The 128946-nt window shown below is 45.5% G+C and overlaps 3 protein-coding genes across 3 annotated transcripts in view; 2 read left to right on the top strand and 1 right to left on the bottom strand.

Annotated features, from left to right (window-relative positions):
• Positions 1-4706, bottom strand: part of SCNN1D (sodium channel epithelial 1 subunit delta) — a 14609-nt gene extending 9903 nt beyond the window's left edge. Inside the window, exons 1-4 of the mRNA XM_039509363.1 lie at positions 4576-4706; positions 3696-4021; positions 1730-1973; positions 270-463 (exon numbers count right to left, since the gene is read on the bottom strand). Coding sequence (XP_039365297.1) covers positions 270-463; positions 1730-1973; positions 3696-4012 — 755 coding nt within the window. The 5' untranslated portion in view covers positions 4013-4021; positions 4576-4706. The remainder of the gene's footprint in view (positions 1-269; positions 464-1729; positions 1974-3695; positions 4022-4575) is intronic.
• Positions 4707-41709: 37003 nt separating this feature from the next.
• Positions 41710-51681, top strand: UBE2J2 (ubiquitin conjugating enzyme E2 J2). The gene is made up of 7 exons (XM_039509474.1): positions 41710-42252; positions 45824-45954; positions 46209-46249; positions 47244-47346; positions 47470-47608; positions 48347-48427; positions 50070-51681. The coding sequence occupies exons 2-7, from the start codon at positions 45824-45826 to the stop codon at positions 50352-50354; spliced, it is 780 nt and encodes a 259-aa protein (XP_039365408.1). The 5' UTR covers positions 41710-42252; the 3' UTR covers positions 50355-51681.
• A 2582-nt stretch (positions 51682-54263) lies between these two features.
• On the top strand, positions 54264-103430 carry C1QTNF12 (C1q and TNF related 12). Its single transcript, XM_039508656.1, has 10 exons — positions 54264-54308; positions 55903-56022; positions 60002-61295; positions 77436-77555; positions 79117-79228; positions 80729-80910; positions 86278-86386; positions 88059-88149; positions 99250-99328; positions 100969-103430. Exons 3-10 carry the CDS (start codon positions 61125-61127, stop codon positions 101065-101067), a joined length of 963 nt encoding a protein of 320 aa, XP_039364590.1. The 5' UTR covers positions 54264-54308; positions 55903-56022; positions 60002-61124; the 3' UTR covers positions 101068-103430.
• The last annotated feature ends 25516 nt before the right edge of the window (positions 103431-128946 follow it).

The raw sequence follows: 128946 nt of genomic DNA, 5'->3' as shown, positions 1-128946 counted from the left end.
AGTGTCAGCAAGGCATTCAATCAACTTCAAAGAGAACAAGCAGCTACTGCTTCTGGTGGGGTTGGTGAGGGGAGAAGAGAGGAAACTGTCCTCTGTAGTTTGACCTCTAACAAGGGCTCTCACATTTCGTCCGGCTGCCCATCATGAGAGGTGCTGAACTTCCTCCACTCAGCTTTCTCCTCGCAAGCTCTGGCATAATCCCAAGGTGGATGAGAACGGATCCCTTTGTCCTTTGCTAACCCACAATTACTCCTTTGGCAGGTATTTACCTTTCTCTGCAGGGCTCCCCGTCATACTGGCAAGAGTAGACCAAGTTTTGTATGTGCTCTTCATGAGAAGAAATGTTGATGATAACGGGTAGCTGGGACATGATATTCATATAGTGAAACCTGTACCACTCTTGAATGGTGTCTACCCCAGACGAGTAGGCCTTGTAGAAACAATTCCCACCTGTGGCATTGCACTGTGGATAAAAGAAAAGGAGAGAGGAAATCAAAGCCCACATACAGGAGCAGCCCAAGGGACTCCAACTTTAGAAGATGTTAGATTGTGTCGTGAGGTGAGGTGTGAGGCGAATTTCTCTCCTGGCAGTAGGTGAGCAGCGGGGGCAGTCTAATGTGTGGGGAATGAGAATATAGCTCAGCCACACAAGACTGTGTTCGACGTGTCCCCAGGACTCTTGCTGGGGTCACTCCTTGGACAGGAGAAGGAAGAGAAGCATTGTTTTTAAATGACCTTGGTAGAAGGAAGGACAAAGTTGGTGGAGGCACTCTTACAACGAATGGATTTTGGGCCAGACTCTGAAGTGCTCTCACTTCTTACTGAGTCCTTAGTCAGGGGAACACCCACTGTCAGCAAGGAACGTCAGCCTGAGGAAGGACCTCAAGATATGGCATGGTGATAATAAATAAGTCAAAATAAAATTGTTTGGGCATCTCACGCCTTGTCAGCTTCACTCCCTCATTGGTTTTGAATTCCATGTCTGCTATATCCCCATCTTATAGATGAAGAAACCGAGGCACAGTGAGATTAACTGACTTTTCCAAGGTCATGGATCTTTTCTATCTATATGTTGAGTTGATCATATCCAACTGCCAGATCTAACTGTCCGTCTACTGCATTTTTAAACACACCCATTCTCTCTCTCCTTCCGTGTACACACACACATTTACAGTTGTTTGGTCTCTCATTTCTCTTATTGCTGGAAGGATCTTGCAAAAACATGGACTATGAAAAGCTGCAAAAAAATATGGCACGTAACCTAGTTGCCAGCTAATTATACAAGCTCTATCTATTGACATTCCTTGAATAGGTAATAATTGGAGATATACCAATCTCCTAGAGCTGGAAGGGACCTCAAAAGGTCATCGAGTCTAGCCCCCTGCCTTCACTAGCAGGACCAATTTTTGACCCAGATCCCTAAGTAGCCCCCTCAAGGATTGAACTCACAACCCTGGGTTTAGCAGGCCAATGCTCAAACCACTGTTGGTTGTTGTTGAGGAACCCCTCTTATCCCCTCTCTCTACAAGAGTCTCAGAAGCTAGGATAACATGTCAAGGATTATGGTAGGGCTGGGATCTTCCCAGAGATCCTCAGACCCTTCATTAGGCTCTATTGTTTAAATGCACCTATGGTCTATTTAATCTTTGGCGCAGAACAGGTCCAGTTAAACCTGTCGCATGGGTTGGATAAATAACTTAACAAGCTGCAGTCGCTTGGTTACACTTACCAATTTAAAACCCACTTTGAAATGTTTCTTCTTGGACCCAGTATCAGGTTCCTTCAGCATCACCAGTGCAATGTGGCGGTTCAATTGGAAGCTGAAGCTGCTCAGATTGGCAGATCCTCCCTTCACGTTGATATCCTTTTTATAACGGGAGGAAAAGATTGAAGTTTTGTAGCCATACAAATTAGCTATTGCTTCCTCTGCCATTTGGTCCAGCTGGGCCAGTTTCTCACTGACTAGGTCAAACCTATAGGGGACAGAAATAATAGGAGTGTATAATTGTCTATTTGTACACACACGTGGTTACTTTTAATGTTGGTGAAAGTTCAACCTCCAGTCCACTTCAGTCCTTGGCATCTCTGTTGGAAAGGCCAGTCATGGTGGTGAGAAGAATGCAGCCGAAATTTTCAGACATTATGACAAATATGGCAATTTCCTGCAAGATCTTTACAAATCCTTATCATATTCAGTTTAATTATCTTAATGCAAAGTTTATGTATTATTCTGGGCCAGGATTGTATATAGCTTCTCTAGGGGGAAGAGGTGATGTAAGCCCTGGATGACCAAAGGACTATATGGAACAATATGCCAGACAGGAATAGACTTTTGGGACAATCTGAGTAAAGTGGATTTTCTGGGAAATATCCACAGGGAGGTGAATGCAAAATTCCCCATCTCTGGTTATGCAAAACCCAGCCATTTGAAACTATGCCCTGAAGAATGGGCCTTTGTCAGATGATCACCTGTCACATGACGGCAAGATCAAAGGCCCAGGCTGTATAAACGAACGACTGAGCTATGCATGGCTGTTCTGGTTCTGAATCTGAGACAATTGTGAACCTATAACCATGGGGAAAACCCAAGCTGTGGGTTTTGAAGGGCTAACACCTACCAGAGCCCGAGGCTGGAGTTGGGGTGAACTCTGGTAAGCTTATTTGCACGTGTTCTTTTATTGTTTTTAATATGTTTTCTCTGTAATACTTTCACCTTAAGAATAAAGGTGCTTGCTTATAAAGAGCTGGATGGTGATTTGTAACTGCTGGCAATTGCAGCTGTAAAAGCCTTTGAAGAGAAAGCAAAGCTTGGACACTGGCCTGTTTCGGCAGTCTGGCTTGCTGGGAATATCTCAGCATAAGCCAGGAAATGTGCAGCCTGGAAAAACCCTGGTCTGGAGGGAAAGAGTCACAGGTCTCTGCACAAGAGAGGTGATGGCTGAGGATCTGAGGGTAATCTGGGTGGATCACAGTGAGGGAAATACAGATGGAACTGTGACAGAAATAGTCTGATGTTGCTATCGGTGGCTGAATTTCCAAATCTTAGCCCTCAGATTGAATGTTCAGATTTGCAACCATCCTGCTCTTGCTTGCAGAAATGCCTATTTGTGCAGCCAAGTTAGGTAACTGCTGCAGGCAAATTAGGTAATCGCACATTACATAATTTGAATTTAATTGAAATGAATATTTAGCCCTGAAAGCCTGGGCCCCAGACCGGCACATATGTGAACAGTCCCAGGGATGTCAATAGGACTATCCCTACACAGAGTTACTTGCATACGTAAGTGGTCTTGCAAGAGCAGGTTTTAGCTAGCAATTAGATATCACTTAGTGTCCAGCGGCAGTGATCTGTTGATTAGATATGAAAGACTTTACAGTAGCTACATATTTCAGGGCAAAAGTACTTCTACTGGTACAGAAAATCAATTTGTGAAGTCAAAGCAGCCCCAGGGACCCAGATCCTCTACTCTTGAATCTGGACTTAAAGTAAGTAAGTTGCTGTGCACCATCCTTCATGACAAACTAAGGTCTGACTCCAAATCTGCACTGAAAATAAAGTTACTGCACCTCAATTCAATCCAGGGTTCAATCCCCACCCACATCTGCACTGATAAAGTTTCTCATCCTAACTCAACCGAGGTCCAACCCCAGATATGTGACAAAACCATGGCATCCCTCCCCAAATGCTGCTCTACCTGTACGGGTCCAGATTGCAGAGAGTAATGGCTGGAAACATCTTGGGCTCTGAGTGCATGGACATAGTCATGATGACAGGATAGGTCCAGTATTGGCTGAAGAGAAGAGCAAACTGCCAATAGAGCATCCCGAAGCTGGCAAGGAAGAGCAGAGTCCAGAAAGCCGTCTTCATCCGGTTGCTGCTCGAGCACACTAGGCGGACAGTCCCGTGGATGGTGGTGTTCTTGCAGAAGAACTCAAACATGTCCTTGAAGGAGCTGTAGAACTCAATGAGGCCTTCGTCCACCCTCTCCTCATTCACCCACTCTTGCTCCATCCTCTAAGTCTGTTTCAATTAAAAAAGAAAACAGAAGGCTCTTGTCAGCCCATCAGAACCAACAGGTGCAAGTTAGCTCCCCATCACTCCATACCATGCAGAGAATGGGTTTCACCACTGCCACATAGGTGAAAGGGCTTGGCTCTCACACAGGTAACACTCAAACTTCTCTTTGTTCCCAGAACTTGGACTCTGGGAACTACTTAGCTGAGAGATCAAGTGTTCTTGGGAGTGCCCCGCAGAAGAATAAAAACCCAGATGGCCTCAGCTGGATACTGACATTCCCATGAGGACATTGGGAACTGTTACAAAGCTCTCAGGATGGGAGTGTGCAAATACATCTGGTGCTGCAGACAGAACTAACCAAGCACTTTCCCTCTTTCTCAAGCCTCCGATATACATAAAGCAATGTTAACACTAAAGGGTGGGGAGAATCCCTGTTGTCCCAATACATATTAGAGGGTCAGGGGTTAATCCTGACGTGCCATGCACATCGATGGAGCAATATAAATAAATGAATAATAATTAATACTGGCATTGGGTGGTTTAGGGTCACACGTGACCTTCATCTTGCTCAATTCTCATGCTTTGTATTATTCTGGAAGCGGTGCTGAGCTGGTCCCCTGAAGAATTAGCAGTGGGAAGAAGCCTACCCCAGCGAATGACTTTGGATGTGTTAGCAGAGGACTGGGTGGTATCCCATTGGAACTCTTCCCCGCTCCTCCCCACCACTGTTTCTTTATTAAAGAAAATTTTAAAGTGACTAGAATGCTGGTGAATGGCTCCGTTTATACACAGGCCAGGGACAGCGTGGCTCCACCCCAGACATGAAGGCACCACTCCCAGTGGGAAGAGAGAAAGTTTGGTCTCCAGGGCTGATTCAGTCCTAGTTTTCGCTGCTGAGATTGCCAACACAGGGCCCAGTCAGGGCTAGCTGTGGCAGTAGCTTCTGACCATTCGTTGGGAACTTATTCCACGCAAGCCACTAAATCACCATAAAATGGAAGCAACGTAGATCCCTAGTACCAAGGGCTGGATTTGAACTTGCAATTTGCAGCCCATTATCAATCCCCTAAGCCAGCCAATAGCCTACAACACTTTTTCTGCCAAATATCTTTTAAGCCCTCTCCCCCAAAAGGAACCCTGTGCCCTTTAGGATTGGCAATAGAAAAAATGGACAAGGTAGGCTCCAGAACAGGGCAGCTGTTTCACAGCATGCAGCAGCAGAACCCAGCTGTCTAGAAAAGGAAGTGACGAAAAGCACCCGCACCTTGTACAACACCACAGAGGGATTTTCCCTTGTTAAAATGCAATTATGCAAACTGGAGTTTGGCTAAAACACTAAGGCTAACAACCTGCTCATAACAAAAATGCCTTGGAATCTTTAAATGTCCACAGATGGACATGAGGCTTCATGCTCATGAGCACATCACTAATATCTCTGCTTGCAAGTGTCCTCCAAAAGATAGCCCCTCAATGGACACACATCCTCACCTCTAGGTTGCCCCCTCCTTCACAGACACGGCATTGCAGGGGACTCTGGGCTTTTACAGCTCCGGTGACCACTCCTGACTCCCCCTTGGGGTAATCTGTGGCCTAACCTGCCGATTATATAAAAGTCTAACCCCTTCTGAGGTAGCATGACTAAGTCCGAATAAAGATTCATGCAGGTCTTCCAGTTAAAAGCCCTCCCATCCCCTTAGGCTTCACTAAAGCTTCCTTATTGTAACCTACCTGTTCAGCCCTAATCCTGGGCTTCTATCCCTCAGACACCTGTCTCCTCTGCAGTCTACAATTGAGTTCCCTCAGTCAACTGATACACTTAGCTCCTTCTCCTCTGGCCAGGAGACAATTAGCTACTCACCCTCCAGGTGCAGAGCATGATTAATTGGGTGCTTTCCACTGCCTTGGGGGTTAAGCCTCATCACACCCCTCCACCACTTTTAACACCAAGCTGGGGCACTGGCCTAATACCAACCTAGTGGAATGAGTGCCATCTACTGAACCACCATCAGCATCACTTTCTGTAGGAGCCTGCCTTCCCAATGTTACATCCCCTCCCGGAATCAGTATCTATTATGCTAGTAAGATAAGAGGTTGCTGGAGGTGATACTACAGGTGTCGCTTTATTTAACAGTGGTTACAAATACAAACATTACAGCAATATTGACGTTGACTCACCAAGCACACAAAAATGAGGGGTGGGGGGGTTATTAAGAAAGGACGGCTGGAAGCACTTTCATGTTGATCAGTTCTCCCAAGTCTCTTTAAAACAACCAAAGCACTACAAAATACATTTAGAAGCACATCCTTATCTGGGGTACCCTCTGCTCAGAAGGCTTCAAGTGAGGTGGTCTTAAGGACATTGACCTTCACTCCAAAAGCCAGAAGGATTTACAGCTGCCTCAAACTACTTCAGTTGATTTCAGTAGGAACAGGAGCACACATACACACACCCTCAAGCAGTTCAGAGTCCGCACACCATCTAAACTGGCTTAGTTTTAGGGCAGCAAGAAAAAACAAAGAGAAATTGATCTAAGAGGCATGTCTGAACACTCTATTATTAAACAACTTTAAAGATACCAGGTCTCTTTTTTTCCAACTTGGATTACTTTTCCTATCTCCACAAAGCCTGGAGACATTTCTGGCTGTTGAGGTATACAAGCAAAACATTCAATTGGTACAGAAAGGGAAACCTGAATTTTTTCATGTTTTCGTAACTCAAAAATGACTGAAATGACTTTGCTCAAACTTCCTAAACAAATTCACCTTTGGACTTAGGGCAAGCAAAAGTCTGAACGTTCCTGTCCAGAAGGAATTTATTAAAGAACGGTATGAGCATCTGAAAAAAGAGGGTGGGAGGGATTAGCGCAAAAATTGCAATTTCACCTTTAACAACGTCTGCTACTGACACATACCTCATTCTGTGTGTACAGTATATCTGTTATCTCTGCAGATATACAAGCGTACCCAACTGCAGCACTGTCAGCTAAAGAATGCTAGTGGCTACAAAGCTTTATCTATTGACATTATTGCAGAATGCTTAATCATTACATGTTGCTGTTTACACTTGAATGCTTTTCAGGACAAAAATATTGCATGACAAGACTCTAGAAATAAATCAGCGTCAGCAACTGTTGTGCATTGCTACTTGTGGTGGTAACACAGTGAGCTTTTGCACTTCATCTTATTGTTCCCTCTCCTCAGATTCAATCCTTTATTTCCCTGTATTTTTAAACTTGATGTTTTCTCCAGAAAAAACACAACAAGAGGCTGCATAGCATATTGAAAATAACATGGAATTATTCCAGTAAACATTAATGGTCGTTTAAGAAAGTCTTGCTCATGATGGTTACTTTCAGTAAAGCAACAGTCTATTATTTGCTCAAGTGTCAGAAAATTCTCATGCATGTTATACAGTCAACTTGAGTTTAAACTAGAACAGAGAAACACATAATACACAGCAGAGACAAGAGATTATGCAAGTGCCCCTGTGTTAAACACGCTCATTTCACATACTATGTGAAACACAAGTATGAAGCTTCAGAATAATGAATTTCAGGGTTGTCACTGACAAGTTATAAAAGATTCTTACTTTGCTTTCTGAGAAATGGCTGATGATTTCATATAATTAGTTTTTAAATCATATGAAAAACCACAAATACGTGTAAAACTATATAGGGATTATATATATATATACACACACACACACACGCTTAGCTACTATGGTGATGAATGTGGTATAAGAACCTATATGAAATAGAATCTGTTGCCTGTTGTATTTTCTTAATGTTCCCAGGTTTTCTTGCCTTGTTATTAACATAGCAGTTACAGTTAGACAGAAACCTAGCAGCGTGTTTAATAAGAATGATGAAGAGCTGTCAATCTTTGTAATAGCAATCATCAAAAGTGACAAGTTGGGAAGAAGATGCCAGTTCCCAGAAGAAAGAACGTTCCTTGTAAATTTTAAAAAAATGGTACAGTGATATGTGCCCATGTATTGTCATGACTGCCAAAATATATTAATTCAATGTTCAAATATATACCTTGAAAACATATGCAGTCATATATATAGAGAGAGTAATAGATATAGCTGTACATATTTCAATTATTATATGATATATTTAAACATTTAAAAAATTAAGACTCACTGGCAAAGACTTCATTACTGTACCTTGGTTGTAGCTATGTCTTTGTAGAGCAGTAGTTGCAGTAGACACTAGACTGCCTTCAGCTTTGTCCTGAGCAGAAGGCAAATCTTAGTCCAAAGCTTTCAGTTTTTCCTTTATAACTGAACATAAACTGGGAGCTGTCTGGCCTATGTAGATAAAGGTGATGACATCAAAAGGGGCTGGGACTTCTTAGGACACAGAGATGTCGGAAATAATTCAACTCATTTTCCAAGGAATAGGGAGTGAATGAACTGGAAGAACAAGTTAACATCCTGGGCTTACATACAACTATACATGTTTCTTAGGGCTACACTGATTTTTTTTCAGACACATGTCATTGATATGTTTGTAATAGGAGCCTAGAAAATCCCTTCCTATTCCCTGCAACGCGGAACAAAATTCCAAACAATCAATAATGTCCCACCCCAGGCATATCCTTTTCGCCTGTCTATTATTTTCTGTGGCTTGCTTTATCACTGATTATTAAATCAGTTATGGCCTTTGTGGGACATACCCATGGCTGTGCTTGGAGAGTTCACACATGATAGCCATTTGGAAGTTTGAAATTGTGCGCTGCGTATTTTTCCTCCAAGACACTGGCTTGATTTTGTAAGGTTGCTCGCTAGGGTACTGAGAGGCTAGGGGTGGTGGTGGTGGTGGTGCTATATTTATTTACTTAAAGCTAGTGAATCATTCCTCATCTGTGCGAGGACAAACCCTCACTTGGCAAGAATTCTACTAACTTTAGGAACTGATCTTTAGGGGAGTGGGGGCATGGTAGCTGAGCTTGTGAGCCTGCTAACTTTGGGTTGCCTCCTTCAACCAATTAAAGCACCTGCTTTTGTGACCCTCCCTTCTTAGCTCCCTTTCCAAGATCAAGAGCCTTTTATAGGATGAATAATGCAGAAACAGATTCAACTATCCTGATTATGCCTGCACGCCTTGGCCTGCTCACAAAGGTCTTTCAGACCTTGAGGCTAGATGGAGCGTAGCTCTGCAAAGCGTTGCCCAGGAAGCTTATTAAAGCACAGAATGCTGCACATGAGAAGGTCTGGTTCTCTGGATGCGAGGAATATGCTGGTCCACTTGAGGAGCTGCAGGTTTGGCCAGCAGAGCATCATCCCCTACAGTCGCTCGCAGCAGCTACAGGAGTCGGACTGCAGCCATTCTGCCATGGACCAAAAGGTGATCGACAGTTAAATTCCCATGAAATAAAATCAAACTCCATCCTATTTGTGCATTTGTTTCTGTAAGGTTGTTCCTGAGTGCTGAGGCCTCGGTAGCAGTGTTATAGAAAATATAAATGGAAGCTTTTGTTCTGGAACAAAGATCTAGAATTTGCATGGCTCTCTGGGCCAGATCCTCTGCTGGCATCAATCAGCACAATCCCATTGAAGTCAGTGGTATTACGGCAATTTACACCATCTGAAGACCTGCCTCCGCCCCCCATGATACGTGCATTATGCAATAGAAAAGTACAACAATAAATCTTGGACGATGCAAAAATTGCACAACGAATATGCATGAGACACACTCTGCGTTGCTTCACTCTGGCTGCAGGCCTTGCCATTGTCAGGCTCCGGTTCTGGCAAGACATCAGAACGAAAACTTCTGAGCTGGCTAAGAACATTTCCTGTAGGAAGCAAATGAGTGGAGCAGGATATGCAAGCAATGCTGTCCCTTGAGCAAGGCGTCATCATGCAAGAGGGTGATGTCTCTCCATTTGCGCACAGCTCACATGGCACGCCACGTCTCGGGGAAATCCAAATCGCTTGGACGGTTCAAACAAGTCACAGCCTGTTTGAACGTTGGAGACAAACTGTGGGTGCAGCCCACAGGAACGTGCCATCAAGGAAGGCTCGTTAGAGCTGCTGATAGTGCTTCCATCCTCAAAGAGGGACTGGACTGGACAAGGCCTCACCTTCCCTGCATACGAGCTATTGCACTGGAAAAAGCACGTTGTACATTCCGAGCAGATGCAGCAAGAGCCCTGCCCACTGCTGCTTGCAGTGGCAACTCCAATACATGTTTCCTCTACCCTATTCTTTAGTGCCCCCCCCGGGGATGGGGACTCCATTGGCCAGAATTTAGCCCCCTGCTTGGCTGGATGCAAATAGATCCCACATTTAACTGAACAGGACAATGCCCACTAGCAAAACAAAGGGAATCTCTGACCTTTGGCCTTTAAAATATTCAAGCCTTTGCATTACTACCAAATATTGAAGGGATCCGTCCATACCCCACCCCTGCCCCTGGCTGATCACTAGCCTTGAGCATTGCATAGGCTCAGCACTGGCTTGCTTATTAGCATAATTCATCCTTTTGAAAGCGAGCTAAAGCATAATGATTTGGTAAAATTACACCACAAGAAGAACACAGAGCTGAATACGCATCTGTGTTAATATCGGTGCAGACTCAGATCTGGAACTGACACTGTAGTCTAGTACTAGGATTGCTGCCTGGCTACAGAGACTAAAACTGTAAGCTGAGGGTCCCTAAGCTCCTTGCAGGTGGACATGTAGGTTATAGTGAATCATAGAATCATAGGACTGGAAGGAACCTCGAGAGGTCATCTAGTCTAGAGCCCTGCACTCATGGCAGGACTCAGTATTATCTAGACCATCCCTGACAGGTGTTTGTCTAACCTGTTCTTAAAAATCTCCAACGATGGAGATTCCACAACCTCCCTAGGCAATTTATTCCAGTGCTTAACCACCCTGACAGTTAGGAAGTTTTTCCCAATGTCCAACCTAAACCTCCCTTGCTGCAATTTAAGCCCATCTTGCAGCTCCGTAGGGAATTTTGCTGTTGACTTCAGTGCAGACTGGGTGTCTTTAGTCACCCTTTTTCTGCTCACCCTCCAGTTCCGAGATCTTCCTTGCATTGAGGAGCCCAGTGCAAGGTATCAGACTGAACTTGCACCATCCAAGATCACATTCACTGGCTTTTTTTGCTGCCATGTCACAGTGAAAACTCCTATCTAGTTTGCTGCCCGTAACCCCCAAAAGATCTGACATTTTCTCCCTCCTGCTTGTGGGCCCATGAAATAATCCTTGATTTTACCATGACTTGCTTTACTTACGTCACTCGATTCCGTGCAGTGGACATTACTGAGTGGTTATTCCTCAGAATGCTCCAAGCTACTTTCCACCCTTCTCCCCACATCTTTGCTCCTAGACTGTGGATGCAGCGTACCAACACGGTTGTCTTGAGCCAGGTTTCTTCACAGTGAAATCAGCATGAATTGCCTCTTCTGTTTTTGCAGAGACTCCCTTTGCAGTGCTGGCTTCTTGGTCACTGGTTGCACCAGTGTGTTCCCCCTCCTCCTCAGCAGAAGACCTTCCCTGGGCAGCTAGGATGAAAGCTTCCATGGATATTTCCATGGATATCTCTGCTCTTGCTGGTTGGCTATCCCATGCTTGGACTCCGTCTGTCACCCGCTAAGCCTTGCGTGATGTGTTGTCTCCCATTGAATACTGCTGCCATTGGAACCCCTCCACCTTCTTTTCCAGAGAGGAAACAGACTTGCGCTTCATACGCCTGCTCCTCCATTGGAGAGAGGAGCCTTATTCACACGTACATCTTACTGACGTGCTCACAGCAAGCTCAGCGCTGGGCGTGAGACAAAATGAAGACAGGCACTGCCCTGATGAGCTTTCAGACATTGCCCAACTTCCACAGGGCTGCCTTTGATCCTTCCCCAGCCATTCCCTATCTTGGCTGATGTGTTTCATGCGCCTTCCTCCGATGCTGGAATCTCTCAGGGTTCCAGCCTGTCTGCTTCCCAGAATTTCCTCTGGGAACTCCAGTGCTTGCTGCTCCTGTGCTGGTTTGGTGCTCTGAGAACACAAGGTGTTTGAACCTGCCTCGCTTCCACTCCCTTATGATCAACAGGTCACAATCCCTCCCCTTCGCTCAGCCCCCACACAGACGTTTCCAGTGGAGAAACATAGCCACAGACAAGCAAAACCTAAACAAACCCCAGCTCACCTGACACTCATCTGCACACCCTCACCTGTCTGAATAAGATCTCCGCAGTTGCTCCTCTCATCCCTCCAGGGCAACAGCTATTATTTCCCCTCTTCCTGTTCTCTGCATCCTGTGTTCCTTTCTCACAGGTCTTTATACCTGCCTCACCTCCACCCAGTCATTACAAGTATTGGGTCACCACCCCAACCAGATATCCTCTCCAGCCATGCTCAAGTACAGTATCTGCAGCAGTTACTGTAATCTTTTGGGAACGCTGACGTTACCTGGTCTGGCAGAGCGAGAAGAATGCTGATCAGTGCTCCCAGCCTGCAAGACCCAGCTAGCAGCCTTTCAGTCACCAACTCTGTCTCCCTCCTACTGAACAAATTATCCCAGCAGCAAACCTTCTCCTAGCCCCCAGGGGAAGGAATTGAGATGTCCTACGGCTCTCTCTGCTGGGGACAGGAGTGAAAGACCTTCCTCATGGCTGCCCCATCTCCAAGCTGGGGGAACAAACATCAAACACATACAGGAGAGGAACCTGAGTGCCACAAGTGATAAGGAGTCACTGGAATTATTCAAGCATGTGATACCAACAACCTCCAGCTCATTCCTTAGGAACTACAGGTGGCAAAATTTGCAGATGATTCAAAAATTACTCAAGATAATTCAGTCCCAAGCAGACTGTGAAGAACTACAAAAGGATCTCACAAAACTGGGTGACTAGGAAACAAAATGGCAGATGAAATTCACTGTTGCTAAATGCAAAGTAATGCACATTGGAAAACATATTCCCAACTATACATATACAATGATGGGGTCTAAATTAGCTGTTACCACTCAAGAAAGTGATCTTGGAGTCATTGCAGACAGTTCTTTGAAAACATACACTCAATGTGCAGCGGCAGTCAAAAAAGTGAACACAGTGTTGGGAATCATTAAGAAAGGGATAGATAATAAGACAGAAAATATCATATTGTCTCTATATAAATCCATGGTATGCCCATATCTTGCGTGCAGATGTGGTCACCCCATCTCAAGAAAGATATATTGGAAGGTTCAGAAAAGGGCAACAAAAATGATTAGGGGTTTGGAATGTCTGCCATATGAGGAGAGATTAATAAGACTGGGACTTTTCAGCTTGGAAAAGAGATGACTCAGGGGGGATATTTTAGAGGTCTATAAAATCATGACTGGAGTGGAGAAAGCAAATAAGGAAGTGTTATTTACTCCTTCTCATAACACACAAACTAGGGGTCACCAAATGAAATTAATAGACAGCAGGTTTAAAACAAACAAAAGGAAGTATTTTTCACACACTGCAGAGTCAACCTGTGGAACTCCTTGCCAGAGGATGTTGTGAAGGCCAAGACAGGTTTTTGAATAGGGTTCAAAAAAGAACTAGATAAATACATGAAGGAAAGGTCCATTAACGACTATTAGCCAGGCAGGGATGGTGTCCCTGGTCTCTGTTTGCCAAAAGCTGGGAATGGGTGACAGAGGATGGATCACCTGATGATTACCTGTTCTGTTCATTTCCTCTGGGGCACCTGGCATTGGCCACTGTCAGAAGACAGGATACTGGGCTAGATGGACCTTTAGTCTCATCCATTATGGCCGTTATTATGTTCTTACAGCAGATGTCAACAAGAGGAAGAGATTCTACAGTGCAGCCACCATGGAGGAGGGGAATGAGGAAACTAGGTACTAAGAATGTAGGGGAAAAACACAATAATTAGCAAGCACTAAAGGGACTAACTATTACATAAAGGGTTGTGTCGTGTGCACAGACACCACAGACTAATGCTTTTGATCCACAGGGTGACCTGTTTATGTTCAATTGGGACATTCAACTTCCATCAATGACCTTTGCAAGATTCCAGCAGCACCGTCCCCAAACTTTCCCCATCACAAAGATGTCCTATATGCATCTGAGTCTATAATTTGTAAAGTCCTGGAGTCTGGAACAGCACTAGGCACGCTATCGGCACTCAACCCTTTTCAAGCATACTAATAATAATCCTCTTAATTAGGACATCCCCAAAAGAGAACATCCTGGCTTAGCAAATGTCTTAAATCAGAGAAGAGGTCATTCTGTACCCTGGATCTCTCTGTTTAAAAAAACAATCAATTCAATCCGAAACCTTAAAATTATAAGACTTGACCCAAAACTCTAGAGCTGTGTGAATATCGCACAGAATATTCACCAAGGTTCATTCAAATCCCAAAGGGGTGTTTGGTTTAGTCATGAGGTTTGTTCTCAGGGATGTCTGGGGAATGCTTGTTCACATGTAAAGCAGGGTGCTCATGAGTAAACAAGAGGATTTGCTCTTAGTCATTATTCTCATGCCTGAAAAGTGTCAACCAATCAAGAAACAAAAACAACACCATGTGACTTCATTGACTAATCCCACGCCGCGAGTCAGGCGCATTGAATATTCCATGTGAACAGTTCATGAGCAACTTTAATTTTTTTTTAATATCCTAGTTGATGAGTGCTAGCGAACAAAAAAATCAGGAGTGGTTTGTAATCCAACAGGCCTATATTGGTCTGGTGATGTTTTCACATCTAATTCATTCAACCAGCTCAATACAAAACCAAGCAAAGGCAGGAAATTGAATGCTCTCTAAAATTGTGAATTTAAGGGCTAAGTATCAGTTGTCCAAAAAGTATCTTGGTGCTCTGCAGAAATGACTCTGCTTCGAAAAACATTTCATCTGCGCTGGAGTAGGAAGGAAGGTCTGGTGATTAGGGCACTGGCTTTAGGCTTGGAAGACCTGGCTTCCATTCCTTACTTTGGCATGGACTTCCTGGGAAAGTCACTGAGTCTCTCTGGGTCTCAGTTCCCCACCTGCAAAATGGGCATAATAGCACTGTGCCGCCTCATCGGGTGTTTTGAGGATAAATACATTCAAAACGGTGAGGTGCACAGATTCTATGGTGATGGGGGACTATAAGTACTTGAGAGACATAAAGTCCATTACAATAATGAGCAAAGCGTTTTCCCTGTCCGCCAGAGTTGCGTGAGAAGAAGCAACGAGGAGGGGGAAAAAACACTTGAAAATATACACACAGTGGGACACGGGCAGAGTCTGCGGCATGACTGGCCGCATGGTCAAACGAACTCAACAAAGGCCTGAGAACGACTCAATTCTTATAGTCACTCGCTGTGAAATCTCGAGCAAGTCATTTCATCTCTTTTTCTCTCTCTTCCTCCATCACTAAGATAGGCTAATGACACCTACTTTGCGGGAGTGTTGTTGTGAAGATTAATTAGTCAATATTTGTACAGTGCTTTGCAGATGTAAGGTGCTATGTAAGTATTGTTATTATTGCTGTTTCGGTGTTGCTCGTTAATTGCTTCAATGTGAATAACTGCCACTGTAAAACATTGAAATAAATATAAGGCTGGGTTTTAAAAAGATATACCCAGCAATTCATCTCTATTAACTCCTGTGCTAAAGGCCCAGCGCTTCGAATTCTGCATACATTCGAACAACTGGTTAAACATCACTGACCCCTTCACCATCACACCGCCGTTGGCTTCTTCCACCATCTGCAAGAGTCCCCAGGACAAATCCTTAGCTGGTGTAAATCTCTCAGTCACTCAACCTCTTTCCACGTGTCATGGTCCTTGTACGGGTGCAAATCAGGATCAGTGTGATCCTCAGCCTGATTCTGCACTAGGGCCCTTTTACACTGCTCCGGTTGCAGTGCTTCTGCTCAGACCCCTTAAAATTGGTGCAACTGTAACTTGCCCTCCCTTTACATTGCTAGAAGGGTGCAAAGGAGTCTTTGGGTAAATAAGACGCAAGGGTCTTTTCTCCCCTACCTGTGCCTTCTAATTTCTCCCTCGCCATTGGCAGGATGCTGTAATTCCCTCCTCGCACCAAGGCATTACGCTGCTGTGTGCTGCTACTGATGCCACATTTTGTATTCTTTCATTCTGAAAAGCGTCTTGGGATAAATGGTACGTGGGTGATGCCATGCTGCCTGGATCTTGGAGCACTCTGTTTCCCTCTCGCCCCCTACCCCGGGTATTCCTCATTAGAGCCTTCCAGTTCATTTTGGCAGCAATTAGTTATACGCAATTACCAAGCACACATTGCCTCTGACTTAAAGCGTGGCTATTATTAATTATTATTATTGTCTTTGACATAATTCCACAATGCCAACAGCACAAGGGCCTCAGCCCAGGAGGGTCAATAACACTCTGTGACCTGGACCGGCTACATATCTTGTACTAGTAGCATTTAACTGCCCTCCCCAAAATAATATAGGACTTCTCTGTTTGAGGGATTCTCCACTGCCCTATAACCAGCAATGCCAAAAGAGGTCAACAGCAGATGGATCATGGTGCCAAAGAACAGTCCTGAAGGGGATAGATAGTTCTTTGCTGTTAGGAGCAACAGCTCCAGAATTCTCTTCCCCATGGGAGACCCCACCATATGCTACGGGCATCAGACTCTTCATTACATGTTGTTGTGTCTGTTTAATGCAAGTTGGAGGATGGGACACGGTTTTCATTATGTGATTTTGGATGCTATGGCAAGGTTTTTGGCCTATTTTTGGTCATTTGTGCTGCATACATTTATTTTTAAGATGTCCAGAAGCCTTGCGAGCATCAACAAGTTCAAAGTATTACTCATAGGCTAGCTCCAAACAATCTCCCTCTCTTCCACCATGACATCTTCAAGGTTTCAGCACCTTTTAGGACCTGTGCCATCATCTGGGGTGTTATATGTCTCGGCAGTGTTTTGCCTATGTCTATACTGGATCGTCATCTTCTTGGGAGCAAGGACTGTGTGAACGTCTATATTCCTATAAAATCAAGCGCCCTATTAGCACTCAGTCCATATTAAATAGTCAGTTATTGGTATGTCTTAGCAGCGGCAAAGACCATGGTGGCTGAAAGAGTGCAGTGGAACTGGAAGGTGTCATAGTTCAGGGCCACTGCACCCGTATTCACCTCTCTGTGGTCCAGTAAGGGCACCATTGAGCTCAAACTCCTCAGCCATCACCTCTCTTGGGCGGAGACCCACGTCTCTTTCCCTCCTGACTGGGGTTCTCCCAAGCTGCACAGTTCCCTGTCTGCACAGCGAGTGCCCCAGCAAGCCAGACTGCCTAAACAGGCCTGTATCTGTGCTTTGCTTTCTCCTCAGAGGCTATGAACGGTTGTAACTGCCCACAATTATGAGTTGCCACACAGCTCTTTCTAAGCAAGCCCATTTCTGCTTAAAATGAAAGCATTACAGAGAAAACATATTAAAAACAATAAAAGAACCTATGCTAATGAGCCTACCCAACTCCAGCCTTGGACTTTTGTAGGTGTCAGTCCTTCCAAGGATTGTCCCCGACCCCCACCCTTGAACAGAAAGTTCTGTCCATTTGCTGGATCACAAAGAAGACCCTGAGTCCATTTAAACCGAGGCAATTAATTAAAAAATCCTTTCTTTGTTGGTCTCTGAAGAATCCAGTGTGAACCAATATGTGCAAGCCTCTCCAGGTGGCAATACCTCTCCAGAGGTGTTACAACTTGAGTGAATTTAACTAATGACCTCACATTGTTCTTAGCTCATGATGGGCTGAGGTCATCCTCCCCCATGGAATCACCGACAAACCCCAACCCAAGGTGATGCAGTGAGATCTCCCAAAGATATTGCAGGAAATTGCCACATCTGTCACAGAAGGATTCACAACTCAAGCCAGAGCTCAGTGTACCATTTGCATTGCTCAGTGTCAAGTCAGTAAAGCAAGAAGTCTTTCATCACTGAAAGACTATACTTTTGAAACTGCTTCTCAGTAAGTGAAATCTGAGCAGCTGTTTTGCTTCACGTGCTAATGATCAGAAGTATGAATAAAATTCATTAGGAAGCCAGAGCCTCTGTTGGTGAGCAAATTGTTTAGGAACTGACCCTGATTTCTGTAAACATGTTCATTGTTTGTAAGTGCCCAATAGTTTGGAATCAACAATTTCTAGCCTACAGATCATTCAGAAACTGTTTGCTTTGACTAATTGCTAGTCATATGGTGCGGCTGGCCACTTGTGTCATGTGGTATGGTTTCTTCTCCCCTAGCTGGATTACTTCATCTTTAAAAATAAAGAACAACATTTAATGGGAACTGCCGGTTTGTTCTGTTTGTACTGCACCTAGCACAATGGGGTCCTGATCCATGATGAGGGTCCCTCGGCACTACAGTAATATGAATAATTAATAATAATGAGCTTCAGGTACAAATGTTTGGATGAACCATTACATCAAAACGGATAGTAATTTTCAGAATTCATGGTCATTTCTATGACCACCTACCAGTTGACTGAGTACTTATAAATCATAATTAATACATCATAAACATGTAATAATTAATACTCATTTAAATTAAACAAATGTATTAACATTTAATGCATTGCACTGTATTTCTGGCAGATTGTGTTTAGTTGTTTGTCTGTTTCTATGTGTCTGTCTTGTCACTTAGATTGTAACTCTTCAGGATAGGGGCCTGTCTTCTGTTCCATGTGTGTGCAGTGCTCTGGTACCATGGTGATGGGTGACAGTATACAACGCTACAACAGATGGATAGATACAGTGCTTAGCACAATGCTGCCCAACCCTGGTTTGGGCCTTCAGGTGCTACCATAATATAAATAAGAAATAATAAAAAAAAGATATGACCCCATAAATTCGAGCTAACCAAACCTAGTGCTTTTATTTCTAATAATATTTATTAATTGTGGGTTTTATTTATGTATTTAAATTGTGTGACCGGCTCTACTAATGATAGTGAAGTAAATGCCCTAGGACAAAACAGAGCTATGACCACTCAATACATATTGTGTACGTATTGTGTATGTATATGTAGCGTGAAACTCCATAAACGTAAGAAGTTAGGAAAAGTAGAAATCGAGGGTAGGAATAACAAGGTGGCTCGGGGCACAGCTTTCTACTTATTTCACCAGTTCAGATCTATGCAAGGCACATCATAATTGTAAATTGGGACCAGCTGATGGCTGCTCCGCGGTTCTTGTGAAGTGAATTTAGTGGTCTTAGTGCAGTTCTTAGTGAACATATGTCCACATCATAAAAGCAAACACCACTTCAATTAGCACTGTTGAAATCTTAGCAGAGACCATGAAAACTGAACTCCTCTTCCGTCACTCAAGACAGTTCCCCTTGGTTAGGGCTGAGACACATTTGTGGAGCAATGTAGCTACATGGCCCGTATTTATTTTGTGTCTCAATAGAGGTCTGGAAGTCGGCACGATTGTCAATCCAACACCTTCCACCAGTACTAAATTAATGCTAAACAGAGCAATTAGAGAAAAAAAGATGTAGACACAAAAGTTCATGACAAAATGCAAATAATTTTCTTGCAAGTGATCATTTGTGGAGATCCATACAGAAATAACCTAATTTTGCAGGCGTTACGCTGTAATGAAACCAGAGACATTATAATGCTCTGCGTGGCATACACTTATCTGGTAAGCCAGTAGAGTTTAATAACGTTCTACCACTCTGTACTCATGAAATGTAATCATGGAAATATTAAATACCAAAGAGGAGCATGTCGAGGCAGTGATGGAATTATTAAATAGCAAACAGGAATGTGTCTTGGTAAATTATTCCAATTATTAATTACTCAAAGACTAATGGTGTGTGTGATCTGGTAGGACCAACTCTGTGTTCCTGTATTGTAGAGTGCTACCATACTTCTGAGATGCTCTGTAGTCAGCAATTTACCAAGGGTTGGGGTGGGTTCTCCATCACTGGCAATTTTTCAATCAAGACTGGATGCTTTTCTAAACAATATGGTCTAGTCCAAACGAATTTATTTCAGGGAAGTTCTCTGGCCTATGTTATACAAGAGGCCAGCTTAGATGATCACAGCTGTCCCTTCCAGCCAGAGGTGACACGCGTGGGGGGCATGCGGGGTCACATGCCCCCACCCCCACCCAGATTTACTACTTGGCTTATACTTGGCATGCTCAGTAACACTGCTGAAGCTGGTTGCCCTCACTCTGCCCTCTCACTATCGGGTTGTCTCTGCTTCTGGCCTTAGAAGCTATTTTATCTTCTCTTCTGTCTGCAGCGAAAAGCTGGTAATCAGAGAAAGGTGAGGAAAGAAAACAGTAACACAAGCCAGTTGTGTTCAGTGCTTTCTTGATCCCGGCAGGTGTCAGCTAATACCAAGGGGCATAAAGCTGGATTAACCTTATCTCACCATGTGTAAACTACAAGTGTTACTCATGGTGATTAAATTATCTAGCCACGGTATTTAACTCTATGACCTCTTGCTGTGAGGAGTTCCACAAGCTGATGATATCTGTTACCAATGTACACTTCTGGCTGGAACAGCTCTTTAATCTGTGGGTTTCAGGTGCCTCCCATATAGCTTCACATATCAGTTAATAAGAGAGCAGGCTGGAACATGGAGGGGAGGAGGGTTCCGCTACAGAAAAACCTGACTTTTGGCAAAAAATTTAAAACTGAAATATTTTGATCTAGAAATACCACCATCGTACCTCATGGGAGTTGTAGTTCAGGTATCTCATTCTCCTTTATAGGCTGGGCTCCCTGGTCAGACTACATCTCCCATGATGCACTACGGTCTCCCCTCTTGATTTGTCTGTGACCTTAATATACAGGGAGATACCAATGTATTTGTCTGTATGTGTCTATATCAAATTACAAACTCCGCTTTGTTGTATGAGTACCAGTTGACAATAAGACAGTACTATGCCTCCTTTGTTGTCTTTTTGCCTCCATCTTAGACTGAAATTCCAAGATGTGTTGAAACAATGCAAACAGTGGGGAAGTTAAGGGTCATTAACAATGAATAACATTGCACTGGCAATACAATGGATATGCTAAAGAATATGGCCAAAGCTTCAAGAAACCATTTTTTTCAGTCTGGACTTTAGCTGGATAGTAACCAAACAACACATCACCTGATGGGGCCTTTGAGGATGGCCAAGAGGGTCACATGACAGAAGGAACTGGAAGTTATTAAAGGGCATGGTCTGCTCTTAATAGTTTGCTCTCCAAGTAGATCAAGATGGCAACATTAAGCAGAAGATCCAGGAAGTGGGGACCTGGGGCGCCTGAATGCCGACGTTGACTGACTATGGACATTGCAGACTTGGGTTCAGACCCCAGGGGCCGGGTAGGCTTGACAGCCCAAGCAGCAATGTGCATACTGCTATTTTTAGCATGGTAGCATGAGCCCCACTATCACAAGTCTGTCTCCCCAGGCTTGGAGGCTTGCTGCCAGCTGCAGTTTAGACATACCCAGAGAGTCTTGGATGGACATAGGAAATTGGTTCTTAAATATCTAGGACCCAAATCACATACTCATTATAGATGAGTTAACACCTTTAATTACACCTGCAAGTAACTAGAAAACCAGTGTGGCCTTTGGAGGATATTAGTGTTATTGCATGAAGACACGTGTTTCATTGTTAATGCATGAACATGCAGTAGCTGTGTAACCTAAACTAAATATTGCTCTTCCAAGAATGGTTGCTCTTCTATTGTTACTGTTGTTTCTCTGAGGTGCTGTCTCCCTAAACTCTTCACAACTCATCGTGTCCTGTTATTACATAGTGTGTTTTCTGTCTAACTTACACTGGAATCGCCTTTGGGAGGGGACCTTATCTTCTTGCATGCCTGTAAAGGGTCACATCCGACATATTGGGCATGCATGTTTGGGGTATCAGACTGTGCCGTTGTGAATCGGTGGGTATGTTTGAAGAAATAGTCTCTGAATAGAGAAATGTGTGTAGATAGGAACTGCCACATCGCATCAGGCAATTGGTTGATCTAACTCAATACCCTGCCTCTACCAGTGGCTGATACTGCCTCATGCCTAATCATCATGTGAGAAAGATAAGATACCTAGACAATTGAGCAATGCTAAATGGGGGGGCGGGGGAATTTCTTCCTGGTTTTGCAAGTGCTCTGCTTACGGCCTTAAAACATGAAATATCAGTACCTGTATCATAGTCTTGGCTTGCAAAACAATTGTACATATGATATTAGTGGCTGTTTACAGCTAGCGTATTTGTCTGGATGACCCCTGCTGCAGTGAATTCCCCAGACTGACTATACTGTGAACAAAGACATATTTTCCTTTTGTTGCTTCTAAGGTTGCTGCCATTTAATTTCACCACTTGTCTGCCATCTTTTTTTATTGCAGAACAGGGTACAAAAGAGCAGAGACTGATTTGTTTTCACTATATCGTTCCAAATTATGCATAAGTAAGTCCCCTCTAAAATCTTCAACTCTTTGGAATCTCTCATCAGCTGCAATAAATAAAATCTGGTAATCAGGCATGCGTAGCTATCTGCTGAATAGGCAAAATATTTGGATCTGAGTAAGCGAACTCATTCTGAACATTTGCAGGGGCATAGTTTTCAGCTTCACAATTACTTTTCTATTTAGCATCTCGTCCCTTGCCAAAGCCCTGACCTAGCAAAGCACATTGGACATGCTGGACTTTAAAAGCACAGGTGGCATCCCATTGACTTCTCATTTTCTAATATCTTCAATGATCTATTGTGAGTGCACTAACTCTCTTTCACCACTGGAAACCAGTTCTCCGAATGTTGTCATTGTCCATATATGAATTGAAAGAGTTGCCTAGACTTATCTTGGACAGGAAACAGCAGAAGCCACTTCACAACCTTTTATCTACTCTACTTGAGGCTGTATCACAGGATAGGGTGTAATCACCTACCAGCTGTGGTTATTCTGCATTTCAAATCTTATGTCCACATTGCGGTGTCAAAGCTGTGACAATGTTTACATTCCTTTCTTGTTGTACCTTTCCTTCAAAGGAAGGAAATGGAATGAGCGCATGAGCTGAATGGGCATCTGTGGTCATGGTGATGACAGAGTTTTAGGATCAAGGGAAGCAAAGCTTAAAAGGAATTCAGGTGTCAAGTATCGGAGGGGTAGCCATGTTAGTCTGGTTCTGTAGAAGCAGCAAAGAATCCTGTGGCACCTTATAGACTAACAGACGTTTTGCAGGGTATTCAGGGTATTTTTCATTATATCACAGGGCTGAGGTCCCCCTGATGTTTGCAGGGGAGTCAATATCATCTCTTTGCTAAACAGCACTTGTTGCCATCTTTAACTTTGCTAAGGAATAACAGACTCTAAAGAGAGAACAGACCTTTTGGGTCATCTGATCTCTCCCCCTGCCATTGCTGGATGGTTAACTAGTGCCTTGTCCAGTTTAGGTTTAAAAGTGCCAAGCGATGGCTTTGCACCATGTCCCTTGGGGAGGAAACTAGCGCACAAGCGAGTCATGCAAAATAAACAAGCAGGGTTTGATCCGAGGAGGGTTAAGGAGCTTGCTGCCTCTAGAAAGCTTGAAATATGCCAGTGGGCTGAGCTTGGTCTCAAGCTGTCTGACAGATTTGAGGAAAAAGCTAAAGGGTGTACTCACAGCTCAGGAAACATCATCATATAAGAATTCAGTTCTATTACATGCCTCTGGTTTCTTTAGGTTTAAATGTCTTGAGTCATACCAGGTCTTGAAGTGTGACTCCCTGGCCTCCAGTGTCCGAGAGGTAGGTTTCTTCCCAGAGGAAAGCAGAGTGTTCAGTACCCTGTAACTAAGGCAGGCTAGCCAGGATTGCTAAATTCAGGCTTCCTGCTATAACAGTGGTCTGACTGAAAAGACCTGCTTTTTGCCTGTTTGTTGAGGTACAATATTGTCAGACAGGTGGAAAACATGCTATTCTAAGGCAGGACTCCATGGCACCACAGTATGGTGGGGATAATCCCCAACAGTAATTCCCTACTACCACTGCCCCCTGTAACAGTTTGGCTACAGCGTTACAGGATGCAGAACCACCTGATGCTGCTCGGGACGTCTGGGCCGGGCAGGAACTGCCCCAAACCCAATTAGCTGCAATACTTCTTGCTGCCACTTACACTACTCTCCTTTCCCCTGGACTGACTGAAATGCTGAGTGCATGACCCAGCTTCTCTCCGAAGTGTCCCGTCTCTGAGGGATTTGAAAGGGGCTTCCTTGCCGCACTCTGGATGTTTGGGCTCAATTCAAGAGGGCCGATGGGACTTGCCCGATTTTTTACATGCTAAGCACTCCCAGTTCTGGAGATGTAACTTCTGTACCTTCCTCATGTGCTGACATGCCCACGGGAAGCCGTTTCTTTGCAAAACCATCACTCCTAGGAGTAATCGGAGCAGCTTAGTCTTCATGATGAAACTGAATTCAGGGAGCTTCGCCAGTCTTCCCTTTGCCAGCCTGCCAGTCAGTTCAGTTCATCTGAACTCCCAGGTGAGTAAATGCCTGAGACACAGGTAAGCCTTTAAGGTCAAGGGGGGAAGTAGGCCACTTTCATTCATGTTGATGACAGACCCAGGTGTCTAGAGGGTTGAGACAATGTCTTCTCTGGCTGCATGTGACAAGGCACCGTAGTAACGGTTGAGATTCCTAGCCGCTGTGATCTCCGGCACAAAAGCCCTGCCTCATCACAACCACCTTCAATGAAAGCTTTGGGGCCCCCATGGCCTCAGCTATGAGATTAAACAGGTTTGCAAGAAGACAGCATTCACCCTCTCTGATCATCAAATCACAGCCCAGGCTGCGGCATTTAAAAACATCGTTCCGCCCATCACCAACTGCAACCAGCCGTGCTCCATGTGGCAACCCGCTGACCAGCCCCACAAGAGTGATTGTTCAGTCATGGAAATGCGAGACCAGCACATCAATGATACATGTTTCCCAGAACTGAACTGAAGGAATAAACACGTCTCAGTAAGACCAAACAGGATTAGACCCTTCTCTCACCTCCTGGTGGTATAAACAGACCCCTCCCCTGCCTTCCCGCAGAATGTTCATATACAAGGAAATGGTTTGAAGAAATTATTTATATGGTTGGAATAAGATTCTGTCTAACCTACCAGCTGAACTATCCAGGGGATGGCCAAGGTAACAATCACTAGCAGGTCCTGATGGTTATGATTGGCTCAGAAGTCACATGTGAACATTGTAACCAATGTCTTTTTAACCATAAAGGGTTCCAATGGAAAGAATTTTGAAGCCTTGCTCTCATATATTCACAATTGCCCTAAGTTCATTGGCTGGGGGATGATGAAAGAAAAGACCGCTAGCGTGATACCTGTTGTTGCTAAATGGGCAACCAATGAGCACATCAAATTTATGTTCTGACCAGTCAGAAGGAAGAAGCCTGATTCAAGTCTGCGAGGCTATATAATCACAATCCACAATACCAGCATTATTCCTATTTACTCCTTTTGATGCTATGACCAAAAGCAACCTCCTGATCTGTGCTGGTTCAGTGAAATGCTGCCAATGGGCTCCTGGGAAACTTAAAATGTGAGCAGAGAAACTTGTCAAAGAGTTATTTAAAAGAGCCCAGCTTCAGTTTCACTCCTTTGGGAATAGATCTGGCATATCAAATGACAAAAAAAATGTTTTGGAAAGACTGTGTATGTGGTTAAGGGAATTCATTCTCAAAAGTGACAGGCTCTGAACTACATATCTATAAGTCACTTTCCACATGTGAAAAAATAACTCCACAAAGGAAATGTCGCCTTCCTAATCACTAGCGCAGTCTGTAGTGAATTCTTTAATAAGTAACGATTTTGCTAACACTTCTGGGAACAAATTCATCCTACTTCCTTAAAAAGCTCCAGAAGTCCTCCACTGGCCTCTGCTGGCTCTGCCACCCTGATGTATTTCAATCAAGATTGCTGTATAGCCAGTGCACTAGCTGTCCACAGGGCTGCTTTCCTCACTGGCCTCCAGCAGTTACAAATATCCAAACACCTGCCACTTCATGAATGGCCCAAATCCTGCCGATTCATTGTTTGACTTGCCTCAGCAGGGTGCTGTTTCAGCAAGGTGCATTTTTTTCACAGGGGGGATAATTAACCCCTGGAACCACTTATTAAGCGTTGTGGTGGATCCCCCAGCACGGGCAATTTTTACATCCAAATTACATGGTTTCCTAAAAGAGATGTTCTAGTTCAAACAAAAACTCAGTTCAGGGAAGTCCCATGGCCCTTGTTACGCAGGAGGTCAGACTAGATGATCACAATGGCCTTGTAGTCTACAAATCGAAGGCACAAATCATAAATCGTTATGTGGTGCTTTTCATCTCAGGATCTCAGAGTGGTTTGCTTTGAAGACAAGTATCACTATCTCCATTTTACAGAAGGGGAAAAAGAGTGGTGATGTGAAAGACACGTGATGCGACGTACCAATGACCCGGCGCTGAGTCAGTGACCGAGCTAGGAACACGACTCAGGTGTCCAGGCTCCTGACTGAGACCTCTATGGAAGTGCAACGCCTTCTCTTTGTTCAGGCTTTGATGGACACTAAAACAACTTTCTGAATAAGATGGTCCCCATGCCAACCATCACCAAGGAGTCCCTACTGACTGTGGGCAGGCAGGAGGAGGAGATGAAAAAGGAGCGTATTCTCAGTAAGAACCGACTCTCTGAAGAAGAAGAAGGAGGAGAAAAATTTAACACTTAGAGTCCTGGTCTTTAGAAAATCCCCCTTGACCTTAAGGGATTTCCCACCCCACAGGATGGGTTCCAATGAACAATCCTGAGTTCCTGTGAAAAAGACAAAGCCCCTGCAGGATGGGGCTTTGCTTTCAGCAGGTTCCAATGAGTTCTGCTGGTAGCTCGCCTCAATCTAAATACCCTCTGCTTTTCTGGGTGGCGAGAGGGTCACCAAAGCCTTTCTGATTTCAGACATCATGGGAAATCAAGAATGACTGCCTGATCTCTCTCAGCGAATTTACAATTAAGGAAAGAAAGAAAAAACCCAGCACCATGATGCCTGGAAAGGCTAATGAGTCTGACCCAGATATATGTGATGTTGATCATGAGTTTAATAGCAGCAATAATTATGAACAATTAACAATATAATTCATGCTTGGTGCTTGATGTGGAACTTGTCAACGAGAGACCTTGAAACTCATGATAATTATTAATTCAGCCTCGCGAGCCCCTGGATGAGGTAGGTAAAACTCATCCTTAGCCCTATTTTAGAGATGGGGAAAACGGAGGCCCAGAAAGGGTAAGTCATTTGCCCCAAGTCGCAGTGAGCTGGAGGCAGAGCCAGGAAGAGAGTCTGGTCTGTGACTGGAAATGCTAGATCCCTGGTTCTCAATCTTTTGGGGCTCAGGACCCATTTGTAAATGTTTATGGCCTGTCGCGACCCAGTAAATAATCTGGAGGTGAAGGCCCTGGGGTAATTTTGGTTGGATTTTGCCCCCAGGGGGGTTGGGTCCTGCCCAGCACTCACCCCACAGTGGTGGCTCCTGCAGCTCCAGTGCTGGTGGGACTGGCTGGGCTTGGCTCTCTGCTCTGGGCGTTGTCACCTCCGGGGTGGCAGTGCTGCTCAGGTTTGACTCCGCCTCCCTGACTGGACCAAATTTGTGTGAGTGCAGTTGTGACCTGGCTCATGGGGTTGCAGTGCCACTCACTCAAATTTGGCCTATCCTGGGCCAAACCTGAGCGGTGCTGGGACCCCAGAGGTTGCAGTGCGTGGAGCAAGGAGGCGAGCCCAGCCAGCCCCGTGGGACAGGAGCTGCTGCACAACCCTTTGAAACATTCCAGTGATCCAATTTTGAGTCCTGACCCAGGGGTTGAGAAACCCTGCTCTAGATCATAGTCAATGTTGAGGCTATTCACCAGCACCCAAGAAGTCTCAGCATCGGTTCTGACTGGAAAGAAACCATGGGGACCGACTACCTGAGGAACAACGGGGTTCTGAGAACTCTACAAAGATTGACTGCAATCCACCTAAAAATGTGTTACGAGGATGCTCGTCACCACCCTCAACTCCAGGAAGCCCAAGAAACTGTCAGTGAAAAGCATCAAGATGCATCTGTTATAGAAACATTCTCCTGTGTGGCAATGTGCCAGTGCCCAGAGAGCCCTCAAGTGCCTAGGAGCCTAAGTTTGAATGTCTCCCAGTGATCTCCTACCTTTCTCACTCTGCCTGTTTCTACACTGAGAATAATGGGAGACTGGGGACTTGACGTACAGAAAGTCTGTAAGGGAAATGCAATGAAAACTGGCAGGGAGCTGATCTAGAGCTGCTGTCTGAAGTCTGAGATGAATACGCTCTGTAATAAAGTAGAAAGAATTACACTGAAAGAAAAAGTGATTTGTTCCCATTGCACACAAAAGGGCTTCTCAAGCTGAATTACAAGGAAGAACTCTCCTGGATACAGGTAGCAGGGCCGCAAGTTACACTGTAATGCTCGTCTCTCGGAGGTGAGAGAATAAAGATCTCACCTGGCAAATCTATAGCACCTTTCAGCCCTGGATTTACAGACACTCATTAAGCTTGGCAACACCCGGTGAGTTCAGAAATGGATCCCATTACTCATTGCCGAAATGCAACCACTTCTGGGTTGTAAAGCAGCAAGCTGTTTAAAAGCAAACAACGTTGCCCAATAGTGCAGGTCTGCAAGTAACACACACTACATACATTTGAAACTTCAGGGGAAATTAGGGAGGCAGAATGTAATTATTTGCTTTGGAATCCAGCCAGGCTATTAGGGTTAACACCCAGACTCTTACAAAATGTGCCTTGAGATCTTTTCAAGACCGTAGGTGAAATCCTGGCCCTACTGAAGTCAGAAGAAGGATAGCTCAGTGGTTAGAGAACTACCCTGGGCTGTGGGAAATTCAGGATCAATTCTTGCTGGGCCACAAACACCCTGTGTGACCCTGGGAAAGTCACTTAGATGTTCTGTGCCACAGTAACTCAAACGTGGCATGGGGATAATAACACGGCCCTACTTCCTAGCGAGTGCTGGGAGGGTAAACACATTAAAGATTGTGAGGCGCTCTGAGACCATGGTGAAGAGATCATAGAAGTCCTTTATCTAGACAGAAGAGCAGATCTCCCACTGGCTTTAAGACCTATTAGAAAAGGAAGGCTAATAAGTGGTGAGGATCTAGGTTACCAAAAGATGGCTCCTCCGGGATCCTAGGGACACATAATGACATGTTCAGGGACTGGAGAACACCGATAACAAATAATCAGGCTAGTCAACGATGCCAGTACCTCACCAAGAGATGAACCAGCCCTGTGGCTCCCTGAGTCTTGTGTCACATGTAATGATGATAGGAACTTTTCCCCCATATGAAGGATTTTGCTAAGCCTTGTCATTCCTTCTTCTACAACATCTCAAAGATTCATCCCTTCCTGCCCATCCCTCCTGAAAATCCCTGGTCCCACGCCCTGACTGCAGTGACCTCCTCACCTCTTCCTCCTCCAGCGCATCGAAAATGCTGCCAACCACGGTCACCTTCCTCTCTTGGAGCTCTGATTATTTCTCTCCATTTATTGAGCCCCTTCCCAGGTTCCCCATCCTCTTCCAAATAATTTCCAAGGCTTGGCACAGCTCCGCCCCTTCCCTACATTGGTTTCTTAATCTCCTCCTACACCCCCTCCCACTTCCTAGGATCCACCCCATTTTCTTTCTTTTCCAATCCCCGTTCTTGTTTGTGCTCATTCCTGACTTGGATCTCAATTGGTGCCATCCCTGATGCATGGACCAGCCTTTCCCTGAGCCCCACCTCTTCAGGGAAACTTCTGAGCTAAAGAGTTTGCACTCCACTCAGGGTTTATTAACTTTGTACTGCTCGGTTTTATTGCTACTCAAGCCTTCAGGCTGTACGCTCTTTGTAGCAGAGATTCCATTATGCATCTGGCACATTCTACCTTTGTAGAGCACTATGTAGGCATTCATATAGTGCCAATTACTATAGGATCTTTGGTCTCATTAGTAGCCAAGCTAAGGGGCCAGAAAACCCAGTGAGACTGTCCAAACTGGAGAGTCCCCAGATGGGGAGGAATCCTAGGTGGCATAGAACAAACTTAACTATATTGCTGCACCTCTGGGAAGGTCATTAGCAATGAGGAACCCACCTGAGCTAAAAGACCCAGCTTCCTTAGCTGAAGCTGTAGCAGGCTCATCAACCTCTCTCCGTGGCCCACTCACCACTGGAAGGAGACAGAGCACCACACGGAGTAGGCGTCGCTTGCATAAGCAGGTCCTATGCCACCCCCTCCCAGCCCCTGGCATAGGTGGGGAGCACCATATTAGGACTATGCCAGCTGACGTACTAGCCCCTTGGGGCCGTCACCGAGATGGCATAAGTTACATCAGCCTTACGTGGGGCACAGGGCTGGCCCTAGAATTAGGAAGCCACAAACAGCTCCTTTGTGGTTTCCCTCTCAGCACTTATTGGACACAACCAAGGGGAGGGCGGAGGAACATTGTGCGTAAGCAACATCCTCATAATAGCAGATTTGCTCCTCCCCTATTGGCCGGGCTCTTGTTCTGTAGGTACTCTCTTTCTCTCTCTGTGGTCAAGAGGGGGATGGCCAACTGGCCAGAGCCCCAGCACATCTACTCAGGAAAGAGACACCTGAATATGGACGAGGACTAATTAACCCTCACAACCTTTCCCAAGGGACACTGTCTCTATAGAGTTATTTTATCATATGCTGAAGATGACCCATCAGACACGTCGTTTACACCATACTGCTTGAGGGGTTGTACACCTCACAACCCTGGGAAAGTGGATAGATAATATCCTCATTTTACTGAGGGTGAATCTGAGACAGAGAGGACCTGGTTTCCCTGCACCATGTAATCATTTACATCAATGCTAATTGCTACCATGTTAGCATTTTACACCCATCTTGCCCTAGGTTTAGTGACTATATAAGGGGAAGGACAATTGAGAATCAAGCCCAGAGAGTTTAAGTGACTTTCCTGATGTCACTCAACAAATCAGTGGCAGAACCATGGTTAAAAATTCAGCTCTTGCCCTCTGCTGCTGTGAATATCGCTATCGCTCAAGACTAACTAGCTAAGAAAGGATAAGGAGATAGTTATATTACATATATGCTCCTTAAAGGAACATCCAGTGGCTGCAAAAGGAGCCATCTGGCATTTATGATGAATCAAGATGTAGCTTTGGAAGAGAGGGAAAGGGAGTTTTTTGGATATTTACTTTGAGCCATATTTTGTCATTGTTTATATGTGGGTGCAGGCTCAGGTCAAGATATACCGTAGATACTGGTGATTAACTAAGGCATTAGGGATAACAGTGACAGAGAGTTTCAGAAATGTGATGCATCTTCTTCCTGAATTTCCACATATGCAGCATGAGGGAAGGGAATGTCAGCAAGCTTATGGTATTATAAGTGGACAAGATTTGCCCTTTTCATCAACTTGCCCTGGGGAGTTCACTTCCTCCGGAGAAAATATTTTACCAACGACCCACAGAGAATGCTTTGAATTCTGGTGTCCACATTCTGCATAGTCCATTGTAGGTGGATTCTGTGAATGAGTAGCTGTGAGCAAGGCCTGCTGCTACACTCCATTCTGTATTACAAAAGGAGAAACCAAGGTGTTAGTGTGTTTCCCAACATTATCCAAGACTAGAGCAGAGAACTAAACTCCCATTTGTTTGCATTCAATTTGAAAACTTGCAATACTGCTAAATAATTAACCACATCCCAGGACAAGACGGATAGATAGATACTTTTTGCAAAGTAAAAAAAAAAAAGAAAGCAACAACTACCTTTCAGAACTGATACAAAAGGTCTGCGTTCTCTAAAATTTCGAACAGTTGCCATGGCAATGGGTTTTCAAAACCATGGAGCGATGAGTTAAAATTAATAAACCTAAGATGCTGGCTCCCACATATTTTTGTCATCTTATTATCTTTAAGAACATGACAGATTAGAAATATCTTCCTGTGCCCTGTAAAAAAACACGGTGCGCACATTTTTTAAAAAAGTTTTAAGTGTTTATTTTCCTTAAACTGGATCCCAGACTTGCTGTCTATAACATAAAACATAACATAAAAGTACACAAGACATACTGTAAAATGTAGGCATTCATTCAACAAGCTCTACGCATTCTTCCATGGGTCCCTTTGATTGCAGAGCTCCACAGTTCCACACTAACCTGCCAGATGACGCTTCTAAATAGAACTGAACCTCAAATCACCATCCAACAGTCCAATCCTCACCCCATACTCTACCAATATCCATCCAGGGATTATATTAATTAACGAGCAAAAATAATTTTAGTGGCCTCACTGTTCTGGCATCCTGATTCATGAAATAAATTTGAAAAAACAAGCAATGCATTCAACTAAGCAGCCTTCAATTTTCAGCCACCTCCTTTAAATTTCCACAACATCAGTAGAGACACATCAGTGATCCTTGGTCAAACAAATTCTTGACCATCAAGATCTGCCTTGCTTGAAGGTCAGTAGATTCAGGTTCTAACAGACCACCAGCGAGAACAAGTTCAACTGCTTCCATTGAATATGCCCTGTTTACAGGCCAGTGTGCATCTAGGGAGGGTCAGCTAATGTGATTCAAGTTGCTCTCGGTCATCATGAGGGCATAACATCTACAGAAAGAAGAGAGGTTTCCCGATCCTTTAACCTCCAGTATCATCTAGGTAAGGAGATCATATCACTTGCCAGGTGATCCCAACATGTACGATAGCGTACATGTCCACAAATGAGATGTTGCCACACAGGGTGCTCTGTGTTCCATCAGTTTACTCCATGCTGAGGACAACCGCATTTGCTCCAATCCCTCAGACAGAGACAAACGCCTACAAGATCTTTATCAAGCATTCTTAAAACTACAATACCCACCTGGGGAAGTGAGGAAACAGATTGACAGAGCAAGATGATACCCAGAAGTCACTTACTACAGGACCGGCCCAACAAGGAAAATAACTGAACACCACTGGCCATCACATACAGCCCCCAGCTAAAACCTCTCCAGCACATCATCAGTGATTTACAACCTATCCTGGAAAATGATCCCTCACTCTCACAGACCTTAGGAGGCAGGCCAGTCCTCGCTTACAGATAGCCCCCCAACCTGAAGCAAATACTCACCAGCAACTACACGCCACACCACAGAAACATTAACCCAGGAACCAATCCCTATAACAAACCCTGTTGCCTATTCTGTCCCCATATCTACTCTAGTGACACCATCAGAGGACCCAACCACATCAGCCACACCATCAGGGGCTCATTCACCTGCTCATCTACTAATGTGATATATGCCATCCTGTGACAGCCATGCCCCTCTGCCATGTACATTGGCCAAACCAGACAGTATCTACGTAAAAGAATAAATGGACACAAATCAGACATCAGGAATGGTAACGTACAAAAGCCAGTAGGAGAACACTTCAATCTCCCTGGACATTCAATAACAGATTTAAAAGTAGCCATCCTTCAACAAAAAAACTTCAAAAAATGGACTTCAGATAGAAACTGCAGAGCTACAATTCATTTGGAAACTTAATGCCATTAATTTGGGCTTGAATAGAGACTGGGAATCGGCTTAATACAAAAGCAATTTTCCCTCTGTTGGTATTGACACCTCCTCATCAATTATTGGGAGTGTACCACATCCACTCTGACTGAATTAGCCTTCAACACTGGTTCTCCACTTGTAAGGTAACTCCCTTCTCTTCATGTGTCAGTATAATAATGCCTGCATCTGTAATTTTCACTCCATGCATCTGAAGAAGTAGGGGGTTTTACCCATGAAAGCTTATGCCTAAATAAATCTGCTAGTCTTTAAGGTGCCACCGGACTCCTCGTTGTTTTTGCTGAGGACTTTGACACTTTCCAAATTCCTCCCTGTCTGAGACATGTACTTACTATTTACTTGTTATACTCAAAGCTTTTGTCAAAGTCTCCTCGCCCATATTAATCCCCCAAGAACATAAATTGAAAACCTTAGTGACTTGCCCTGCATGGGCCCTGCTGCTATGGGCTGAGTCAGGGTGGGCTCATTCTCTAAACACACACATGGACACCACCCTCCGCTTAACAGTAATTTTTTGGGTAGGGTGTGCGGGAGGAGTGGGGGGGGGGAGTCTCAGTTTCAGATTTTGTCCTGGGCCCCCAAAAACCTCTCCGGACATGACCACAGGAAACCAAAAGTACTTCTAAACTAAGAGCAATGCCATAGTGGTGTGATTCATTTGTATTTTGGAAAACAATTGGGAAGAAACATTTAAACAACTTTATGATACCAGTTCTCATAATACACTGGCATTAGTGTTTAGATTAAGGTTCCAGTCATATGTCCTGTATGTTTACTATGGGTCATATATAATATGCATGAAATACATTGTGCTTGAGGAACATTCAAAAGGTAAATGTGAATATCCAGAAGAATCCTTCGGTGTTGTGAGTGCCTCATTACTCTCTCCATGCCCATCTGGTTCAACAGGGTTCTTCTTTCTTCTCCATACTTAGATGTTTATTGAGAAATTCCAGTGTGATAAATAAGAAAAAGATGACATGGTACAGTAGGAAAAGCACGAGGTAGCTTCCCTCCGGTTAAAAGGTATAAAACCAGGTACATATTATGAGTTGTCATAGGGAATTTATTAGTCAGATATATCTAGGTTAAAAAGCCATACATTATAATAACATCTTACGTTTATATGGTGTCTTTCATCCTGAAGCGTTATAACAATTTACCATCATAAAACTCCTTCTTATCCTGGAGAACCCTAGAGCACTTTACAAACTGTGAGCCGATTTCAGACTCAAGTGTTGGGGAGCATAATAGAGCTGGTATGCCAGATATGGCAATTTCCTGCAATCTCCTTGGAGAACCTTACTGAATTATGCATGCCTCCGATGAGGTGGGTATTCACCCACGAAAGCTCATGCTCCAATATGTCTGTTAGTCTATAAGGTGCCACAGGACTCTTTGCTGCTTTTACTGAATTATGTTTAAGTATCTTTGGAGTCCGTTGTGTTAAATGCAAAATGTACAAATTAATGAGGGCCAGTATTGTATGTAAGCTTTCTAGTGGGCAGATGTGAACCCTGGGAAGTGCGATGGCCTTCAAAGGACTAGACTGAACAATGGGCCAGACAAAAATAGACTTGTGGACAAACAGGATCGAGTGGTTTACCTGGGGATTCTCTAGGGAAAGGTGAATACAAATTCCCACTTCCAGCGGTGCAAAACCCCAGCCTTTTGAAGCTATGCCCTGAGAAGAGGACTATTATCTACTGATCACCTGTTCCCGGAGATGCAAGATCAAAGGCCCAAGCAGCATAAAGGAAAGACTAATCGATTTATGGGGGTGTTAGTTCTGAACTAAGGCTGTTATGAAGTTGTAACCACAAAAAGACTGCTGTGTTGGGTCTGAAGGATTGACTCCAAGCGTGTGCCTGGGGCGGCAAGCCACGGGGGGCGCTCTGCCGGTCGCTGCGAGGGCAGCAGGCAGATTGCCTTCGCGGCATGCCTGCGGAGGGTCCACTGGTCCCACGGCTTCGGCGGACCTCCCGCAGGCAAGCTGCCGAAGGCAGCCTGCCTGTCGTGCTTGGGGCGGCAAAATACCTAGAGCCGCCTCAGCTCCTACCAGGGCCCTTGTTGAATGGGGGGCTGATCTCTGGTAGCTTATTGGCATGTGTGGTTTCTTCGATTGTTTTTAATATGTTTTCTCTGTAGCACTTTCACCTTAAGAATACATGTGCTTGCTTAGAAACGGTTGTGTGGCAGCATACAACTGTGAACAATTACCTAGTCATAGCTTTGAAGAGAAAGCAAAGTATAGATGCTGTCCTGTTTAGGCAGTCTGACTTCCCGGGAATATCACAGTGTAGACAGGAAATTGTGCAACCCGGAAAAACCCCAGTCAGGAGGGAGAAAGATCTGAGTCTCCACCCCGTGGAGGTAACAGCTGAGAAGCCGGGTGCCTTTGGTGGACCACAAGTAGAAATACAGGTGTAGCGGCCCTGAACTGTGACAGCTGGTCAGGAATGTTTTGGCAAACCATCTTTCTATCAAAAAATATCAATTTGTCAACACCAAAGATGCTTGCAGGAAAGGGATGGTTTTGATGAATTTCTTGACTCAAACGTTTCAAAATTGCCATTTTGACATTTTCTAAATGAAAGATTCCAGATTTCCCATTTGAAATGACATTTGCTTTCAAAATTTGAACTATAATTGAAACATTTTTGAAAGATCAAAATTGAAATATTTCAAAATTACTAGAGCTTTCAAGTAAGTGATTAATAAAATTAATCATGGTTAATCACACTGTTAAATAATAAAAGAATACCATTTATTTAAATATTTGAGGTGTTTTCTACCTTTTCAAATATGCTGATTTAAATTACAACACAGAATACCAAGTGTACAGTACTCACTTTAGTGTTTTGGGAGAGAAGTGATAAATAACTACTCCTGTTGAAACTACAAGGAAACAGAACATATATGCCCAAATTAGACTTTTTATAAGGACACTGGGGTTTAACAATCCCTAGTTTGTAAAGCCAACATGGGATTTTAATGACCACATGTGGTCAGAACTTTGGTTTTCCATCACATCCTGACATCTTCTGAGACACCATCACCACTTCCTTGATTTCCCTGGGAAATTCCTATGTTGGTATTGGCTGGCTTGACCTTGTTTAGCATATGAATTCTGATGAGATCACAGCAACGCAAGACTGAGACGCAAACTAGAATACTATACCTACTTAACCACAAAGATAAGGAGGAGGGACTGGGATGTCCATGTTAATCCCTTTGGGTAAGTTCAGTCCGTTTAGTATCCTTAGAATGTATTATTGAAACAACTTAACCTTATCACTTGTCTTGGAAAATCTGCTGACTCTCAGATACATTCCTATGAGGAGATCTAACAAGCAACTTTGAATGCACTGGATAATTTGTATGTGCCACCACTGCCCCCTGTTGGATATAACTGCAAAAGTGCTCAAGTACTGTTTTGACTATTACCTGTACTTCAGAAGGTGCCAGTGTTTTTTGGAACAGACAGACCAAGGTTCTGTGCCTGGTGTGACCACAAAGTCCTTTGTGGCCATGAATCCATTGCAAACTTTTTGGGCAACTCATTTGCTTTTGCTTCCAGTTTGTATTTCTGTTCAAGGGGGTAAAGCAGGCTTGTGTGTCCTTGAATATTTATTATTAGTTCTGGCAGAGAAGACTGCACGAGGACATCTCCCGCAGCTAGGCCACATATTAACAATCACCAAAAATGAATACAGCATTGTGGCTATGAGCTGAAGACTGTGCTAGATACAGATACAATAGAATATGCAAATTAGGAGGCAAACACTTAAAAAAAATCCTATTGGAAATTTAGCCCCTTGATTTCACTTTCAAAACCATTATCTGTTTTGAGTAGCAAATCTCAAGTGCCTTGAACGAACAGCATGTGAAACCAGCTAGCAAAAAATTGCTCTGAGATGTAACTCAGTACGGAGGTGACAGTGAAATGTTAATCCTCTCTCAGAACCTGAGCAAAAGTACTTGAAAATTTCCTTTTTTGTCTGTATTTCCATGGGCTTGTGTAGGTTTGGTGCTTATGCAAGTGAGGCAGACATAGTGTAGGCAGCTGTTTTGGCATTTACTTCTCTTCTCACACACCTCAAAACCCGAACTGCAACAATCCCTGTTACTCCAGTCCTGCCAGTTCCTGTCAATTCAATCCCAGCCTCTCAATGATCCCACCTCATTAGTAGTTGATTTCGGGGCCTTTCTTGAGTAGCTGCTTCTAAATGTGTGGTGATTTTGTGCATTAACAAATTGTAACATCAGAAATAGGATGAGACTCTGAGATTCACTCTACTTAAAAGACCTCAACCAGGACTGGAACTCAAGTTTCCAGAGATGAGCAGTAAAAGCAAAACACCACAAAAAAACAAAACAAACCCTAGGCCTCATTTGTCTCCTCTTGAAAATGTAATTGGGCACTACATTGGCTAGATTAGGTGATAGCGTGGTTAGATTTAGTGCTGGTTAAGGAATGATAGGCCAAGACAACTGTTAGAAGATTGTTCTATCATTAAGTATCATACGTAGGTGACATTTTCTCTGAATGAAAATCAGCAAAAGCACTTGATAGCAAGCTTATGTGACCATTCAGCTAACATGACATTTGCCAATCTTTACCCTGACCACTCAGCTTCCATTTGTTTCCCTGTCCCCCCAACCCTACATGTTTTTGTTTCTATAGACAGTGAGCAATTTGAGGCAGGGGCTCTGTCTTCATATATGTCTGTACAATACCAAGCTATTGTAATACAAATACTACTTAGTGGTAAGATGTTGTTAAGATGAGGAGGGATCTAATCAATAGATGCAATGTCAGATAACAAGGAATAAGTTAGGAAGAAGAGGCGTCAGACGGCAGCGGCATGTGTATAAGACACCAAATTAGACAAGGACAGTTATGCCAGTTAAATACTATCTTACTCAGAGTGCGATATACTATCAGATTTCAGGATTAGTAAGATATACACGACCAAACGTTGGATGAACATGATCTGTTAATCAAGGTCTTTGGAACAGAGAATTGCATAAACATGCTCACTGTGCCAAGGGTGAGGCTATGAATAGCTAGAGCCAGGGAGTTCTCTGTGACAAGTCTCAGGCAACGATTCTCTCTGAAATTCTTTGCTGCCAAAAACTGAGCTAACCCTAAACCTAGCAATGCTCAGAAAACACTAAGAATCATCCCTATGTTCAGGCTTTCCCATTTATGACAGGCCAGTTTCACCTATCATCATTGTCTCCCTTTTCTCTGTGCTGAGCTAGAGTATTAGCTTCCTATATGTGAGTAGTCTATTTAGGGCAATCTAAGCCTTTTGGGGTGTGCCCAGATACTACGCTGACATGCTCCATGCAAAATGCCAGTAATAAGGAATCCAGAGCTGAGCTGTGTGTGGAAAAAGGAGACAGATCAGTGCTGCAGAGTCCTCCGGCACATTAGCAGCATTTCCAACTAATTTAAAATCTACCAAACAATAAGTGAGATGCTAAAAGGATGCTTAACATGAAACAATAGCTATCTCTGAGTCAACTTCTGCAGAACACTTGAAAAGTGAGTATCACACAAATCAGTGCTCGACATCTAGGCGACAAGGCAGAGTAGAAGCATTTCCACATCTGTTTTCCAGAGAGCAAAGCTGAATGGCATTTCTAAGATAGTAAAAAGATATTTACAAAGTACGTGTAGCATGATACCCAGCCTCACCCTCAAGCTTTCGAAACAGGTAGAAGGACAGTGGGCTGTGGCCCATAACAGCTATACTAATAAACACAGAATGAGTAATTCTGTCACATGAAAAGGATAAATGACTACTGCTAAACCGAGTTGTGAAATAAATATACACATTCAAAACACGTCATGTCATATATACTGAGCTGAAATACCTCAAGGCTTGGCAAACCTCACATATTTAGTAACAAAGAACTATCATTCAAGCTGCATTTAGCTCAGGAAGATGAAAGGAAAGGTAAAGATGCAAGAAGTTAATAGGTATACAGTAAAATGGAAAAATAGCTAGCCTGAAGAGCTGAAATGAACTACCAAAATCCTCTCAAATTAAGTAGCTGCTCAGCTTGGGATAAGAATTATTCTCCATTTTTCACTTCACTCTCCTGAATGCAAAAGGTTGCAGAATTGTACTTCTTGGATCCAGAAATATTTAATTGTATTCATATAACAACTCTGGCTTTGCATTTCACTTGGAACTGTATTTACTATGAGAAATACAAAAGATAGCAAACATATCCCATTCTTTCCAGGATTTTCTGTTTTATGGCTTACAGAGTGTGGGACAATACTACATTTTATTCCTTATGCCTCCTGAAGAATTTACCCAAACAATGGATTCTGTGCCTTTAAACAAGTTACTTAGCTCCTTTTCTTAGTCATGTGTTGTGAGACAAGGCACTTTATTCTGAAGAGCAAGGAGATTGTTTATTTTCACTACAGGACACAACCTATCTTTGCTCTTCTTTAAATCTCAGGCTTCAACAGTGGAGTGCTGCTGCTTACGTATTTAAAATCTTAATAAAAAGAATGTTTAAAAAATGTAACATTGCTCATTAAAGTTAAGTAAATTTAAGGTTTCTATTATATTTAAACCTTTGGTTAAGTTAAGCATTTGTTTTTCCTTAAGAAAGCTCTTGTTTTATGATTGTAGGCATATTGGATCTCTTTGTGACATTAAATATTTGCTCCTAGCAAGGTTTAAGTGCACTGGCATTGTAGGTGTCTGTCTGTCATATTGCTACCTGACAAAATACAGCATACATGGAGAAAGTTGCATTTGGTTCATTTCCAGGGTTAGGCTTACTGGTTTTACTCTAGGGAAGAAAACTAGAGTAAGAATGTATATCTGTCCTTGTCTTGGCAGAAATGATGGGTGAAATCCTGGCCCTATTGAAGTCAGTGGCAGTTTTGATATTGATTTCAACAGGAGCATTTCACATGAGAAGCACCTCTCATGAGGTGATCCGATTGAGCAAAATCTTAAATAAATATTTAAATCTTCCTTGGATTAAGAAAGATTTCAATTCCTGGTTGGCTTGTTTTCCTGTTGACAAGAGGAGTGGTTTGCATGTGGTTTATTGAAGCATATTTGTTCCAAGTTCCCATTTACATGTTCTAAAAAGTCCAGTACTGTGGCTCTTTATATTTCTATCCTTTATTTGGAAATGTGGCTGTCCTGAGAAGTTTTTGCATGTGCAAAATAAACTGACACAGTAAAAAATTTAAAAAATGTGTTTTGAAGTGTGTTTTCTGCTCTGATGCACTAGTATAAATTATGCCTTGAAGTTATGCATAATTTCAGGTGGTAATTATAAAATAAAAGGTATTTTAGAAATTATTCAGTCACAGAAGCACTAAAACCTCATCTCTTAAACATCTATATTATCAAATATTGTATTTAGGAAACATTCATTCTGTGAAGGTATTAAGTGTGTAAATGGTGATTGTGTTAATTATGTCCTTAAAATACATAAACAGACCAGTTTCCTTAGAACTATTGTTTTGTCAATTCATTTTACATTTTTGAAGTCTTTTTGGTTTGTATTACATTTTGCCCTATTGATGTGAGCTATTTGCACAAGTATTTTAACTGCTTTTGCCCTATATCCAGGTCAGTAAAATACTTCATCTTGCATCAAGTTTGGTAACAGAGTCCTGGTTACTGCATCACGTCATGTACAAATGCATCTGTACAATGACATCATAGTGCAACAGCACCACAGATCAGTAGATACTGCATCCCTGAAAATGAAATTACACCAGCCTGCCACAGCAGCATCATGCCAGAGAGCAATTATGGCCATGTAATGCACAATGAGGCAATGGCATCTGTTAACACTACGATACCAAGGCCAACCTGATGCAACACCACTGGGCCATAGCACAAATGATGCCGCACATGCCAATGGCATCATCATGCAATAGGATCATGCAAATATGGCAACACTGCCAGGATTCTGATTTTCTTGCCACGTGTGGAGCTTTTCTTAAAGCCCCAGGGCCTGGAGCCACGTTATGTGAGATTAGCACCTTTTCTTTAGAAAATTGCGAAGCCCCTAGTGTTTGTGCTGGCAGACGGGGGCCCTACGGGCTCAGACACCCGAAGGCAAACTAACCAGCGACCCCCTGGCCACTGGGGACTGGCCAGTCACAGCCCTGCTGCTGGGACTGGGGAGCGCTGCTCTGCGGCAGACCCCTGGGTCGGGGGGAGGAAGCCCGAAGCTGGCGGGGCGGGACAGGCTGCCCGAGCCAGGCCGGGCTCCCCGCGCCCCAGAGCCAAACCTTCACCCCCGCCGCCCGACCACAGCCCAGCCCGCCGCCAACAGCGCCTGAGTTCAAACAGAAGCGGAAGCGGAAGTAGCTATAGGCCGGAAGCGGAAGTCGACGGGAGCGGAAGTTGGGAAGCTCTCCCTCCTCTCCCTCCACTGGAAGGCCCAGAGGCGCGCTCGGTCCCGCCTCCCGGAAGGGGAAGCCGGCTCTGGCCCGGCTCCGCCTCCCTCTGGCGGCCATCTTGGACAGTCGCGGCGGTGGAGGGGGGCAGCGGACGGACCCGCATCCCGGCGCTTGCTGTGTCCCGCCCGAAGTTCCTTCTCCCCCCTCCCCGGCGTCTGCGGCCGGACGGAGCTTCCCCGAGGGACCGAGCGGCCGAGGCTCCCGTCTGAGCAGCGAGAGGTAGGCGGGCTCCCGGCCGGGCCGCAGGGGCCTAGGGCGGCTCGCAGGGGAGGGATCGGGGAGCTGCCGGCGCTTGGCGGGAGCGTGGGGCCGGCCGGGGGGGCGGAGCCCCTCGCGGGGCGGGGGGGGGAGGTACCGACACCGGCGAGCTGCGCCCTCCCCCGGCAGAGCCCCCTCCGGGCTAGGGGAGGCCCCTTCTCCCAGGGCCTCTCCCGGGGGGTGTCGGGGCTTTTTCTCGGTGTCCCCGGGGAGTGCGGGCCTGAGCCCCCCCCCGCTCGCCGATTCTGCTGGGTCCTTGGTGGGATCGGGGAGCCGGTCCCTGGGAGCGGGCTGTAGGGGAGCAGTCGGTTGTTTCCGCTGGCAGGATTTGGCTGGTGGTGAGGCCCCCCCGGCTCTCTGGGTAGGAGAAGAGGAGAGGGGATAAGCCAGCCGTAGCACGGATGCTCCTCACCCGGATGTGTTCATTTACTTTCCCCGGTCTTGTGGTGTCATTTCCTCCTGGCTGTTTAATCTTAGCGGGGGAGCGGTTTATTATCATAGGGAATTTCTTACGGGGATGGGGTGGAAGCTGTTTTTCAAGGAAAACTGTCAGGTTAGAAATATTAATAAAAAAAAAGTTGTATTTGTAAGCAAAGGTCTTTTAAAGCCCCGTTAGCTAGCATTAGTCACCCTCTCCTTGGTTATCTGCATTCATCTGGTAAGACCCTGCAGACCCATATCCAAGTGAGTAAGGGTTTTCAGGGTTGGGTCCGGCTTTTGGTGCTTAGACACACAAATGTCTATGTAAGCGATCTAGAAATGCTACAAAGGAAAATCTGATTCCAAACAAAAGCTGTTCCCATTGAATGTGTTTTAAAACATCCCAGATATGTTTCTTTTCAGTTTTGTAAATGTTTTCCTTTTAACTTAAGGGAATTACAAGTGCCTCTATTTGTGAGGGAGGACAACAATACTGTATACAAATATATTTGTTGTTACAATATAATTTTTGTATTTTTCATGCAACCTATAAGCAGTAAGGCACACCATTCTCAAAGACTTCTGACTGCCAGACACAGTACAATTATAACAATTAAAATACCTCACTTAGTCAGCTTCATGCAAGTTCCTCTATGTGAGTGAACCCCCATTGACTTACACTGGGGCTTCATGGGGGCACAGAGTTCTGCCCATGTAGTGCAGTTTGCAGGAACAGAAATCTCATTTGGTTTCTGGGGGGAAGTTGCAAGAATAAAGACAAAACAAAAATCCACAGTGTGAAAGTCAGTTTTTTAGCAAATATGTTAACCACCCTTGGAATGCAGCCTAAGAGTGATATATCCTTGAGTACTGATTTGTTCATCCTTAGCATCAGTCAGCTGTAAATTTCTCTGCTCATTATTTTAATGAGATGTTCCCAAAATCGGGGTTTCATGTCCAACCTGTAGTATAACTTTACTCTCCTTTTTAAAAAAGAGACAAACAAACAAAACCCACCATACCCCACAGTTATTTTCTCTGTATTTCTTTTTTTCTTTATCCTAAGGCACATACAACTGGTCTTTTGGGAGAATACATCCATTTGTACACTAGTCAGATTTCAAGGAACACCATGTAATAATATGGTCCTAATAAAATCTGAATGTTGTCTGTGGGATTTTTTTTTACTTCCGTGTCTCCTACAGCATTAAATGAGCATTGTCTCATACCTTTATAAAAGTTGTCAAACTTCCAATAATAAGGCCAAGTGACTTTCTTGATTTCGTGATTTATTGTATGAAAAAAGTTGAATGGTAGGCTTTTAATTGGTGTATATTCTAGAGATGTTAGTTGAGAAGGAGTGTTGCTTCCCTTCTTCCCAGGAGAGACATGAGACTTCCCTTTGTTACCGACAGCTTTGATTTCAGTAGGAGCTGTGTGTACATCTGAGGGCACATAACTTGATTTGAAAATGCCTTTTCTGTTGATTTAATGGGTCTTAAAGCAGACAACATGATTCTTATTTTAGCATCTTTCACCCAAAAGTCAGTATGCTTCATAATGGGTTTCTCAAAGTTTTTAGAGTCATATAGCACAGATAAAAATTAATTTTGCTTTAAACACATATTGAATCAAGAAATGAATTCAACTCTTGAGGAATTTAGCTGCTAAAAACCCTGCTCCAGATGGCTGGAGGTTCAACTTTACACAAACTGTGTTCAGTAAAAATGTAGGTTTTGTTTTTCCATTTCCAATTTTTAGATAACATTGAATGTGGAGAGAAAATAGGTCTATGTTAATTAATATATTGTCACACTAATTAGTTTTTATGAAACTTACTAGGATAACCAATTATAAGTAAATGACTGTCTTTTCTCTCCATTGGGGGGGCATTATTTTAAAAATCAAAGTACGTAAAGGTAGGCAAGAGCTTGAGTGCATAAAAAAGTCTTAAAATTCATGTGCACTGTGTCCCTTAGTAGTCTTTCTAGTGGCCCTGCTGTGCGGATCTTCTGCTTAGCATGTCAAGAGTGTCAGCCATCATAATCTGTTCAGTTGGTGCTCTGGCACAAAACCAGATTGATTTTTTCAAGGTGCCTTGCATAATGCAGAGCCATTCATGTCGTGTATTTTTGTTTGTCTTAACAGTAACTGCTACTCTTGGGTAACAGTCTTCTCTGGTTGATTTTAATATTTAGAGAAACCTCTGAGCCATGAATGCATTATCTCTGGAAACTCTGGCTAACAGGATGTTCTAAATTTGCCATGTGCACATACAGTGTGGCGGTGATGATATTTAAGAATCCACCATATGTACAGGTTTGAGTGGAACTTCTTTTAAAAAGCTTTTAGGACTGAAAAGTGGGAAATCACTAGAGAACTAGCTATTCAGAAAGGAAGGTACTTTGAAGTCGGCTGAGTGTTTTCCTATTTGGAAGATGCAAGGAGGACATGATGGACTGTGAGGCAGGTTGACTGGCAGCTGGAAATGAGGAGGGTTTGGGGAGGGAGGTGTTATGCAAAGGGGAAACTGGGAAGAAAATGTATTGTACTTTTGGCAAGTTATTTTTTTTATCTATATCTGTCTTGTTTTTGAGTTAGGTACTTTTTGTATTCTATATTTGTGTGGTGCCTAACACTTTTGGTGCTACCAGAATATAAATAAAAAATAAAATTAGTTTGTGCCAAGTAGTCCTTGGCTCAGAATTCAAAAACATTAAGAGGAGTGTTTTTCCTCCTCTTTGAAAAAATAAACATACAAAGCAAATTATTTCTCGGTACTGGAAACAATCAAATAAAATCAGGGTCAGACTTGATGTTCAGGTGTATTTGTTGTAACATAGTGCTCTGGAATTTCCGATACCTTCTTCAAACCAGCCTTTGTAACCATTAATCTGTTTAAACAGAACTAACTGCATTGAGTCCTTGGGATCAGAAAGTCTAGCACTAGTCGACAGGAATTGAGTTTGCTGCCTGCAGTCTGTCTTGTTGGTGGGTCAGCAAGAACAAGTTGTGACCACCATTTATTTGAGGGGGGTTGCTTTCATCAACCATGTTATCGGTAAGATTATATTGAGGTCATGTCTATTTATAATTTTTTTTAAAAAACTAGATGAGCAACAACAGTAATAAGAGAGCACCAACAACAGCAACGCAGAGACTTAAGCAGGACTACCTTCGAATTAAAAAAGATCCAGTGCCTTATATCTGTGCTGAACCCCTCCCATCTAATATCCTTGAATGGTAAGAATCCGAATGAATTGTTCTTACGATCATAGAGACCCAGACCATCTGGGTTGTCAAGTCTGAGCTTCATATACACCTTCATTTTTGTATTGGAATCTTTTTTTGGTGTGAGGGGTAGTAAAAGGAGACGGATATGAAGCTGTTGAGCTGAGATGATAACACAAATTATAAATGGGTTTCCCTTTGGAAATTTGATGCACATAAGGTGTTGGGTTTCCCACCTCTAATACAAAATTCCTTTGTTCCTTTAGGCACTATGTTGTACGAGGACCTGAAATGACTCCATATGAAGGTAAACATTAGCTTGTTGCAAAAGTATGCACATGCTGTATATTGCTATCGATATTTGATGAGTAGTAGTTCATAATTGTATGAATGGGTCTGTCTTATGTAACAGAAGTGGTTTTCAATGTATGAGCACAACGATTTACTTCAATCATAAAACTTTGACTTGTGTAATAGCCTCTTGAAATGAGATAATATTAGCATTGTCCTCTAATGAGTCCCTGTAGCACCAAGTAATTCTAGCAAATCCCTTAGTGTTCCTCAAAGTCTTAGCACAGTTCTCTCTGATCTTTTTTTATGTGGCACCCTTAGTTCTTTGTTTAAAGAAGTCTGATTTTTAGCGATTGCCACAGATCGTCTGGAAAATGGAGGGAGCCCGGTTGGTTGGTAGCCAAGATGAACAGTGTTAAAAATAGCCAGTTTTGTCAGATTTTACTTTAAAAAAACAAACTGAAAGTGCTAATAAAACTTATTTATGGCTTATCACATATTCTGCTCTTATTAGAGTTGAGGCATGCACCCTTTTTGGTAAATGTCATCCCTGGAGAGGCTGAGTATCATATCTAATTAATTTGCCTAAATATAATAATTCACTGTATATTCCAGCCTCACCCAAAGGATCTGCTTCTGAAATTGGATTTTTCGGTGGACTTAAAATGTCCAGCATGATGATAGCGGGCAAGACCCTGCCATTTGTGCAGATGTGTGTTTAAATACATTTAGGGAGAACTCTTTGTAGATGAAATAAGGACTTGACAATTGGAAAACATTGCTTGCTTTGTGCAGATGACAGAATAATAGTACCTCCAAAATATGTCTTTCCCAAAGGTACTGACCATCATTTGTATCAGTGAAGGGCCTAAGTTGATTCGTTTTTAAATGTTTGGAGTGTGTATATAGTAAATGTACCTTTAAATCTTATTTGCTGCAACATTTTAAGTATTTGAGGAAAGCATTTCCTTGGTGCAGAACAAATCTTTCCTTTTTTATATACAATACAGGTGGCTATTATCATGGGAAACTAATTTTCCCCAGAGAATTTCCTTTTAAACCTCCTAGTATTTATATGATAACTCCTAATGGAAGATTTAAATGCAATACAAGGTAAGGATTTTCTTCTAATACTTGAATTAACATCTGTTTTGAAACTTGTATCACATGTAGTATTATTTTCCCTTTTTACTAATGGCAAGGAATAAAGTGCACTGCTTGTTTTGCTTTTTGAAGGTTGTGTCTTTCAATCACTGATTTCCACCCTGATACATGGAATCCAGCTTGGTCAGTCTCAACAATCTTGACAGGCCTCCTTAGTTTTATGGTGGAAAAGGGCCCCACATTGGGCAGCATAGAAACCTCAGAATTCACAGTAAGCTTCTAATAATATATCTTTTATTTAATTTAAATTGTTGTTGTTGTTGTTGTTGAGGTCAGGGTATGTTGAGCACATCACAGTGGTTAGGCACGAGACTGGAATCCAGCAGTCGTGGGTTCTAAACCTGGCCCCTCCTTTGAATTTAGTCGTAGGGCAGATGAGAAAATGAGGGTGTTTAAAGGAGCACAGAGTCAAGAGTTTGGATCACAGGTGGGAAATGTAACTTGAGTGCCACAGCTTCTGACTACAAAGCTAATTTTTTACGTTGAAATATTTGTTTATTAATAGGTTAGTTGGAATTCAACATTAGGCTAAATAGGTCGGTCTTTCAAATCCAAGGGAGGGATTTTGTAACCTTTTCTTCTCGCCCTTCTGGACAAGACCTTTTGACTGTTTTGAAGTGAATGTTCTCCATAAAATGTAGCTACTTTACTGGACACTTTCTCCCCGCTGCTCCCATCCCTCTCGCCCTCCAATTACCATTGGGCAGACACAGAATGGAAAAGCATTCAAATAAAATGCAGCTAAGAACTTCTGAAGAGTGGGGTTTATAGAAAGTCATTACCAATGAGTCTGTATTCACAAATGTGAAGTCGCTGCAAATAATATAAAGTACTAGGTTAGCCCCTTTTTAGCGTTCTTATGTGAAATATCCTCCAGATGCTTTAATGCTTAATGTATATTTTAAAATTTAATTTTCAAGCTGATGTTCCTTTTTTCTTTCCTTGATAGAAAAGACAGCTTGCTGCACAAAGCTTAGCATTTAATTTAAAAGATAAAGTCTTCTGTGAGCTGTTCCCTGAAGTGGTGGAGGTAAGAAAGTTCATTTGATTATTTCTGGCTTTCACGTTTTATCACTGTAAATATGCAGATTATGCAAATTAATTGGCCAAGATTTTCAAGAGACTAGTCACTTTTAGGTTCCTCAATTTTGGGTGTCCAATTTGAGACCCATCTAAAAGCAGCCTGATTTTTCAGTGTATAAAAATTAGAAACATGATTCTCTAGGTAGAAAAATCTGTATTTAAATACCAAGATCTGTTGCTTGGAGAATCAAAAGTTGTACATTTAGGGACAGATTCCACCGGTCCAATATAGATGTGCTAGAGAAGGGAGAGAATCTACAGAAAGCACTTCCTCCCATTGGACTCGTACAGGGGAGACAGCCATAATTTGGATGCAAGCCTGGGGAAGAACAAAGCGAGTCTGGCTAATGCTGTTAGCAGTATTCACAGGCACAAAGGGAATTTCTGGGCCTAGTAATCGGTCATTAGGTCTAGGGCTTTTGAAACACAGTGCATCAAATCGATCTAGACTTCAGAGTTTGGTTACCTACATTCTCCATTACACATCTGTATACATTCCATAGTGTAGTTTGTAGCCTTTTTTTTTTTTTTCCCTTGGGGCCTTCTGAGCTCTGGGGTCTCATCTCCACTTCCTCCTCCCCTCATAATTAGTCTTGGACTGGAGCATTGGAATCTGCTTTCCCTATAATCATTTAGCAGAGTTGCCAGAGAACATGAGATCCTCCGTCCTTCACAGTGCTCTCGTCCCAATAGCCCCAAAATGGTTAAAATGTGCAGTTTGATACCCCATAGTGGTAATGATATTGTTGTCAGAACCTGAGTTATCTATACATTTAACTTATAAGAGATTTACTTGGGGCCTAAACATGAGACAATGCTCTGAGGATTCCTGTTTCTTCCATTTCAGTTCTTTGGGAATTGTTGGGTTGTTCGTAACTCTTAGAGTACTTGAATTACATTTTCCCACTCAAGGGTCTTCAAAGTGGCAAATATAGAGGCAGTCTTAAAAGACATTTTCTGAATAAAATGTGTCCCAATTCTCAGAAAAAATTCAAATTTTAAACCAGGTATAGAAAATGTACAAGTGAACATTTAAAAACGAAACATAGTTTGGCTAAATGACGACCACGAGAAGGTGTCGTAGTTACTGTCTGCAAATATTTGAAGGTGTAAACCTCCAAAGAATGTGAAGAATTGTTTTAGGTCTTTTCAAATGGATATCAATAAATAATGGGGTTATATTAAGAGAGAAGCATTTAGGGTGAATATTATGGAAAGGTTGCTAATAGTGAAGTTCACTACTCTGTGAAATAGTTACCTCGAGAAATTGTGCAATCCCCATTTTTTAGGACATTTAGAGTGATACAGAGCATTGGAAAGTATAGTATATGGAACAACAATCCAGGACTAGATGGGACCTATAGACTATATGACCTTCCATCTCTTAACTTTTATAACTTCATTATGGATAAAAAATGAGCAAGAAGCTGTCTCTGTGGAGCTGCACCTGAATATACATGAAGAAGAAATATCTTCTGCATCAGTCTCGCTTCTTTGCATGGATAGACTTTTTGATAAGACACAAGGTGACTTGCCAGACAGCTTAATCCACTTCACTTCCAATGATTGCTTTCATTTTTTTCCTCCAGGAGATCAAACAAAAACAGAAAGCACAAGAAGAGCTCAATAACAGACCTCCACCCCTCCCGTTACCAGATGTTGTCCCAGATGGGGAAGCACACCATGGTCAAAATGGGATACAGCTCCTTAATGGGCACGTACCACTGGCAGCTGCCAATCATCCAGGTCTTCAGCAGGCCAATCGTAACCATGGACTCTTAGGAGGAGCATTGGCGAACTTGTTTGTTATAGTTGGTTTTGCAGCCTTTGCCTACACAGTCAAGTATGTACTGAGAAGCATAGCGCAAGAATGAGGAACGTAACAGAAGTCCAAGACCAAATTAGTGGTAGTTGCAGAATGAGTGGGACTCTGGGCATCAGACTTTGACACTGGGATAAATATTTGTGCTACCATGACGCAGGTAATATATTGGTTGGCTCATGGGTTTAGTTTGGAAAATGAAGCAGGTGTGATTTGTTAGGGAAGAAAAAGGTGTTCTGCTCACAGTTCCTTTGTCCTCACTACAGTTTTAAGTGATTCACTAGCAAGTCAAAGCATTATTGATGTGAAACTGGCATTTTGAATGCTTTGATTTTTATAGCACTTACCCCTTGTTTTCTGAAATTAAAAATCTTTTAAGTAAATGAGGCTTTTTACCAGATTGAACAATTTTTAAAGTATGACACTTGAAGATGCATATCATATGTTCAGCATATATTTTCAGCTGAGAATTTCATTTGCGAAGAGTCAATTGTACAAGTTTGGAATGAGTAAAATGCAAGTTTCCTCACTGACTTTACTTCTGAAAGACCTGGTTAATGTGAATGTTGGTGTTACAGAAAGCGGCTAGTTCACTTTGTAATAGAGAATGAATGTCATTGCATATGTAGTCAATAACAATGATTAGATGAGTTGGAAAGTAACACAATGTGTGTTGGTTAAATATGTTTTGTCTAAATTGTTACAGTAACATTTAAGAAGGTTTAGTTTGGCTACAAGAACTGCAGTTGCCAGCCTTCGAAAACCATTTACACGCAAAAAGCATTTAAAATGGGTTTAGTGGCGGTGCTCATAAGCAAATTTTTTTAAAACTTTTTGGTTTTGTTTATTTAATTACAATTTTCCATTTTGGAAATTAGTGTGATTTCAAAGTGAAACAACTTGTGCTCAGAAAGAAAACATGTTTGCCACTGTTCTGTTTAAAATATCTGCAAGGAACAATGAAGAATTGTAGTCTATATTTCAGATGAAATATCCTTGGATTCTGGGTTTTTCGGTGAGTAAAATGGCATTGCCCCTTCAGGGCCTAATGAGGAAAGAAAAAGGAGACTGAATACTGGGCCATCTTTTCAGAAGACTAGTGGATTCCTCTGAAGTGCTCTAATTACAGTAAACTTAAGCCATTTATTTGCAATCAGTTCCATTTAAATTACTTGACCCTGTTTTCAAACTCCATTACAAAAAGAGCTTATTCTAAGACTTCTTATTTTGCTTGACTTATGGAAGCCCTCTGCTTCTATTAAATTAAATTCTTAGGCATGGTTCCATGCATATGACCACTGAATGAGGATTGCATTCCAGTGGGCAGTGCCAAGATTATGATAGCATGGATATGCACTAAAACTATTAGTGTAGTTTGCAGTCAGAAATGCTACTTTTACAGCTCATACCTTATTAAAAATTGTAATTAAGAGAAAATCCTTATGACTTTATTCAAATGCTTTGACTTATCATAAAGGCAATCTTACTGTGCCTTTCATAATTGGCGATGACTTTTAGTCACCCAGCAAATGAAATATTATTCCCTGTTATGATCTAACAAAGACTGTAAAAGAAGTTGGCAGAATGGAAAGCTCTGCACCTAACCGCGTATTGTGTTAAATGTTCTGAAGAGCCCAATAAATGTTACCTCATGTATTTAAGAATGTGTTTTATTTGGGCTGTTTTGTTTTGTTTTCCTTTGGCAGGTTTTTGATGTTTGATTTTTCTGCTTCTGTTTGGTATTTTGAAATTACTGGATTACCAAAAAAAAAAGTGTTAAACCCATGAGCCATGTAGTTTAGATAATCAGAAAATATGTGCTGTGACCAATTCTCTGAAATAGGTATGGATTAGCAGAACTAACAGAGTAGCTCCAGACTAAAGACATCTTAAAACAGACCTTATTTGGGGGTGGGAGGGGAGCGTGTGCTGGGCTTGATTTAAAGGGTATTTATAAACTGTTTAAAAATTGGTTTTGTTTTTGATCAAATTTTATTTATAATTGCTCTTTAATTTGCCTCTTGTTTGTGCTTAATCTGTTCTTGTAAAGAGAAGCCCCGGTTGTATCTTTTGTTTCTAGAAACTGTTCAGTCTTCTGCAATTATGGGTTTTAAAGACTGGTTTGCAAAGCATACAGATCTGTAGCAAAGGTTGAGCTGCCTCTTATATCATCATACCGCTGAAATGAGTTTCAGGCTTCTCATGCCTTCTTTTGCTACCATTGTCATTTCCTATAGGCAGATGTTTATGCAGACTGCTACCCAGCATTGTGTATCTTTCTCTCATGAAGGCTCTTTGGGCCACAGGCATGAAGATGAAGGCAAGGAGACCTTCGCTGTGGTACATTCATGCCCTGTGTGAATGTATGTACTGGAGGGGAAAGGATTAATAACCTTAGAAGGACATTGTTCAACAATCCACCACTTTATTGCATGGCAGTAAGTTGGCCTTGCAGTTAGCCCTGGGTATCTGAAGGTGAAGTCCCTTTTTATTAAAGTGCCTCAATTGGGAATGCAAAATTGATACTATTATAGAATCCTGAATATGCTGCATTTTTTTGAAAGATTAATTGTTGATTTTTTTTTTAAAGTGGAGCTCATCTTCAGTTAGTGATTTTTCTTTAACGCCCTGAAGAAGGATGAAAAGACTTGGCAGTGCTTTGAAAAGCTAGCAGACTTGCTGCACCCCCGCCCGACATTTTGGTACATGTCCTTGCTCCTTGCCTTTGGTAGCAAAATATGTATCCCTTCCTGTGTAGGTTTTAGTGAATGTAAATAGTATTTACTATGGTATGCAGTATCCGAACTTTGATTTTGTTACCAAAGTCAGTAGATGGAATTAATCATTCTTTGCCATGCAAAAATGTTGATATCATGCCCTGAGGCAGTATGTTATCTTAATGACATAATAAAACTGAAAGTTGTCCTTTTGTGCGTCATACTGGAACAAATGGTGTCTTGACCCTTCTCTTCTATGCTGCATTTCCTTAGCTCTGTAAGATTGCAGTACACAGTTGGTGGAAAAGATTTGCGCCTCTCTTGGATCATGAGACATCTCAACTATAGCCTTCTTAAATTTTTCAGAATTAGTTTTTGGACTTGTGTGTAGTTAAAATTTTTCGCCAATCTTCAGTTCAAGGAAGTCACATCACCACCTATTCTTGATGCCTCAGCTGCAAACTTTAAGCATGTTTTTGAGGAGTAGAAATGACTGCATTGTAAAGTTATCCATTCATAATAAAAACAAAACTACTCATGTTTAAAATGCATGTTTTTTCTATGAGACTTTTTTTGGGAAAGGGAACGTTGGGAGAAATCAAAGCTAGAGATGTTGGATGGACAAGAAAACTATTACTAAGGCAAAGACGGCTGACCTTTTGCTACTGAGGAAACAAGTGCTGACAAGAACATCCCCCACTTAAATATAATGACAAAACATCTGGCATACTATTTTCAATGATGACTTTGGAAGAAAAGATGTTCAATGAACCAATTTAGAAACGGCAGGTGCTTGGCTTCAGTCTGGTGGTTTATTTGATATAGGCTGTTCAGGTGTACTAGCTTCTATGAAGTAGAGGAATTAATGTTTAGCAGCTACTTTAGTTTGGTGAATTACTCTGCCAAAAGTGCATTGGCCTGCTAAACCCAGGGTTGTGAGTTCAATTCTTGAGGGGACCATTTAGGGATTTGGGGCAAAAATCTGGAGATTGGTCCTGCTTTGAGCAGGGGGTTGGACTAGATGACCTCCTGAGGTCCCTTCCAACCCTGATATTCTGTGAAAAGTAATGTTTATGGCTGGCATCTCAAATTATTGCTTTTTTCTGTACATTAGGTAGAGCATCTCGTGTTTAGTTACAGTAGAGCATGAAGAACAACAATCTGGTTTTAAAATACAGATGTGCCAGCTCATATTGCTGATGCACCTTTAAACCCTGAAGGGGAATAACCACAAATGAACGTAAGATTGCGCAAACTGGTGTTGCATCTGCATCTGTAGCTTTGTAAAGGTAAGGAAGAAATGTCTTAGTCTGGGTTTGGGAGAGAAAACAGCATTTCAGCTTTGTACTTCATTCATGTTTAGTCAATGTCAGCCCGAACACTTCCATATGAAAACTTCTAATAAACCATATACTTTCCAAGTCCAGCTAATACCTTGTCCTCTAGTCCAGTGTTTCCCAAACTTGGGGTGCTGCTTGTGTAGGGAAAGTCCCTGGCGGGCTGGGCCGGTTTATTTACCTGCTGCATCCGCAAGTTCAGCCGATTGCGGTTTCCACTGGCCGCGGTTCGCTGCTCCAGGCCAATGGGAGCTGCTGGAAGCGGTGGCCAGTACGTCCCTCGGCCCACGCCGCTTCCAGCAGCTCCCATTGGCGTGGAGTAGCGAACCGTGCCAGCGGGAGACGCGATTGGCCGAACCTGTGGACGTGGCAGGTGAACAAACTGGCTCGGCCCGCCAGGGTTTTTCCCTGCACAAGCGGTATCCCAAGTTTGGGAAACACTGCTCTCATCCATTTATGCCTGGAGGTGCCTCAATTCCTCTGCAACCTATATATATATCGCTATCCTTTCACCACTGTAATGCAGCCACCGCTGTAGTTGGAGCACAACATCCAGCTAGACATACCCATCAGTCTTCCATCTGAGAAATTAATCAAATGGTGCACTAAGAAAAAGGACTGAGTTCTAATTTGTCTTCCGTCTGAGGCAATTCCTCTGTTCAGTGAGGAGTAGCATTGGATTAGATGCTGAGCAGAGTGGTCCTAGGTGTCTAAAAATAAAACTTGAAAGCTTGTCTCTCTTGCCCACAGACAGTCCAATAAAAGACGCTACCTCACCCACCTTGTCTCTCTGAAAACACAACTGTCTCAGTCTGAAATAGAAAATATTTCATGTTCCCAGTATTCCCTTCTGAAACTATAGTAGATGGCTATTTCCATCCTTGAGTTGAGTGCTGGGTAAAACAGGTTAATGGTATCCTGTCACTTATCTTTTAATTCTACTCTATAGAATTTAGCCATTTGTAATAATGGGCTAATTCTAATATGTTACATTTGTGACTCGAGAAAATCCATGGAAGTCAATACATTTGATCTGGATTCATACCAGCTCTTACTGCAGTCCATTTCTATGTTCCCCAGTTTTCTTAAATTAGTTCTTTCCTCTTCGAGCGATCTGCATTCCTAACTTTTGTCCAAAGAATTGTATAAAGAGCGCTTCTGAACTTAGTTGTTTAGAAGGACAGAAGCATCCATCATTTCAGCTGCCCTAAACAAAGGATCCAGATCCTGACAGTATTTGTGAATTAAATAGATAAATTAATGCATCCAATGGGTCATTGAGTCCAATAAGCCACATGCCAAAACATAAGGCCTGCTTCTGGGGTGAAATGTATAGTCATAACTATATCACTTGCTGTAGCCTCCCAGAATTTTGTGGTCTTGTGTGAGGATAACCCTCATGTCATTCTTCAAAACTGTCCCCCTTCCTTGCCACAAATGTGGGGAATAATTTTCCTTTGGCTGCAGCTGTATGAATGCTTAGATGTGAATCTAGCCAGTAGGGGGCATTGGTGACACAACTAGAACATAACTTGGCAAGTTTCAGTTGCAGGAAGAGAGGAAGTAGAGGATGTGAGAAACTGATCTTCACCCACCTGCCTGCTGCAGAGAGGAAGAAAACCGTTAGGATAAGGAAGCTGCAGATGCCACAAACTGTTCCTGCTTGGTAAGGACAGTCTCAGTTTTAAGAAAGACATAATGGTTTCCTGCAGTCACACTGGAAAATCCATCTATTTCATTGCATTTCAGAGGGGCTAAAAGTGTGGCCATCTTCTACCTTCCAATTATCCCTGCTAATTGCTTTCACCTGTTGGCATCTATGGAACCAAACAACAGCAAAGGAACTGGTATGGAAGGAAAAGTGCCTCACTGTAAATTCCTTGTTTGTAGGTTGTGCGTGCTTCCATCAAAAGGCCGGAATTTAAAAAGTCATAAAAAAATCATAAAAATAACATTCACCAGATGCTGAAACTGTTCCCATTTATCAGAGAAATCTCTGCTTAGGTAATTTTTTTTAATGTGTAATACATCTAGGAGATGGGAACAGATCTTTTGATGCTATTCTGGTTTAATGAGTAAATGTTTACACAGAGTTTTTAACCCCCTCCCCTCCTATTACAGGATTGTTCCAGTTTGGTTAATGGTTCAGTGAAGATGGAAAGACTCAGTGGGAGTTGGACTGGGCCCTAAATATCCCTCCCCAATATGTCCCATTTCCATAATGAACCATTCTGACCTGTTGTGTAATTATGCTTTTAGTATGTAATTGGACTATATAATTGAAATTTTTTCTTGATCTTACAGTAGCTTTGAAATTGAGAAATTGCCAGATTCTTTCTTTCTTTCTTTCTTGTAACATGATAAAAGCCATCCAACTATGCTATTCATTAATTGCTTGCAAATGCTCCCTTTATTTCCTTTATTTAAATCAGCTTGTTTTTAAAGTTACTTGGGAACAAACAAAAGAGATCACAGCCCACCTTTCCCTACTGCTCCTATAACCTTTAAAAACATCCCATCTGATTTTTTTGGCTTCAAAATTAGTAATAAAATAAAAATGTGGAGCCCTTCACTGAGATTCTCTGTCAGTCCTTCTCCCTATGCCACATTCCTGATCAGATTTTAAGGGAACAGAATAAGAGAAACTCTAGAGTAATGCCAAATATAAGATCAAGTCTTGGCTTAGATGTGCCTTTTGAATTGTGGTGCTTTGTCAGCGGGTGGCGCTGTAACACCATCTAGGTCTTTCTAAATGAGATCTGGAACCAGATGGCTGGAGAATATAAGGGTGTTGCGTTAGAAGTGTACAAAGGATCCATGAAGGAGACTTCCCGAAATACTGACGTGGCGTATTCTGTCATGCTAAAGTATGTTATGAAAGGCAATTGCAGCAACCCAAACCCTTGACCTTTCTTTAAAGCTGCTGTTTGTTTCTGAGTTTCTATAACCCTTTGACCTAGGACTGTGAAAGCTGTTTGTGTAAGCACACAAATTGTGACTGGGTTTAAACAATAGGATATGAGCGTTTGGTAAACCAAAGACCTGAGCGCTGCTTTCAGGGCAGATCCAGGTTGTTATCCTCTAGATCTATATAGTCCATGCAGCAACAGTGTAACCTGCAGAAGGATGGGGCCCACTAGTGCATTAGCATATGGAAAACATGATCATCAGGGCCGGTGCAAGGATGTTTCGCACCCTAGGTGAAACTTCCACCTTGCGCGCCCCCTCCGCCCTGAGGCACCACCCCTTGCGGCAGCTCCCGCCCTGAGGCGCCCCTCCCTTGCGGCAGCTCCCCACCCTCCGCTCTGAGGCACCCCCTGCTCCTCCGTCCCAGCTCACTCCTGCTCCACCTCCTCCCCGAGCACGCCGTGGCCCAGCTCCCTCCGCCTAAATGCTGGTGGTGCAGCCGAAGATCCAGCCACCGTGGTCACTGCTGAAGAAAATGGTGCCCCTGAAATCCTAGCAGCGGTTGCCTAAATGGTTACACCGGCCCTGATGATCATTAGCACCCAGGCCTAGGGTCTAGGCCTCATTGACTATATCTGGAGCAAGAGGTGCCTGGGGGATTCCAAATGTCTTCATACCTTTTGAGATTTGGAAATTGCCACCCTGCTATTGTTGGCAAGATAAAGTCATTTTGAAAGTCAAGGTGAATCACAGAGGTAAAGATTCAAATGGTTCAGGGAGGGGGGTGTGGTGACCAGAGCACATGACTGTCCGATTTCTGAAGGGGATAAAGCTGGGAAAAATTCTCCCTCTCAACTAGTTTGCATGGCTTTAATATTCAGTAACCTACTTGTCTGACAGTGCACATTCATTGCTTGTCGCTTGCTAGCTACACTTTTTCTAAGTTCCCCAACATTTGAGAACCTAATGTGTCTCACTCCAAATCCTCACCATTAGAAATCCTATAGATAATGGCTGGGGACCAGGAGCCAGGACTCCTGGCTTCTATTCCTGGCTCTGCCATTCACTCACTACGTACCAGTGCGTGGCTTCCTTCACTCTTGCGTGTGAGTTTCCCCCAGTGTAACGTTGGTATAATGCTGCCTACCTCGTGGGTATGAGACTTTGTGTTTTCAAGTGCTTTCAGATCCCTGGCTGGAAGGTGCTGCGAAATGCGAAGCGGTTCTGTTTGGGTGGGTGGCATGGTGCTGTTTTGAGTGGACACTGTCCTATGTCTGCCTGGGTGTACAAGGTTCATGCGATGGAACTGCTGGGGTGCTCTTATACTGAGTGGGGCAGGCTGCTTGTGTCTCTCTGCAGCAGCAAGAGAGGTTGGTTGTGGGGATGGGGTCAGTCCATTGTGGAGAAGGGCACATAGGGGATTAGTAGCATCTGCTCAGCTGGGGTGGGAGAGTAGGATTCCTTTTCCAAGCCCCTAGCAGATTTCCTGTGGGTATAGGGTGCCCTCGGCATCTGGCTCTTGGGATGAGAAAGGGGACGCTGCATGCAGCCCAGCACAGCCTGCACCGGCAGACCAAAAAAGAAATCGCCCCACTCCAGCCTCGAGAATGTCATTTCTTGCCATGGTGTGTGGATCTGTCAGGGCTGTTTAGCTGCAATATGACAGATTGTCCTATTAATGTGTCATCAAGTGCACTTTTACAAATTCATGGCTTGTCTACAACTAACCTGAAAAGGGGGCTTAAGTATGAGAAGGCGCCAAAGAAAGTTAAATATTATTAACAAATAAAGACTGCCACATAGTTTTGATGGAATGTGAGCCGGGGGGGTGGGGGGCGGATAGGTTGTTAACTGTTTAGCTTCTCTGTCTCTGTGTTTCAAAGATCTGGGTTTGTGCTCCCAGCTCTGGCACTGACTCACCTTCTGATTTGGGGTGGGGTGGGAGGAGAATGTTGCTTTGATGCTCTATGCCTCAGTTTCCCCATCTGCAAAGTGGTGAGTAAGGATCCTGGCCAACCTTTGTAAAGCTCTTTAATATCTGTAATTAAATGTGCTCTGTAAGTGCTAAGCAGTGTTACTTGGGGGTTAAGCCCAGTCAGGAAAAGTGAGATATACTCAGCAAAATGGAAGTGCCTTATGGTCTAGTGGATAGAGCAGAGGACTGGGAGTCAGGGCATCTTGAATTTTATTCTTAGCTCTGCTGCTGCCTCACTGTCTAACTTTGTGCCACTTCACTGGTCAGTCCCTCAGTTTCCCTATCTAAAAAACAGCGTGGTTATTCCCTAGCTCGCACGGCATTGATTAGCACAACATGCTCACACACGTATTCCAAGTGCTTTGAGATCTTCCTCAGGCAGGCAATGGGGAATGGTGACACGGCCTTTATTAATGACACAGTGAATCCAAGGCGGTCTGGAGAAAAACAGTTCGCATGGAGCGAAGTTAAAAAGAGAGTAAAAGAGAAGCCCTGACATCTGGATGTGCGTGTGTTGTGATGCTGAGTGCATATTCAAAGCCACATACTTCTAACGCTGCCACATTCCCAGGGGCAGTTTTGCGATTCCTCTAAGATAATGAAGGGGAGTGTGGTGGGGGGAGGGGGGGTGCTGATTTAAATCTTCCCTGGCACAAGGGCCAGGTCCACTTACACGGCGTCTCTAATAGGAATGTGAAGAGAATAGGCTTGACAGCTCATTAGAATGATCCCTCCCCCTTTTTTTTTTCTTTCTTTCTTCAAGTTGATGGAAACACTCTCAGGAAAGAAGTACTTATTTGCTGAGGAAGGCTTTGCCAATTTGCAGCGGGGAAAAGGAGCACCGAGAGAAATCCGAGATGACTGAAACTTAGAGAGAGATACCTGAAATCTTGCATAGGGTGGAAAGGAGCTAGGATGGGAGACATAAGACTCCACATCCTGACAGCTGTTTACAACACTGGAACTGATTGCTTGTCCTCTTCTTAAAGCCAAGGAAAGATAAAGCCGGACAGGGTTTGGCTTGGGACAAGTTTGTCTGCTCCTAATAGACCTGGGTACCTCCTCGGATTCCTTGTCTCTCCCAGTTTTAACTCTTGATGCGTGCGAGAGAGCAATTCTCTCCCTAGAGGACTGAGCCCTTGGTTGGATTCTGCCACGTCCTGCTTCTCCAGGAGAAGAGCGATTGTAGCAGCTTTGGGTTTTCGTCGTCCAGCATTGATGAAGGAAAAGAGAACTGATGGGGGCTGGTGATTAAGGAAGGGGTCCCATCACTAAGCTAAGGATGGGCAGACCCCATTGAGCACCCTTTGAATTGTGCGCAAGGGTTTAAATGACAGAAGGTGAAATCTCCCATTGAAAAGGAACAAACCCACAACCCCCCTCCTGGGCTTATGTGCTGTCAGCTCTGGCCTGAGCTACAGTTGTCCTGAGCCATTTGACTTTCTAGGTTTCATAGCTGAGTGAATTTTAATTGAGATCTGAAGACTTGGTGCGGGTGGGGTAAAATTTTAAAGGCAGAGTTGGGGGAGAAATCTCCTAGTCAGTTTCCATTTATGAAAGCTCTGCGGGGCTGAGCAGACTGACTTCCCTTTCCCCACACCCTTTGCCTGATCAAACTGCGGCTGTGGATCAGAATTTGCAAACAAATAGATCCATGTCGGTTCAATGTATCCAACTTGAACAGAGGATCTCTCCAGAGACAAGCGCGTTGGCGCGTGCTGATGATTTGACATTGTCTACCAGAGTGGATCATCTTCAACAGCAGTAACTTCAATAAGAAAGAAAGAGAAAGGGAGGAAGAAAGAGCCATCCGTATTTATTATTTCGTTTTGCTCCTGGAGAGTATTCAGCCTCGACTCAACACCCCCTTCTAAAAAGAAGCCAAAATGAGGGGCTGGATCTGGCTACTTGTGGCAACTTTATTGTGCCAGCAACTCTCTCTCTTTAGAGTGATGGCAGCAAAGAGAGAGAGAAAGAAGATGAAAGAGCCCAATCAGTATACCGAGCCCTTCAATGCAACCCTGTCCAACAGTGAAGAGCTGCATGGGCATCCCAAGGTATGTATTGAAGTAACCTATGTGTAGTCATTGCACTGAGTAGTTTCTGGATATAATGTGCGGTTGGATTATTTTTTCATTGATCCAACCAATCTTTTAACAAATTCCCTTCCGCTTGTAAGAGAGAGGTGTTAAAATCTTCTTTCTGTGGCATGATTTTTCATCCTCCCGCCCCCTCAAATGACCAGAATACTAGGGATGGTGATGAATTATTGTTTTATTTACTTGCATTACTAATGTGCCCATCCTGGTAGTCTCTGATCATTTATTAAGGCACCTGGTTTGCAGGAAGTTTGTGTACAAATTATCCTTGCTCAAAAACAGCTGTTAGCGTCCAAAGCGATATCCGGGTAGCCCCAAGTCAACATTCCAATATCATTAATGTGCGTCTGTTGCACGCACACTTTTTGCGCGTGGGATGCGATGCCAAAGCAGGCTTAGATGACACAGTGGTCTGAGCACCTGAGTATGTCTGAGCCCTATCTGCACTACAGCTTCCACTGGGGAAAATGCACACATTGGGAATTACAGGTCAGAAAAGTCCTAGTGTAGCTAGACAATCTCTGTCAGGAGATATGGAATAGCTGTGTGTGTTGTCAGGAAGGATTTGAGACTGTAGTAATAATGCCGGAAGGCAGATGTATATAGTAGGATCCTTGTGAGATAGAACAGCATAGACTATGCCTAATACATTAATGCCTGCTAATGCTGTACCACCAGGCATAGCAAGTGAACCAATCCTGCAGGGTAGACCCTTTCCAGTAAGTGTCAGTGAGAATCATTCCAGTCTGAAGGCTGCAAAAAGTTGCAGGTCAATTGTTCAGGGATCCCAGAAACCCTTTAAGATACAGCCACTGAGAATTCGCATTGAGTGATGGGGGTGGGAGGGTAGCGGGGTGGAATTAAAAGCAGGCCCTGGGATTAGGAGCAGGACAGAATGAAAGGGAACTGCAGCAGTGAGAAAGGAGGGAGTAACCTCCTCCATCACGCAGTCCCTTTCTCTCTGACACACACAAAAATGTCCCTTGTTTCAAATGTAGATGACCTCTAAAATGTGACTTCTTTGATCACACGCATTAGGGGCGGCAGTCACTATAGCAATGGAGGAACAAACCTGTCAAAAACTGGGGGATAGCTGGGAGGGTGAATTAGAACAATCGGGCTGACATTCTAAATATCCCATTCAAAGCCATTGTGAGAATAATTGGTTAAGGTTGGGCAAGTCTGGGAAACTGTCTTCTATATTAAAAAGCTGGCGGCTGCTCTTAAGTGATCATTAGGGGAATATAGGCTGTATTTCTTCTGTTAACCTTGCCCTGCTTATTGCAGACTTTGTCACCACAAACTGTGTGACTGTGTTAATTCTTGGTGGGCTCATGCTCCTGATCTCAGTCACTTCTCCAAATGTGTCCTCTTGCTGCGTGCTGGGCCAAATTCATCCCAGGTGTAACTGCAGCAGTCCATTCAGGAATGAATTTGGCCTGCTGAGTAATTTATGAGACCGTTAGCAGCGTGTCTTAATTTCAAACGTAAACAAAATCTAGTCCGGGTCGAAATTGCTATAGCAATGTATGCATTATTGCTAGAAGTAGTGTAGCTGTTTCGAGGCAACACACATACATAGTAATGTACATTGTTTAGAAGCTGCAGCTTCTCATGTTGAACTACCTTGCTGCTTCCATGGCAAACCTTTTGGCTACTATAACAGGTTGGTGGTGCAATGAAGACAGAACCTCTGAAAAAACGATATTCAAATGTTCCTGACCTTGTTTGATACCCAGATCCAAAGTTTGCACCTTGAACGTCTCATAGGGTGAGATCTTATAAGGTGAAGAATGCTCAGTTAAGGATTGTTTCAAAATATATCCCGACGGTGGCTAGAGTGTATTGTATTTACATTTATATAGCACCTTCCGAGCCAAGGGGTTTAGACAAACTATAAACACACAGCACCACTGAGCTGCAGCCACCTCTGGGGTGAATGTCAACTGCCCTCTATAACAATGAGCACTTTGATCAGGGACACCAGGGCAAGCAATTAAGTAAATTCCTACAGGGCCACACAGGAGCTGAGTTTTTAAGGTCTTATCTGAAAGACCCCAACACAATAAACAGTTTGAACTTTACATATCTACTTCTGAAGCTGACCCTATCAGGCTTTGAATCTGTGGGCCCAAGGAGTCTAGAGGTTTCATACCTGATCTCGAGATCACGAAATGCTTTACAAGGTGCACTGTGTGTGCAGTGCCATTGAAATGAGTATCTCCACCTCTGGAGTGGGAGGCTCTAGCCAGCCAGTGCACAGCTTGCTGCACGAGGTGTATGATACATGTATTAATACAGACTGTGAATTAGGCGGCTTAGTACAATTGCATCGATCTGTATGCATGAGCAGCTCAATGCAATTAGGACTAAGTAGCCATTTGTTAAAAATATTATCGTATTTTACAGCATGGTTAAATTGCCAAAGCTTTTGTTTAAATCTGCCTTTAAAATCTGGTGCTGCCTAAGTGTTTGATCCTAGAAGAAGTTTGCTTTTTATGGAGAATTTGCAAAAGTATACTTTCCCCTTAGCCATGGAAATGCGGATCCCAGCGCAGCAGAAAATGTCAAGATGAAGTAACAGGCCCCTGGTTCTTCCTTTCTGTTCAAAGTGATTGACTGTTGAAAGACAGCTGTTTAAATACTCTATAAAGAATATATTAGATGAGTAGCCAGTACTTGTAATTCATACCTTACAGTGAATGGTAACTGGCATGGTTTGAAGAGGTAACACGGCTACCACTCTGAAACCTGTCTCCTTAGCTAGTTGAGTGTAGAGATCAAGCAGCATGTAAAGGACTGCATGATTTTTCTGTATTGTTTAGAACTCAACATATTAAAACCCACTTCAGAAGTATCCCTTCTCATGCTGGGTGATGATGATATCCCTACCTCCAGGAGTGGGGTGTCAGAAATCAAAGCTTCCAGATCAAGCTAAATGAGTGAGATCACTTGCTGGGAGTTGCTTTTCCATGGTGACTAACTTAGCCTCTCTGGCCACTACTAGGATTTGAAGATATTACCTCTGAGGAGTCTCATTTGGTAAAGGTGACCTGCCAAAGAAAAGAAAAAAATCTGACTGTGCTTTTTCCCTTTGGTATTGTGCATAAAAAATGCGTAACTGTTTGTTTTTGTTGTTGTTGTGTTTTGAAAATCTGCAGTCTTTTTTACCATACAAATTAAGATCTTGTTTACCCTTGAAGACTCTGTGATCACCTGGAGAAGGCTCAAGGAAGTGAAATCTGATTAGCCGACAGGGGAAGTGATTTTTATTTAGGCTGCTTAAAACTCAAGTGTTTGTTTTCATGTGTTTAACTAGATATCTGGGAGGTCCATCTTTGTGGTGAGGCCACACCCTGGCCTTTTCAGTTAGGGGCTGAGAGAGCCCTGAACATACATGGCTTCTGAACATACACAACTCTCTTGAGTCATCCAAGGAGACCTCTAACTAAAACTGGGAAGTGGAGCATTTGACACTTCTGATATTCCTAAAGAGGAAATGTTTGTGCTTCATGGTCTCAGAGAGACAGACAAGGTTTTCATCTCAGGGCCAAAAGACCAAACACATCAGACACTTGATCATAGCCATTATACTGTACATGTTAAAAAAAGGCAAAATCCCATTTTTTTTCCCCCTCGCTGGGTCATTTTTAAAGTGATTGTCTTGCTCTCCTGGAATTGACACCTCCTCATCTATTATTGGGAGTGGACTACATCCACTCTGATTGAATTGGCCCTGTCAACACTGGTTCTCCACTTGTGAGGTACTCCCTTCTCTTCATGTGTCATTATATTATATGATGCCTGCAGCTGTAACTTTCACTCCATGCATCTGAAGAAGTGAGATTTTTTACTCACGAAAGCTTATGCCCAAATAAATCTTGTTAGTCTAGGGCCTGAGATCAAGGAGCTTTGGCTAACAAAACAGGCTCTTTCAGCTCAGCTAGAAGAGGTTCATGCTTTAAGATCCCCAGGTTCAATCCCTACTGTTGATCTACCCAAGTCCAGCAATGAAGGGGTTCAGGAATAGTCACTTGTCTGATGGGAAGCTAGCTTGGCAATGCCAAAACAGACATCAAGGGGTAGTTTATTGACCAGTGCTGCTCTGGGCTGGATCTGAACTGGCTGCCAAGGGAAGTTAATGCTTTTTATCCTATTACCAAGCCATTGAAACTTCTAGTGCCCCTCTCCTAGCTCCTGTCCCAAGAGAACGGCTTTACATTAGAACAAGTAACTGACCTATTTTTTTCCCCAGAAGGAATCTGTTATTAAATCCTTTATTCTAGGCAGGATCTATTGTAAAAGGTTTTTTAAAAAAAATACTTGAATGCAGCTGGTTCTGTAATTAGATTCAACTGCTGGAAACCAGAATTGTAGCTATATTGCAGCACTCGGGTATAACTGGGCTTGAAATCACAACCTCCTGGCTAGGCGTGTTGTCCTGTCTGATGGTTTTAAAAATCTCCTTGTGCAATTGGGCTAGGTGCAATGGAAGCCTTTTGTGAGCTAATTTCTACCTACTCTGACCACCTCAAGCGTAACAGGTTATACTAAAAGCAGACTAGGTTATTTTCACACACAACGCATGTGAATAATAATGACATTGGGCTGCATGTTACCTGACAGAGTTTAGTGTTCAATCCGTCATCTTCTTTTTGCCCTCACTGGCATCCAGCTAAGGCGCTACCCTGGGAGTGCATGAAGCAAGCTGGCTAGGAAAGGGGTCATTTCTAATAGGGCCTTTCAGATGGGAGCGCTTTACAGATTTGGCCCATGCAGGAGTCACATTCTTCTCATCACCGTGATGCAGCCACCTCTGGGGTTGAACACCTCGGCTGTTCAGCAGCAGCAATGTAGGATGAGGAGAATATTGTGTATCGCACTGAAATTGTGGGAAGGATTTGAGGTAAGCAGAATTTTACCCTGGTTGGAGTTGGTACCAGAAGTGTCCGTGTATCTTTTTAATAGTCATGAAGTGCTCAGGAGGTACCTGGTTTTGCATCTCCCTTGAGTGCTATTTTGGGGCACTCAGTCAACACCACCAGCACCACTTTCTTCACCACTTTGGTCTTTCCTTGGCAGTCCCCCAATGAGGTTGCGCCTAGGTGTGAACCTGCTTATCTTGTGAGATCTGATAAGATCAGGGCTGCAGGCAGAAAGCTAATTATCATTGCACTCAGCTCCCCTTCAAGGATGTTTGGGAAGCCAAGAGTGGGAAAAGGATGGAGGTTGGAGCTAATGGAGTTTGTTTTCTTCCATCAGCCATAGGAATCGGAACTGACTGCAGCCTAAGGTTAAAGGGCAGATGTAAGCTGAAGGGCAGGTGTGTTACTCTGCTCAGCTTCCTAGTAGTCTTTGGAGCTTAGTTTGTCCATGGCAAATTAATAGGATTCACGTGGATGATAATTCCAAAGGTCTGAGGAGTTTGTGTGTAAAGGGTCATTCTCCCCCATCCCCTGCACTGGTTCATGAACAATGTAAAGGCACGTCTGCGAGAAACTAGACCTTGATGCTTCCCATGGACACTGTTAGCTACTGGAGCCTCATTTTGATCCACCTGAAGAAAAGAATCCAGGGGACCCTTTTGATGGCAGAACCCAAGTCAGGCTTTCACAGCAGCCAGCAAAAAGCAAATGTAGTGACCGACATCATGGGGGGCCACTAGCAGGGTCTGAACTTGGGATTTCCGGCGTTAGACTCACCAAATTTATTTTTTTTAATGTTTCTGGTTGAAGGTTTGATTCAGTTCTTGTCTTAGCTGAACAGATTCACCCGTTCCTGAAAAATAACTAGGGCCAGATCTACCTGGGCTTTATCTCATTTAATCTTCCCCTCCAAACTTCTTCTATGCCACTTTTTTTTCCGTTTGAATCCTGACCAAAAACCAACAGTCCTTCCAGTTAGCCAGTCCATTGATTAGCACAAAGCACATACCACCTCTGGTCATGAGATCTGCATGTTTGCCTCACTTGGGAGATTGTGCACTCAATTCAAATTCAATTCAAGGAGACTTCATTGGCATGACAAGCTCTATGGGTATAACCAAAGCTGTCTGTCAGAGATGGGTAGAACCCACTCATTCTGTCGCAGCTCCCAGCACACTGGGTCAGGCATGGACAGTAGACGAGGGTACGTGCTGTTCTTCACCCATTCGAGGTCAGCTTAGAATGGTGTTACCAGCATAGCCCAGCCCTCAGCAAGTAATTCAGAGCAACGAAATAGTTCGATGTACTTGGTCTTTCGGTCTGCAAGCAGCCTGCAAGATTTTCTTGAACTAATATGATTTATTTCCCAACGGGCCTCACTTGGATTTCGATTCAGGAGCTGGAATCCTATGAGCACAGTGTAGTACGGCTCTGTCAAAACTGTCTAATGCTTCCCTTTCTACAGTGCCTTTCCCAACGCATGCTCTGCCTGCAAGGTCAGGGATTGCTTCACCTGCCACTTCCCTACAGTTAGCTCAGAGTCCATCTAAGCCACATTTTTTCACCTGGAGTAGCACTTTCCCCTGCAAACAGGCCTACTGACTTCAGTGGGATTCCTTGTGGGTGTAACGGTGACAGGTGCATGCCCTAGCAGTGGATTAAGGCAACTTTCTGAGTGACACAACAGTTTTGGAGCAGGGGAATGAAGAAGAATCCCTCCAATTAAAAGCAGAGGGCCATTTTAGAGAGGAATTCCAGTTGGGATTTGGCGAGGAGGCTGATCTTAACACCTCTGCTGTAGTGAAAATTCTCATGAGATCCTTAAAAGCCACATGTGGTCAGGTCCTTGGTTTTACGTCTCGTTAATAACCAAGTGTGTGTGTAACCATGAGTTATTAGTAGCTGCCATGGGATTTTTCAGGCTAAAAAATAGCGATGTGTCATTTTTAACTAGTTCCAAACAAAATACATTACTGAGGTAAGTCATTTGTTACTAATTATACAATGGGCCTGATTCTGCTCTTGCTAGTGTAAATCAGGAGTAACTCCACCGATGTCCAGGGGCTTCACACTGCTGTAAAACTGGTGCCATCAATCGCAGGATCAGGCCCAATTTGTGGCTAGTCAAAGGTTAGTTAATTTATGAAGAGAGCAGGGGTTGTTTTCCTAAACCAAGAATGTTAAATGTACTTCAATTTATCACAAGAGTGACACAAACCATAGCTACAGGGGAGTGCACAGGATAGATACGGGAGGGAGGGATAGCTCAGTGGTTTGAGCATTGGCCTGCTAAACCCAGGGTTGTGAGTTCAATCCTTGAGGGGGCCATTTAGGGATCTGGGGCAAAAATCTGTCTGGGGATTGGTCCTGTTTTGAGCAGGGGGTTGGACTAGATGACGCTTCCAACCCTGATATTCTATGATACTGTGGCTCTTCATTGAGCAAAATGCTTGACTGCAGTGAAGAGTAGGACAAAGGAGTGGAGAATTTTGGCCAGTGTGATTTCTGGTGGGAGATAAGTTATTAGCCTGTTCAGATATAAAGGGGCACTGCCACTGTACAAACATTGTCTCTCCCTCCCCTCACAATCCTTTCCTGTGCTCCTAATGATACGTGATCTTATTAAAAGAGCAGGAATGCATTCAATGCCATTGACTTGTCTACCATGTAAAGTAGTTGGTTTACTTTTTTTCATTTCACTCGCTCAGCGCAGATGCTGAAATGACACTAGTCAGTTTCATTTTGGTTTCCAATAGAGTTGCACCAACCAGCTGGATCCCAAATGCACTTTAGCTTCCAGGAAGTTCATATCTTGCTCAAGATACAACCTTTGCCGCTGCGAGGTCCCTTCCAGTCCTACATTTCTATGATTCTGTGATTCAACCTGCAGTGCTAACGACAGTTCATTCCATGATGGGTGAGGCCAGGCCAGAGTTTAAGGCTTGTGTGGTTACAATGGGCTACTCAGGTTATATTAGTCAGTCCCAGAGGTAGAGAGCCAGCGGGAATCCCGTCACCCAATTACAGCCCAGTCTGTTTCTTATTTACCATGAGGGACCCAAGGGAGCTTTAGTTTCTTGTCTGTTTCACAGGCTGGTTCTCGTGCACTAGCAGAAACGCTTTTGTATCTGGGTTGCAAGGTAATGTTAAAAGATCTGATCCAAAGTCCACTAAACACTTCCACAGACCTTTTGGATCAGGCCCCTAGGACCTGATTTTCATCCAAGTCAACGAGAAAACTCCCACCACCTCCAGTGGGGCAGCTTTGGGCCTATAAACAGCAAACCATGATGCAGGACCCATGTCCTGCAGCAGCTTTTGCTTTGCCTGGATTTTGAGAGAGAGCACTCTCAGTCCTGGGCGATACCTGAATTGGCTGCAAGCTCTTTCTGGCTGCTGGAGCCTGCCTCTGCCAAGAAAAATAAAGAGGCTTGCATGCTTATTCCGAGGATTGCTCATGCATGCCATAGTAATTAAATAATAATACCACAAGGATGGAACATTCATTTTAACCGTCAATCACCCTCACGCTGGAAAAATTGGGGAGTGCCACGGCTGCCTCGCAGAGAGATTTGTAATTCAAGGAAGCTGCTGGAGTGATGGTTTTTTACTTCAGGAGGGTTTCTTTGTCATTTCTTTCACTGGGATGTGCCATCTGGGCTTTTTTTCCAATGGGGTGTCTGCTTTCTGGCCGACTTCCGTTCAGCACGTGGAGGGCTGAAGACAGTCATCCATCTTCTCTGTAAATGGATGGGTCAGTCCAGGACCATCTGCCTGTCTGCTGATTATTTAAGCAGCAGGGAGAGGGCTTTGCACCTGATCTGCAGCCCAATGAAGTCAATGGGCATCCTTGGGTCGGTCCCTTATTTGCTAGCATAGCCCAGTGTATTCTGATCCCGAGGGATCGAGCCTGTAGATGACACGGTTGAGCTTCTGCCGCATGAGCCAGCCCTTTCCACCAGGGACCAAATAATCCTGCCGTCCTTTCCACTGGAATCCAGTCGTTCTCTTGTTTTATTCTGATGCGGGCTTGAGGGAATGTACCACACCCCCTGATCCAGGCGCAATTATTAATAGGCCATTTCCTTCTGCTGCATGAGCTGCACCACAGACCCACAAATCCCACTCACTGGGGGAAGAAAGGCACCAGTTTCCCTTGGCCGAATGTCAGGCAGACACTTGCCAGCCCTTTCATAGGGAGACTTTAACCTCCAGAAAATTAATAAACACACAACAGCTGGGCATGGCCTTGAGTAAGATACAGAGATGCTGCATCCACTCAGTGTCTGAGATGGGCTTAAACTGGAATCTCAGCTCTGAACCCCCTTCCACGCCATGAAGTTCAGATACAACCTTTGTCCCTATTCTTAGACGAGATGGAAGCACAAGCTCCGTTCTAAACACTTCCCCCAAACGTTAGGGAAATTTGCATCTGGATCTTTGCAGCTTGGGCTGACCCATGGTTTTAGTGGGCCTGATTCTTTCCTGAAAGGAGCTGAGCACCAGCCAAGAACCTGCAATACCTAGCAACGTCAGTGGAAATTGCAGCTGCTCCTTTGTACGATTGCAAATTTTTTGTTTGGTGATGGTCTCAGAAAGCTAAAATTTGGCAAATACTTGTGCAGATAGAAGTTGGTGAAAAGATATAGACCAGAAGTTTTCACAGGGCCTCTCTGCTTTCATTCCTCCTGTTTCAAAAGGGGCTACACAATGTAACTACCCAGCTCCCATTGACTTTCAGTGGCCTATTGGTGCCTAAATCCCTTGGGCTTCTTTGACCATTCCAGCCACGATAGCAAATAGTCGAAGGCATAGCTGGAACGAACAGTTTGCTAGGAGCTGATAGGCTTAAAATACAGCATGCCACTGAACTGCAAGCCAGGTTGAAAAATCAGAGTCTGCTCATATATAATTTGCGAACAGAGAAAAGGACTAAGTTCACTGAATAAACAAGCTCTTATGAATAGTGAGTCCTGCTCTCATTTCAAAGATGGCTGCTAAACCCGAGTATGTGGGGGAGTGTACCTGGCAGCCGTGACTCTGACACTAATTACCTGATGACAGTGGAATGCATGAACAATATGGAAAAATGATGCCGGATGCCCACACTTTGGCCGACAGTACAGACACCAGCTATTTTACAAGTGTCTACCTGGAGGGGAAGTGGGCTGCCGGAATATAGCAATTCTGTGGGAGTGAATTCTCATGCCCCAACAGACAATCACCTGCAATCGTTTGTTGAGAAGATAGAAACACGGATTTGGTGCCAAGGTTTTCTGAGACATTGCCTCTCCCCCTCCTCCCCCAATTCCACAAAACATTTGTCACTTTCTGATTGATTGCTGTCTAGCAGTTTGTAAATCTTCTATTGACTCATGATGTTGAAATAAAAAGATTTACATCATCCCTCTGATCAATGGATGGATGCACCCAGGTGCCAGGATTCATGCCTGGGGGGAATAGTTTTCTGGATATGCATCAGGTTTGAAACACCATTCGTAATAACCGCAAGATGGAATTCCATCAGACTCGACTCAACCTGTCATCCTTCTGAAGGAGATGAATTGAGTTCCAGACAGTTTACTTTTCAGGGGTCTTTCAGATGAGATCTTACAAAATGTGGTCTTCTCTCAGGGTGGACATAAAGATAGGATTTGCCCTGATGTCTTTGGTCAAAAATTTCCATCCCCTGCTTCCCTCTTCTACTGCTGTTGTGGAGCGTGCTGGATTCCAGTTATCTAATACTGTCCTCCTCAGAGGTGGCCAGGGCCGGCTCCAGGCACCAGCGCAGCAAGCCACCGAAGAAGAATGCGGCATGGTGGAACTGCCATCGATCACGATTGTGGTGCTTTTTTTTTTCTTTTTGGTGGCCACTTGGGGAGGCGAAAACCCTGGCGCCGACCCTGGAGGTGGCTGCATTCTTGGCAACGTGTTTCTGGATTCTTCAGGGTGAAAAACAATCTGTACATGTAAGACAATTATATACAGTCTTGGGCTAGTACTCCAGAACGTGCTTGTTGTGTTAGACAAGGCGGGCGAGGTAATATCTTTTATTGCACCAACTCTGGTGAAAGAGACAAGGTTTCGAGCTCCACAGAGCTCTTCTTCAGGTTTTAGGCAGCTAAACGAGATGGCGAAGTGAGCAAACGGATGTTTTGCCAATGTCAAGCTATTTCCTATAGGGAGCAAGAACTCTGCAGATATTGAAGCACCCATATCTATTTACCCTGGGTAAAGCTGGCATGTTTGATCAGTACCACCCCTGCATATAGCATCACAAATGTACACAGTGCTTAGCAGACATAGACTGAGCCCTGGTCTACACTACAAAATTACTTCAGTGCAACTATGTTGCTCAGGGGTGTGAATAATCAACAATATACTGACCTACACACCCGCATAGACAGCACTGTGTTGGCGGGAGAGCTTCTCCCAACGACATCGCTACTGCTTCTGATGGAGGTGGAGTTGTTAAGCCAATGGGAGAGTTGTCTCCCATCAGCTTAGAGCGTCTTCACCAGACAAATACAGTGTTGCAGCTGCATTGGTGCAACTCCGCTGATGTACATTTCTAGTGTAGGCCTGCCCTAAGCAACATTTCCTGAATGGAAGATTTTAACTGTGAAACATTGAGACACTTCTGCTTTCCTCTCCCCCTCACTCCCCCGTTCCCAGTTCCCATTTGTCCCTTCCCACTCTCCGTTATGTTGTCCGATCTGCTACTAGATACAGTAAATAGCTATTTACTTGTTTCAAACTCAAATGGACTCTTAGTGGTCTAGGAGTCCTGTCTAATATCTTTTAAATTCACTGCTGTGTTTTACTGGTTTCCTTGTCCACACCCCGGCTTCCACCTTGTTGGGAGGGGGAAGCAAAGCACGAAACCACTTGCTTCTTGGATGAATTCCCAGGATCGACAATAGGCATTTTTTTTTCAGATTTGATGCATTCTTTCCAGTACTTCCTCTCTTCAGCGCTTTCATTAACAAGTCAAAATGCCAAGGCATGATTCATTAATCTCTGGGCTGTCAGTTTGCTCTGATGGGGGCTGAGAATATTGGGGCTCGAGATGGACTTGTATGTTCTCCTCCTCGCTGTGACGGAAATTTTGCCAGACTGATATGCGAAGGGATTGGGACCTCGAAAGTCAACGTCCAGATGTTCTTGACGGGATTGGACAGCGTAGAAAACTTGTAACAAATGGGCCACCGGGCCAGCCTTTCACAATGCAGCTAAAAATTAAATCCCAAGTCAGCTGAGTGTCAGCCAACAGGTGAGGCCATCTGAGGGCTGTTGGGCAGGCAGCCTTTGCAAGATGAACCCGGAAGTCTTACTCTAGCTCCCAGGAGACAAGGGGCCAAATTGCAAAACGCTCCACCAGGATAGACCCCATTTCCTAGAATACAGAGGATCCAGGATTGGAACTGGCAATGGATATGATCCCTTTTAGCCTCTCAAAGTGATCCCTCCCATTCATGACTGAAGCACGTTGGCAGGGAGTATTATGTTGCTGAGAAGTCTTATGTCACTTCCCATAGTGTATATGTTCTGTGCCGTGTAAACGGGCTTCATTGTTCTTGGCGGTCAGTCCTAGCATCTTTCCTTACAAAACACCATTGCTGGGGGGGGTTTTAAGTTAAAAAAGATGAACCATTTCAAATAAGGCCATAGAATCTACCTCTCCATAACTCTGCATGGAACCAACCAGGCCAAGTAGGGTACCATCCTGGGGCTCAGAACCATAGCACAGAGGACAACCCATCCTGGGGGGGCTCCTCGGAATTTTCACATAGTAACCTCATCCTCATCAGCATGACATTTATGGCTTGTGAGGCTGATTTTTAGCCAGGATCAAAATACCAACCGCGGCCCAGAAGGTGGGAACTGTATCCACTGCTTGTTCAGAGTGCCATGCAAACAGCTGCTTGGTGGAACTCAATTTGCAATGCACCACTTATTCTATTGGTCCTATAAAACCCAGGAACTGAGCTACATGTTCTTAGTATCAGAGGGGTAGCCGTGTTAGTCTGCATCATCTTCTTCTCCATGCATCTGAAGAAGTGGGTTTTTTACCCATGAAAGCTTAAGCCCAAATAAATCTTAGGCTATGGCTACACTTGCACTTCAAAGCGCTGCCGCTTTGAAGCGCTAAGTGTAGTCAAAGCGCCAGCGCTGGGAGAGAGCTCTCCCAGCGCTGTCCGTACTCCACCTCCCTGTGGGGAATAACGTACAGCGCTGGGAGCCGCGCTGGGGCTTTGACCACACTGGCGCTTTGCAGCGCCGCAATTTGCAGCGCTGGAGAGGGTGTGTTTTCACACCCTGCTGCAGCGCTGCAAATTTGCAAGTGTAGCCATGGCCTAAGTCTTTAAGGTGCCACCGGACTCCTCATTGTTTTTCTACATGTTCTTGAGCACTATCTACTGGCACTGTATCTGTTAACTAATTATATGCCTATGTACAGACACAGAGCCACTCCTGTAATGCTACTGACATGTCGGGCATCAATGAATCCCCTAGTGATATGGCTAGAATGAGACTTGTCGGTAGGTCTTTGATTGCTTTTCATTTGTATTGGACTCTCAAAAATGTTGTGTGTGTTCTTGGAAGCCTGCTGTTCGCTTTCTGTCCCAACCAGTGGGGTGGGTCCCCTTCCCCACTCCAGCCCAGATTAGTAAGGGACCTAGACATTAACACATCCCAATGAATTTGCCCTCTCCTTTTTGACACTGCATTCTAGCACATCCCAGAAAGTGCATGGCATGGGCACTAGTGTTTGTTAGTCTGGAGAACAGGGGGTATGTTTCCCCACCTGCCCTATCTCACAGAAGTCTTCTGAGAATTAATTAGCAAAGGGTTGCAACAAAGCCCTATATAAACGCTAATGGCCTTATTTTCCCCTTCTGTCGACATTTGCACCTGGGCAAAGTGGCTGCTAAATCAGAGTGGTAGCATTTCACACCTACTCCGGTGCAGGTGTCAATGATGACACAAGGTGGATGACAGTGGAGGATCAGATGCCAAGGATTATTAATGGCTTGCTGCAGAGGTAGCACAAAACATTGTTTCAGCGTAGCTCCTGTCTGAACAGTGGCAAGGTTGAAAAAATTTCCCAGTGACAGAATGATAAATATATATGTATATACGCACGCACGTGCTATTTGGAATCCAGAAGACATTCTGCACCAGGACAATTTTGTAGTCAGATTATAGGCCTGACCCTGTCTCTTTAAATTCAGCCTTGTTAGCACTCAAAGAATGCACATGTGTAATTGGGCTTGCCTGGGGGTGGACAGTAGCAGTGATTTCCCCCAAGCCCATTTACTTATCAGCACCAGGTAAAGCCATAAACATTCAGCTTGCCAAGTACAAATGATTTGCATATTGCTGAAATCTCTGCAGTTCATGGCTACTGCAGTGCCACAGCTTGCCAGCCAGACAAGGGAGGGGGACGAGAAGCAGCTGGCTGTACATGGCCCCATGGGCTATTGTGTTTCTTTGAAGCCAATCCATCGAGGCCCTCTTTGACTCCGTGAAATAAAGCAAAACCAACGGACTGGTAAAACACGGGTGGAAATTGGGGTCAGGTCGGTCATTCTCGAATAAACCTGTGGGCTTTTATTGGACTCCTGTCTGGCTACTTGACTGGCAAGGGGCCAGGTCTAAACAGCTCTATTTCTGGTTGGAAAGTTTAGGGAAAAGATCCTGTGATGGCACCAGTGAACATTCAATTTGAATGTGAAATGTCATTTGTATTGTATTGCGTGTGTGCGCATTACGTGTATATGCATATTCCTCTGCATGCGTGTGTGCATATACATATTTGTGCAGGGGTATATATCACATGCATGTATGTACATTTGTGCATGCGTGTATGTATACATGTGAACAGGCGACATGGCTTTTGTATCCATGCACACGTGGATTACTTAGGTGTTGGTCGCTAGGGGATTGGCAGTGAGTGTTTTATTTCTTGCAGTTACTGCGGGGCAGAAGGATATTGTTGTTGTTCCATCACCATCACTGACTGGTGGGTGACATTTGTCAGGTCAGCTCACCTCTCTCTCCCAGTGTTTGGAGACTGACGGGTGAAATGCCCTTAGGAACCCAAACTAGCGTTGCTATTTTAAATAGCAAGGGGCTCTGGCTTTGGGATTTTATCTTTTCTGAGGTCCAGTGTTTACTTTTAGACACATTATGGCCCAGGGGGATTTGATCCTGATATGGGAAACTCTATGCGGATTCCACAGTGGATCTGCATGAGTCTAAAGGGATGTTGAGCCAGGTCTAGAAGGGAGAGTGTCTTGCAGGCCAGTGCTATGCAGACTCTGCTCCTCATTTCCAGCTCTGCCAATACAGTTTGCTCCTGACGTTGCTATTGTGGCAATGGACCTTCCCCGAGTTGCTTCATTGTGCAGTGGGTGTGAGGTGTAGACAGCAGAGAAGCCCCATCTCCAGAGGTTAAGAGAGAAGCCAATGTTAGAGATTCACTACACCACATGGAGTCCCCGCAAGTGCTAGTTCAGTAGGAAATATTCATGCCTGGCTTGGTGGTCAGAATTATTTCAGGTGTCCAAATGGACTCTTCTTATTATCTCTATCCTAGAAGGACCCAGCTAAGGTCAGCACCCTCTCCTGCTAACCCAGAGTTCCTGAGACTCAGTCCAGCCCTAACCACTGGACCACACTGCCTCTCAACACTCTGTACCTTCCTCCCACGTTGTTCTTTGCATTAAAGCAATGGAATTTCTTGTGTTTAACCATTTATTTTTTTTTATTCCAACATTTCGTAATGCAGCTTCTGCAAGCTGCAGCCTGCAGGCTCCCTCTCTGCTCTTACGATCTGGTCTGGAGCCTTTTCCCCACCCTCCCTCTTGACCTCTGCAGCCAGCCCTACATCCTTCCACAACCAAATCTACCTCCTCAGCCACCCCAGCTTCAAGTTCTGACTTGCTTTTTACTGGAGCTCTGCCTTGAACTTCCAAGTTCAGCTCCATCTCTGAAATAAATGTCCTGCAAAGTTCAGGGTGTTTGGATCCAGGGGGTTGGTTCAGGCCCCCTTTACTCATTAGGGCCCCTGTTGGATGCCAGCCAGTAGCGCAGTCTGAGTTTGGGATTCGTGTCAGTGGATGAAGACGCACAATGACATCCAATCTTTGTTCTCGTTTCTCTTTAGATTCTAGAATCTCCAGATCCTCGAATCACAGATCCGCGGCGCACCTGGATCTCATTTGTACATCGCCCGGACGATGGCAACAACTCCAAAAGGAAATGCAAAGGGAGAGACAAGAAATTAGTAGGTTACTGCTAGATATGACACCGGATCACAAATATTTGTGTCCTGGGCCCCAAATTTCCCCTCCTAGGGCTGTTGTAAAAGGTGCTCTCTGTGTGCCTTCCCACCCCAGAGATGGCTGCATTTTAGTGGTGCGATATGTATTTATAGTTTGTAAAGCGTTTTGGGAAACTAGGAGAAAATGTGCTATATAAATGTAAAGTGATAGTTGTGTCTGTATGCATGAGCGTGTGTTTGTGTATCCATATATGTGTTCTGCGATTCTCAACAAATCTTTTAAAATCACCTATGTCTTGTGCTGAGACTTTTTCCCTTTAACTGACAGGATTTAAGGATCCATAACAAAGTGTTTTAGCCTCCACAGGCACAAGATATAGCAGTATGGCCTAGTGGATAGAGCACCGGACTGGCAGTCAGGAGACCTAGGTTCTCTTCCTGGTTTGGCCACTGCTCTTCTTGGGAGCTTGGGCAAGTCTCTTTACTGTTCAGTGCCTCAGTTTCCCCGTCTGTAAAAAGGGGATAACAATACTGACCTCCTTGGTAAAGTGTTTTTTGAGATCTACTGATGAAAAGCGCTGGATAAGAGATGGGTATTATTATTTCAGAAGGTTGATGTGTTAATCAGTTTAGGACCCAGGTCTCACATGGAGACCCACTTCTGGGGTACGGAGTAGCTATTTCTCCTTTCCAGGAGCCCTAGCTAACATCCTCAACAGTCACACCAAACGCACAGCCTCACGTACTTATGCCATCCTCATGTCATTGCAATATTCTTAGACTTGGAAGGATTCGATTTTTATCAGTAAATGCCAGTAAACATCAATTTCACCATCCACACACAGATCGAGGAAAAAATATTTCCGTCGATAGTGACCAAAATTTACAGATAGGCACCGTCAGAAAAATGCCACTTGAGAACCAGTCCCACCTTAACATGTATGAAACGTATCGTAGTGCTGGTGTTAGTGAAGCTGGAGAAGGGGTGCCCGTTAGGCAGCGTTGAGATCAAAAAGTCAAAATCTCTTGCCGTTAAATAATTATGGTCGGACCCTCTCCATAATTTCCCACAACTGCAAAAATTGAAATAGATAAAAAATTCTGCCAAGCCTAATTGATTTTATTTAACTATGTAATAGAGTGGCTCTGCTGCTTCCCCAGGGAGCCAGCAGGTGGCGCACATGGAAATTAACAAAGCCAGCCCCCAAAAGGCTGGTGACATGCTACCATCCGTGATGCTGGAAGGTAAAAACGGAAGCAGCAAACCCAAGTCCCCCCCCACCCGGTCTCCAGAGACCCAAAGTAAGGGCCTGGCCTTGCAACCTCTTACTCGCATTGCTACTCAGGTGAATAGACGCCTGGGTGGCATTACCTGCTGGGCAGAAAGCCAGCACGAGACCGTGGTGCCACACCAGACCTTTAGTTGAACCTGTGGTGAAGGTCTATTCAGGTGACTGATAGCTTTGCAGAATGCAGCTCTTCATTTCAAGGGGGCCTTTGGTGTGTTGCTGAGAGTTACTGCCTGGATCTGATTCCCATTGTCTTCTTTTGGCTCCTTCCTTAGCGTGGCCTTGTCGGGCCCCCAGGGCCGCCGGGCCCCCAGGGACCTCCAGGAGCACCAGGGGCCGAAGTCACCCAGGAAGTCCTGCTGCAGGAGTTCAAGGAGATACTAAAAGGTAAAGGCGCTTGGAGCCGCAGGTCTGTCTCTCCTTCTTGCCCGCAAATGTGGCACCTACAGCCGAGTCCCAGGTTAGCGGGAGCTCCTCTCGTAAGGCCCCATTTCAGCACAGTGCTTAAGCGTGTGCTTAAATCCCACTGACATGAGTTCACGAAGCCAGTGGGGCTCTGGGCAGGTGCCCGGCTCAGCTTGTGTGCAGAAGGTTGCAGGATCTGGGCCTAAGTCGGTCAACCTTTCCCCCTCTTCCTATCAATGATACTGGGGAGAGGAATGGGTTAGGATGGTCCAGTTAAGTCAGGGGTTCTCAAACTGGGGGTTGGGACCCCTCAGGGGGTCTTGAGGTTATTATATGGGTGGTCACGAGCTGTCAGCCTCCACCCCATACCCCGCTTTGCCTCCAGCATTTATAATGGTGTTAAATATGTAAAAAGGTGTTTTTAGTTTATAAGGGGGTTGCACACACAGGCTTGCTGTGTGAAAGGGGTCCCCAGTACGAAAGTTTGAGAACCACTGAGTTAAGTGTAACAGCACGGAATGAACAATATTGCCAATGACAAGTATTCAGAAATCAGGAGACAGGTGTAAACATCATAAGGCTGGGGGTGGGGGTAAGGGGAAGATCGTGGACATTTTTTATTCACCTTCTGGATTTGGAAGCATCAGGGTGCAGTGGGGTCACATTTTCAAGTTTTATCCCTGAGGGCTAGAAACATACTTGTTTATCAAAAAGGAAGGTGCAGATTTTTCCATGATCCCAAGTAGGCCAGAAACTGGTGCTTCAGGAACAACCCCAAACATTGCGAGATTGGCGATAGACTCCTGAGAGTTGGCAACACAGAGCTAAACCATGTACCTTTTTAGGCAGAGCAACTGCTATAAGGTTCCAGAGTGAGATCTTTTAGACTGAAATGGTCTGTTCCAAGGAGAGTGGTGGGAGTTCCTTCACCTGGGTCATTTAAATTAGGACTGGAGAAAGTTTTGGAGAACACGTGTAGGGAACAATGTATGGACTAGAGGATGTAGCAGGTCGGTTTATACCGGCCACGTTAGGGCCTCCTCCTCTTATTTATTATTTGTATTGCAGTAACACATAGGATCCCATTGTGGTAGATGCTGTACAGAACAAAAAGATGGTCCCTGCCCCAAAGAGTTTATAATCGAAGTATAAGACAGGCTTGGTGGGGGAGCACAAGGAAATAAGACCATCCCAGGCAATGGTCTCAGCAAACCAGCTTCCTAGCCGTTGTCAATTTTTTTTGTAGGCATCATGATAAAGGAGAGTTTTAAGGGGGGATTTGAAGGAGGGATAATGAGATGGCTTTGCAGATATGTCTGAATATCATTGGCTGCCAGCATAAAAGTGCTTCAGTGTAAATAAATATTAAAAAAACAAGTTTTTATTCAAATTGTGTAAATTAGAAAAATCGTCCCCTGCTGCTGCTCGGATTGCTCTGTCCAAATCCAAGCTGACCTCCCATGCGATCTCTTTCCTCTTCAGAAACCATTGAACGGCGGGCATCTCTGGCTATCTCAGCCCACCCCAGCCAACTGCCCCCACTCCTGCTATCACTGGAGGAGACCTCGCCCTACAAACGGGTGGAGGAAGCGTTCCACTGCAAACTGAAAGGGCAGGTCGTTGTGGACAAGAAGACCCTGGTCGAACTTCAGAACTTCCAGTCGGTGAGCCAATGTCACAGCCTGCACTTGCACTGTCCTGCTGAGCTCTTCTGTGATGCCTTTCACTCATAGGGCTCTTATGGAGAAAGGGAGAGCTGATTCCAGGAACCCATCTCCGGCCTGGCTGCTGGAAGTGAGCACTTGCCTTAACAGCTGGTCATGGTTGGGAGAAGTGGCATCTTCTCACCCACCATGGCCAATTCTACCCCCATTGAAATTAATGGGGAGTTTTGTCATTGACTTCATAGCGAACAAGAGTGAGCACTATATCTGCTTCCGGAGTGCCTACTTTGATCCTAAAACTCCTCCCCTTCCTCGCCTCCTACGTCCAAACAATTGTCAGTTAGGTCCCCGTTGTCGAATCTTTATTACAGCTAATTCTGTTCTGTTCTGTTGTATCAAGGTTCCTATACCATGCTCATCACTGTGGTCTTTGGTTGCCTTCCAGAAGTTGTTGTAAGGGTTTATCTGCACATGGAGTTAGTTAAGACTAGCTATTCCAGACTAACTCCAGGTGTGGGCACTCTTATTCCAGAATGAAAGTGCCTTTTTCCAAATGAGTTAATCAGGAATATCTGTTCCATTTTATATTCACATTTTACCCGATCCTGGAATAATTTTCATGTGTAGGCAAGCCCCAAAATGGCAGCAAGGACCCTCCTGGGCCTTCCAGGCCCCTGGTGTGAATATATGGCTCCCGCTGTTACAAAAATCAGCATTTGACGTTGTCTGTTAGATGGGTCACATTTTAGACTAAGCTCCCATTTATAAATGACTTAGAAAGGGTCACTAAAGGGTTAATCAATGTTATAAGGATAGTACAGATATGAGCAGCATGTTATCGATGGTTACAACGCCGTCAGTAGGGGGTGCTATTGATGGTTTTAAACCATGGTTATAAGCAACCTGTTGGCAATGATTACCCATGTATTAAAACATCTATGAATCCTTTATAAATGATTCGTAAATGGAAGGGTAATGTAAAGTGTGCGTGTTAGCTGCAAAGGCAGGAGTGAGTGCTAATTATTCTCATTATTACTATTGCAGGCACAATGGACATGCAATTCCATGACGCCATTTTTAGAGTCATTTTCCAGAGCCAGACCGAGATCTTAAAATGTCTTAACTAGCACCAAGTAGGGCTGTTGGTTGCCATCAGTCACTCAGTCAACAGTCAGGTGTGTTCATGCTGTTAATTAGTGACTGTGCTGCACCCCAGAAGTGGCTGCATTTCCATGGCAGCTGTACAGACTCCTGACTATGAAGAAGCCTATCCAACAGATCTTATTCGTTTGAGTAGTCCCATAGCTAATGGGACTCGTCAGGGATGCAGATTTAGAGACACGGTTTGCAGACCTGCAGTGGTGATTTCTGAGGCAGGGTGAGACAGCCGCCCAGATTTTCTGCAGGTGCTGGCACAGGAGCAAGGTTGTACTTGAAGCAGCCAGAGAGATATGCTGCCTCGTTAATTAGGAGTGAGAATGTGAATAGACCTCTTAGCAATCAGTGTGGGCTGGGGCTTCCCAAGCCTTATTATCATCAAGTCTGATTACTCCTGGCCCCAGAGCTGATGTGGGAGGGCTGGCAGGTCAGATGGGCCTCTGTGTGCCAACGCTTCATTTCAGCTTCTGGACAAGAAGCGCCTGGGTTTAGCTTGTGCTCTAAGACCGTGTCTCTCAACCAGGGGTACATGCACCCCTGAGGTATGCAGAGGTCTTCCGGGGGTACATCAACTTGTGTAGATATTTGCCTAGTTTTACAACAGGCTACATAAAACGCCCTAGCAAAGTCAATACAAACTACAATTTCATACAGACAATGGCTTGTTTAGACGGCTCTATAGACTATACACTGAGATGTGAGTACAATATTTATATTCCAATTGATTTATTTTAAATTATATGGTCAAATGAGAAAGGAGGCAATTTGTCAGGAACAGTGTGGCCGTGACACTTTTTGTATTTTTATGTCTGATTTTTGCAAGCAAGTGGTTTTTAAGTGAGATGAAACTTGGGGGTACGCAAGACAAATCTGAAAGGGGTACAGCTGTCTGAAGAGGCTGAGAGCCACGGCTCTAAGGTGCTGCTCTTGGTAGTGGTGGTGGACACTTCTGCTGTGAGGAGAGCATCATCTGTGGGGCAATCAGGGTGAGAAGAAGGAAGCCCATTGTCACCGATTTCGTAGAGCTATGATCTCAAGGGTTTGACGCTTCCCCAATTAAAGTGAGGAGGGAGCAACTCGGCTCCTGACCCAAAGCCCTTTGAAGGTCATGGAAAGACTCCCATTGGTTTCACTGGGCTTCGGATCAGGACCTAGCTGTTCTAAAGTCTCCGAGACTGGAGCCTCCATTCTCCTGACCTGGGGTGCATTCAAAGGGCAGCAGAGCTTTCTTCTCCCTGAGGCAGAGACTTCATAAGTCCCATCCCTCTGTACTATAGTTATTCCCCAGTGATATTCCCTGGTCTTACTATATCCTGTCCCCTCACACACCCACACACACACAGCTGCTGGTGCTCTTACAGTGCCATCGGTCTTACAGCATCTGAGATGAGCGGGTGGTATTTCTTCCCCTCCCTCTGAGCATCCTGTCTACAATGCTCCAAGCACTCTGCTCTCCCAAGACCCTTGCCTCCCCTGGGTGCATTGCTGGGTAATGTATTTTGCACAGGCAAGCTTAGATCAGGCACAGCTTGTAGTGTGCAGTGAAATTCCGGCTTTACATCTGGTTTGACTGAGGTCCAGGGAACATTGCTGGAGTGATGCCAGACTCACCAAGGCTAAGAGGGTGCTCCTTGTGATGAGAAGCCTTGGGTAGATCCAGGAGGAATCCTGGTATCTCTCATGTTTTGCGGTCAGGCTAAATTCGTTCTGACAGCTGAATCTTAACACTGGCTAGGCGGTCAGAGGGCTCGCAGTGCTTTGCTGTGACTGCTTCACAGACTCGTTTCTGTGTTCTTATTCTAAGTATCTGTCCATTTAATTTTTAAAAAGAAAATTTTTCCATTGGGCAGCACCCAGCCCATGTCTTAATCCTACGATGCTTGATTCCCTATTCCCACCAGCAAGTAAATTACACAGTGGGTGTGGGCAGGGGGAAAGAGAGCCTGAGTTTGGATTGCAGAGGAGGGCTGGCACTAGCTTGTTATTTACATGCTTTGGGGCTGCTTGTTGAAATTAACTGAGAGCAAGTTGCAAATTTCTCGCGGATTACTCCCGGCAGCAATTATGGCAGCTGTGAAATGAGTCGTGCTAATGTCAGGCAGCGAACTCAGCAGGGAGTTATAATTGGTGTGGCATTTGCTGAAGCATACTGTCCAATGAGTCCTCTTCCTTCCCAACATTCCATATTGTCTGTTTCCCCTCACAAAGAGTAACAAAGCCACAGAGGACATGAAGAAACAGGAATGTTTTAACAGCAGTAATTTACTGGTGCCTGCAATTGCCTTCCAAATTCAGCCAGTGGTTTTGGAATTAAGTTGCTTCTTCTGTTAGTTTAATTGCTTTAATGAGAAAGGAATGGAGAAAGTCCCAGGCTCAGTTCTACCTACACACACGGGGCCTGATTCTCCTCTCACTTACAGCAGTATAGTTCAGGCATTACTCTGTCAAAGACTACGGGGCAACGTTGATGTAAAACCAGCATCAGAGAGAGTAAAGCGCTTTGAGATCTAGGAAATACAAGTGACTCGCACTAGAGAAATGCAGTGAATGATTTTTATTTCAATTGGCTTTTATTTTCTTTCTGTTTAGAAACAATAAGAAGACCTCACGGGCTCTGTATGCTCCGCCAGGGATTTAAAATGACCAACTCCAATGCATGTTTCATTCGGGTCAACCCTTCTGCCACACGGCAGCTCTTCGTACAAATACCAGCATGCCCATACGTCTGCCACCACTCTGTCGCCTCTAAGATTAAGCCAAACAAACAGGCCTTGTAGTCCATTGGGAAAGCTGGCGTTCCTTTCCCGGCTATTTTGGTTGGGGGCGGGAGGGCATTTGAGGTCCCTGGGGTGTTTACAGAACATCCTCTGTTGGGCAGCTCTTCCTTGTTATACTGAAGGGGATCTAGAATCAGTGCTGTGATGGCAACTCTGGCAGCGTATCTTGGGGAGAGAAACTTTCTCTAACACAGGTCTGCTAGTGTAAAGTCATAAGCACAAACACCAGGCAATTCAGTTCTGTCAGGGTTCCTTAGTTCTCTGGGTCCGGATGTGTGTACAGATAACTTAGATGTGGTGCATGTATTTACATATATAAGCACCAGGACACTCCAGCAGCTGTTCTGCCAGCTAGAATGGTGCTATATAAACCTTGCAGAGGCAATGGTGATAGTGCTTGTCCCGACGCGTTTAAGTTTCACATAATGCCCTTGTGGTGGAGGCAGAGTCTCTGAGTAATTTGCTTTGTTGGCCCATCAAAGCTGTTCCTGATTCTCCCTGATTCCAGCCAAACCGATCTTGAGTGGGCCAAAACTAACAATAAACACGTCGCATTGAGTTTATTTTAGCTGAAATCAGATAATCTGCTGTGAGTCTGACTTGAGACCACTTCCTTGCGCCGGGAGACGCTGTGCTTTGCTCGAGTTTTGCCTGCTATTTTCCTCTCGGATCCAAACTCAGAAGAAAATGAAGCTAAATATATATTCCGTAAGAACTCAGCAAGTCTGTGCAGTGCTGCTGGCATGAGAGAATCAGTCCTGTCTTATCAAAGCCTAGAGTGGTAGGAAACCTCTGGAGTGCCCTGTGTTGTTGTCTCCTCTGTGTCTGCTTCACAAACCCCCCGCCCCCCACACAGCTTGACACTGCAGAGACCCAGGACTGCCATAGCTGTCACTGTGATAAGGCTGGTCAGGAGACTTGGGAGAACTAGGGAGTCCCAGGACTGGAACAGTAGGGGGCGCTACAAGTTGAAGACGTCAGTCCTTGGCAGAGTGAAGGGGCCCCAAGGACCGGAATGGGGGGTGGCAGTAAGTAAGGACTGAGATGCATTGGCAAAGCTGGTGTTGGAAGGCGGGATACAGTACTAGAGTAGCAGGCGTTTTGAGAGTCCGGGCCAAGGTGCATTAACAGAGCTGCATGGGGGAAACGTGCACAGGGCTCAGCCGCCCTACACCTGATACTGACTGGTTCTATTAAATCCTCCCCTTTCCTGGGCGTTAAATCCACAGGGAGGGAGAGCCCTGCCCATGATAGGATAAGTCTGTAGGGAAGGGAGAGGCCTGGCAATCCCTTCCCAACCTTCACACTCATCTGCTCCTCGCTCACACACTCTTTTTCTCTCTGTGATGGGTAGAGATAACGATGGTTCAGATTGCTGGGGGGGTTTGTTCAACAGTTCAAGGTTGCTGTTCTTTTTTCCCCCACCCCATAGCCTTTGGCCAAAGGAGCTTTCCTCCGGGGATCAGGCTTGAACCTGGTGACTGGGCGCTTCACAGCAACTGTGTCTGGCATCTACCAGTTTTCAGCCAACGTCCACATCGGTGAGTGTTGTCCACTGGAGCCTCTTCCAGTTTAGCATGGTAAGGGACTCTGGAACACCACTGACTGCCTCATGGAGGCTGTTCAATCTGAAACGTGTGTAACGACCACCCATTGGCATGAGTCATCAGTATCATACAGTCCTCTACCACTTGAGCTAGCAGAGTAACTCCATTAAGTGGCAGCAGCAGTAGGGTGTTATCCTCTAGCGCAGGGGTGGGCAAGCTTTTTGGCCTGAGGGCCACATCGGGGTTCTGAAACTCTATGGAGGGAAGGCTATGCCTCCCCAAACAGCCTGACCCCTGCCCCCGTCTATCCCCTCCCACTTACCACCCCCTGACTGCCCCCCTCAGAACTCCCAACCCATCCAATCCCCCCTGCTCCTTGTCCCCTGACTGCTCCCTCCTGGGAACCCCCGCCCCTAAGTGCCCCCCCGGGACTCCACCCCCTATCCAACCCCCCCTTCTCCCTGCCCCCTGACTGCCCCCCAGGACCACCTGCCCCTTATCCAACCCCGCTCCCCATCCCCTTACCATGCCGCTCAGAGCACCACGATTGGCAGCTGCACCACCTGGCCGGAGCCAGCCACGCTGGTGCGCTGCCTGGCAGGAGCTTGCAGCCCCACCACCCAGAGCGCTGGCGGCATGGTGAGCTGAGGCTGCAGGGGAGGGGGGACAGTAGGGGAGGGACCGGGGGCTAACCTCCCCGGCTGGGAGCTCAAGGGCTGGGCAGGACGGTCCCACGGGCTGGATGTGGCCCGCGGACTGTAGTTTGCCCACCTCTGCCCTAGCAGACCAGCCACTAATGGGGGCATGGCACGCACTTTGCCACTGTGTTACACGGGGTTACAGACAGTCCTCTCTGCTACCATAGGATGGTGCAGTCTGGTAAAGGGATGGCGTTTTCTAACTCTACAGACATTTCATTGCTTTTCCTGCCTGTCTATGGATAACAGTGCATCAGACCTTTACGTGGGTTTTGGTGCTGGCTAGAGCTGGATGAATTATTCATAGTGAACAATTTCCCAGTTAAGAGTGACAGAGTCCTGTGGCACCTTATAGACTAACAGACGTATTGGAGCATGAGCTGTCATGGGTGAATACCCACCTCGTCAGATTTCCCAGTTGACTCTCCAGAAAGCACAGTGTCCATGGGCAGCAGATCACGACTTTGCTCATTTGTTTGCCAGTTGGAATTTGCTGGCAGGGCTTTCGTATGAATGTGTTTTGCTCTTGAGAACTCTTCTCTGAGAATAGCTGTGTGAATTCACTGTCTGAATGGCACAGTACTTTCTCGGCCTGGGCGGCTCGGATTCTGCCCAAAATACATCTTGTTTCTTAATCAGCCAAATCTCTGTTATGGGCCCTAAATTCACTTCCGTATGAAGAAAACTTGCCCTCCACGAATGATGGTGGAAAGCGTGGGGTGGACATGTGGAAATGGAGGCAAACACGGCTAAATTGAAAGGACATTCAGAACCCACCAAAATGTTCACTGATGCTTTTTCCTCCTATTCACTCAACAGTGGTAAAGGGCATTTCAATGAGAAACCAGCGGGGTACTTCTCTAATAGAGCCATGACGTGCTGCTTACAGCCTAACATGGTTGATGATTTGTCCCGTTGTAGAGAGAGTTTTCGTCTTTCTTTATTTTCATGGTTTGCTTCTTTCCAAGACCACAGTGAGCTGAAGAGCAAAGTGCAGCTGCGGGCCAGAGACAACGTCCGTGTGCTAATCTGCATCGAATCCCTCTGTCATCGATACACGTGAGTCACTGCAATGCGGTTCTTAACCTGTCACAAACTGCTCCTTTCTCAGCTACTTTTGGCAAATGCCCCGGATACCCTCTGGGAATGAGGGACAGATCAAAACCCTACTGGACCAAGCATCTTGAAAGGTGTTCATCCTTTCAAATTCAATAAACAGAATGGCTGTTACCCCTGGATCTCCTAACGAATAAAGCACTCATCCCTCCTCTGTGCTGTCAGGGTTCAAGGCTATCCTGAGCTCTGACAGTGTTGTCTAGTGGCAGGGGGAGGGGACTGCAAATCAGGATTCCTGAGGTCAAATTCATCCCTAGTGTAACACTGCCGAAGTCAATAGAATCACATCTGGGTTGTATTTAATCCCTGGCTTTTCTCCTGGGTATGCCACTGATGTGCTACCTAGCCCTGGGCAAGTCACTCCAATTCCCTGTGCCCAGAAGGGTGTAACTATCTTTCCCTTTCTCACAGCAACACTGGGAGCCTTTGTGGGCTAGATAATGAATTTGAACGCATGGACTCTATGAGCAATGGGGCCAGGATTTTGAAGTCGGTGGGAATTTTGCCATGGTAATGGAGCCAGGGTTTCCATATTGCTGCTGAGTGAGACGAGACAAAGGAAACTGACCTTCTCCTTAGCCCTAGAGCTTTTAGCTTCTCTTCAGGGCTGGGGTGAATCCATCCATGTGTCAGTTTTCACTGGAGCGGCCCGACTTATTACCTGATCTGCTCGTTAGACAATAGAGGCCTTTGCTTTTCATCACTACCCATGTGGGACCTTTACAAGCCCTCAAGAAAGTCACCAAAAGACATTTCAGACTTGGATGAAAAAGAGCGTGAGATGGGTTTCTTGAATCGGCCTTAATAAAAGCAGTGACAGGAAATTTAACGGGGAACTTCGGCCCAGGTAAACGTGGCAGGTGGACACTGTAATATATTTTGTACTTGCCTGTAAGGAGCAGCAGCCTTGCTGTCCTACCAGATGAGCTGATAGATATAACATGTTGCCTCTGTTACTGAATGGCACTCTCTCTCGGGATGGCTGAGGGGTGTGTTATTAAAGCCGTGGGATACTGCTCACCAACCTCTCACTCAGTCAGAAAGGCAGCATTCCAGCGGCGACCTGGGGCTGCAGAACCCTGCTACGCAAAGCGAGATCACTGGTAATTTTATAATGCTATGGTTGCCCTTCTATAGCAGTTCTGAATCCAAGGTCACCTAGGAATTCATGAGTATCTCTAGGCTGTACGTTATAGTCACTCAGAACTTCTCAGCAAGGTTAGAACTCAGATCCTCCTGCTCCAAATATCGAGTCCTCTACTACATGAGCAAGCAGAGAACCTCTGTTAGTAACATAAGGGCTGAAGCACAGGCAAGTGGTACTAAGTCCATCCAGTAGAGGAGCTTCCCCCTTCAGCTTTAAAAACATGATTTTCTACCACTTGAGCCACTAGCTGGCAGCGCTAGTAGACTCTTTTCATCTTCTGTGGACCAGTCACTAAAGAAGGACAAGTATCAGAGGGGTAGCCGTGTTAGTCTGGATCTGTAAAAGCCGCAAAGAATCCTGTGGCACCTTATAGACTAACAGAAGTTTTGCAGCATGAGCTTTCGTGGGTGAATACCCACTTCGTCGGATGCAAGAAGGACAAAGATCTGTGATCTTCTAGTGGGGGTTATATAAGCACATACGCAAAAACATGCCCCAGTCAGTACATTCATGGGTGGTGTTTGTTGTGGCAGAGATAGAGCTGGCTTTTGTTTCCTCAGAACTGAGAGAGAATTACTGGGCTGGTGCCTTTTCCCAACGATCCCCAGCGTTGCTAGCTCCAGGAAGGCTTTTTGCCATTCCATAATTGCTGATAAAATGCATGCTCCACCCTATGAGAGATCCTTACCAAAAAAAGACCTCAAACAAACTTTATTCCTATTGGATTGAGGTGCCCGGCACCAATCAGAAGCTTGTGATCTTCAGCCGAGAAAAAGTGGCTTTGATCTTTAAGACTAATCGCTTGGGGTGAAATTCATCCCTGGGCAGGTCAGCACAAGGGCTATGCCCTACTTAAGTCCTATTTTGAGGACTGATCCTCTGCAGAGGGGTACATTTCATAGGAATTAGAGAAGCTCTAGTTCAACCAGAAGCCATGCCCTTGATGTAGGAATTACTGGGTGAGGTTGTCGGCCTGTGTTACACAGGATGTCAGACTAGATGATCAACATGTTTCCTTCTGGCCTTAAAATCGATGAATCCTGGGTGATTAGCTGACATGAAAGCATGTTTCCTCTTTCCCCGCCATGCACACGGAGATGTCCATTCATCTTCATCTGTGTCCTTGGGCACAGGACACTCCTGGAGGCAGGATAATGGATTTGATGGACTAATGATCTGACCTGGTCTGGAAATCCTTGTGAACTAGACTTCACCAGGGATGAATTCTGTGCCCAACGAATCCCCTGGGAAATAGGATCCATCTTTGAACAGAAACTTGGTCAGGCTCTTGAGATTTGTGTAAACTTTCGCATGAGCTCTCACTGTTTGTCAATGGATGGGGCTAACCACGATGTATATACCTAAGTAAATATTCAAAGCGTCATAGACAAAATGGGCTAGAATTGAATTTGGCCAAGGGTGCTGAGTAGAGAGAATGATATAAAAGTGTCAGAAAGACAGTGTTTCCAGGAGGCAGGAATGAGATTATGGGTCTGAAAGACAGGCACTGCTGTGGCTTTTACAAGTTTTATTAGCCGTGAACAGAGTTCCTTCCCTGCCCTGCCGTCAGACAACCCACACCCATGAACTGCTTCCTAAATGTAATAACATAAGTGCCCTGCTAAACCCTGGGGATGTACAAGTTATCATTATAACCAACCCGACCCGACCCACGGACCTATCAATCTTCCCGAGGAAAGCCTCCCACAAACCCATCCCTCAGACTTCGCTGCACATGTGCCTAGTGGTGCTAGCATGTTAATTCAGGGGCAGGGAGACTATGGTAGCTAGGTTTTTGTTGTTTCACCTGCATCCCATCTGGAGAGATCTTGGCATCTCACTGATGCTGTCCTTCAAAATGTTGGACCGATCAGGAGGGTGGGTGAGTGTCAAACGGAAGGCGATAGTTCCTGATGCTAACTGTGCCAGGACCTATATAAAAGCATGTCCCCGCCCCAGGCATCCGTGGTCACTGGGATAAAGACACAGAGAGACCCCGTCTTGCATACTGAACCCCATCACCCATACCTCAGGGTGAGCATTAAGTCTTGGTGTGGTGCCAAGGATTGTTAAATTCAGCGGCCCCTTAGTATATGCCAGACCAGGGAGGACTTAGGAGAGATGTCCTACGGTTCCTCGGCGACGGAAATAAAAAGCCATACAATAAAAAGATTGGGGGGTAGAATTTTCTAACGTGCCTGAGTGATTTAGGAGTCCAAGTCCCATTGTCAAGTGACTTAGGAGCCCACGTCTCTCAGAAAGTCAATGGACTCCTAAGAGCCTACATGGCTAGTAGGCCTAGATCGCCCCTAATGAAGAGCATCGGAAAAACAATTAATAGAATCTAGGGGGGGGGGGGGAAGTGCATCTGCACCATTCTCTTTGCAGGATCAGGGCTGTAAGGAAGGGCACCGCTCTCACCAGCTTAACGAGTCATCAAGGCCCTGACAAGCTTTGTCTCGGAAAAGGCAGGCTTCTCCCCAGGGAACTCAGCAGAGGGACCTGACAAACATACGGGCAGGCCTGGCATTTCGCCCAGCAGAGGGCAGTGCTTCTCCCCTAGGGCGGCCAGCCCCCTTCAGGGCTCACTCAGGTCGCTTTTCATCGCTGGAGGATTCCTATTTAGAACTCTCCAGGGTTGAGAGACCCACCCCAGCTCTCCTGCACTATTCGCCCAAATTGTAGCGAGACTTGAGCAATGAGAGCAGTGAAAATGTGTCAAAAAACCAACTTTACGGGCGTGACTTAAAGCCACTAATGCCGTTGAACGTGTTGCCGTGGTGGAACCTCCACTTTCCCTGCCCTGTGCCTGGAATGGTTGTAAATGGGATCGACCTCACCTCAGCTTTATTAGAGAATTAAATTGAAATGAAGCCTCATACCATAAATACCAGGTCTCGCTCCTGTGTTTCAGTGGCCTGTGGAAAAGACTCGGTTGATGCCCAAGTACCCATTAGTAATCAAAGTAACGATGAGTGCAGAACATCCGCTGGCCTGTTGGGAAGGCAAGGATCTTGCTAACCCGGGCAGCGTCGTTCTGCAGCCTGCTTTAGAGTGGTCCTTTTTGATTTCAGGGCTCAGAAAAGTGAGGCGCTGACGGGGCCTAAATGTGGGATGAGGGAAAATGTCTCCCCCAAATGTTTTACTGGCCCACTCTGGGCAGCTGCAGGACTCAGAGCCTCCCACTCCTGGACCCACATCCCACACCTTTTTGTATGTGATTGCGTGACTGGCACCAGCTAGAATCAAGCATCTGAACAAGCTTTCTTCATAAGTGCATCTCTCTCTCCCGGCCTGCAGCCTAGTCTCTCCTTGCTGTCTTATTACAGTCCCCTCCCTACTGATCATATTGGAAGCAGGACTGATCCCCTTATCCCCGAGACTCTTATGAGCAGGGGCTGCCCGTCACGCTGTATCTCACATATTTTTATTAGGTGGGAAAATGTCCCTGATGGACGAACCAGAGTGGTGGCCAAGGTATTTTTCAATGGCGCCGTCAGCCAGTGTGTATCAATGGCTGGGATTTCAGAGATTTGAAACTCTTTGCTTATTCATGTTGCTCTCTGAGGGGGAAAAGCTTATTTTTACTTCCACTACAATGCTGGGGTGCCAGTTGTTCCCACAAGTTGCTTTCTTAATAGTGCTGAAGATGGAGCTAAGGACTTTATCCGGTGCCCCGGTTTCATGGTACCTGAGCCTCGCAATTTTTCTTGCGTTTACCCTCACAGCCCCTTGGTTAGGTATGGAAATAGGACTATCTCCGTCTTTTCATCTCCGGCGCAGTGGCTTGCTCTAGGCAGGACGTCTGTGGTAGAGCAGGAAATTGAACCCATGTCTCCTGAGCCCCACATCAGCACCCTGACCACTGGACCATCCTGCTTCTCTTGGAACAGCTGAGTTCCATTTCCAGTTCCAGTTCCTAGTGCACATAGGGCTGTCCTGGATTTCCCAAGTCTTGTATTCAATTGTTTTTAAACTAGAGTGACCAGACAGCAAGTGTGAAAAATCAGGAGAGGGGGCGGGGGTGGGGTGGGGTGGGGTATTAGGCACCTCTATAAGACAAAGTCCCAAATATCGGGACTGTCTCTATAAAATCAGGACCTCTGGTCACCCTATTTTAAACTGAGCTCTCCTTACTCAATGTCCCTTTTGGATTTATTAGGCCCATGAGGCAATTATCCTTGTTTATTTAAAAGGCTTGATAGTTTCAGAGCCATGGGCACTTGGGCCTGATTGTCACTGATGCCTTTTAGAGAGGGGAAGACAGATAACCATTTGTAAAAATAAAAGAGGGGTGGGGACCTTTCCTCCCTTATCAGGTTCTCCATACTCCTGACTGCTTTGATGAAGGCACTTGTCTTGAGGGAAAACAAAGTGATTTTCATCAGGGAGGCTCACTCACCTCCCTCAAGGACCTTGTCTGTCTGTCTCTCTCCACACTACAGCGTCAGCCATGCGAGGAGCAATCGAGTATTGAAAATGTCTGTCAACAGCAGATCTCTTCTGACATGGCTGTAGCTAGCAAGCCTGGCGCATGGCTACCTTGTTTTCATGGGTGTTTTTTTTTCCTGAGAACTTAGCCAAACCATGCCACAGACTAATCCTTCCCCCAACTAGGAAACTAGGCCAGATGTCATCGAGAGCACTGCAGCCTTCTAGGATATATCACAGGCTGTCTTCAGATGTAATTTATGGCCACTAGCCCTGATTCTGCAAAGGGGAGCCACGCAAGGCAAGCAGACCCACCCACACTCACAGTCCCACTGAGGCTGGTGGGATGCCTTGCTTAGCATAAGGGTCCTTTTTACAAGAGTGGGGCCATAACATGGTGAGGGCCTTTGGCTCTAAGGAGCAGCTGCCATGACCGCTGCCGTGTTCTTGCTTAGTCAGAACGAATCGAAGGCTTAATCACCACTCGGTAGATTAGATTAAGCTCCTGTAGGGCCATGTCCACTAGGAGACAGAGCTGTGTTTCCACTGGGTGTCTACTGGGGCCCTCTTCAAATGGTGTTGAAAACGGTTGTCCCATCAGGGTTTCTACAGCCATGGTGACAAAGCCTGGCAAACGTCAGGTTCTAGCAGAGGCTGTTCTCGCTTTCTGACAATGGGTGAGAACCCGACTGTCCCTTGAAGTGGTGAGAGAATAGGAGGAGGGGTACGGGAGCGTTTCTGTCATTATGGGACCTGTTCGGACAAGCATTCTGCTGGCACTGGGTGAACTGCTACCGGAGCCAGGCTGTGGAATTTGCTAGGGATGTCTGCTTATGCAGTCATTTGTTTTAGGGAGCTGAAAGAGCCTCGGGGCTTCCAGCTGTGACTGGGAGGGAGAGGGAGGCAGACACTTGGAGGGGAGGAGAGAGGGAGTGTGAGACAGATTAATGAAGGAAAGTTCCCGCCCAGGTTTGGCATTTGGTAGTATATGACACATAGAAGTAACTCCCTAGCTGGCTCTTGGTGCCAAGCCATTTGTGCTCTCTGGGCCAAATAGTTCCCCTACACAGGTTATCTCCATGTCAGGGGGATGGAAACGCCACGTGTTGGCACTCACTGTGTTTCTTCACCTCACTGTGGAAAGAAGCTGGGTGGGGTTGGCCTCCTGGGGGAAGAAGCCGGAGGTGCTACCCACTGAACAGGGCAGATCTGGGAGGATCCAGCCAGGCGGAGGCCATGTGCCTCTGTCCTGCTTCCTACCTCCGTGACATGCTGTTGGGATGGAGCTGTGCTCCCATGGGTTGGCCTGTTATCCCTGTAACCTCCCCTCAGGGAGAGTTTTACAGCATGCAGGGTGACATGGAGGGACAATGCTGGCTAGGTGATAGAGTTTTTCAAACAGACTCTGACTTATTGGCACTCAGAGGATGGTCTGGCCCTTGAAAATGATTTTCTGTCTATAACGTATGGGCCTGATAAAAACCCCAGGCCAACACACTCCTCCCATCCAAAGAACAGGCTCCCATACAGAACACTGTCTTTTCCATGAACATACTTTCTTTGTGACCATCACACCTGCAAAGCAATTAATAAACAATGAGAAATAAAAGGATGCTATAGAACCTCCCACCCATAGTGCTTGGCAAACTTGACAAGCTAATTGGAAGCAGAGTCATTTCACTCATCACTGAAATGCAGCTGGTTCTTGGGCGGAAGGAGGCAGCGGTTTAAGAGCAAACAGCAACACTGCATGATGGTTCAAGAGAGGAACAACAGTGTTTCCAATGGAAACCACAGGGGGTATTTTCAGATTTCATCTGGAGGATGGCACTACAGCTCACCCCTTTCTCTGCTGCTGTAACACTATACTTAGGTATTGGTTCAGCTCTGAACCGGGAGAGACAATGCAGTCCTGGACAGGGATTCAGGAGATCTGGCTGTGGTGCTGACCTGCTTTGTAATCTTGAACAAGTAATGCCCTATACAATGGAGAGAATACTTACCTCTTTTGGAAAGCACTTTGAGCTGTACAGCTGAAAAGTGCTATACAGAAGCTAGTTGTTGTTATTTCTGAGTCACCACTTCCATGGAGTATTTGGTCATATGGGTAGGGCCTGGAAGTGGGACTCTGGAGATCAGGGGTCTGTTCCTAGCACTGCCACGAACCTGCTGAGTGACCTTGAGCAAATCACTTTCCTTCTCCGGGCCTCACTTTCCTCAGCTATAAAACAGCTACTTGCTGTAAGATCAATGGACCTCCATGAGTATGTGAATACTAGAACAGTACTAGCAATGTGTCCCATAGCAAGTGGTAGATTTTTCCTCGCTACCTACAGCAGTCAGAATTCCAGTGCAATATCCTTGTGTCGTTTGTGAAACGTTCAAATATTTTTTTTGCACCCTGAAAACAAATGTGCACTTAGTGCAAGGAGTCATGTCGGCATGGCTATTGAGAGAGTAGCTATCTTACTGACTGCTGCAGAGAGCCCCCTGCAGGACAGAATTGGACATTCTTGAGAGTCATTTAGAGGGCCAGAACTAGTGATTTCAATCAAATTTGCTTTGCAGTTATAGAGCAAGGGCCTGTATAGGGCTGCTGACCTAACTCCCCAGCCCAGGAAGAAGGAACGCTGTGCCCCAAGTCTGCTCAGGCACTTCCATCAGGGCACAGTTGGATTCTTTAAACACAGAACTCACAAAGCAATGCCAAAACAAAGCTATCCCCCTGAGCAAAGCAAGCTGCAGGTCCCAGAGGCCCTTCCCCACTGCTCCAGGGCCAGATTCCCAACTCCCGCTCCCCAAATGTTGTTTTCTACTTCTCATGCCCCAGGGTGAAGCAGACTCATCTACTAAGTCTGTAACTGCCACCAAATAATATATTCCTCAGACATTCATGCCACTGCACTCTTACCCTCCTCTATACCCTTAGAAACACCATAGTCTAGCTTTCTAATGTTACCTCACTTTCCAGATACTCTTCTGAAGCCTCATGCCTGGTCTACACTAGGGGGGGGTGTCGATCTAAGGTACGCAACTTCAGCTACGCGAATAGTGTAGTTGAAGTCGAAGTACCTTAGTTCGAATTACTTACCCGTCCTCATGGCGCGGGATCGACGTCCGCGGCTCCCCCGTCGACTCCGCCACCGCCGTTCGCGGTGGTGGAGTTCCGGAGTCGACGGGAGCGCGTTCGGAGTTCGATATATCGCGTCTAGATGAGACGCGATATATCGAACTCCGAGAAATCGATTGCTACCCGCCGATATGGCGGGTAGTGAAGACGTACCCTCAGACAGTACATTCTGTCACCTTAAAAGTGTCTCCATTCTTCCTAAAGAGACTTTCCTGGAAACACTCCCTGCATTCAGGAGATCAGCTGCTTCTTAACCTTACACATGTTCCATCAGCCAACTTTGTGTCTAGTTGATAAATATAAATGATCATTCAGACCATAGTGACCAGTTAGTCTAAATATGAGCACGTCACAGATCCTTTCTGAACTTGGGAGTTGCACATTATCCTCTATTTTGGGGAATCTTCTTCCTCTCATCTCCTTGGTCCACAAATCATGTCATTCCTTCTTGATGGCTTTTTTTTTTTTTTTAAACTAAACTTCTAAATTCCTGCTTAGTCAAAGGAATCTTTTTATATCAGTGTCTCCATGTTTTAAAGCATTTTTCACTTCTTTATCTGCCGCTTTTTTGCCAGGGATCCCTACACGTGTTGGAATCCTTGGTAGTAATATGTTCACTCGGTTCACATGATAGTCAGCTATCATAATGGCTACAAAATTAGATATTCTTTTAGATTTCTTAACTCCAGTCTCAGGGATGCAAAAGGCTGCTCCCATTCAATTTATTTTTTTCAACTTAAGATTCGCCTATATATGTAATATTTAGCAATGGTGACTTCCTTTACCATATATAAATGGATAAACTTTATCTGTCATATAGAATGACTCTCTTTCCCTTTATTATAGTATATAATTCTAAACTCACGTCTGGAAAGACAATTTTCCAGGTATAATTTACTGCCCCATAATTATAGATTTGAACCTCTTCTAGTCCTTCCTTTTCACATAACTGTTTTACCTACATTTTAACCCTCTGAGCATGAAGGAGTTTACTGTGTTAGGCTACATTTCATCTGCTTTATTCCCAGCATTTCTCATATATTTGTCCAATATTCTTATCTGCACTGTTTCTCTTAACTTGAGCCCAAAATGTCAGCTCTAACTTTTTCACTCTCACATTGATAGGCATTTCTCCAGTAGCTACCTGCATTGCACACAGTGATGTCATAAGAAACACACCACATGCAATTTGCAGCATTTCCTGAATTGACTTTAACTTTTTAAGCTCCGATCTGGTCACAGAACTAAAGGCTTGACACCATAATCTATGACTGATTTTATTAATGCTCTGTGTTTGCACTTTCTTATCTGCTCCCCAATTAATCCCAGCAATACTTTTAAGCGGATGAATCCTACCTTTACATTTGTTTGTAATACTTTTTATAGAGCCCTTCCAAGTGAGTTTATTATCAAACACTATACCCAGAAACTTACAACTGTTAACTACACATGCCTGTTCTCCATAAAGAAATCAATTACACTCATCTTTAGTCTTTTTCCTGGTGAAGATCGTTCCATTTGTTTTAGATCCTCGATCAGCTCCCCAGTGTGAGACCTCCCTGAATGCTTCATTGCTTCTTTCTCCGGCCCCTTTAATTCTCCTGTGTTTGACCCATATTGCAACTAAGGTGATACCTATTCCTGCCCTGACACTTTTTGGGGTGATTGTTTATCATAATATTAAATGTGGTTGGGCGGATAACACTCCCCTGTGGCGTGCCATAGGCGATATTACAGACTTTCCCTACTCTAACCTGTTTAGTCCTCAAAAATATCTCTTGTCTACTCACACATTTTTCCTTTTACCCCTATCTTGGTTGACATATAGAACAAACTCTCCCGCCGCACCAGATCATATGCTTTTTAACTGGCTTTCTGGACATTGATCTGTTCCCCAAGCTGAGCCACTTGCTGGCTTTTATAATGGCTTGGTAGGTCTCAGCTGGGAGGTAGCTAATCAGTTCCTCTTCTCCTGCTGCTACTTTTCACACCTGTGTAGGACTCCTCAAGTGGCCTGTTGTAGATGACTGCCACTAACCAATCGGGCTGGGGGGGTTGGAGGGGATTTCCCTGGGAGCAGGTTATCCCTTAACTGTCCCTCCAGGATTTCTTGCACCTCCCTCTGAGGCACCTGGACTAGATGGGCCATGGGTTTGATCCAACATAGTAATGCTTATGCCAACACTGGTGTCCTCCCCGGAAGTGTGGAAGCTCTTTGAGAAGAGGAGGACTGTGACTTAATCTGGATGTCTTTGTTTCTGCTTAGGTGTTTAGCTGATGTGACTAACTGGCTGAGTTAATGTGCATATTCTGTTCTTCTTTGGCTGCTGTTTAGATCTTTGGAAGTTATTGCTGGTCTGGAAAGTAACAGCAAGATCTTCACTATTTATGTGCATGGGTTGCTACAGCTCCAGGTAAGGGGACATGGAAGATGATGATGATACAGTCTGTACTCATTCAGCACCCAGTGCAGTTGTAGCTGTGTTGGACCCAGGATATTAGAGGGACAAGGTGGGGGAGGTGATATCTTTTACTGGGCCATCTTCTGTTGGTGAGAGAGACAAGCTTTCGAGCTTACATGGAGCTTATTTCACACACACACACACACACACACACACACACACACACACACACACACACACACACACACACACACACACACACACACACACACACACACACACTTTTCTCTCTCACAGAATATGGTGGGATCACAGAGACCCAAACCCACAAAGGTATTTAGGCTTCTAGCTTCCTTTGTGGAGTTGGGCAAGAGTGCTTTATAGTGTAGGCAATGACTTCGTCTCTACCCAGGGGGTGCTCAACCCCCCCCATCTGCCGCAGGCTCATCTCCACTCCACTCCTTCCTCCAAGCCCCCACTTCCTCCCCACCTCTTCCCACCCCCGTTCTGTACCAGGCCCAGCGCCCTCCACCCCTTCCCCAGGTCCCCACCCCCACCCTGCCTCTTCCTGCCCCCGCTCCTCCCCCAGCCCTGGCCCCACCCCTTCCCCCAAGTCCCCACCCCCACCTCGCCTCTTCAGTTCTGCCCCCTCCTCTGAGCGTGCGCTGTCCCCGCTCCTCCCCCTCCCTCCCAGCACCTCCTGCACATTGCGGAACAGGGAGGGGGAGGAGTTGGTGAGAGGTGCTGAGAGGAGGTGGGGGCAGCTTGGTTGACAGTGGGTGCTAAGCACCCACAAATTTTTTTTCCCCCGTGGGTGCTCCAGCCCTTCCCCTCCCTACCACCCCTATGTAGTAGGGAAGTGTTATTAACTCCATTTTAGGATTAAGGTACCGTGAAATTAAATGGTCACCCAGGGACTCTGTGTCAGGGCTAGAAACAGAAACCTGATCTCCTGGGTCCAAGTTCCCAACTTTAACCACACAATTAATCTTAAATTAAATTAATGAGGTAGGTATATCTCCATATATATAAACTGTGATATTAATAATAGTAAATACATAAACTCTTCATCCAGGCATCTCCCAGGGCTTTACCAAAGTGGGTAAGTATCGTCATCCCAATTTCATAGAAGGGAGACTGAGGCAGAGAGCACCAACTGCCCCAGGTCACCCAGCAAGACAGTGGCAGAGTAAGGAATAGACATCTGATATATATATGGAGATATACGTATCTCATAGAGCTGGAAGGGACCCCAAAAGGTCAAGTCCACCCCCCTGCCTTCACTAGCAGGACCAAGTACTGATTTTGCCCGGATCCCTAAGTAGCCCCCTCAAGGATTGAGCTCACAACCCTGGGTTTAGCAGACCAATGCTCAAACCACTGAGCTATCCCTCCTTGGCTGCGCTAATCACTAGACCATACTGCCTCCACACTCTAATCATGTCAAGCCCAGACACGTATATAAATAGAACTGAATAGTAACAAGCTAGAAACCCAATACTGCAGTGAAAATATTTGAGCAGCTCCCTGAAACCACCATGTTCTGGTGTCCCGAGTCCACCCTCCCAATAGCCTTTGCTGCTTTTCGCTTTCCCTTACACACTGGATAGCCGTAGCCGATTCCTTTCCCCCCTTTTGTTTTGAACATACAGGCTGGGCAATACACCTCCATATTTGTCGACAACAGTGCAGGAGCTCCCATCACCATTCAGAATGGATCAGATTTCATGGGCATGTTTATGGGCGTCTAACCTGGATCCCCACCACAGGTTGGGTGGGGAAGGACATGACTCAAGGAGCCTTGCAACATACATCTGACTGAAGAACCCTTTACTCTGACCCTAGAGGACTGCTTCGTTACCCAGTGGCGTCTATTTTTAATACAGTGAAGTAAAGAGCCTTTCCTTCTGCAGACACTCAACTTGCTTTTCAAAGGCTGCTGCTTTTAAATGTCTACATCAGTTCTGCCTACAAATATATTTTAAATAATAATAATTAAAAAATAACTGTATATTATTTAAATTGTCTGTGCTTCACCAAAAGCTCACAGCGCAATATACCAAGGTCTGGAAGGGTTACATTGTAACTATCTGTATAACACAATAGAGCTTGTATCCGGCGCATTTGGGGATCGATGGGTTTCGTTTGAGTTTCTTTGCAAACTAGCTAACAAAGCAACAAAACAAAAAACAAACAAACAAAAAGGACGGATTCTGTGTATTTGGGAGGAAGAAGATAGGGATTTGCCAGCAAACTCTGCTGATGTCACACTCTGGACAAGTTGAAAGCCCCCGCTTTCCGTCCTGACTCCTGGATGACTGATACACAGCATGCTGACTGTTAGATAATCCTGAGTGTTGCCCAGTGTAATTCTGGGGGCCCAAGGACTGAAGCGACATTGTTACTTTATTTCCAAATAGTTCCTGAATCTCCTGACAAAGCCGAGCATTTCATGTTGGCTGCGTGGTTACTTTTTTATGTTAGGATAAGACAAACAAGCACAGGCAACAGTTCTAGCCAACTCTCCGCTTCCCTTATATTCTTATGTTTTAGTAAGATATATATGTATTTTTAGTCACATCCATACGTGCAGCATCCCCTGGGCCCCACGTATTAAACTGTAAACATGTCAGGAGCACAGTTGCTGGTTGCCAACAGGCCTGGGAAAGGCTGGGGGCCAGAGGCCCCAGACTGGCAATGTGAAAGTTGTCTTTTTGTATGGTGCTAATTTGGTGGCGGAATTGATGAAAATATCTGAGCAACAAGGAGGAGTGCAACTCCCCTCCCTATCGAAGGCATCATTTAGGACCCACCTATTCCCTACTTTTAGGTATTAAGTGCTTCAAAGGCCTTGTAAATGTCACCTGGAAGGCACCAAACAAGAAGGTCACAGGATCGGGGCTTGTCCACACCCCAGTTTGCAAAGGTAGGTGCCTTAATCGGTCCTGCACCTCCCAAATTCCGGTGTTCCCTGGTGCTAAGGTGTGAAATCCTGACGCACGTGAAGTCAATAGGAGTTTTGACTTCAGTGGGGCCAGGATTTCACCCATGATCTGGAGACTCGGATAACCTCTGAAGCACATAAAAGCTCACTGGATGCACCTGGGTGTTGATTCCAGCATCAGTAGATGGGATTCAGATGTTTTGCTAATGCAAACTCCATCGAAAAATGGCCCTGCCAGGTGACTCTAAAGAGACACTGGCAAGGCAAAGAATGAGATTGATGGGCCTTTTAACATTGATCTAAACTGATAGGAAAATAAATGAGAGATTCCAAATACCTAGTTTGGGGGTCTTGTACTTGTCTAATCTACCACCATCCTCACCAAGCAATGAACGCAAAGAACCCACGGATGCCATTTTTGTGATACCTACAGAAACACTGTCCACGCCTCCCTCTGCTGGCTCTATGGGAGGAGATAATCAACAAGCCTCCATGCTCCAGTGAGGCTGCAGCACACAGCTGATCGATTTAAGGCACTGTGGGAAAAGTTGCGGTAGAACAGAAATTGATTCTTTTGTATCAGCTACTTTCTAAACCCAGGGAGAAAAATATCCAGCACAAAGGCGGTGGGGAGGAGTTTGCTAGGAGCATATTAAAAAGCAATAAAGAATTGGAAAACCCGGCCTAAGGGTGTCCCTTTAAACACAGGCCATAGTCATCCCTTTAGTCAGCAGAGTTCCATGGGGGGTGAGGAGTCTGTCTCAGGCCTGGCTACAGACGTATGAGACTATCTCTGTGACAGATATCAGTTGCCAATGTGTGTTGTACACTTTTATCCTCTCAGTGCACGTTAATACACTGGTCCCTGGGACCAGGCAACTGGTGGCAGCCCAGGCCTTGATGGAAATGAATCAGTCAAGCGGTGAAGACAGACTATTGACACTGTGTGATTACAGAGTACAGGTAGCCCAGGCAAGTAGCCTATAAGCCAACATATATCCCTATATCATATTTTATATTGTGTGAATACTTGTACTTAACAGGGCTTTTTCCTGCGTGTCTTGCTGCAGCATACTCACTGAGTGTGGTGCCGTACAAAGTGGTGTTATACCTATGAATCATGAACCGTCTCACTGATCGTGGCAAATTGGAGTTGAAATATTTATTTTGTCGTAGAACTAAAATGCTTGTTTGACTTGGCTTTTTGTTTGTTTGTTTTATTGAGTTGGTGGTTCTCCCCCCCCTGGATATTTACCCTTGGTTGGATTTTACCTACCTGCAGTGCCTGGAAGGGAACACCCCCCCGTCCATGTTATTTATTGGTATTACGACAAGACCTGAAGGACGTAGCTGAGATCTGGGCCCTACAAATACATAGCAAGAGACAGTCCCTGTCCCCCAGGAGCTTACAGTCTAAATATACAAAGGGTTGAAAGTGTGAAGGGAGAGGAAAGTGACTTGTCACGCAGTAAAGCCAGGAATAGAACCATGGTCTTGTCTCCCAGGCTGATGTGCCGTCTACTAGATCAGTGTTTCTCAACCTCTTTGGTACCAGGGCCTTGCTTGCTGCCTCCCTACACTGTGTCAGGCAGACGTCCGGGACCAGCACCACAGGGCCTCTCCAATGAGTAAATAATGTGTGGTATGAATTTAGTGCTGGTGAAATGGCTCCAACTGGCAGCCCCAGCAGGATTAAAGTTCTCTCCGGGAGCCTGATCCCTAAGGCCACTGAAGTCAATGGGAACCTTTCTCCTTGACTTCAATGGGCTTTGGATCAAGTCCTTTATCTACAGGACAAGCCACAGAGGAAGCTTCCGCAGGCATTTCCCTATCGGTGTGTCAGCCCTGAATGTCACTGGAAGGCTGCTACTCTGTGCCTCAAGGGCCTTGGCCATCAATCAGATTAGACACGTGTCTGTCCAATGGGAAGACGAAAGGAGACAGGCTGTGAGGCATGTTGGTGAGGAAGACTAGCAGTGAGCTGGGTGTGTACCAGGCTCCGGAATAATGGCCACTTAAGTGAAAACAGAAGACTCCAAAGCAGGACATGGCTTGGGGGGGTGAATGCGTTGAACGGCCTGACCGCTGTTTGGATGCTGTGGAGATTGATGGTGTGTGAAGCAAAGTCTCAGTGTTTCTCTGTCTGTAGCCACAAAATTTATAGTCCAAGGAGAAACACGAGCGCTTGGGAGAACCCGAGTTCAGTGCGAAGGAGACGTTGTTTATAACAAAACCCGAGCGCCTGAGCCTTTGGTTTAATGGCCAAGAGTTTAAATCCCACCCAAACAGCCCCCGAGGGGAGTAGAATCATGGCAAGACCAAAGGAAAAACTGAAACAGGCACAACCGAAAGGGCTTTGTTTTTCTCCTCAGACCTGTGGAGATGTCAACATTTGCAGGCTGTCCCTTATGTGCAGGACTCATTAGCAGCTCCTTAGAGAGGAGAGGCTTAAACCACTGGATTGAGTGGAAGTGGGATTTATCAACGCAAAGGAACAGCTGTAGTCCAGTGATGGAGCATAGGACAGGAAGGGGGCTGCTAGGTCATTGAAATGACCTATGGCAGGCAGCCTCATGAACTCATCCCATTAGACACTTTGACAGCCAGTTGAATGGTGGAGCAAAGTTGGGCGAGGCATAAAGTCAGAGACACTAACCTCCTCTTCACCAGTGAATTATGCCACTTACTGCTCTTTGTATCAGGGTAGCACCCAGAGACCCCAACCCAGATCCGGGCCCCGTTGTGCTGGGGCCGTGTAGATGGACCGGAAGAGCTCACCGTCTGAATAGACGGGACTGACAGAGGAATCGTCGTCCCCATTTCAGAGCTGGGAATCTGAGCTACAGCAAGATTAAGTGATTTGTCCAGCATCACACTGGAAGCTCCAGTTCCTGTGCCCCAAGCTCTCCTGTGAATACTTTCCTCTCTCACTACCACTGGCACCCCAGCAGCAAATGTGCTGTGCAGTTGCTCCCCACGCTCCTGGGACACACGTATCTATCCTTCTCAAAGGGCCTTCATTTTAGACATCCATTTACCTGCATATCGCACACAGCTGGTTTGAATGCTTCTGTTGTTTTATGCAAAGCATATTCTGCCATTTAACAGTGGGCCATGCTGTGTTACCAGCGTTTGGGGTCATTACTGGAGGTTACTCTAATGTGTGTAGGGGGGTGTGGGGTGCAGGGTTGTTATAAGCAGACACTTGGGCAAAAACTTGTCTTTTCAAATAAAGTCATTGCGCCCAGCTCTGAACATCCCAGATCCTGTCATTAGAGAGCCCCTGAAACTTGCCATATGAATAAGGGTTTGTCCTGATGTCTGTGGGTAACGTTTCCCCACACTGCCTTGCACTGGTGCTGCATGCTATGGGAGCCTACAAGACGAGAGGCCCTATATAAAATCGGATATATAATTATTTAAGCTCCCTGCTCTGGTCTGTTTCTTGTGCCCCTTCCTTTTCCTGTAGCTTTGCTCTATATTCTGTATATTTTACATTCAAGCTGTGGCAGATTGAAAGAGATGTGCTTGCCACCATCCCAGCTAGGAGGCATTAGCAGAATGAGGGAGGTTGGGAACCATTCATTGTATATTTTGAAACCTGTGAAACGTCTTGGGTTGAGTTCTGGATAAAATTTCAGGGAAGCGGCAGGGGATGTTTGTGCTTTTCCTGCATGAGTTTACCTTTTCCTAGTAGCAAGGCCTCCTGAGGGTGTACTGTCCCTTGAGACAGACATGGTCTCAAGCCCAGCTCTGACACTGGCTTGCCCTATGGCCTTGGTCAAATCACTGGAATGGCCCGTGCCTCAGTTTCCCCATCTGTAAAATGTGGGGGTACTTACTTGCTTCACAGAGGAGCTTGAGAGAATGCGTCGGTGGATGCTTTAAAAATGTTTTGAAGATTAAATGCTCTATCTAGCTATCTATTCTACCCAGCACCAATCACGATAGTATCTAGGCTCCAGACACTAGTCTAAGAAATGTTCTGTAAAGGACTCCCCTATCTCCTACATGGTTTAGCTATTACTTAAAGAGATTTTCTTTCTTTCTTTCTTTCTTTTTCATGCCCTCCTGTAAGGCTAATCTTCTGCCCCCGCCTTTGCAATAAAATGCACCATGCATTGTGCTCTAAAGACAATTAACATATCAATGCTAATGGATCACACACCCAAGGGGCAGCATACATAACTCCACTGAAGTCAATGGCTCTATTGCCACCACCCCACTCTTGGGGCTCTCCGCCTTCTGCAGAAGTGAGTCAGTGGCCCCTGCAGCAGGGGTACTCCCCAGCGGGTGTGTATGGGGTGGGGACTGGTAACCCCTGCCTTGCTGTCCCTTTGCATTGGGCCTGCAATGCTGAATCCGGCCCTTTGCAATGGGGGAGCTGCACTGAGCCCCTTCAGCTAATTTGACACAGAGCAGCCCTTGGATGCTAACCCCACCAGCCTGAGTGGTGTTAGAAACGACAGTGTAACCCCTGGGCTGTCCGGTCCCTTGCTAGCTGCTTAGAAGGAGCAGGAAAAAAAGCAATCTCCCTGGCCCCTAGACAGTACAAGACTCCAATTTCGGGCAGGCTGTGAATATTTTCCCTGGCTGGGAGCTGACAGGTTATGGGGTTTTAAGCCCTATTCAAATTTCAGGTTTTGTAAATGATTTTGATGCCACACTTCAGACTGACTCCACGGGTATTTATGTTGGATTAGCAGCGGATTGCCTGCCTTTCCTCACTCGAGAGAAGAAAGCCCAGCGTATGTAAACTCCCCTTGCATGGCGTGCTATTAACCTTCAAGCAAAATGATTCGTTTGTCTTATAAAACTCTGGTATAAATAGGGACGGACTATAAATCACTCCCGGGGCCCATGATGAAATCGCACCGAAATGGAGCGCGTACCGTCGGGGGAGGCGACACACAGAAGGAGGGGGAGATGGTTAGTGAAAGGGTTAGCTAGGGAGTCTGCTGGGAAACACGAAAGCTCTCCTGAGTCTGTGACGCGAATGAAGAAGTGGGGTAAATCAACCCGAGACATCTCATCTTGTGTGACATTTAAGAATGGCCTGGGGAATATAATACAACGAATGTACTTTGGCATTGTCACGATCTTCATGGACAAGTCCTGTGGGTAGGATTTCAGAGGGCTCTATAGACATTAAAGACGGGGGACGGATTCTGTACCTAGCGGGGGCTGCTTTAGCATTTTGTTGGTGGTGTTTGTTAAACACTCATGCAGCCCAGATGGAACGGAGAACACAAGGCACAAGTCAGGGGTGTAGAATTCAGTGGAGAATCAGATCCTGGACAAGTTCCAGCAAGGAAGGGGTTCAGATCCTTCCCCAGTCAGCCAGCAGCCTGGGCTGGCTGGCTGGGCAGGGGGTTCCCAACAGGAATGCTGATGAGTGGGCAGCGGAGGCCCTGGGGGAGGGGTATTTAAATCTGCAGGGTGCTGGGTGCCTGGGGAAATGTGTCTGCCCCTTCAGCCTGCTTGGTGTCTGGCCAGCCCCTGCGGCTCAGGGAGTGGTCTGCCTTTGTTAGGGCCTTAAAAGGGCAAAACATTTTCCCTTTCTCCTCTGCAGCCAACTGTTGTAAAATAACCTGCACAGGTGCCCGTGTGCCCCCAGGTAGCTGGAGAGGGCAGGGAGAGGCAGAAACGAGTCATCCCCTGTGCCTTCCCTGGAAGCTCTGTTTTAACAAGCTCAGATTCCTATAGGGGGTGGGGGAAACCCCTAGCCCCCAGCTCGGGGTAATGCCCTCTCTTTACCTTCTGTCTTTCTCCAGGGCTCTGGGAGCTGGCTGCGGGAGAGGAGGAGGTTTTCCAGCTGGGTGAACAATGTTGGTCCCCATTCACTAAGGGCAAGATTTTTCTAAAGCGCGGAGTGATTTTTGGAGCCCAGCCTGAGGCACCTTGAAGAGGCGCCTGGTTTTCAGAGGGCACGTGTCTCAGCACTTCCTGGGATCTAGGCCCCAGAGACACGAGTCACTTTAGGAAATCTTGGCCTAGATGAGGTCTGAGCGCAGACAGGGTTATTTCTCCTCGCGCCAGCACCGCGTTCCCGGTTGTGACAGGCCAGCCCCGATGACAAACAATTATCCTGGGGAAAAATGTAGACCTCTCTTGTTACTGCAGCCCATCACAAGGTCCATGAAACGGGAGTCTAGCAATGCTGAGAGATTAACCTCGTGGGGTCACCCAATCTGCTTGTCAAACCATTTTTGTGTCTGAAACAATTTCTGTCTCGTGTCCCCTCCGCGGCTTCTTGCTGCTGTGTGATCGCAGAGTGAAAATACTTTTACCCAGGCTCTTTCATCTGGCTGTCCTTATGAATTATGCCATCCCAGCCAGCTCCTCTGCTCTGCATGGCAGAATGCGGCTTTGCTCTGTCCCCATAAATAACGAATATATCTGTAATTGTTTAGTTAAGTAACAATCCCTGGAGAGATTCCAATTGACATATTTGTGTGGCCGTATGGGTGTGGGTGGGTGTGCATGCCGTGGATGTGAGTGTCTTGGGCATCTGTGTAGCTGTCTACAAGAACATGTGTGTGCGTGCATTTTTATTCAGGCATATGTGTGTAACTGAGATCCTACTATGGGCGTCTGTCTGAGGTTTGGGTGAGCAGGTGACTGCGTGTGTGTCATAGAGGCATGTGGTTCTGTGTCACTGTGAGGGTGTGTCATGGATGTGTGTGGTTCTGTGTGACTGGATGTGAGCACCTGCGGGTATGTGCGGCTGCATCCCTGCATGGATCTGCTGCACGGGTCTCTGTAATTGTGAGGGTGCGTGGGGGCGGGGAGGCAGTCACTCACTCACTGTTTATAAGGAAAGGAAAATTCCTGACATAAGTAGAATAAAACCAGCATAAATCTCAGAACAAAGCAACCAAAAAGGCAATTTGGAACATGCTGGGCTAAACAATGTGGCAGCAAAGCCCAGGATGTATTTATCTCTGTCCTGCTCGGCTGCTCCAGCACCGAGCATTCTCCACTTTAAAAGGCTTCAACATCATATGTTCTTCCCTAACTCTCTTCTTCCCCCACATGACTCCCCCTCAAGTAGCCCCCTTGAGCTTCACCCCCTTTCCTCAGCCTCGCTAGGGTGACCAGATGTCCCGATTTTATAGGGACAGGCCCGCTATTTGGGGCTAGGCTCCTATTACTCTAGCTACTATTGGGTTTTGGTTTAACATAAGAATATTTTTGTCTTTGTGATAACCCACCTGGCTATTTCCTTCTGGGGCTCTTGCTTGCCTAAATAACTTGTGTGCTGAGCTTCGAGTTAGCACAAAAGCCTAGAAAATAGTCAACTACCATGAAGGCAAGAAAGAAAAAAAATCATCGATATTTCAAATACATGGGCGTGACTTAAAGCCTCAAAAGCAAAGGACCTGGCAGCAAGGAGTAGCAAACTTGGACTGTGAACTCTCTGGGGGCCAGAACCCTCTTTTGGTTCTTTGTACATACACCATCTAGCAAAGGGGGGTCCTGGTCCGTGACGGGGGCTCCTAGGCATTGCCGTCATGCAAATAATAAGGACTGTCTCGCACTGTGTCGCTATGCTATGCCTTGCATGACGGGGCCCTGATCTCAGTAGCACAGATAAATAATAATAAAATCCAGCTTCAGATCAGCTCGGGCTTTAGCTCATACTCCTGTGGAAAACAAAAAAAAAATCGCACCACGTCTTCAGCCAAGCACAGAGCATTGGCTTGTATTTCCAGGCATTGCCACAAATTTTCTTGCTGCTTTTGTTGGGCAATAAATCAGGCTGTTAAACTCTTTTACAAGGCACCTGTTTATTTATTAGGCACATTTATTTTTTATTTTAATTCATTACTGTGGAGCGCGTTTCTGGCAAATAAAATGTGCGGCTTTGTTTTTGTTTTTGTAACAGCAGGTCCAGCATTCTGTCTTTGTTCCTTGTCCATCTGACATTTGCTGTCCACCCCAGAGGTGGCTGCATGCAGCATATGTAGCCTGGAAAGTTCTTTGGATAGAAAAGTTCTATAAAAGGGTAAAATATTAGCATTATGGTGACCCTGGTTTACTGGGAAATACATGATGCTTATAACCGGAGCAGAATCTGACCCTACAAATCAGGACAAGAAATTATTGTCTCTCTCTCTCTCTCTTGCTCATTTTCATGGATGTTTTTCGCAGTTCACTTTCTTGGAACTAGTTTTCCTGAAAGAGACGAGAAGAAACATTTAGGACGCTAGCACTGGTGAGCTGGATCCATACTAGGTTATTGGAAGGTAATAAAATAAATGAAGCATTCAGCAGGGAGGGATGGATGCTGAGTCAATGTTCATGGCTGAAAGAAAAGAACGCAGTCCTAAATTCCTGGTAATGGCGCTGTCTCTCACTCCGTGGCCAATGACACCCCATTTGTTTATAAATGCATCATAACACCTTCTAGCACTTTTCTTAAAGGCCAGCTGTGACACTCTCCATCTGAGAGGTACAAGGAAAACTGAGGAAAATGTCTCAATCCAGCCAGACCAACATATCTATCTGCATCTAAAGCAGATGGGAGAAAGCTCCTGGCCTCTTACACTGAGGCAGTATAGCCTAGTGCTCAGAGTAAGAATCTGAAAGTTGGGACTCAGTTTACCCACTGCAAAATGGGTGTAACAATGCCCTCCTGTCTCATGGAAGTGTTTTGAGGCTTTATTAATTAATGTTTGTAGGGCACTTTCTGTAGGCTCCTTGGCTGGGCCGTGCTACAAGTTTCAATACAAGAGAGAACATCCTTTATCTGGGGTAAATCAGTGTAGCCCCATTGGCTTGTGTGGTAGAATGGCCAAGTTACAGCAGCTGAGGATCGGGCTCCTCACACTGTCTCAGGTGTCTCCTTTGACAGACAGGCTACGGCAGGGTTGGTGGAGAGGTGTGCATTTTGGACTTGGAATCTAATAAAATTGTACAGCCCGATGGAATAATTTTTTTTTAAATCAAAGTTCTCGTGGGCTGTTGTAATTCTCAAAGCCTCACTTTCCCAGCAAAGGGTGCGGCACGCTGCCAGTAATCTAAAAACCAGGAGCAACCATCAATCTCGGGGAAATGATCTCAAATAGTATAAATATCCCCCAACTGGTTTTAGTCTTGCAGCTTTACAAAGAGTAATGGAAATTCTAGAGATGTTTTCAGCTGGGGGGAGAGGGGGAAGGGAGGATGGCGGCTGGGCTACGAACCTTTGGGGTGGAAGCCTGAAGGGCAGAGGTAATGCCGTCGATGGAACATCCTTACAGGGCACCCTGGTGATTAGGTGAAATCCCGGCAGCATGGCTCACTAGCACGGGACTGGGAGCCAGGAGACCAGTGTTCTGTTTGCAGCTCTGCCGCTGACCTGCTGTAGGGCCTTAAAAGTCATGTCACGTCTGTTTTCCCTCCCACCCTTTGTCTGTATCAGGCCCCACAGATCTTGAACCCAGCCCTGTGGGGTTCTGGAAGCCAGCACACAGCAGTCCTCCACACAGCAGCTCCCAGACTGTCACCAGGGGCGGATCCAGGCACCAGCACGCCAAGCGCATGCCTGGGGCGGCAAGCCGCTGGGGGCGCTCTGCTGGTCGCCGCGAGGGCGGCAGGCAGGTTGCCTTCGGTGGCATGCCTGCGGAGGGTCTGCTGGTCCCGTGGCTTCGGCGGACCTCCTGCAGGCATGCCGCCGAATCTGTGGGACCGGGGACCTCCCGCAGGCAAGCCGCCGAAGGCAGCCTGCCTGCCGTGCTTGGGGCGGCAAAATACCTAGAGCCGCCCTGACTATCACTGGGACCTAGATCCATGAAGCCCATCTGGGACACAAGCCCCACCCCTATGCCGTGACTGGGAGACCTCCAAGGCTTCTGATGGGGCTGCAGCCTCTATTTAACCCAGAGGAGGCCAGAAGAAGTTGTCTCTACAAGTGGGCTTCACTTTGCTGGTCTGGTGCCAACCTGGTCCTGCCTTCTGATAGCCTGACGCTTGGTAACTGGTGCCTGCCCTCCGGTCTGTGTCTCGATTCTGATCTCATGTTCCAACCCGGCCTGGTAACTGGCCCTCGGTCCATACCTGATGCTAACACCTTGTCCAGGAACACTCATGCTCTGGCCCTGACCGTCTGTCTCGTGTCCTTAGCCTGTAACCTCTTTGGGGCAGGGGCTGTCTGCACGCAGGGCCTGACATGAGGGCCCACAGTCTCCCTTGGAGTGTCTCCGTATTATCGAAATCAGTTCAAGATGTGTGTCCATAACAGCCAGGCGCCCGTGTGTGTGACATGCAGAGGCTCATGCTAATGTTGGTGGAGTTTATGAAACCGTCACACAACCACCACAAAACTCACTATCGCTCTGGGGCATTGTTCTGTCTCGCTCACACCACTCTCGCTCTGTTCACCTGGCTGGAGTTCCTCGCTGGCAACGGGCTGAGACACAATCGGTCCTTGTGTCTCAAAGGTCTCTCACTGCCGAAAAACAATGGTGGGCTGCTTAGCTAGCCTAAAGTTCTGACCCGTGTGCTGTTCAGCTGGGCCTATCGTTCATTTCTACTCCTGTCGTCCCCTTGAACCGCAATGAATCTAGATCCAAAGCTGGGATGTTCAGACTTCTGACCTCTGAGTCTTTTATGATCTTATTTTTGCCCTTCTATATTTGCACGATTAAAGCCAAATGCTACTTTAAAAAGGTGGTGGTGTCTGATGAATGAAATCTGAGCGGCATGCATAGCTGCTTATTCTCTCCCTCTTCTTCCCCTCTGATGGCTGGATGGTTTTATTGTCACTCAATTTTGTCAGGGCATCTGAGTGCCTGGGGCAAAGAGGGGTTAATATTTTATGCTGTGTTGAAAGCAGTTAGTTTTACCAATCAGTTTAATTTCTTCCCTGAGCAAAAAGTGCCTGAAACCCGAATTCTGCACATTAAATCCCATCTCATGGTAACTGACTAACTTAGGTTATTTTTCTGGAGGCTAGTCCATCCGCAATACTAAAGCACCTTAATTAGCTAGTGTCTCAACTTCTTAGCACACAGCTTGGTGGGTGTGAGTTGGCCATAGCTGAAATTATCTAAAGAAAGTCATGAGCTGTGAGGTCTTCACCCTTCAGAGTGTATTCTCACAGGGGCACTTAAAACTAGTTGCAAACATGGTGTGACGAGAGATGGGCAGTGGAGTTATCTGACAAAGTGAATGCAAGAAACCTGTTGAATTTTCCATGGTAGCCTCACAAGATGGTGCTTTTTGTTTCTTTCTCTTGGTAGCCTCCATGGGGCATTGGCGTCTTGCAACATGAAAGTTCCTTCACAGCCAGCAGACATAGGAACTTACTGACAGAGATGCTGACGTTCTGCAGAAACCAGCAAAACCTGCATGGAGAACCTTAATCCTTTGGCATTTGTCCATATCCTCAAAGCTCTCCTATCTCTCCTGAGGTGTGGCGAGTATTTGTCAAAGAAGTTCATTTGGAATGAGAGAGAAAATAGCAAGCCAATTCTATAAGTGGGCCTCCTATCTACTCCCTAAAAAGTTATACCCCCACCAAGGAAGAACTAAGAATGTCTTATGGTTAAGAAACTGGCCTGGGACCCATCCATATATTGACCTGACGTTGCTTAGCTTACGAGACAGGATCACAGGAGGGAGGCTCACAGGTGTAATCAGTGGTGGATGGGCCAATGGGGCCTGTGCCCAGGGGCCTTGGCCATTTGGGAGGCCCCTGAAAATGGGCACCCCACACCCCGACCTGCTCCTGCCAGGGAGCGTGGGAAGGCCCTGCACCCCAACCCCACTCCCCATCAGGAGCACCAGGTGGGCAGGGGAAGCCCCTGCACCCCAACCCTGCTTCCTGGCAGGAGTATGGGGGTGGGGGGAATTGCAGGCAGAAGGGATAGGAAGGGGCCCCCACTTGCTGTGGCCAGGGCCCCACAAACCCCTAATCTGCCTCTGGGTCTGATGACTTCAGGTTCCTTTTACCTTAATCACTGTTGCTAAGCTATGTACGTACCCTGGCCAGTGAGGGTGCTTGAAATGGGTGGAAGGGAACAAGAGGGTCTATCTGGTACACTCAGAAACACTGAAGGGATTCTCAGTGGAAGGGGTTTTGGTCTCCTCTAGTGTGGGTGTGGTTCTACCTTTTAATCATGCAGTGTTGATACCCACTGGCTCATTAACTGAATCACAGGTGTGAACAGCAAGTCTGCCTGCCTCACAGGGGGAGTGCCCCGCTGAACTAGATCGCTAATTTAAGGTGGCAGCTGTCCAACTGACCTTTTTAAAGCTTGCTAAAGCCTTGCCCTGCCTAAGGCCTCACGGAGAGAATTCTATGGGCTAATTCCACACTCACAGATGTATCCTAGTTGTTCATCTCACAGCAGAAGTTGCTGCTCAGTTCTGCTACAGAGACTTCTTTGGCAGGGTGTTTTTGTACCAGACAGACACACCAGCCTCGCCTTCCTCCAGAGAGCGGAAGCGCAGGTGTATTGGAGTCTTCTCTTTCTACAGTGGTGGATCTCAATTGAAGTAAATGGTTAAGCACCAGAAATAAACTGGGACTCCCCTCCATAGAGCCGGGTGAGCTTTTTGGAAAAGGTTTCTCTCGGGCATATTGAGGAAGGGGGCAGGGAGAATCACCCCCGTGCAAAGGGCCTAGGGAAGCCCCTCTTCAGAGGGGCCTGCACCTTGTGCAGGCTCTGCGCACGGGGGTGACTGTTGCCCTCGGAAAACCTGCTGCTGCTGTTTATTATCACTGGGTCTCTGGCAGCAGAAGAGCCAGTGTGGATGGCCAAGACCAACAGCAAGAGAGGACTGCAGCCAGGCTGGCTCCCTGCAAGCAGGTATTTGTGGAATTGATTTGTACTTAGGCACAAGCTCCGTTTCTTTTCTTTTTTTTTTTTTTAAAGAAAAATGCCAGTGAGACACTGTCCTGCTAGACATCTCAGTGCCAGATCTCCAGCTGTTCCCCTCCGTCTCAATGATTTACATTCTTCTGCCCCTTCCTGCCTACTTTAACAAATAGGAGCTGGAGCCTTAAGGTATATTAAGGAGCGATAGGGATCTTTGCTGATAATGCTGTGCTGGGCTCTGCATGAGGAAGCCATTAGCTTAAACCTCACAATGAACAAAATCTGATTGGTCAGGAGGGATGGTGGGGAGGAGAGAAGAGTTGATTTAGGGCTGTGCCAGGGAATGGGAAGCAGCAGTCCAGATATTCGTTCCACGTCAAAGCCCCATAGAGCGGGGGGGTCCCTCAGATCTGGGCATGAGGGGATGGCAGCAGTGAGCACATGTGCCCAGCTGCCCAGCAGCTGCCTGAAGCAGGTGTGCGCATGCACAAGAGAGACACTCACCCTAACGGCTCTTGGACTTTGTGGGCTTGTCTTCGCTACAGCATTAACTCAAGTCTGGTCCCTAACTCTAATCCTGTCCACACACACAGCCCTGTGACTGGAATGCCTGGGTGCTTCTAATGCAAGTTGGCCTGTCGGGCTATGTCCGGGCCACAGCTGGGAGGGGTGAGTCCCACCAGGGCGTGGCAGTGGCTAGGGTAGCCCCCGGAGTGCAGCCTCCCTGGTTCTGATGGCCACACGGCTGTTTTTAGCACTAGCTCGGGTGAAACTAGCACAAGTCTACCTGGGAATTCGACCTCCCAGCTGCAGTGTAGACACACACTCAGGGCTAGCCCCTCCCCCTCCAAGGAGCACAGCTCATCAGCTGCTCAGGTAAGCACTCTGCAGTGTGATGGTTCTTTCACCGTGTAGGTGCTCTCACCTGGATCTAGGCCAGGGGTTCTTAAACGTTTGTACTGGTGACCCCTTTCACACAGCAAGCCTTAGAGTGCGACCCCCCACCTTATACATTAAATACATTTAATACCATTATAAATGCTGGAGGAAAAGTGGGGTTTAGGGTGGAGGCTCACAGCTCACGACCCCCCCATGTAATAGGCTCCCGACACCCAGTTTGAGAACCGCTGATCTAGGCTAACATGAGGGGCGTTAAATCAAGCATAGAAAACTTGTGTTAACTCTGCAGTGAAGTGAGCATTGTGGGTGTGAGAGAGAGACAGCTGGAATGGTTTGGTGGCTCACTCTTCACACACATTGAACTGTGTGTCCGTGTCTCTTGCTGTCTCTCACCCCACCAGAGTCCAATGCGTGTAAGGTTCTCATGTAAGGTGGAACCTTGTTAGGCTTGTTCATGCTTGAGTTGTTGGGGGAGACTTACAGACTAATTAAAAAGCATGAGCTCATTTAGCGAACAGGTGGGGATTTCCCACCCCCTCTGCTTTTCAGTAGACACCTTTAGGCGTTCAGAGACAAGCGGCCAATGCAAACCTTCCCACGGCCAGGGCCCTGGCTAGATCCTCCTCTTCTCCGTTCTCCCCTTCCCCTTTTCTTCTTTGTGGGCGGAGAGAGGAATCTGTCTCTGCTCTCAGTATTATTTACATGACAGTCCTACGTGGAGCTCCCCACCACACTCAGGGCCCCACTCTGCTAGTTGCTGTACATACACATAGTGGGAGGCGGTCCCTGCCCCGAAGAACTAACGCTCTAGACAAGACAGACAAAGGGGAAGGGACTTCTTCAAGGTCCCAGCAAGATAGCTGGGAATAGAACCAGCTCCTCTCACTCCCAGGGCAATGTCCCATTCCTTAAGCCCTACAACCTCTCCTAAAAATAAACCTGTCCCATAACGATTTGTGCTAACGATGGGAACAGCGGTGCATTATTTCAGGGAGCGCGTTTCATAGCCGCCTCTCAAAAAGCTTTACAATAAACACACCGAATGGCCCTGTAGTCTGGACCCAGCTCAAACGAATATGATTGTTCTTATGTCTCTTACCCTTGCACAATAATAATTGGCTGAAGAAACCACCCAGGCAGGGTTAGGGTTCCTGAATAGACACACCACACGAAGTTGCTACAGTTGACTTCTAAAACCCAGAACACGGTAAGTGCTATAAGATGACTCACAAGCTATTTAAAGGGCCGGTGCCCTGTTCCTATACCCTGCAACTGTATTTGAAATACTCGAATACTTTGCACTTCTCTGGCACCTCTCGCTCACGTAGCTCAAAAGCACTTTTCACAAATGCACGGAGGCTGACTAACCGTGGGAGGTGGGTCAGTGTTATCGCTGTTCATAGTTGGGGAAGCAGAGGTGTGCAGACCTGATCTATGCACAATTTGCATACAGCTTTAATTATTTTGGCTTAGAAATCAAAATACTGTAGTTCAATTGGTACAACTGATGCAGTTATAACAGGATTGACCGGCTTATATTGGTATGTAAGTTTCCTCTGTCAGTCGTCTCAGTAGGCATTCCCTGAACATGTGCATATAGGGGGTGCATCTGCCAATCTGAACAGGTAGCCTGGATTTTGTGGCTTTGCTGCAGTGTTGGGGTGTTTTTTTGGCACCCTACTCAGAAGCATTGACCTCATGAACCCCTGAGGGGAGCTGGAAACACCAGTTGACTAGGGCACTCATGCCAATCTCAGTAAGGGGGTGGATGAAGGCTGCCTTCTTCATCGCTGCCCAGGCTCACCCTTACAAACAGCACGTGGGGCTTGTCTACATTTGGAAATTTACCAAATGGCTATTCCAGAATCATTGTCCACACGGGGGTTTGTAGCAAAATAACTACTCCAGACTACTGACAAACTCCTTCCTAGTGTTTGCCCCATGGAAACGAATGCACCCTGACGTCAGGACTCCTCAGAGACGGGAATCCTCAGAGACCATTTCTCTTCTCCAGTCTTGACGATACTACACAGCTGGTTTATCATATTCTTCCGAAAGGGTCCAACACTCCTTTGCTTTCTCTCTCTCCTCCCCTCTTTTCCAAGCCACTGCTGATCAGATTAAATCTGTCCAAACATTTGTTTTTGTTTCTTGTCGCTTTCATCGCTAGTGGTAAAACCAGAGAGCCAAGCATTTCTCGAGCTGACACGATGAACTTCCCCTATGAAAACAAGATGCCATCCAAAAACCAACCCCCTTGCTGAGTCCGGTCGATCTGCAAAGTTTAAAGACTGAGCACGCGAGACATTCGCGTGTGATGCCTAGAAGAAATGGAGGAAGGGGAAGAATTGGTTCCTGCTGGAACCCCAGCCCTTGCCTGGTAGAATCAGCCAGTTGACAGTGAGAGGAAGCTACTGTACTTCATGTGCTACACAAGCAATGCTCAGGATTGTGGTTTCCAGTACTGACAGGTTGGAAGCTGTTGTCGGGATCATCTCCAAGACAGGGAGTTCCAAGCTGGCTCTGATTCCAGCGGACTATCGAGACAACTTCCTCCCATCAGCTGTCCCAGCTAACCTTAAGAATTAGTCTCTTCCCCTTTCTCCTCCCAAAGTCCTCCTCTATTGCCCAGTAGAATCACACAGGCGTTTGGGGTCGCAAGGAATGTTCTGTTTTGACTCCAGTAGCCGGTGGGAGGGAGAGGGGAATGACTGTGGGAGCTTTTTTAAAGCCGCAGCGTCACAGTTCTCAGCATAAGTTGTACAAGAAACAAAACAAAACAAAATAGTTCATGGAAACCCCCCCACAAATTTGCTGTTTCCAATTATGAGCAGATTCCTGCTTGTGGTGACCCTGGATTGCAGGCTGGCTTAGTGAACACCACCAAGGGTTAATCATGCTGATGAACTAGCATGTGTGTGTGTGTGACTGACCTTTACTGGATTGAATCTTAATCCCTCAGCTGTGTGTCATAGACACTATATTCTTACTAGCTAACAGAGATTCTTTTTTAAGCTCAAGGGACAGGCTCTGGGCTTTGGGAGCAAAAAGTCCTTGAGTTCCCTCCCTTCTGTTGCTGTGACACTCGCCCCTGGAAATGGAGCACGTGGCTCTGCAGAGGGGAGCCCCTGATGTCCACTGTGGGGTTTACGGGGAGCCTGCTTTCCCATTTCACTTTGTGTGGGGGGGTTAACACTTGAATTAGGGGATTCAACAAAATCCTCAAATATTCAGCCTCATCTGGACTCTGGATGTCTGGGTTCTTTTCCTGGCCAGCTGGCTTAGTTTGTTTGGTTTTTACCTTCTCTGTGCCTCACTTTCCTCATGGGGTCAATAAACCCTTAAATGGCTGAACATTTTGTGTCAAGACTTTTTTTTTTTTTTGGACAGAAATGACATTTTGACTCAACTGTTTTATTGAGGTGGGTCCATTTTCATGGGAAAATGGGAGACCGTGTGTGTGAAAATGTGAAAAATTTAAATGAATTTTTTAAACAAAAATGGAAAAATTTGATTTTGTCTAAAATATCAATGGGACAAAAATATTTTCCAACAAGCTCTGCCTTATGCTCCTCGGTGACTTTGGCGTCTCTTATCTCTGGTCCCGGATGTGAATTGCCTGGGAAACGGTAAAATGGCCTCCATGAAATACTTTTCAGATGATTAAGCCCCACAGTCCCCAGGGAATTATTTGAATTCTACATCTAGAAACCCCGATACTGCAAGGAGCTAGCACTCTTTGCTTCCATGGGAACTGAGGGCCTGATTCACAGTAAAGATGGAACGACTCGAAGGGAAAGACTCCTCATTGACTTCTATGGAGTTTGGATCAGGCTCTGAACTGACCTACGCATGCTTAGGCCAAAACTATTATACAAACAAGTCAGCTATTACCTAACATAACGAGTTCCCTCATTGTCTCCTGGACTTGATGGGGGTGGCTAAGGGATGGAAAGAATCTTCCCAGACTATTCAAAGGTAAAAATGATTCGGAGGATGCAGAGAGATAGGAGGAATATCTCTGTCACCCCCGGAGAGGCAATCAGCCATCTGATCTCTTGAGTGGAGTGTCTCCGCCTCTCTTGGCTTCTTGGCAGGAGCCATCACTCACTTCATAACCACCAGCCAAACAAAGCACCCTGACCTTCAATTTTATTTCCTAGCCAGTTTCTGTAGCACACTTGGGGGGGGGGGGCAAATCTTGGCCATAGGCGAGAGGCTCATAGATATGTGGAAATAAAATACCAACCAAATGGAATGTGCTTTTCTGCAGCACCTTCCAGCCTCAAATATCAAAGGGCAATGAACTGGCTGCTGGGAGAGCAGGGCCTGTGCAGGCAAATGAAGCAACCACTCTGCTCTCAGCAGGGTTCACGAGCAGTTTGGTCTTTAAATGTAAGATGCTGCATAAAGAGAGAATACGCAGCCCTTTGCCTACCTAGAAAGAGACGTGTGCTCTGCCCAGCATTCCAGCTCCTCAGCTGATGCACATCGGCCTAGCGTTCCAGTTAACACCAATGAGAGATCTGGCCCAACCACTTCAGTCAGTGGAGCTGTGAAGAGCTGGCCTAGTGATCTTACTGGAGTTAAGCTGGGGGGATCTGTCCCAGCTGAGGAGCAGGTGAATTTAGTCCAATGGTGCTACGGCAAATCCCCAGCTGAGGATCTAGTCTCCTGTCGGATGGAAAGAGAGCGAGAAAAGAGGGGATGTGTGTATGTAGGAGGGGTGAGGCCTGGCTTAAACAGATGTGTTTTAAGAAGGGAGCTGGTGGAGGAGAGAGAAGCCACGTGGGGAATGAGGAGGGCAGGCGTTGTAGGGGACTCTGTGAGAGGAAGCACAATGCCAAGAGGCAGAGAAGGTGACAAAAACAGCTCTAAATGTGAGCAGAGCGGCGTGGGGTTGTAGCAAGAAACTGGGGGGACTAAGGCTACGTCTACACTACCTGCCGTATCGGCGGGTAGCGATCGATTTTTCAGGGATCGATATATCGCGTCTCATCTAGACGCGATATATCGATCCCCGAACGTGCTCCTATCGATTCCGGAACTCCACCGCCGCGAACGGCGGTGGCGGCGTCGACATGGAGAGCCCCGGACATCGATCCCGCGCCGTGAGGACGGGTAAGTTATCGATATAAGATACTTCGACTTCAGCTACGTTATTCACGTAGCTGAAGTTGCGTATCTTATATCGATTTTTCCCCTTAGTGTAGACCAGCCCTGAGAGACCAGAGCTCAGATGAGGAGAGAGATCCCAAGGGCCGGGTAGGTGAAAACTTTCAGTGAGAAGGAACGCTGGCTATCACCTACCCTGGCTGATAATGGGGCCAGGATCTTTACTGATCACATTCCGAAGAGCCCATCAGCCCAAAGGGAGTTTGCCTTATCTCTTGCACCCGTGATTTAGCATGGCCAGGCCAGCGCTGCACTCACTGACTAAACCATGCCGTGACTCAGTACAGAGCATAGTAATGCAGCACTTTTCAGCCACAGATCTCCAGGCACTTTACAAAGAAACTTTACACCATCAATAGCCCTATTTTCACAGCGGGGGGGGCGGGCGTGACTTGCTCAAGATCGCTCTGTAGACAAGCTAGGAATGGAACCAAGGTCACCTGAGTCCCAGGCTGGTTCTACCCTCAAGGCCATGCAGCATAAACTCGGTTTCCAATCTGAGGATTAAATCCACAAACTCTGAGTTTCGGAGCTCAGACGTATTGATTTCGGTGTTAAAAAAATGCCTGTGAAAAACCCCATCAAAAATCAAGGGAATTCCATGGTTATTTTCCTTTAGAAATGCTTAAAGTCTCCGCTGAAAGGAGCTGTGGATCGAGACTGATTCGTGCTATCAGTTTACCAGCAACGATGGAGAAGATTATAGAGTAGTAACCACAGAGCTATGCAGTGGTGTAGCATTCAGGGCCATACCATACAGTTATCAGCACAGGGCCAGATCTGGATACAGGGCTGTTCCTCAGGTTGGCTGGTGCCTGGCTTCACAAGCTGTCCCACTGAAATCAGTGCAGTTACTCATGAGCAAAGGTATCAGAGACAGGCCCACAATGAGGGTCCTATTATAGCCACACGTTTTGCAGTCCATCTCCAGATCTGTGCTGTCTCAAAGTCGGGCATCTGGGATTCCCTTTCTGGCTCACTGCACAGAGAGGGACCTGATTTGTGCCACTCTGAGCCAGCTCTGAACTTCCCCCAAAGGACCAGGGGTGAGAAAAATCCCCATGTCTAGCTCAGGGTCAGGACCCATCTCTTATTACCACATGGCTGCCGGGTTTGTTCTCAGATATTTCAACCTTCTTATTTTGTGGCTGAGTCCCAGGCCCTGGGACTCTGGCATGTGACAAATCTGCCTGCGTATTTTTTAAGAACCCTTATCATTTTTCAGTTAATTGGGCATTTGGCTACATATCGATTCCTGCCCAATGTCTAAGAAGCCAATGTTTCCCCAGCGTGATTCCTTTCTTCACAATCACTTTCTTTGGTGCATTCCTCAGTGACACCTCTGGCAATCCCCGTGGGTTTGCTTGGTTTCACTTCAAGCCAAGATGCGGTTGACAGGTTGGGGGTGCTGGGCATCAAACCTTTTATTCTGCGGGTCGGGCCCATGCACTGAAAAGTGTGATCCACCTAGAGCACAGAAGAAATCCTCCAGGCATTGTGATTTCGTGCAGTCTTGAAAGTGGCTGATGTTTTACCATCCATCAGTGGTGATTGTTAGAACACATAGAGTTGTTTTTACAATAGATGGGGCATTTCTCCTTAGGATACTTGCAGGGTGTCATATTTGCACATAGTCCAGCATGTGGGCATGGAACTAATGTATTGCGTGCAAATAAGTGGTGGGACACACTCAGTTACCCATTTTGTATGCACACGTACTGCCTTGTAAGTGTTCTGCTGGTTCATCTGGTGTATGTGTATTTTGCAGGTGCACCAGCACTGAAAACCACCTTCAGTTTCTGCAAATCTCAATTTTTTTTGTTTGTTCTAAACCATTTCCAATGGTTCTTCAGTTACCGTTTTAATTGGTTCTTCACTTCTGTCCCACCAGCCCCCAATGCATCCCATATAATTGTGCTTACGTTTAACTGCACGAGGGTACGGTGTGTGTTTACCTATGCCTCTATGTAAGTGTTAAGTGTTTCTGTGTCAATCAGACAAGCAGGACATCATGTGCTCTAAATTGCACAAACATACACACGCACAGACACTTTTCTTTTGCTTTCTAGCAGTAAGTCGACACTTTCTGGAATAAGCTGTTACATAATGAAATGCTGCTTTTTGATATATGCCGTGAGCGCTTGGGCTGCGTCCCGAGGCTGTACCTTTTTCTCCATCAACTTTATTGCAACACACACTCTTGCAAATCCTTTTTGGAATTTGTGAGCACTTCAATGGGCAATTTAATATGTGCTGGAATCAGAACACTGAGCTGCAGAGTAAAGCCCCCTGTGTCACGGTATGGAGAAATCAATCAGGGGAGAAATGGATCAGAAAAATCAGAAAAGGTTTTTGGTGTCTGAGGACTGAAGGAGAGGAAATAGACTGCAACAGCTATACACTGAAAAAGTTTGGCATAGAAGAAAAAAATATCCCTGGTTCCAAATACCCGTGGTGTTATACACTAACAGGAACATACTCAGAGAACCACAAAAGAACCCACAGGGCTGTGGAAAAAATAATGCTGTGAAAATACCAATCGTATCATAAAACTACCCCATGGAATGACTCCCACAGCATTCTCACCATATTTTGAAAATAGAGCACCAGGAAAATCTTCAAAGTATTGTGCAAATACTCTGCCAGTTCGAAAAGTACTCACACTACTGTGAAAACACTCACTGTTGTGAAAATACTATCTTGTCAAAACATTCACATTGGCATAAAAACACTCACATTTCCAAGAAAATATCCACAGGGCTGTGAAAATACTCACACTGTTATGTAAACAGCCCCAATAATCCCAGTGCCCTGAAAATACCAGGAATATCCAACCTTAAAGTACTGAGAACTTGTCATTAATATCATCGCAGAGCTAAAGACAAGGATATCATCTGCAATACGTCATCTCTCCTCTTCTCTCCTCAGCAGATATTCCAGCTCCCTCTCAGTTTTTCTGGGTTCATTCATGCACTCACCGCTAAAATGCAGCCACCTCTGGGGTGTAACATAGCCAGCAGGTAACAGCTTACAAGGCAAGGTAGAAGAGGAAGTGAAGAGAGCACTATATCCACTTCAAACTGCTGGGAAATGTAGGGAGTCAGAGTGCAGTTAGCTGGTTTGGGTATGGCAAGGACCCGGGGTGAGCACCACTGTTCTTACAATAAGAGCCATGGGGCCATTAATGAGCAGCAGGGGTCAGAAATGTTTTTGTACCTTTCTTCCAAAACATGGCCCCTCCTGCAGCACAGCAGCCCCCAGCTCTGCAAAAGCTCTAGGGTTTATAATTCAGAGGTAACGGCACCTCTTGATGTGTCTCCACCACCACTTCCAGCAGTGCGCTGGCTGTTCCCTCAGAGGTGCTTCGTTCTGATAGGATCACAGTGGTATTAGCTTCATGCCGGATGGAGAGGGGCAAGGCGGCCATAGAATCAGAGAACTGGAAGGGACCTCAAGAGGTCATCTAGTCCAGTCCCCTGCCTTCAAATGTCCCCATGTCCCCAAAGAGGGCTGGAGCAGCAGCAGAGGAGAAGGAAAGAGCATTTTGCTGGCCTTGGTGAGCCATACAGAAATGCAGGTGTCTGTCTGCAGGGGAACCTAGCTACTAGGTGATACAATCCAAGAAGGACTCAAGGGAAGGAGTTGCCAGGAAAAGCCACTGAAGGGAGGAAGTGAAGCATCATTACTCAGCCAGCTCTGAGCCTAGAGGCTTATCACACCTTTCCCGATCTTTGAACTTGGCAGCATGAAGATTAGTGGGGCGTGTGTAAACCCGCGAGCCTTCCCTCACAGCGAAGGAGGCGAGGGCTTGAAAGAGGATACTGTACATCCCCCCAAAAGGTCACGCAGTGGGCACTGGCGTCTGGGGCGCCGAGCCACAATAAAGAGCAAGGGGGCCTGAAGATGACCTGATTTTATCGAGGCAAAGATACTTCCAGGCCAGAGAGAACATTGCCCTGTCCCTTTGGGAGGCAAAGAACTAGCCACTGTAAATCTCCGTCTGAAAGGATGCTTGCTCTGGGTGGGGAGGGAGGAGGGACGGCTGGGATCCCGTGAGTGGGAACAGCTCGCTCAAAGGGAGTGTCTGAGCCGCATGGACAGAGGCAAGAGGGAAGTAATCTCTCAGTGCTAATATCTAAGTTATTGCTGACCCTAGGAGGGCTTGGGGTTGACCTGAGAGAAATATAGGTAAAATGATCCCTTCTGCTCAGTCCTTTGATGAGGCCTTGAAAATGGGGGTTGGGGACAGCCGGGGAATCCCGTTATCGAAGCTGACATTTACCTAGAGCTGCTTTTCCCTTTTGCTGTGGGACGTCCTTGTACCCCCTCAAATCCAACCTTCCCGAAAAGAGAGTTCTTAAAAAGCAACATCCTAAAATCTCCCCTGCCAGCTGTTTGTCAAGAGTTAGCTCTGGGCCCTTCCAATGAGGTGCGAATGAGAACGATTTGTCGGAGCAGGGCTGAAGAAAGATGAGTCTGAAATGCAGGAAGGACCAGGCTCCCTGCTTTTATTTAGATTCAATGTGAGAGGAGAACATCGCTAAAGAGAAGAGATGCCTGCTGTAATTATCTGGGGGAATGGCTTGTGCTAGACAGGATTCAGCCTGGATGATCACAGCAGTCGCTTCTGGCCTTGGAACCTAGGAGTCCACAATTCTGCAGCACAGGACTGAGCTGGGGAGCAGAGACTGGGGGCAGATGGGCACGGTGAGCTGCAGGCCAGGGCTGTATCAAGGAGCTGGCTGCAGTGGGGAGATGGAAATGCAAGGAGGCCCCTGTGATGCTGGGCCGGGCCGGGGAACGTAGCTCTTCTCCCTTTTATGCCAAAGTTCAGCTCCTTTGAGATCGGAGCCCTCGGCGAGGTCTCACTCCCTCTAAGCGGCACGCTGGTGGTCACCTCCTGTGAGCATTGGCCCTTCTGAATACCCTGCTTTTGTGAACTCTTTCTGCCTCCGAGCGCCAGAACTAAATGCCGTTCATTTGGCAATTATTCAAGGCACCGGGCTCCCGGAGCACTAGTTGGATTCACAAGTCACACGAGAGAGCACAGGCATAAAAGAAACTCCTGTTAAGCTCCGGGGTTACGATGTCTCTTAACAAAACACATCTTTCTTTTTTTGGCGGCGCTTGTTCAGTCTTCAGGTTTATTTACTACTAATCCCGAGAGCCAGTTGTTTTTAAACTGTGACTAAGGAGCAGAATAAAGAATAAGAACCTTGGAATCTCCAGACACGACAGGAGAACTAAAATGGTTCCTCCTCGTGTTGTATTTTCTCTCTGGTTGGTGCCTTTTTTTCTTTCAGGCCTGTGTTTTATTGGCTGTCCGACTCAAGCGTGGCTGACATAAGCAAAAATAAAATGGGTCTCATCTACTGTGTTGCTTTTGATTGCTTTTAAAAAGGCACTTAAGAAATCCAACCTCACATAAAGATTAGCGTGAGGCTAAGCATAGCACTTCTAGAAATAGGCCTTTCCACTATAAAAGTGACCTCGAGTTATAGCTTGAGTGTTCCCCCGCCCTAACTCATAAGAATATTATGTTCTTGAGTCCTGCTGGTCCTCCAGCGCCTTCCCATGTGCCCAGAAAGGACAGACACGTTCTCCCACGTTTCACTGGGAAAGCATTCATTGAGCGGCTCTGCGTACTGCAGTCCAAAGAACCATGGGATGTGCCTCTGGAAGTCTTAGTGACACATGGGTAAATGCAGCACCAGTGTGGACACAGCAGCTTGAGGTTTATTCTCTAAGCTAACTCAAGATTTAGTTGGGGATTTAGTTGGGGATTGGTTGATTTAGTTGGGGATTGGTCCTGCTTTGAGCAGGGGGTTGGACTAGATACCTCCTGAGGTCCCTTCCAACCCTGATATTCTATGATTCTAAGAAGAATCACTTGAGTGGGGATAACTCAAGTTAACTCTGCAGTGAAGAGAGACCCTTAGAGTATTGACAAGAGCATTAACACCCTGAAATCCCAACCAAACAAATCTAAAATCCTGCCCCAAGAAGAGTGTTTACCCCCAAAAAGATGGACCGAAGGTTCCATGAAGTCTACTGAGACTTCTCTATTGCCACTGATTTCTATTGCCATTGCATGGTGAAGAGATACTGTGGTGATGGGTGGCAGTACAAAACCCTAAAACAGAGAGAGATACAATGGCAGTGAATCAAACATGAGCTGTTTATTCACCAATAGATCTGCAAATGTTTTCAGTACTCGGCTTGCTCAAGCATTGTCACTGTGCAAAGCGAGCAAAATGCAGAAACAAGGCTCCAAGCCTGTAAACAATTCAACCAATGGCAGCAACATGCGCTGAAAGGTAAGGAGCAAATTACAGTGTATATATTTTTTTGTTAAAATAATCGTTTCAGTGTTAATAATCTCAAGTTTTATTACGAATACAGATGATACCATTACAAAAAATAAAACACCGCAAACCATGATTGTTACCTTGCCTTCTATTTAACCGTAAAGCTTGGGCACGTTTACTTTGGACAGAAACTACAGTAGACAAGGAGGAACTTTTTCAAAACTAAATTTCATGAGGCTCTTTTTGGCTTATCCGAACTCCAATAAAAACAGAAGTCTGATTTCTTAAGTACCTTTTTAAAAGCTTATACAACTCCCAAAGAGCAGAATAGATTAGGAGTGTTATGGCGGGGGATGGGCGGAACCCGGTAGCTGTAACACTCAGAATAAATATAAGATGCTATTAAGCTCACTGAAGTAATGAGGTAGCTGAAACAACAGCAGTCACGAAAACACAGGCCTCAAACGAGGGCTGGTCAGGGCTGAGCTATATAGGCAGAATGCAAATGCTGGGAAGTGGAGGCACGTCTACACTTTAAACCCCGCGTCAGCGCATTAATGAAGACGCCGGGAGGGAGCTCTCCTGTCGGTCTGGCTGATCCGCCTCCCCGAAAGGCAGTGGGTCTGTCAGTGGGCTCTCTCGCTGTCTACACAGGACGCTAGGCTGATATAACCATGCTAGTCAGCAGTGCGGATTGTTCACACCCCTGAGCGACGCAGTTATATCAATATAGATCTGCAGTACCTGGCTCAGGCCAGGGAAGCTTGGGGCTGTTTCCATGTGTGTTGAAGTAGCTGGAGTGAGTCAGCAGAAGAGGGAGAGAAGCTGAAGCAGACAGTTTTGGCTTGGGGTCTTTGTGGGTCCCTCGGAGAGAGAAGGGCACCGGAGCTGTGTTTTGGGACAAGGCAGTGGTGCTTTCTTCCGAAGGGGCTTGCCCGTGTGCTGTTTATTACCACTCCTGCGGCAGAAAACAGAAAGCAAATGTGTGACTTAGATATATCTCATCAAGTAAGGACCCCGATGATGTGTCACCAATTTCAGCTCCAATCTGGAAACTGACTTGGGTAGTCCTGAAAATCTGTTACTGATCAGCAAAGGGGCAATTTATGAGTTCAGTGTTCAAGCCATAATGGGGCTTGAGAGCAGATCACAGACTAGAGACACACTGGGACCTGATTCTCCATTGCAGGGCACCCCAGCTGGTCAATTACACCTGGTTAACAGGGGTGTAGAATGCTGCCAAATCACTTACAGAAGTGGGAGCATTCTGCACAGGTCTGAATTGTGACACAAGGTATAAGAATCTGTCTTGCTCTGGGTTCTGGACCTCGCAGAGGCTGTTCCACCAGCAGCCATCAGAGCAGAAGGTTATAATGGGACAGCTCCAAGCAACGAGTTTGTTCTGTGTGATCACTGGGACGGAATCTCGGCAGGTGTAAATCATCGCAGTGCCATCGAATTCAATAGAACGCCGCCAATTTCCTCCAGCTGGGTACC

The sequence above is a fragment of the Mauremys reevesii genome, linkage group 21 (assembly GCF_016161935.1).
Source record: "Mauremys reevesii isolate NIE-2019 linkage group 21, ASM1616193v1, whole genome shotgun sequence".
Taxonomy (NCBI): domain Eukaryota; kingdom Metazoa; phylum Chordata; order Testudines; family Geoemydidae; genus Mauremys; species Mauremys reevesii.
This window is presented reverse-complemented; position numbering and strand designations above follow the sequence as displayed.

Bases quoted from the DNA above. Each gene is read 5' to 3' on its own strand.
- UBE2J2 (XM_039509474.1), top strand. From the start codon at position 45,824: ATGAGCAACAACAGTAATAAGAGAGCACCAACAACAGCAACGCAGAGA. The intron at 47,609-48,346 runs GTAAGCTTCTAA...TTTCCTTGATAG, and splicing joins TAGAAACCTCAGAATTCACA to AAAAGACAGCTTGCTGCACA. The intron at 48,428-50,069 runs GTAAGAAAGTTC...TTTTTCCTCCAG, and splicing joins TGTTCCCTGAAGTGGTGGAG to GAGATCAAACAAAAACAGAA.
- C1QTNF12 (XM_039508656.1), top strand. From the start codon at position 61,125: ATGAGGGGCTGGATCTGGCTACTTGTGGCAACTTTATTGTGCCAGCAA. The intron at 61,296-77,435 runs GTATGTATTGAA...GTTTCTCTTTAG, and splicing joins AGCTGCATGGGCATCCCAAG to ATTCTAGAATCTCCAGATCC. The intron at 80,911-86,277 runs GTGAGCCAATGT...CCCACCCCATAG, and splicing joins AACTTCAGAACTTCCAGTCG to CCTTTGGCCAAAGGAGCTTT.